This window comes from Chamaea fasciata, unplaced genomic scaffold (genome assembly GCF_029207755.1).
Source record: "Chamaea fasciata isolate MVZ Bird 193981 ecotype frontalis unplaced genomic scaffold, bChaFas1.0.hap1 SCAF_5, whole genome shotgun sequence".
Lineage (NCBI taxonomy): Eukaryota > Metazoa > Chordata > Aves > Passeriformes > Sylviidae > Chamaea > Chamaea fasciata.
Window position 1 is genome coordinate 26519093 of NW_027094090.1, and position 144179 is coordinate 26663271.

Here is a 144179-nt window from a genome sequence, read left to right on the forward strand (position 1 = left end):
ACCTGTAGGATTTGTTACAGATAACAAGTGATGATTAAATACCTGCTCTTCTCCTTTTCAGCACTCTTTTTATGCTAAACTTGAACTCTCTGCTCTATCACTGTTTACTTCCTCTCTTCTTGACTTCATAAGCAGTTTTTGTGCAGCTATATCTAAGGTTTTCATAGCTTTTTTTTTCCATGCTTCTTTCATGTACAAGTAGATTTCAGTGTAAAAGTCTGCCAAGTCTTCAAAAATCTGCTAAACATTTTACTCCAGTCAAGTGCGTGTCAATATAAAAGTCAACAAGGTCTTCTAAAACTTGCTAAAACTTCCCCTCCACAGCAATGCCCACAGAACCTGTGCAAGCAGCAGGTTTGGCTGGCAGTTACACCATCGTCCATTATGCTCACTGCCAGATTGTGCTCCCTGCTACTATTTTATTTTATTTCTGTGCTGTGATTTAGCTTACACACAAACTGCGTACTTCATGGGAGAGGGGCTGAATTTATGTTCGCAGAATCGTGTAACTTTAAGGTATCTCCAGCTATGAAATACCTCGTTTTCACCATCCACTGTTTCCTTATGCAAAACGAGGGTACTCAGATATTCAGGTGCTCCCCTTCAGAGGAAAACAGGGCTTGTGGACTAGTGTCAAAGTGTATTTGTAATGGACAATTAGTCCAATTGAGAACTCACATAAGCCATGCCTGCTTTGACAGGCAGAGAGATGCGTATTCACTCCCCTCCTGCTTACCACAGTGGCAGAAGCACAAACAGGAAGAGCTGACATAGCCGGACATGGGCCAGCATAGCTCTGGCTTTAGCCTACACTTGCTTGTCTACCATGTGGCACAGTTACTGCCCCAGACAGCACTCCAACAAAGACATTCAGATCTCCGAATTCATCCAAGTTACGGTAGTCATATGCTGCCCTAAACTGACCATTGCATTAAAATAAATGCACCATACTGATGTATTAGTCTAATATCAGTAGTCTCAGTCTGCCAATGCTGTCGTGAGCAGGAGGAACTATCACGTTGGTGTCCCTGGGAGTGCTCTCCCAAACCTCTCTCGGCTAGCCCTGGCACCGGCAACAAGTGCGGTACGGCCCAGCAGGCTGGCCAGCCACGTCGATCCAGTGAGTCCTTGCGCCTGTGTGGCTGTAACGCGATGATGGCGAGGAAAAAGGAGGACTCTGCAGAGAAACCTTCCACTGAAGTTTATTGGAGCCCGCAAGGAGCAACTTCACCTCCAGGGAGCCTGCCTCGGCAGAGCACAGACTGCCCTGTGACAACAGGTCTTATTGGGGGGAGGAGTAAGGGGAAGGGGAAGGGAAGGATCCAATAGGGATAGGTCTGGGAGTGGCTCTGCAGATGAGGGATTTCTCCAGGAACCAATCCTGGAGGGGAAGGAGGGAACCCCTGGGATCCTGACCAACCACACAATGCTCTCCCTGGAACTTTCCAGACGCAGGGAGAGGCCCCGATGTGACTGACAGGACCTGGTCTCGGATTTGTTTCTCTTTTTCCCGAGATTCCGGTGGTGGTTCCAGAGAGTGTTTTGCCGTCTGAGAGGCCCTGAGCCAGACACAAGAAAGAAGCTGAGTCTTCAGGGTCTTATTTTTCTTGATTTCTCGCATTGTTTATTGTTTCTTATCTTACAATGTTCTCTGTGCCCGGCCGAGATTTTCACGGCTGCTCGGACACAGGACGACTCCCCCCATGATGGGAGGTCGCTACCTTTTATACAGATAACTACGTGTATATTATATACAATTATGTGCCAATACCTATTACCTATACTAAAGGGGTCAACTCTACTCTGACCCAATCTCCTTAAACTACTTTGTGCCACCGTCACCAGAAGATGGAGGCCAGGGGAGAAGAAGCAAGGACTCAAGGCAACACCCTAAATCCTCCATCTTGTCCCCCGTGTATCTACATACTAAGAACCCTAAAACTACAACATTTTCCACCCTGTGACATACTAAACTACTGCCTGTCACACCTTTGAGACTTGTAATTCTTCTCTCAGTGTTAGAAGCTTTTTTCCATGGACTGAAGTCAAAGACTGTGTCCTCCTGGGCTCTGAGCCAGGGTCTCCATCCCCCCTGGACCAGCTCCACACCCCCTGTCCAGGATTCAAACCCTCTTGTACAGATCTCAAACCCTCTTGTACAGATCTCAAACCCACTTCCTCGTGTCCCAGTTCTCTCTGCTGAGGTCTGTGACCTGCCAGGGTGTCCAGAGGAATGCCCTGGACTCCAGCAACCAGGAGGATTGACAAAGGATTGACAGGTAACTGTAACAAGAACAAACCAAATGAGAAAGAACTTAGGGGGTACATGGAACAAACCACTGATAACATTGATAACAAATAAAACTGAAAAACACACCACTACAAGGAAGAAAGCCCATCATCAAAGGAAGCCTTGTAGAAGGGTGTACAGAGGGGATCTTATTTCTGAAATTTTGTGACTTTGTTTATTGTAGTGGTTAAATTGACATGCCCCATTATGACAAGAGAAGTAAAACTGGGACAAAACCTTCCCAGAGATATGTCTCCAAAGCACTGAGATATATTCTTTTGCACTCTGTTGTAGTGTAGGAAACCTGGTTGATGTGCCTGACATTAGCACCAGCTCACCCAAGCTCACACAAGAGGAGTCTCGTGTCCCTAAGCCTTCCCAAGCCAGACTGCTCATTTCAGAGCTGACCTTTGAGGTCCAGTTATTCTCCTGCTTTGGAGTTGCTAGAAATGTTAAAATTCACTTCAGGTGTGATCACAGATCTTCTCATAACGTTCTGCACTGAACAGACAACAAGTTCTCGGAAAAATTTGTTTTAGTTTTCTTCCACGTAGCCAGGCAGGCTGGAAGGGCAGTTTATAGCTGTAACTCCTCTGATACTTGAAGGCAGCTTGAAACCAATTTTGAAATTTCCAGGGCTGTTAGTGCCACCACATGCTCCCTGCTAAAGCTGCAGGAGCCACTTGCAAGTATACATAACCTCTGTTGTGACCAGTACATGACTCAGTCTAAATTCGCAAACACTAATAGCTCAGTGAAGGAGCAGTGCATGCCAAGACCAGCTCCAACTGGACTCTGCTGCTGACTGAAGGAATGAAGTTCCTGTTTCAGAGTCCTCAGCTACAGAACAAGATATCTGCCCACATTGGGATGATGTAATACTTACAGAACAATGTAACAGTGTAAACCCTTGTCATACCCTAATAACAGGCTTTAACATTGATGGATAAGATGTGAATCATAGTGGAAATAATCATTTCTAAATTGTTACAAACACTGAGCAATAGAAAGAAAGGTAAGAAAGGTCATGCCTGACCTCAAAGAGACAAAGCTACAGAGACAAGGACTTTTCAAGGTAATGGAGCTAGAGAGGACTGGAAAGAGAGGAAGTGGAGAAGGAAAAAAAAGTGCGAAAACTTAACTGAGAGAGGAAAAAAGCCAAGTATATGAAAACCTTTTCAGAGGGAAATACTACAAATTAAAAAAAAAAAAAAAAAAAGTTGAGGAAAGTCAGCACATGCCAATTAAAAAAAGAAAGCCAAACAAATAAAAAAAACCCCAACTAAACCCAAAAAAGCCACACCAACCCAGCACAAATAAAAAGAACAGAAATAAAAAGTTACCCAAACATTTGCAAGTTGTTCTCCCACAATACTCTTGATTCTTCCTGTTAATACTTTGTGTTCATTTCTAATGTACTTTTAAAATCACAAGATCTGGTTAATCAAATATGGATAATACAGATCCCCTCCTTCCTAAAAGGCCCAGGAAAAATACTGTATAAGTTCTAGAATAGGCTTTTCCCATTAGTCTCACAAATTTGAAGACTAAATGAATATGATTTCAATACCTAATGATTTTATTCTCTTATTCCCAACCAATCATCCATTAGAATTCCTGATCTGTTTTGTCAGACACCACTCGTATGAGTTGAAAACACTTGATAAAAGGAGACACTCATAACATTTAAATAATCACTGTGTGATTAATCTCAATTTTGATGTTGTTCTCCTTTATGATTGACAAGGTTAGCACTTCCAAGGTCCCTCCTCTTTGTTCATATTCTGATTGGACTAATGACTTTAAAACAACATAGATTTTGTTGTCCTACTTTCTACTTTAGATAGCAATTCACCTCTTCCTTCGACAATTAAGATTTATCTTGGAAAATTACTAAACTATACACTACATTGAACATAAGTCAAAACAATTTTTAATTCAGTTTGCAGGCCCCAGAGGAAACTGCTAGCATGTGCATATTGCACCCTCCATAAATGAGTGCATGAATTATACATCAATGTTATACATCTCAATTCTTTTTAGATTATGAGTTGTTTATAGAGTGCATTAAGATTATACAGGATTTAGCATGCAAAGTGACACAAAGCCAGTCTTGCTTACTGCATAATAAAGGTACCAGATCATATCTTCAGAGAATATCACTATACCATTTACAAAAATAGAAACAATGGAAAGCTTCAAAAAGCAAAACACAAGGAGCTCACCTGCATATCAGAAAAGCTGCAAGGCCCCATGGACAGACCATCAACAGAAAACAGCAAACATTACTGTATCATCATAGGCCTTAGGTGTATGCGTGACTATCCAGTCTAGTCTACTAAAACATCTAAACCTCACATCTTTCCCTGGAAATCTGTGAAAGTTAGCAGTAGATGTGGATTCTCCAACTGCATTATTTTTTTCTGATCATGAGTCGAAGCTAGCATAAACCTTCAAGGTTACACAGGCTACTATTTTATGATCCCGGAATCAAAGATTTCAAGCAAGGGAGAATCCACCTTTCTGAAGAACTAATCCAAATGATCACTGTTCTCTTGGCATAACATGAAAAGATCTATTTTCAGAATGTAAACAGCTATGTTCCAAGAAGCAAATTTCAAAGACTTCAAAAAGAGCAAGAACATCAAAAAAAAGGAATCCATGTTAGTAATCCTGGGCAAATAGGTAAGAGGATTATGAAGAGCTTTACTACATACATATGTGAAAGAGTAATAGGTTGAGGATTTGGGGCAGAAATTAACGATGATTGAGAAATTACTACAGTCATTTGATATTGAACAGAGTCTGAAATCCAAGCATGTGGTAAGAGAAGATGAGCCATTAATATAAGAAGACAAATTCAAGTAAAGAAAAACAAGAGGACCTTCATATTTAGATGGCACACTGGGAAAAGAGAATTTGACTGCTTTTTCTGTATTTCGGGAGAGCAACCATTGAAAGAAGGAATCAGAAAATAAATCCCTCTCAAAAAAATTGATTTGAAAATTAATGTCAGGTAGAAAAGACACTTTCAAACTATGATCTCCATAAGTCTAATTTTAGCATTCATAAGATGGACTGCCTCCAGTTTACCAGTACCTTTAAAGTAAATGGATATACTGAACACTAGAGATAGAAGACATATTTAGAGATTGGAAACTACGAGCAGAAAGGCAAATCTTGAAAGAATTACAACTGATTTGAATTAAGTGAATAGTTTTAATGTTTTTTTAAATAAAAAAATTGTCATTCCAAAATTACAGTTTCATTCCCAGTCAGAATGATATATTTAATGTGGAGTAAACAATTTTAAATCTGTTTTTTATGTTTTCCCCACAACAATATCCATTACTCACACAAGTCTGGTAAGTACCTTTCATTCAGATGAAGGAAGGAGTAATTAAATATTCCCATGTATGATGACACCTGAAACAGAAACTCCTGCCTAAGGTTAAAGTCAGCATTGTAAGCAGTTAAGCCAGTTCAGTCAAAAGGCTTCTCTGATTTCTCAGTTGATTGCCAGGCAATGGATAGAGGCATAGATGTTTTCAGCTCTGCATTATTAGAGGCTGAGAAAAACCAAAACACTAAAAGCAACCCAGCAAATAGCACAAATTTTGTTCATCAAGAGAAAATGCAGGGCTTAGTGTTGTACAGAACCAGTTGGAAAGTCATACTTGGCTACCATAAGTTAAAAAGTTGCTTGTGGAAGTCTATCTGTATGTATACTGTGTTTAGGGAATTAAGCTAACAGAGTTGCAAAAACTAATTACCAAGGATTATCAAAATCAGCTAATTATTGAAGGATGCATGAAGAGCTTCCAGATATTAGCAAACCATTTATGCCAAAGGACAAGGAATTACTATGAAGCCTTTGTTCAGAAAAAATATCCATATGAAAAGGCATAAAATCCAAGAAACAGAACCTTGCAGTCCTCATCTGAACTGGCCTCCTAGGTCACAAGGCCCCCATGAAAATGCACATTGAAGGGGGAGAAAGATGTATCCACATCCCTAGCAGATATTTTACACATTTATGTCTGCACAGAACCCTTGCTTCTGCCTTGGACCATGCCTTTGACAAAAGACAACTGACACTAACAGTAGGCCTGGCTAGGCAGCACCATTCAGGTTTTAATGTCTTTTTTTGTCCCATGCTTTCAAATCATAACACACAAGGGAAAAAAACCAAAACTAAAAACAACAAACCACAGCATCTGTTACATAGAGAGTCCATCCTATTTTTTGCAATAAAATTGCATATGTGTTTGTTCATCATCAGGTCCATGAGCTTTTATACATGAAGGCAGACCTTGAGCTCCTCATCTGTCTAGAACAGAGAGTAATGAGATCAGAAGTGATCCAGGATCAGTGTCCAGGAAAGAGCTGCCTCATCCCCTGATTTTCTGTTTTGATAGTCAGATTCTTTGTACCGGAGTTGACAGCTGCTGTCTTAACCCAGATGCATACCATAAAATGTCTTTAAGGGCCTTACAGAAGAGAAAGGTGACCTTGTACCTAATGTATTTATTTAGTGGAGAGAAGTAAAACTGTGAAGGTAAGATAGGTCACATGCTCATGGAAATTTCTATATTCGATGAGATGTATTTTTGACAGCACTGAAGAAGTCAGGAGAACAACCCCCCTGTCTGGGATTCAGCTATCGGCAGGGATGCATAAGCACCTCAAGCACACAAAATACCAAACAGCAACAATATTCTGACTTTCTGCAAGCTCCCACTTTTTATCACCAGCAAGAGATCTTTCATGATATTATCCCTGCCTTTGTTGTAGCTTGTGTGTAATAGAAGAAATGCTAGGAAAAGGATGGGAATAGAGTTTGAATGCATCTGACATAAATGTTACTTTTCTTTATAAACAAGATAAAAGAAAGCTTAGGATTGATTATATTCATAAGTATTTGTTTCCTAAGGAAAAATATCCTCCTCAAAAGGAGAAGTTAGTAATTGAAACTATGTTCAGCGTTTCAGTGTTGTTTATTTCTTAGAGACTTCTCCCAAAAATAGAGTTTTTGATTCTCCCATTGGATATTTAATATGAGATTATTATTTACAAACTACTTAGGCCTAGAAGCAAAGATTTTTACTTCCAGTTATCAATATTTTTTTTCAGCTTCTTTTGGAATTTGGAGCAAAACTCTGTTACGAGAGCATGCAATTTAAAGACTGTATTTTTTTTTTTTTTTTGCATTAGCCACATAACCTCTACCTGTACACTAAAGAAGTATCAAAACGTGCCTGGTACCATATTGGTATTTGGCATCCATGATGTTTTCATCTCCAGGAGATATATTAGAGATGTAAAATCAGACTCAGTATGGTTCTGCTTTTCCCAAGTTACTTGTAAAGCAATTGGACAAATATAGAGCTTAGGGTTTTTTTTGGTCTCTAGGTTTGTAGTGGTTTGAAAGCAAAACAAATGAGAGGCTCCAAGTCAGAGATACAATTTAATAGGAAGAAAGGAAAGAAAGTAAAATAAAATAGATGCAGTAATACAAAAGACCCCTGATAGAGTCAGAATACAACCTGAGCAGAGTGAGGGAAGCAGTCCAGATGAGGTGGTCTTCCTGAAGCAGTGATCCTGTAGAAAGGTCTGGTAGCTCAGGTCCTCTGGGAATCCAGTGGGTAAGCGCCCCTCTGGTGTTCAGAGTCTCAGCTTATATCCAGGCTGGAATGCTTGGTTTCTCCCTCTGGGCGGAGCATCTCACAATGGGATGGTGAGTCATGTGATAAGGCCTGATGGGCCCATTAACAGGAGATAGTCCAGGAGGGGGTTATCTGTGAGTCATGTGTCAAAGGTGCTGATGGGCCCATTAACAGAAGATAAGCCAGAGTGGAGGAGGCAGGGAGCACTGCCTCACCTGGTTTCAACAGTTCATGAAGATGGTGATAGAATATACTTCAACCCAGGACAAGGTTATAGACAGATCCAGTATATTTATGCATTACATACTAAAACCACTGTAAACAGTGAAAAGTCGTGAAAGCCTGTGAAAACTTTGAAGCTGTTTGCAGTTAGTAGATCCATTCGATCTGGCAGCTCCTAATTACGTCATCAGCTGTTTGCCTCTTTTTAATCCACAATGTTTGCTACCCTAAGCAAATGGCTAATACCTCAAGCTAGCAAACATAATGGTCTTTAGTATTCTACCCATCTACTAATACTTAGTTCTAGACCTGTGATTTTAAGTAAAGCACATTTCATGACTGATGTACTGCTATCTCTATGCATGGCTATTGATGGAAAGAAATATACATTCTTCATTTATGTTTCCTCAGAAGTAGTAACTCACATGTTGTAAAATTATGGAAAAGAATAACTTGTATTTTTAAGATCTGCTGGCAGACAAGCTGATATGGGGGAGTTTAGTGCCTACTCCCATCCCAGTTTTGATGCATCTGTGACAATTTTCTGTGATGCAGAAAATATTTCACAGGCCTAAAATGGTACATAAAACCACTCTTGAAAGAGGGCAAAATCACCAAAGCTCATTTAGAATTAAATAGTGGGACAGTTATTTTAATTTCAGGACATTCTCTTTGTTTTACATCAGCAACAGTCTAACATGACTGAAATATCATAGGTTATTCCAGGATAAGGAACCAGAGTGAAACTTCAGCTTTTTCTTTTTAGACTTAAATTCCTTTTTTTATTCCACAGAAATGATCCCCCAAAACCTTAGGATTACTGTCAACTGTCCAAGATTTCATCAAATTTCCAAAATATTTTTAAGCCTGGACACAGTATTCCTAAGTGCAAGCAAAGTTGCATGAAGCAGAATTATTTTCCTGTCCTTAAAAGTCATACTCTATTTATATAGCTGGCACAATACTAATTTTTTGCAACTTCATCACATTGTGAACTGTTGTCTCATTTGCTCTCCATCACCCTCAGGTCTTCTTCTGCATCTGCAACTTACGATTAGGGAACTGGCCTTAAGTAAAAATAACCAATTCAATCAACCCTTACCCAGAATTTCGAGAATTCAGACAATCCAACAGAATATTCCCTGACTCTCCCAACTCCATCTTCTCTAGTCACACTGCAAATAAGTACATTTACTCCCACCACACAGCAATCCTATTATAATTACTTCTCAGAAAACCTTTGCTGTGGGTTGAGAGGAAATACAGAAGAACATTAAAAAAAAGCCTGAACCAGAGGCTCCAGTCCTATCAGGGAAAGGTTAAGTGTTCCTTCAAGCACCTGTCACAATCCTGCCATTCTTTACACCGCAGAGCAGAAATAAGAACCACTGCTTTATAATCCTTTGCCCCAGCACCTTTTCATTAACAACTCCTATCTGAAGCATTTCGTTACCATCTCTGGTTTCCCTCCAAGCCCTACAGAGCTGGAAAATTCCTGCTTGGTAGCAAGTGGACCATTTTCTTCTGCCTGGCAAGGGCACTACACTATTAAATTTGGAGTATGCTTAAGTTGTATTTTCTATTGTATTTCTGCAATCAATTTCATCAAAAACTTACACCTAAAGCAGAGTAAGATGACATTCTTAGTTGATACGATTCTAAAAGTTGATACTTCATGAAAATCAAGAAAATAAAACAAACCCCACTTTACAACATGATTTACTTTTTATCAACAAGGTTAACTGCTGCAAATTTAGCTTCCTGATTTGGAAAGCAGTCTCTCTTCTGCTGATTGCACTCCTACCAAGCAGCAAACTTGTGAAAAAGGAAACACTATGGTCAGCTTGTTTCTACTTATGTTATACTGCACATGCTGATGAAGGCAAAGGGATCCTTACCCCTGGAAGTTTTCCAGACTTGGCTAGACAAAGCCATCTGAGTTAGTCCAGGATAAGTTCTACTTCAAGCAGAAATGGGGTAGATGGCATCCACAGGTTCTTTCCAAACACTTCTGGGAATCTGATCTGTCTGTGGAAGTGGTAGGAAAGTCAGTTGTATCCCAGTGCTTTATAGGTGTCAAATACTGAATAAGGCAAAAGGAGCAAATGCATCTAAAAATAAAAACAGTCAAAGGATGCTTTGTTTTTCCTGTCTCACAACAGAAACAAGAGCCAGGAGCAGGCAGAAAATACAAAAGATATTTTTCTCTCTGGCAGCTTGGGTGGGTGACTCACAGCAAGTAATGAACTCTTTGCATACTGCTCCTGTCAGCATTGAGCAAATTTGCCTTTGAGCCCTGACCTCAGCCATGCAACTGCAGACAGAAAGAGGGAGCTTGGCTTCTTCCTACAAGTTTTGTCCATGAGACATAATGCCAAGGACAGCTGAGGACAGCAATCACCGAAACTTAGACTTTGCAAAGTAGCTAAAAACCAAGTGACGAGAAAGCGGGTTGAGAAAATCCCAGCATTCTCATATCCCACAGCCGCTCTGAATTGCAACATGCCGAAGTCTTTCCCAAGACATCTCCCCAGACCTCAGAGTGTCTTTGGATCCTTTTACACCTACCTACTTCAAGCCAGAAAAATATATGATGTGTGTTCTTGTACTTCTCTGAGTAAGAGATGTAGCTCTTCTAGCAGCTAAGTTCCCCACCAAAATTTGCAACTTTCCTTGTGACTTCTAACTTACAAACCAGACCTAAAGATTGAACAAAGGCAGTGTTTGCTTGTGGGGAGCAGGAAACAGGATTTCAGTATGATTTTGTAATTAACTCATTTTCATCCAGCTACCACATAATGTAATTGCACAGAATCACTGAGGCACTGATGGCACATTTCACTGAGAGTGTCATGCATTTTCACAGTGCTTACACACCTGGAGAAAGCTGTTCACATTCACAGTCTTCCAGAGTAAGAGGAAAACAAGGTCTTGCTGTAAAGATTTGGTTTTAATTTTCCACTTGTATTTTCAAGAACTGATGCACCTGTTTATCAGCTAAACTTGCTATTACATTTCTTAGACACACACAGTTTAATTGTATTTCATTACACCTTCATCCATAGGTGCTGGCTTTTAGTCTCCATAGCTCAGACACAACCATACCAGTGTCCTGCTTGTCCATGTACATAGGACTTTTCATATATATGTAAAAGCACTAAGCAGTATGGCTGTGACATCTGCCCCAGTGCAGCTTTGGCTCCAGCTGATTTTCTTCCCTGGGGTAAATGATACTTAGATTCTGGGGAGGAGGTGGTGGGAGGGTGAGTTTACTGTAGACAATATCTTCATAAACATCAATAGTATCAGTTATTTGTTTTCAAACATGTTGTTCCACAAGAAGTATAATTTAAGAAGCATTTCCAAAATTTCTCAAGCTTAAGAATGACAAACCTGGGATTTCTAGTCTTTACTGCAGACAGTGTGTTACTGCTTGCACACCAGGCAGAACAAGAGCATCTTCTGCCTGCTTTGCACAGCTCAAGGTTAAACACAACCATCTCTACGTTGTGCAGGCTCTAAAACTGGAAGTTTCCCTGATGAATTCACTGACACAAGGACCAAAGTGACTGTTTATAATCAGTGCAGGGCTGGTGGAAGCTTTTAGATTGATACCCCCTGAAATGGATCGTTTTTTCCCACATTCTGGAAATGGCGCAGAAAGTGGCAGCGTACTTTCCTCTTTCCTGAGGATTTCCTCCTTTATATTAAAGAATAAAATACTTGGTAAAGAGAGGTGCTTTTACTTGGTGCTGAAACAGTCCCTCCTAAGAAGTCCCTTCCTCACCTATGCATTCTAATCCCATACTTCAAATCTACTTCAGTTCAGTTTTAAGAGCAGCAAACTTAAGAGTTGCACATGAAGTAGGATGGCCTATGGATGATGACAAGAACACACATTTCACAGGCTCTCCTGTGACTCTGGGGGATCAGTCCTACTGAACAGTGTCTCTCTTCACCACTCCTAAAACAGCCTGCAGACGCCATTAGTGACCCAGCTGCCACACAGACATTTGTCCATTTGAAACTGGCCCTGACAGATACGAAGCTACTGAAAACCACTAATAAGAAATTAATTATTTTTTAATTCCTATTAGGATAGATCTGAATCTGTGACTTTAGCATGAAAGAGAATGAGTTCTGTGAGCTTCCTACAGGAAGTTCTAAGGAAAGCTGCATGATATCAGTGGTTGCCTCCTTTCTGGCAACCACTCTCACTTCAGGGTCAGGTAAGAGTAAAATAAGTGAATAGAAAAGTAATTGTTTAAGGAAAAAAAGAGGCAACACCAACAAGACTTGGAATTTTAACTGACATGAAAGGAGTTTATGCTTATCTTAAAGATGCAAATTCTGGTAAATAAACACATATGTTTTCATTTGAAGACAGAGCCATTGATCTGTTTGCCCTTGCTATGTTGTCTAATTGATCACATCTGGGTGATTGGATTTCATAGTGTTCCTGGCATGTGATCTTTCCTCCTCTTGGTTTCTATTTCTCAAATTTTTAGAGCATATTAGAAATCAATTTGCAACTCTTTTTCTGATTGCAGACCACTCTTACAGTATCTCTTGTTATTTTAAACACATTATGGGCTTTAGAAAAATGTTATATTCCTCTGTTTTCTGTCTCTAAATACTATATTTATGTGGTCACTTTCCATATACTGGTAAGAAATCTAGTTTTTACTTACAGGAGATCTGCAAGTACTATAATTCAGCTTCACCAGCATAAATCAAAAAAATCATTGTGAAACTGCTGTCTCATAAGTATGATATTCACTTGGTCTGTAAAATCAATCTGCTGAGATCTAGAAAGACAGATATTTAAGTTTTAATTTTTTCTTTTTTTCTGTGGTTCATTAGGTCACTTCCAACCATGTACATGGCACATTGTAAATTGTGTTTTTTCAAAATAATACTTGGCTAAAATTACCATTTAAACTATGTACTCTTCAAAAATAAAGTACTATTTGCAATTAAAAGACCAAATTGGGAGTCAGAAATTATAGAGTATCAAGATCAAAAACCTGATTTATTGTTCCTGTGGCACTCATGATCACATTAAACACAATTACAGGAAAGGTAAAAAAAAGTTTAAAGTGCCAATAATTTCTATATAAGATTGAAAAATTGATTTGGAATTTTTTTGTTCATTTTATTCTGTTTACAAATCTCTTCTGATTGCAATCTCTTCTGGTCTTCTTATTTAAGGACTCAACTCTACAAGTATGTTTGTAAATAAATTTATAAATTTACACTTCTACCTATGTGAAATTATAAACCCACACAAGAAACAGTGAAGGACTTAAGTGAGAACATACTTCTCTGAACATACTGACTACTATTCCTGCAGTCAGAATTGCAGCCTCTTCCAAAACTGTGAAGCTATTGTGCCTATTTATCAATCAAGATTTACACATTTACACACCAGATGCCAGCATGTGATCTAATGGCCATTATTTGCTTTGTGTTAGAAAAAAGACTGATTCATTAGTCTGGAGCCAACTGTTTGTAAAAGTGTTGTAAAAAAAGTATATGCCGAGGAATAGTGATCACAAGTCACTTACTAAACATATTGACACAAGTCCTGCCACTGAGTTAAAGGGATTCAAATTTACACCTGATAAGCACCTGCTGTCAGAAGTGGTAACTGCTTATGTCAGTCATCTCCAAGACCCAGCAAGCACATGTGAATTCAGCAATCTTCAGCAGCAAAAGAAGACCTCAGACTATAGTCATTTGCCTGTCATCTTTGTTTAGGTGCCAGGTTCTTCAGGAAGAGGAGTCTCAGAAACATTCACAGATGACCTGGTAACTTGATATATCAGAACAATAAGTATTATAGTCACTGAGCATATAGCCCAGAGTGGAGAGAACGTAGAAGATAATTCGTTTAAAATAAAATTCCATTAGAAATGTGACTCACTAAAGATTACCTAAGTCTTTCGGAAGTCTCTTGCCCCATACCAGTAACACAGGCATTTTAGAAAGTCTATCCCTTCACAGATTCAAAAATCTCACAAAGGAGATCAGATTGCACAAAGGAAATCCTTGCAATGAAGTCTCAGCAATCGAAAGGTTTAAAAGCTCACCCTTGTGTTGGTTATTTCTCTTATTCGGGATAAAAGACGAAATTATATTGGAGTACAATTCAAATTAGTAACAGGATCAACTTCTGCATTCCTTCTCAAGAGCCCAAAGATTACATGTTCCCATTACCTTTAGGATGTGTTAGAAAAATCCCTAGTGTGAAATTTCCAGCTAAGATTGTTCAGAAAAAGTCTAGTTTCTGTCCTCCAAAGGCCTTAAGTAAAGTAACTTAAAGAACATCAAGTGCAGAAGATTCACAGGCAAGGACAATTCACATCATAAAAACATTTATGTAGTACTCTTAACTGCTGATGAAGGCAGACCCATTCAATCCCCAGAAGCAAACGTTTCTTCCAGCAAAAGAAAACTGGCTAAGGTCCCATTCATGACCATCTGCATGAAACAGCTATTGCAAAGCTAACAAGACAGGTATGAATTTGAAGTACAATAGCCATTTGTCTTGTTTCTCTCACCCATCTGTCTCCTGCAGGTTATACTGGGGTGGCCACAGAAGCTGCTGTTCACAGCTGGACACATTGTCTCTCATTCAGAGGTTTTCCTCCATTATTCAGGAAGCAACGAATGGCTGGACCTCCACAAACAGCATACTAAAGTTAAGGACAAACTTCAGGCATAAATCATAACTAAGAATGCATACTTGTACTAGGTAATCCTAGGCATCCTAAGCAATGTCAAGACCATAGAATAAACAAGATTTGTAGACAGCCTGAAAAAAACCCTGTCAACAAGGATTCATAGGATGCCTCGTGCCAGATCTGAGAACAAAGTGAAAGCACGAGTGGCCCCAGGAGTACTCGCCAAACATGATTTAAATATAACTGGTGTCCATACCAAATACAATGTCTTTCACATCCCATCTCATTTGAGATGACTCTTTCATAAATGAGCCCTCACAGGCCAACAGAATTCTCTTTTTCCTACCACAGCAACTGCTTTTCAAACAGCTAATTGTGTAAAAATAATTACTCTCATGGACAACCCTCTAACAACCATAAGGTCAGATGGATGTTCTGATATATCTATTATTCTTTAGACTTCAGTCTGAATGGTAAAAAAAAAATGGATGTAGCCTTTTACCAAAGGAATGTACAATCTGCAATATTTTAAACCAAAAATTTCTTCCCACCTGTTCATTCAGGAAGGAAAAAAAAAAAGAAAAAGAAAAAGAAGAACAAATTAATAAAAAAGACTGGCTTCAATATTATTTTTAAAATAGATTTTTGGTTATGTTTCTAGTTCTGGTTCAGGGACCTTTTAGGTAATGATGGGTAAAATTCACCTTCATGAGTACAAACAGCTTGGAAGGTCACAAGTTATTTCAGAAAATTGGCCACAATTACTTTTTTTGATGCTTCAGAATTATTTCTATGTCTCCTAAGAAAACGCTGTTTCTATTTATGTAGAAAAGCCTCCAGGAGACCATTCTACCTTCTAAAAAGCAAGGACAGCAATACTTCAAGTACCTGTCAGGCTGTGTGATAAGCCACGGGCTGCATTTTGCTGATCATGTTAGGCTCCAAAAGAAGCAAATACTTTAACTTTGTAATATGAAATTATGTTCCTGCTGAGAATATGTCCTGGTAGCTGAGAGCCATTTCTCCTGGATTTAAAGGAGTCGTGCAGCAAAAATCCATCTGTCACGTTTAAGCAAGCAGGAGCGCTGTCTCTGGTTCTTACAACCTTCTAACATTACCTCCCATGTTATAATTTTATCTGTTCTGTACTATGTTGTCATTATGGCTTCCAAAATGAAGTCTTTTCCTTGGTGACTAGTACAGAGAAGTGAGTAGCAAAATATACATTTTTATTACTCGAGCATTCTTTATATCATCTCACTGTAATGAAGTCATCAGCATTTATGAGCATTTGTATTGGTTTGAAAACTTCTCTTACAAAGAGTATTACACACAATGTGTTTCAACGAACATGTGAAATGGCAAATGTGAGGACTTCAATACTTGGATCCTCAGCAAAATTTAGCCTCTTTTGAAAAACAGAATTCTGTAAAGACAAGAGGTTCACTAGATAACCACAACTCTGAAGAAATTAAGAGGTACTGCACCTGAAAGAGATGAAAAAATACGTCGATGTGGTGCATCGTTAGGTGGTGGACTTGGAAGTGCTGGGTTAATAGTTGGATTCGATGAAATAAAGAGGTATTTTCCAGTCTAAAGTTTTTCTAGGCAATAAGATAGATAATGTCCGGGAACACCTTTGCACATAGAGGATACAGATAATTTTATTAGCCAGAAATCTGAAAGACTTAAAGTGTTAACTAAAATCTGAATATCACTATGAAATGTATGTCTCTATTAACTGCTACAGTACTTTTCTGTTCTATTTCCTATCTTTTAAAATATAACAGTCTATCAATGTATCCTAAATACATTGAAATGGCTATTTAATTTTATCACAACTCTACCTAGCTTTAAATAAGCATTTCAGGACTGCCTCCTTCTTCTGCAGTCTGTAGTATAATTCATACCTCAGGGAAGCTGCTATCAGATCATTCTTAAGCCATATTAATGGAGATAAAATTTTGACAAAATCTAGTGTGGAGGATGCTCAGTTTATGGTCTTTTTTGTCACAATTTATGGTATTTGTGTTTTATTAGATGTTCTGAAGAAGTAAAAAGAAACCATTCTTTGAACAGATAATATTTATCTGTGGTGCTTATATGGGAAAATTACAGCAAACCTATGTATACTTCCAGTCAAAATTTCTGAAGCAGCATTAATATTAATGACTTCATTTTTCCTACCACCATTCTTTAGACTCCTTTAAAATGATGAAGAGAATACTAGCCCTTTGAATTTTATTGATAACATCTTAGATACTACTGTCACTGAAGCCAGACTTAACCAAAAGCTAGCACATGATCTGTGCACAATCCAAAGAGCATGTGTGCAGGACAAGCTAGAGCTTTGGCATTCCTTGCTCTTTCTGAAATATATCACACTGCCTGCAATATGTTGTCCTGAAGATAAAGCTCCGTTTGATGTTGTATGAATAGACTTTGTTGTTGCTCTCTCATCTGCTTAGCTGAAAATTGACTTGAACTTCAGTAGAGTCCCAAATAAGCCACATGACAGCATTCAAGAGGCAGGAGAGATTAAAAGGAGTTGGGCAAACATTGGAACAGACAAGAACACTTTATTCGTTCTAGAGATGTAGGTCATATCTAAAGATACCTAAAATATCTTCTCCCATGCCCTCCCAGGACTTAGGAGGGGAAAGAATGAGAAAAGTGAAATGACACAGCATATCCTCATCTATACACTGCATCATCGAAATAGATTATTCTTCACAAATTTATTTCTTTTCCTGACTCAAAAATCCATATGCATCTTAGCCTTTCTCTGGGTAATTTTTAGCATACACTACTCCAATCGGACTTTGAGCTCATGTTAGTTTATGAGTCAAGTTATCATACCTGCAGCACAAGATTACAGGAAACTGCAGTATTTCCCAAGTTGAAAATGACCCACTGTACAGCCATATTGCTGTTGAGAGGGACTAGAATTATACACACTTGACCCCTACGGGAAGGCTGGAATTTTAATCCCAAAAATTGAAAACATCTTTAAGACTATCAAGTTTGGCAGATGCACAAATAATCAAACATAGAAGTTTTTCTACTAGTACCAAACTTTCTTAAACTTACTGTGTCTGAATTGATTACACAGCAAGTTTATACATAGCAGCTGACAGAAACATGAACCAGTGCTAAAACCACGTACTATTTTGACTGACATTGGAAGAAAACCAGTTAGACCTGCTGGATGTTTTGACATCTCTTGCTAAATCAAAGTGATTTTATGAGTTAATCTTTCACGGCAGCAAGAAATCAGCTAAGAAGAAACTCGATCTAGAAAGAGTGGCTAGTAGTCTTTGTTAAAGCTATCATGATGTTGACTCTGGTCATTGAATAATTCATACATTCCAAGTAACAGGGGAATGTTCTCAGATTAAAATCTATCTTAAAAAAACCCAGATTTTTAAGAGAATTCAGGATTGATTTTCAAAAAATTCTGTCTATATATAATGATCTTTATCACTAGAGTATTAAGTGTGTTTGTAATGCTCATATTGCAAAGAAGTTGCAATGAATACAGCAACTATTAGAAAGTGCACTGTCTGTTCTCAGCATTCAAGGCTTGCTTTACTTTCTACCCATGCACATAACGTCCAGGACAATTTAGGTATAAAGTGCTTTGCTGCTTTTCAGTAAATATTTCAGTAGTTCCATGAAATTTAATTCCCACTTTACTATAAGTAATAGTCTGAAGGGATTTACAAATTCTTTAATTTTTCCTCCTGTGTCAAAAGAAACAGCTGCTTTCCATGGACAGACACAGATGGTACCTGTTGGCCAGAATAGAGGTAGAGAATGTACTGTTTATCAGAAATGCTGGCTGCTGTTAAAACTATTCCTTCCATTTTGCAACACAAGCCAGCAACTAAAAGACCCGATTTCAATAAATAAAATCTTTTATCAGTATCTAATTCTTGTGATTTTAAAGATACTTAATTAGATTCCACAATAAGTTTCTATGTGGAAAGTATTTTAAGCCTTCTGCAAGCTGGGTGTCTCTACCTACTTGAGGAGCAACTTTTAATTTGTCTTGTGGTAGAAAAATCCTCTACTTTCCAAAAGCAAAATGTCATTTAGGCAAATATTGGGACTTCAGATGCAAACCAAAGTCAATATCAAGCCTATTTTTTCCACTAAAATACACAGGGGACTTCTGGTGTGTACTTACTTTTAAAGGTGTCAGTCTCCAGAAATGTAATCCAAGATCTATAGTTATAAAATTATTGTTATGGGATAGCAGTTTTAATTACTATGTAACTTTAATTACTAAATTACTGGAGTGTGTAGTCTGGATAATGTAATAATGGACCAACTCTAAATAACCGCATTGGTGCAAATTCAGTGATATGACTCCCACTTTTTAAACCAAATTACCTTATTTTCATGGCTTATAAGACTCCACAACTAATGAAGAAGAAAATCTTAATTTCAACCCAAATATTCCACTGCTGCCTGTTTGTCTGCCATTCAGATACATATAGCAAAACCATTTTCCACATCTAACGAAGAACATTTAATTCTTTTTAAATCACCACTGTGTTTCAGTGTTCCATTAAAACAATTACATGCTTTTGGTAATATTTTTGCAGGTTACATTGCATTAGAGACTCTTATGATGATGTCATCACACCGGACAGATTCTTCTTTTTGATGTCCTTTTTTGGTTCTTTTTCAAACAATTAGCATCTTTAAGATAGAAGAGATGAATAGGCTGAGAAGAATTAGTTGTCAAAAACTGCCACTGAAAAAGATGGAAACAAAGCATTGCTGATTCGCAGCTCACAAAGTTTTTATTTTCCTCCACATTTTCACTGGGAGAAAGACTGAAAATATACCCTTCCCTCAGGAAGGAAGAGCACTTCCACTTCATATAATCTCATAGTGAAGATGTGGGTTCAGATCCCTGCGGGCAGAGTAGAGATGCGAACTGGTTTTCCCACATCCCCAGTGAATGTTCCAGCCACACGAGTACTGGAAAGTGCTGTCATTGTTCGTCCTCCCAGTCTGTGAACCCAGACTTTTGAATCCAATGCTATTCATGAAATGTGATGGTCATTAAAATAGTTCAGAAGTGTCACAAGAAACTATTCTAGTCTTCCCTAATTTGGCTTTTTAAATTAGTTTATTTATTTAGAAAGTAACTAATATATAGAGGAGCATTCATCCATTATCTACATTCAAGGTAGTAAGTCCAGCTGCTAAAAACTATTCTTTCCCAAAGAGTGAAACTCCATCATCCCTATCAGGACACGAGTAGTTTATTGCTTTTATCCCCTTGGAGCAAGTGCATGCATCCTCATTGCTCATTCTATTTTTATGCCTTGGGGACAAATACATTTATGTCTTCCTGTAATGTGTTCAAGAAATGTACAGATCACACGTTTTTTTCTCCACCTTCACAGAGCACCGGGACATCAGTTCCATCACGCCTTGAGAGAACCAGTCCTGCTTTAATTGCCCACTCCCCTGTCCACCAGTATCTCCATGCAGTGCTCTGGGGAAGCACCTCCTTCAATTATTTTGCATTTGAAGCCTGTCACTGGGATCCAACTCCCATCATATGTTCCAGGGAAAATATCTGTGTGTCCTGTGAGTATAATGTCTCTTCAACAAATATTCTTTCATTTTCATGGCTGGAAAGACTTGACATCTGATAAATGCTCCCTGCTTGCTTATTGAAAGTAAACTTCCGTGTTACTTCATTGTGGAAAATTAAAACTACTTTGTATTTAAAACCACTTTGCTAGTTTTAGAAAGAAATCCTGAGAACTGAAAAAACAACAGTGATAAGACAATTCAAATAATTCAAGTAACTTATTATTCTGAGAGAGTATATTTCACATAAGTGTAATTTCACCCCAGTTTTCCAATTCCACAATTAGATTTCCAATTTTCCAAATCACAGACACACTCATCTTTTGGCTGTGTAACCTACACTTCCAAGTCTGGAGGCTCATGACTGGGAGTGTTGATGCCACAGCAGTATTTGTCAAGCATCCTCCAAATGCCTCCATCTCTCCTCTATCACCCTGATACTCCTACTCTTCCAAGATGCCTCCCCCAGTGCTCTCCTAGTACGATGCCACACACAGAACACTGGCTCATGCTTTTCCTCCTCAGCCTGTGCTTTCCCAAATCCTACAAAATGTCATAAAGAACATTAACCACCATGTAGGCTTCCTGGTAACTGAAATGTTCCTAGTAATTATCACTGTAATCTCTTTTTGCATGATCTTAATCCTCCTTAGTGGACTTGCACATAAAACTAGAAATAAAAATATTTCAGAAAGATATAATTAACCCCAGCATAACGTTTTATTTCTGATTCAGATTTAACTCCCTGAACTAGTTTGATGAGTATGGAATAAAATAATTCACACTAGAAGATGACTCTTGGATGTTTTCCAAGTCAAAGTAAAAATAATATACACTGGTATTTTTTTTTTCATTAACACATGATCAGTTATTTCAGTTTCACAACTTAAAGGAAAATGTAACTTAAGGAAAAACTCAGTCACTACATTGAATTTTTCTTTCTTAATGTTGATGTTAGTAGCAAAAATTTAATTTCTCCATCCATTATTCTCTTGTATTTTGAGGAAAAATACCCACCCAACAAAACAAAATGGAAATACTCTGAAAATAAAATACGAAATAACACATATACATACTGATGAAAGATCCAAAATACAATTAAGTTGTTTAAACACTCTCTAAAAATATCAGTACAGAAAGAGTTGGACCTTTGAGCAGTATGTGGGCACTTCAAAGTGATGGGTGAGATCATTATTTGCCTACCTCACTCAGAGTGAGTGAAAAAGGGCTGACTTTGCAGTCAGTAACAATGAAAACCTTTTCTTTGGACATTAGAGTTTTGCCTTGATAATTGAACCATCAAACGAATTCTATCAGAAAAGCAGAAAACCACCGTGTTCTGTGATTAGCTGTTTTTTTTCTGGCAGGACCATCATGGCGCTGATAAGAACCTGTTATACATCCTGTTGCCCAAACTCGTGTGTCATGGACTTCTCATCAGGATGAAATCTCAACCCTACTCTCAGATTTGTCACAGATTTAATTGTAGCTGCAACAACCCCCTTAATGTTCTTTAACATCTTCAAAGAAGACAGTTAGCGGCTTCTGGCCACGTCAAACAAGCAGCTTCATGGCATATTTCCCTCCCATGATCTCGTAAGGAATGGTTTTGTCTATCCCACTTCCAACAATTACTAACAGAGAGAACTGAAGTACTTTGGATGTGGGGAAAGGCTGAGGCCGGGCACAGAAGTGCCCGCTGTAAGGGGCGCTTTTGCTGGCTGCAGGTGCTCCAGCAGTGCGTTTCCACCCAAATAAATGCCAGGAACTGGGCTGTGCACAGAAACGGGCCCAGCAGCGGCATGAAGACATGAAAAAGCTGAACAAAACTTGTGCTCTTCAAGCGCCCGCGCCCACACCACGGACACGAAGCCGCCCACGTTTGCTCGAGTGTGTTCTGAATTGAGGTTTTTTTCCGCAAGGTCCTTTGTAGGTGGGGAATGGGTTTTGCCGCCCCGGGCCAGACGGACTCCCAGCCGGCTCTCCCACGGGGGTCTCTAGAGAAGGCCGTGCCCTGGGGTAAAGCACGCAAGCTACCGGGGAAGTCTCGCTGCCCCGGACACTCGGTGTGTTTTCCGCCTCGCTGTTTTGCTAAGCACCGCGGGGTGACCAGCTCCAGACACGCGGAACGGGAAGTTCAGCCGGCAAAAAACCCTTCCCACAGCCCGGGCCGCTACGGGCGGAGCTCCGGGGCGGGGCGCGGCCCCGCGGACTCCAAGTCCCGGCAGCCCGCGCGGCGGGGGCGGCACGCGCAGGCCCGCCCGGCGCAGCCCCGGCACGGCGCCGCCTCCCCCTGTGCCGGGCGGTGCGCGGCGAGCAGCGGGAACACCATGGAGGCCGCTCCGCAGCCCCGGCCCCGGCCCGGTGGGGCCGCCGCCGCCCCGCCGCCACCCCCGGAGAAGGAGCGGAAGCTGGAGCAGGAGAAGCTGTCGGGGGTGGTGAAGAGCGTCCACCGGCGGCTGCGCAAGAAATACCGGGAAGGTAAGGCGGGGGAGGGGGCCGCCCCGGCCGGGCCGCCCCGCTGCTCTCGCCGGCAGCGGATGGGCTGTCCCCGCGGGCGGGGGGCGGCGGGCCGGCCCGGTGCCCCGGCCGCTGCCGAGGGGGTGTGTCGGGGGAGGGCGGCCGGAGCAGCTCCGCGCTCGCTTCCTGCTCCTCCCCGGGAGACCGGGGTCGCCGCTGCCGTCGGCTGCCCGCAGCCCCGCCGAAGGCGCCCGGTCCGGTCTGCCGGGGTTGTGCCCATTTCCCGGAGCTGCTGGCAGCGGAGCCCCGTTCCTGGCTGAGGAGGGAGCTTCCCGGCCCTGTAGCAGTGTTTTCTGAACTGAGGATCTGCAAGCGTGAGGACAGTAGATGATGAATGCCAAAAGGGGTTGAATGGTGATCTGGAAAGGCGCAGGTCTTTGTGAGTTATTTGTGCCTCCTGTCTTTCATTCGTAGTGCAGTAGTTCAGGCAGGAGCACTAGCTGAAAGGGTTGGGGTAAAGCTGTTGTAATTACTCATAGTCTTTAAAAAATCTACTTTGTCATCAGTATTAATGCCCTTATGCAAGGTTTTTATGGGTGGTATTGGAATGCTTTAAAACCTCTGTGAAATGCTAGCACAGGTTGCAGAAAATTCATCCATCCATTCTTCTAGTGAGCGCACAGCTCACCTCCAGAACAACCCACATGAAATGGGAGCTCTTCCTCTCATAGGCACAAGTTCTTCCCTCTCCTCTGTGTTTGCATATGACACTTCTGTTAAAGAAACAAGGTCATACCGCTTTCTGGGCTCCCCAAATCTCCCCTGGAGCCAGTTCGTGGGATTTGGGCACAAATTCCGACTGATCAAAAGTTGCTGTTTACTTTGGCCTTGCGAGGCAGGACTTAAGGGAGGATCTTCCTTCTTCACTCCAGTGTTAGGAGAATGAACATAGTATATTTAAACATCCAAATCCTGGCAAAGGAGTCCACCTTTCTGCAGTACATGTTTCTGTGTTATTTCAGAGCACCTGCTGATTAAGACAGACAAGGATTGGCTTTGTTAACTTTTTTTTTTTTAAGTGAGCAATCTCTGTAGCAACTGATTTTTTTTAGATGAGAGCCTGAATAAGGAGGAAGTTTTTGTAAGCCTGCTTCCTAACAAAAAGCAAGTTCGTGCACAAGGGTAAGTTGTGTGTAGCTGGTTAGGTGAAAGAGCCAACAACATTTTCATTTACTTCCTATGACTTGTAAATCCTGCATTAGTGAAAACTTTACAATGATTTTTCTAGTCACTGCAAAGTAGCAACATGATATGTCACTTCATTGAGAGAGTTAAAACCAAATGATTCATCACATCTATGCAACAAGAGCTCAGCCTACCAATAGTAGCTAGTCCTTACAAGTTACTAGTGCTTAGTAGGCAGTAGTACTTCCTAGGTTAGGTTCTTTCAGCTTAAGAATTTTAGTTTTGGAGTCTTTTATACCTACATCTGCCTTTGCTTCTAAAGGCAGACCTGAGAATCTCCTTCTTAAATACCTTTAATGTTGTTCTGAAATTGTAATACCAGGACATGCTTGATCTCTGAAAGGTCTTTCCTTGGATTTTTTTTTTTTTCTAATACTTGGTGATGCTGACTGGCAGGTATGTTACCCCGACGAAATTAAGGTTGACAGTTTGTTAAACAGAAGTAAAAAATCAATAAATCATCTGTAATTTCACTGCACAATTTGAATTGTGACTTGAGTATGGAAAAGCAAAGAGCAAAATCCCATCATCCTTGCTTATGTGTTTACAGCTTTTTACACAGGGAAAGCCTCTTGACTCCACAATTCAGTGCTCTCACCTCCATACGAATCAGAAACATTATTTTGTATTATTCTGCTATCTTGTATTGTCCTTTTTTCTGTTTCTACTCTGCCTCCTCTCATGTTTTACTAGAGTTCTATGAAGCTAGTTTCCATTTTGTCTAAATAAGCAAACACTACTAAAATTGCTGTTGCATGGCCTTCGGTGCTTTGTCTGTAGAAGCCAAAGTAGAATCCCATATTAATTTTGTTTTTAGATGAAAAATCATGTTCATTATTCTGAAAGCTATATGGTTATTTTGTACAGGGTAGATAAGTCTAAGAAGGCCCTTGGTACTGTAATATGATCCTAAGATACTGTCTTCTGTTAGAAGTGTTGAAAGGGAATAGATGCATCCTTGAGACACTGAGATATGTGTTGATAGATTGCATTTGGACTTGATTTTAATAAGCTGATTTCTTTGCTAATTCATTTGCCTTGCTGACGTTCTCAAGGTCTGTGTTTTATTGGGTAATTGTAACAGGCAAGCCAGTAGATTGTCTGAGTTGCTTATAACTGCACCATTGTTATAATTTCGTTTCATTTTCTGCAATGGTTCCCCTCTTTTTTGAAGATGAGCCAGTAAAAAAGTGACAATATGCTCCAAAATTGCAAGCCAACATGTTTTTGAAGAAGTTGCATACTTGTCACAAGTGCAGGAGCAATATTTCTTAACTAGCAAAGCATTGCAGCAAAATTTTTGCAGTTACTAGGGAATTACTAGAATAAAGTTTAGTCATCATGTCATGTAAAGGGTTTGATTTTGATTTTTTTTTTTTCCTGGTGAAAAACTGTAATTCTGGAGATTAATTAAAGCTGAACCTTGGCTTATTTTTTAATTTCTGCACTTACTGAATCGCTTATACTTGTAAATATGGTGCGTGGATTTTATATGTACTTCTGTACTGTGCCTCATGTCATATCATAGTCCCATGCCATTCATGACAAGCATTTACCATCTTTTAAATGATGCAGCTGAAATGCTTTTAAGTTTGCACCGAAGTGTGTTTTTCTGTGTTCTTTAACAATTTTAGTTTTTTGCTGTGTGACTAGGACTTACCTTTTCTATTGTTTGGATATTACCAGTATGACTTATAGTGGGAATATTTAAGGTTTTTTCTCCTTTTTTATCTCCTTTTTATCGTTCTTTATTTCCTTCTCTTACCCTCTCTGTTGTTAATAAGAAAATAAAGGGAAGCATGTCATCATAAATGCCATGGGAGATTTGGTATTTTGAAATTATAGGCTGGGTTTTTCTATAGTGTGGATCCTGGAGTAGTATTCTATGTGATATTCTGAAATTATTTAAGGAAGTTTAGCAAATGAGTGTAGGTTTTAAATTAAAGTGGTTGGTTCTTGTCCACACTGAGTGAATGTGTCAACTATATCAGCTAACCATTAAGAGCTTGTTTCAGGCTACTTTTAGGTAGTGATAGAGAAAGAGTACCTCTATAGTGGTTCCTAAAAATACTCATAGTTCCTGAGGTTAGCCTATAAACTTTGTCATTTTAAAGAAAACTTTAAGGGAGAATAACTCTGAGATGTAACATGTTCACTTAGGAGTCTCTCTCATTAGTATAAAGCTCATGGGGTTTTTTAGTTTTATTCCTGCTTCCTGTTCACATGGAATCATTTAATCTTAATTATTTTACACACCACAGTAAAATCCAACAGCTGAAACTGCTATCAAGTTATTATTCACTTAGCAGAAATTTCAGGGTGGTTCTGGATACTTGACACAAGCATTTAAAAAGTACAGAAATTGGGGTTTTTCGTGATGTTTGAATTTCTATCACTACATGGAGACAGAGAGAACAACAGTGTTTGATTTAGTTGCTTCCTGCTGGTTCTGTTGCTTGGCACCCCAGGTGACCCCAAGTTCTACAGAGCTTTCCTCTGCATCTTTTGGGCACCCACAGCCATGGGCTGGAGCGTGTTCTGTGGGTTGCATATATGCATGAACGTTTCATATGCTGCATATAGGCTGATGCACGTGTTGAGCCTGACAGACAGACCTGTAAAAGCAGATTTAGTGGTTCCTAAGGACCTATGCAAGATCTACCGAACATCTGCTGCGTGATGTATGTTTGTTTGCTTCCAATTGCTTGTAGTAACCAAATAGGTTTAATTTTTACTGGGATAAAAATCTCTTCCCCTGATACAGAGGCATCCTGGTTTTCTCTCAGTTGTTGATTACTTTTGTAGTCATGCAGAGCTGTATTTATCAAGTAAACATTTTCTCTGTAGCATGACCCTCAGTTATAGATGGTTTTGTGTATACTCTGAAAGATGATTTGCAAGACTATTTTTCCCTTTAGTAAGTACAAATGGAAAAAATTGCTGAGCTATCTGTAAGGATATTTTATGAAATGTTTTCATGTGTGTTCACTAAAACAGTTCATTTCTCCTAACATATGCCTTCTAAGGCTCTTGAGGCTTGGAGAGTCACACAGAATTGGTTTTTGTCCTGTTACTAGTTACCACATCACAGAAGTTGACAAAAACATTTCTAGGTGGCAGTTTGATTCCTTAAAAGAAATATTTGTTGAAACTTCAAAGAAAAGGAACGTTTTTAAAGATTTTCTCAGAAAATTAGGGAAAATTTACAGGACCCTGCCTAATGATAATAAGCAACCAAAGTAGGTAAGTGATTTAGGCAGAAGGGTTGTTCTGAACTCTGTTGTTTCATGGTCTCTTTGTCTCATGTTTTTCATGAAAAACCGTGAGAGAGCTTAAATTCTTCCTAATGTGAAACAGGAAACATTTTGAAATGGTGTCATTTTTCACAGGACAGGAAGAACTTTGTTACTGAACTCTACACGATAAGTTGTTACTCCTTTTTTTGTTAAATATAACTGATTTACAGTAGAAATAGACCCAAGTTTTCAATATATTAATTTGTGTTTTACCACTTGCATTTATTTCTTGTAAGAAGAAGACATTTTGTAATACTAACTGTTGAATTTTCCAGCAATACAAACTAAATTTTATTTAATTGAAGTGAAAATTGATGCTAGTTTATGACATGAACTTTAAGGTATTATTGCCCTTACAGTTTGCACACCACTGTTTTGCAACAAAGCTTTCATTAGAAATCACATAAGATTTACATTTTGGGGAATTTAATTTCTGCTATCATTTAGTTAGCCTGTAAATTTGAAAATGTACTGACTACAGCATGTGTTGCACTCACTGAACAAAGGGGTCCATGTCACCCTCCCTGCTCCTTTTTACCCTGGCAGAGAAGATGGTGTTCCTGTTACAGGGTCAGCATAATAAAATCTGTACCTATGCATGTACTTCTAAGTTTTGCTCCTGCATTTGCAAAAATTACCAAAATCAGTAGTTTCTGTTGTCATACTCACCTCTGTGTTGGTTGTGTTAAGGTACAGCACATAGTCCATCCCAGAAAGTCAGGTTTGGGAAAGAGGAATGAAGTTTCCAGTAGAGTAGATCCAACACCTGGGGGCAGTAATTGCTTAAACTGTCACATACATGCTGTTCATGTGACAGCCATCAGAGATTTATAGCAGATCAGGGACACAAATTATTCTTCAGAGTGATCTAAGCTGACCCCCAGTAGATGCTGAAATATCAGTCAGCTGGGCCCTCAGAGTCTGTTTCCTGTAAACAGATGGATAAGAACTTTACCTGAGAGGTCAGATGTAGAAATAAATCTGCATTTGGTCAAATGAATCCTTTCCATGTAAGTTGAAGGACAGAACATTGATACTGAGATAGAGAAAATTAGATTCTTGCACTTGATTTTTTTAAAAAAAATATTTTATTCTGGAATAGTTGAGGTAACTCCTAAGAAATGTGAAGCAAATACTAGTCAGACATGAGAAGGAAAATATTAACTCTGATTGCTTAAACTTTGTCCAAGTTGAAGTTCATGTTCTGTATATAGACATGTAAACTTGGAAAACAGAGAAGCCAAAAATACCTAATGTCGTTTGCAAGGAATGCTGAATATGCTTTTAGTAATACAGATGTTCAGTAAGTTTATCTTGTATACAATGAAAATTATGAATGTCGTAATATTTGCTGATATTCCTCATGTAATTAATTTTTCTTATCATTGCCACAGCATCCATACATTAGTAGTACAGCTAAATTTCAACTGACAGTGTTAATGAGGATTTTGTCAGATATTCATAAGAATTTGATTTCATCTTTAGCCTAGTGAACAGTGTAGGACTGCTTTCCTAATTTACTGTTTATGTTTAGCATGGATGGAAGCTAGTTTACTGTTTTCAGTGAGTGAGAGGTGATCTTAAGAGACTGAAAATGAGATGGATTCTTTTCATTCTGCAATGCATTGACATCAACAAACAAAAAAACCCTCAAAAATCTTGCTAGGCATTATGACGGCCAGCAGCTGGTCATCTGAAGTTATCCAGCATTGTCATGGACACTTGTTAATTGTGGGGATAGGTTTCCTTTTTACAATAAACAAGATTTATTAAATTTTTTTAAGGTAGTGTTAATATTGTGCAAATATTAACATGTCGGTTTTGGCTTTGCTTTTTGTTCTTAGTTAATATATTGAGGTTATTTTCTCTTCTACCAGAGCCATCAAAGTTCTGGTAGAGGAGAAAATAGGCAATGTGTTGTTAAGTGATGGTATAGAAAAGGGAGTGGATTGAATCTGGTTTTCTACATTACAAAGTTATACCATTATGTAGAAGACTTCATACCCTTTAACACTTGGGGATGGGTTTTGGTGGGTTGGGGCATTTTTGGGGGATTGTTCTTTGTTGTGGTGGTGGTTTTTCCAATTAGAGCTACCTTGAATTAGAAAATTTTAGTTTCCCATAAGGAAACAATGGCAGTTCTAATTACACTTTTTCTTGAATTTTTTTTGTTTGGTTTTTTTTTTTTTTTTTTTTTTTTTTTGGTTGCTTTGGTGGTGTTTTGTTGTTGTTTTTGGTTGGTTGTTTTGGGGTGGTTTTTTTTAGATTATTATTACTTTTTATTTCTTTTTGTGGAGGAAGTTGTTGCTTAAGATCTAAACCTGCATTACTTGTACCTGAAGACTTAAATGCACAGTGTCAGTGTCAGTTAACTTTTGTTATGCAAGGTCTTGTTTCATGATGGATGAAGTATTCTGTACTTAGAGATTGTCAGTGATGACTGCACTGTTTTTCCAAAGAGCACCAGTGGACTTACGGAAAATAGTAATTACAAATCTCTTATTGTGGGTCCAGATAGTAGTTTTATAATTCTGTGTGATAACTCTTGTCTTGCTTGATAAAACAGAATTATTCAGATTAGTTGTTTGGGGTTTCATCCCATTAAAAAAAAAAATAATACTGCCTTTGGCAGAACTGAACTCTGTTTCTTTTAAATTACAGAAGGTTGTGTTTTCTTAAAATACTAGTTGTCATTAGTTGTTCTGTCATAAGTTGAAGGAAAATGGTGTAATTTTTTTGTTTTATAAGCATACCTTAAATGACAATTTAACCTTAGAGTTCAATTTAACACCCTTCAAATAAATGCCTTTTTAAAATAAAATATTTTTTTTTTAAATTGAGATGGAAGAAATCTGGATTTTTTTTTTTTTTTTCTTAATAGCAGACTACCTGGAGAGAAGAATTATGGTGTAGGTTTGTCTCACCAAGAATGGCAAACCTGACCTTCTCATGCTGTTCTGGGAACCTCTGATAAGGACTTGTAAATAAATGTGGAATAAGGGGACTTCATACTAATTTTCTTTGATTATTCTCTATTAAAGATGTTTTCAGTTGTTGAAAGTTACAGCTAACATTTTGTTTCTATTGCTGTTACCCACAATTAAAATTATCTTGTAATTAGGATCATTTAAAAATAACTTCTATGTGCCTGACCTGTTCTCTCTGTGACAGTATTCAGCAACTGCTGATTAAGTCCGTGGTTGAGTTCAGGGTTATGACTTGGCTATTCTCTGGGCAGTATTAATGTGGGTGGAAATTGCTAAGAAGGATTCATCTGTTCTAGGTAAGTAGTATTGGATTTTTGTTACTGTGAAGTCTGTGTTAGGAAGAACATGCTGATCAGTTATTTGTTCAGTGACAGAATTTTAGGAAGCAGTGAAGCTATTTGTTTTTAAAGGGATAGTTAATCTTCAAGATGAAGAGTAGGTTTTTTATTTATTTTCTAGGTAATTCTGAATAAAATAAGACAAGCATTAATTAATTTTAGAATAGCATGTGTATAGTGGTTTGAGAGGTGTGTGAGACTCCTATTATGAGCTAGTTTTGCCAGTCACACTTTTCAGCTGGACTTTCATATCTGGCTCCTTGCTGGAGATCTCAGGCCCATGAAGATCTCTGAAGGTTCAGCACTCAAAAAAGGTTTTAAATTGCATAAAAGGTAATCTGTAAATGTAGAGTAGAAGTGTTAAGTGCCTTAGACTTTATGTATGGTATGGTCACGAGTAAGAAAAGTTTAATACACAAAATCAAATATTAACTTTAAGAGGTGATCAAAGATTCAAGACTTTTTTTTCTATTAGATCAACCTACCACTAACTGCTGTTTAATTTACAGTGTTAGTGATTTCTTAATAGAAGACTTTATGTATCTTATTTCCCTAGTAACTACTAGTTTTGTTGTGAAATCTTCATGCATCTTTTACTGCCTGTTGGGTTACCTAAGCAAAAATTTATTGATTCATAAATAAATGTTTAACTCTAGAGTGTAGAGTTAATGCCATATTTGCACCTGGATTATAATGTATTGCTTGAAAAATTAGTACACAGTGGATTATAATACACTGATTGAAAAAAATTAGGACATAACTTTTCTGTGTTCTGGATGTCAGTTTGAAATTGAATTGTACAAGACTTATTGTAGTCACTATCTCAAAGTCTCAACAGATAGGAGGGACTGTTTGCATTTTCAACTCAATATTGGAGCATGGTTCTGGATTTGAAGTTCCCTATATCTAGTGTGCCTGTTTGTGTCTTTTCAAAGCTCACTGTGTTAAAGTATGGAGGAGAAAAACCACAGCAAAACAATGCAGTGCCCTGCTACTTGCTCAGACGAAATCAGACGCCAGACCCTTTCAAAGGCCCTGTACCATGGTGCCAGTGCCTTAAGATGACCCATTGTCTGCAGTGGGTTGGAGCTTGTAGTCATTAAAGGGCAGAAAAATGGGCACCATATCAAAATCAGTACTGACAGTGGGCCAACAGCAGATGCTGAGACAAGAATAAGTGAAAAATGCTGCTGGAGTATCACAGTGTGCCTGCTTACCATTCTGTCTTTCAGGGATATTGTGGTCTCGGAGCTCCTGAGTTAGAAATCTCATCTTTAAATAGGGAGTTCGTCATGGAATTTTGTCCTGTAGTTTGCTGAGCTGCATGAACTTCATGAGCTTTTAGCTTAGATATACATTTTATGAGGAAATAACTTTCTTTCTTTTAAGCTGCTCCTTCTGAATGTCTCATATTCTTGGAACAGCCAGAAGTTGTTCAATATTTACCTTCCCTCAGTTGTGATCATGTGGAAGTTTGTCCTCTACTTGTTTCATCTGCCTTCTTCCTTCCTCTATTTCAATGTTCCTCATACAAAAGCAGGGCTGTACCTGTCTCGTGTAGATAATTTTTATATCTTTGTATTGGTAAATGAAAATAAATCAGAGAAGTGCTCACAGAATTGATTTTATATAGGATGTACAATGGATTTACTTTGTGATGATTTTTTCACTTTTGTTCTGTGCCTCTCTCCTCATGGTCTGTATAATTCAATTTTATTTTCTTGTCTGCTCAGAGCCAAGAAGCTGTTATTGTTGTAGGCAGCTCTGTTGTAACCCAAAGTTCATGTCCCAGTGTGCTGGTCATGAGCTTTGGGTCTGTTGCCATATATCTCAATTTAAGACCCCTTATCTGTGGATGCTTTTAACCCTCATCTGACTTCCAGAGAGAGGTGCAAATCCATGCCTCATTCAGAAGGGAATCAGAGCAGCTGCTATGAGAGCAGGATTCGGTGTTAGAAGGCATCACTACTTTGCTGTTAATAAGAGTAGGCTAGTTAAGAGCATCTGGTCTTTGCATATTTCTTCTTTCCCATTTGTCTTATTTCTTACATTTTAAGCAAAGGGGGTATTTGAAAATAAAATAATTGCTTCAAGATAGACCAGGTGAAGTAAACAAATAAAAGAACAGGAATAAACTTCAGATTTTGTATTTGTGATATTTTCCTTCAGTCAGTGTTCACTCATTTACTTTTTATCTTTCTAAATGGCCGTGTATTCAAACAAATCTTTAGCAACTGCAAGTCATTGAAGCATTTCACAGTTGTCTGGAGCATGCAGTAAGATTATTGTGTCAGAGACACTGTGACATTTTATCTAAGTTTCACCAGAATTAATTTGCTGTTGAGAGTCACTTGGAACTTAGCTAGTGCTTTCTGGCTTGGTGCTATATAGGTTCTGCACTTCGACACAAAAAATCCAGATCGCTAGGAGTTGTGTGTATTTTGCCCCCTGTGCTAGTAGGCCACTGTTGATGCCATTTTTTGTTCTCTTTTGTCAGTAGGGTATGTTCTGTTCTGCAGAAGGCTCTCCTGAAAGCTCTGGAAAAGTGCCCCACAGGTTTTAGCAAAAAAAAAAAACCCCAAAAAACCCTGTGGGGACTTGCCTGCAACTTGGGTGTTCTCTCTACTCTGGTGTTCAGCTGGTGACCTCACTGGTACCATTTCTTATAAAGCACACCTCTGTGAACTTGGATCATTTGGAAAATAATGAGGAGGGATGTCATTCAGTATTAGACTTTTTTTTTTTTTTTTTTGGTCCAGTGCAATAACTTTTTCATATATGCTTGTTGAATATCAAGTAGAATACATAATTTCTTGCACAGCTTCCCCATTTTGATAACATTAAATTTTGGCCACTCCCTTCCCTTCCATCTGTACTGCCATCTCAGACAAGGGAGTACAAACACCTAATTTTAAACATGACTCACTTTGATGATTGTACAAGTGTGCTAGATGCTTATTTATGAAAATTGCTGTGACATCCCTAAACCAAACCGAAGTAGGGAGTAACCTGGATGGTTGATTTAAATCTTTTAAGTGTACATCTATACTTGTCCATCAGGGCCAGTCTTTCTGTAAGTGGAGGACAAATGAGGTGAAGATTGTTGCTGCTTTGCACAGGAGGGAAAAAATAAAAAGGTTGTCACTGGAAAAAATCCTTGATTTACTGCTAATTAAAACAAAATACATGAAAGAAATTGCCAGAAGTGTGTTAGAAACAGAAATCTCTTACTGGTGTGAGCACAGGTCATACTGTAAGCTACTTTCAGGCTTTAACAGACATTAACTGTTAGCTTTTGGCTGATATACTTTTGAAGTATTTCCTTCTCATATAAAGATGCCACAAGATGGAACCACGTTGTGAAAAGTGTGTTGTTTGTCCGAGTTAAAGCTTAAAATATAGCTGTGTTCTTGAAAAGTTATTTTTAGCTGTGTTAGCTTGTAAGTTCAGAATCAGTACATATTTTTTATTCTGCAGATTGACATGTATTCTAGATATGTGCACACATTTGTGATTAAGAAACACAAAAGAAATTAGTGAACACCATACCAGGAAAGCATCTTTTTTAGGGTAGAAATATCCTTTCAGTAAGGTATACCAAGGGTTTGCATGCTGTATAGGAATTGGGGCTAGCCATGACTAGCATTTATCTGGTTTTTGTTTAGTAGTACATTATGTAAAGTAGTCTAGGAGAAGTGGATACTTAGGAGCAAAGAAGGAAAATCATCATGTTTAATTACTTTGAAGTGCCAGAACTTAACCTGCAAGATCTTTTCAGCGAGGTGAGGAGTATGGAAATAAATCTGTCCCTAGAGATCAGCAGAGGAGTTTGTCTGCGATTTCCTGATCATAGCTGGTTTGATTCTTCAGTACTATCCCTGGAAGCTAATTTACTGGGCCTGGCTAGGTTAGACAGCAATCAATGAGAGTTTGAATTTCTTTTTCAGTATACTCAAAGAAACCTTTATTGTGGGTTTAACTTTCTTGGCTTTTTCATGTGATGTCAACTGCAGTATTTGCCATGGATGTGAATGCTAGCAGAAACCTTTAATTCTTTCATTTCTAAAATGTTTGTCATGTTAATGCTCGTGCACAGAAACCTGAAAGCAAAACTTCCCAGGGACTTTATTTTCACAGAACTACCTGAACAAAATCTGTGTACTGATATTTCTAGTTTCTCAAGTACCTGGCAGCTCCTTCTTGCCCTAAAAACTTGGAATTTCGTGTTTATGACTAGAGAAAGGAGACCTTGTTTTTGTTATGTGCAGGTAAAGTAATCTCTTGGTGCGTTATGCAACTTTTTAACTGGATGGGGATTTTGCCATGGAGATAATGAGAGACTTTGTATCTGATGTGCAATTTTTTTGTTTTGTTTTGTTTTAGTGGGAGACTTTGATAAGATCTGGCGTGAGCACTGTGAGGATGAGGAAACACTGTGTGAATATGCTGTGGCAATGAAAAACCTTGCAGATAATCACTGGGCAAAGACTTGTGAAGGGGAAGGCCGAATTGAATGGTGTTGCAGGTAAATAATGTGCTTGAAACATGTAACTGCGTGCTTTTACTTGCAATTATTTATAATACAAAGCTTAATTGTTTTTTATTTTTTGCCAATATTTAGCATTTGTCCCATAGCATATTAATAATTTACTGCTTTCTTAAATAAATACTTTCTTGGTGTTCCAGCTTACTAAAGAAATAGCTTATGAAGTGTTTTGTTATTAGGTGATCCTTTTTTGAAGTGTTTTCAACAAACAATTTCTTTTTCTCAAATACTGAAGCTGTGTGCAAATACACCTGTGAAGTAATTTTCCATGCTTTTGAACCTAAGCTGAATAAATGCAGTGAGTATAACTCAAGTTTAATTTTCAGGGGTTTGGTTTGATTTGTACATATTACAGTGTTTGATCCCTAAATGCAGATCTCTGGTGCTTAATTTTTAGTTCCTAATCTCCTGTGACAGACTTTACCCCTGTGAAACTTGTTTTAAATGTATTTAAAGCTCTAAAATTCCTATTAGTCGTAAACACCTAGTTTTTGGTGGACTGTCTGAACTGTAAAGTCATGAAATGAGGAGCTAAACTATTTCAGTCCCTGAGGAAAATAAATAGTAAAAAGAGGAGAAATGTTGGTCATTCAGAATTTGTGCATACAGTTGGCATCCAAAACATACTGTGGAATCTGTACAGCAGAATAAAACAAAATTCTGTTGAGATTTAAATGGGAAGAGAGTGTATCAATGGTCTTGCCATTGGAAAGGGGATGACTTCAGAAAACCAAAAAGTAATCTTGTGTGCCACTTTGTAGGTCCTGCAGGTAAGTGTTGCAAAGTGCTGAGCAAAGAACAGTAGATGTGCTATTGTTAAATTTAAATTCTCTTTCTTTTGTTTTATGAAACTAAAAAGAGGGAATTGACTGTGAAACAGTTGATCTTGGTGGCAGCTTGAGCTGTTCTGTGGCTTCTGGAAATGGAGCAAGTAATAATAAGTTGAGGTTTTTTCCCTAGCATAAACGGTTAAATATTTGAAAACCATTCCTTAAGTTTGGGCTTTGCAGCCTGAGCTCATATTAGGAAGAGAATCCACCCTCTAAGAGACACTAAAATGCTCTGTCTTGGTATAAAGCTTCAGATAAAGCACATAGCTTTTCACTTTGCAAAGTCAAGGGATCAGGAGTTCTTCCATTAGTAGAAAAAGAAAGGGTGCTTTTCACTTCTCAGATTATACCGAGGCCTGGATTGCTAAATACCAGAACAAATCAGATTGACTTTGTGTTCTGCAGTTTTTTGTTTCTCCTCACGGGGCCAAGAGGTGTGCCAGGCTGGTGGCAGGTCCCGTTGTTGTTGCTCCTCCTTGTGCCTGGGTGCAGAACTGCATGCAAGAAGAGAATTTGCATGAGACTTAAGTGAAAGCTTTTGCTCAGTGCTTATTGCTATGTTACCATGACAGCAGGAAGGTAGCTGTTTCATAACAGCTGAATTTTAATTTGTGAGTGGAGTGCTGAAAATAGTTTGTAACTAGTGCATGCCTCCTGAAGAAAGGAGAGACTGAGTTTTGTTTTAATTTGAAGGAAGATCTTTTCAGTGATCTGAAACTGAGAAGCGTTTTTTCCGTTAGTTAAAAGGGAAAAAAAAAGTACAAAAGACTTTGTGGGATTTTGTTCTTTCCTTCATTTTCCTCGTATTCCCCTAGGATCTGATAAATCAGATAGCATAGAATAACCACTAGAGAAGTTATGTGTACTTCTCAGGATCAAGAATAACAATTTTGCTTTTATTTCTAAAGTCTTTTTGGTTATTTAGATGAAGACTCTGGAAGAATTCTGACATTAATTCTTAAACCAGATGACATAAAACTTTCTTCTTCATTAGTGCTGATTTAAAGAACACGTATCTAGACTCTAGAAACTGGAAAAGATGGAAAGCAGTACATGATAGACTGTGCTGGTGGCCATATGCTGAGTTGTATTGGGCCAGTTTTGTTTATTGTTTCAGGGAAACATGACAGAACTGTTAGGTGGTGAGAGGGATGGGGGAAGAGGGATTAAAACTTTATCTGCTTTCAGATCCAGGTTTGTGATCCCCTGAGTGGTGGTGTAAAAAGCCTGGACAACACTCAACTGTTTCTTCCTTCCTTTATATGTATATATTTAGAAAATTGAATGTGAGTAGCAAGTGGTATTTGCAAATTAACACTTTTGTTTCTCTTTCATTTATATTGCAATACAAAACTTAAAACAGGTTAAGATGGTGTTTACTCTGAATAATTGTTGTAACTCTTTAATTTTTGCTGGCGTAGATAGGGCTGGTGAAGCTTTGTATGGACAGTGAATGCCAGCCTGTTCTGGTTCTAGTTGGAACAGAATAAGCCAGACCAGCAGGTTTGCTTCTTTCTGTTGCTTTTGCCTCAGTGTTAAGACTTGTGTTGACTTGACTGTTTTTTTTAAAGAGCAAAAAATAAAGTCTGCTCTTCTAAGTATCATGACAAAACACTATCTAGACCTGCATTTTTTATAAAAAAGTCTTTTGACTGTTTAATGAGCAAAGAAATACAGTTCTGATGAAATTAATGACCTGTGAGTACAGAACTGTTTGGAAACATTTGCAGGGAATAGATGTGAGAAGCTTATCTTTAAAAAGTGATTTACTGAGAAGGATCCTGTCAAAAGTTTGTCCCTGTATTCATAACTAATCAATGCTTTTATTAGCAGTCTGCTAGAGTAAAGTATGAGAGACCAAAGAGCAAGGAACTGTCACTCTGAGAGTAGAATTAAAATTATTACAGTTATAAACTATACTGAACATTGTCTGCTATATTAAATATCAGCTGTACAATTAGAGGCCAAGGAGTGATTGACTGTGTCAGTCTTTCAAAAACCTGTTTGGATTCGAAAGCAGGCCATAAACTGAATAGGAAGTGGTCATGGGATGCTTTTGCAGTAGAGGCAAATACCATACTTGAGTGTGTTAATGGGATTGTCCACGAGATTTGTACAGTACTACTCTGACTTTATTTAGCATTGCTCTTAGCCAAAATATTACCTTGGCCACTGCATTTAAAAAACAACAAACAGCAGCTCAGCTCCAAGAAAGATAAAGAAATTATCAAAACCTTCTATTTTTTTTCTACAAAAGCCTTGGTGTTCTTTTCTAGAAACTGGAGCTGTCTAGTCAAAAGAAGAGAAAGTTAAGTAATCTATTAGAGGATCTTTGAGAATAACAGATCTCTGCTAGAACTAGAAAGTTGATCCTGTTCATTTGGAAGATTGAATGAATGAGTGTTTGCAAGTCCCTTCAACATTGTTTTGCAGATGTTTTTGATGAATGCGATTAATCGAGCAATTCACTGCAAGGAGAACGGAACTGAAGAAGGTGGCAGAAACAGCAGGAGGGGAACCATTTAAAATAGGAAAGGACAATGTTCATATTTATATGACAATCTTAATTTTTTACTGTTAAACACGTTGTTTGCTGATGAAACTAAATTGTGTGGAGCTGTTAACTCTCTTGAAGGCAGACAGCTCTCCAGAGAAACCTCAACAAATTAAGAGGGCTGAGCAATCACCAACTGCTTGAATTTTAACAAAGACAAGTGCCTGATTCTGCACCTGTGATGGGGAAACCCTGGATGGACTGGGGGGTGAACTACTGGAAAACAGCACCAGGGAAAGGGAACTGGGGGTCCTGATCGATGGCAAGTTGAATATGAGTCAGCAGTGCCCTGGCAGTCAGGAGGGCCAGCCGTGTCCTGGGGTGCATCAGGCACAGCATCACAGCCGGGTGAGGGAGGGCATTGTCCTGCTCTGCTCTGCACTGGGGCAGCCTCACCTCGAGTGCTGGGGGCAGTTTTGGGTGACAGTATAAGAAAGATATAAAGCTATGGGAGGGTGTCCAAATGAGGGCAGCCAAGATAGTGAAAGGCCTTGAGGGGAAGTGGTGTGAGGAATGACTGAGGTCACTTGGTCTGTCCAGCCTGGAGAAGAGGAGATTGAGGGGAGACCTCATTGCAGTTACAACTTCCTCATGAGGGGAAGAGGAGAGGCAGGCACTGATGTCTGTGGTGACAGTGACAGGACCTGAGGGAATGGCCTGAACTTGTGTCAGGGAGGTTTAGGTTGGATATTAGAAAAGGTTCTCCACCCAGAGAGTGGCTGGGCACTGGAACAGACTCCTCAGGGAAGTGGTCGCAGCACCAAGCCTGGTTCAAGAAGTGTTTGAACGATACTTTAGTGCATTTTGGGGCTGTTCTCTGCAGGTTCAGGAGTTGGACTTCAGTGACCCTGATGAATCCCTTCCAACTCAGGATATTCTATGATTCTGTAACTGCTTTGTTCTGACAAGAGCATCATTTGTTTGTTGAACACTAGGGCTAATTAAAGCAATGATCATATGATAACTGCTGACTATTTTCAAGTTCTTGGAATCCTCTGGCAGTAAAAGATATTGCCTCTAGAAACTGGCTTGGGGTGGCCACAGCCCAAGAGAAACATATGATTACAGATCTAGTTGTGTTTCTGAAAAGGGAAATGTCTCAAACCCCTAGAATTGAGACCAAATATCAAAAACAAATTGGAAAAATGTATTATATACAATTTTCTCAATTTGAAGTTTAAAAATATATAATTACGCTGCTAATAAATCACAATACTTTGCATTGAGAAACCTGGTGTTCTCACCTATGCTGAACATTCTATTTCCTTAACTTGAAGCTGGGTGTACATGACAATCAGGAAATATTTTTAGTCCAAGGGAAACTTGAATGCTCTTCTAGCTATGATTAATGCCTACAAGACCAATTGAGACTTCTCTCTGCCTTTACTTTGGGAGGTTGGGAGGTGGGTGGGTTAAACCTGTAGAAGCATCTGCAGGGTTTTTCTTTTCAGGCTTGCAGCTGTGAGAGTGGGCATTTATAAACTTGTTCCTCAGTGTGTGGAAGGAGGGTAGATCTGTTCTGTAGCAGAAACCATGATGAGAGGTCCAGACATTCCTTCAGCTCTGAAGGGAAGTTTGCTGTTTCTCTGTACCCTCACTGAAAGCCATCTTCAGTGTTAGGTTTTGGTTAATAAATATCCTAAGGAACACGAGTCAAGCTCACCTTTTCATCATTATAAAGCAGAAGGAAAGAGTCAATAAAACTGGGTGCTTGAAATCCTCAAGCATTGATTACAGCTCTGATTGATTATCAGAAACTGCTTTTTGCTATGAATAAAGTTGACCACACCAGCTTTGATTTTGTTGTTCATTATTACTTGAGCAGAAGAATTAATTAATAATTCTCTTATGGTTTTTAAATTTCATATAGTGTTTCTTGACAATGTGCCCCTCATTTCTTTTCATTTTATATTCTATTGAAACTCACGGATTTAGTCTTTTTTTTTTTTTTTTAAAACAAAGCTCCTCTTTTATTGCTGGAGAGTATTAACAAAATCATGTGTATTCATATTGGCTTTTTCTGAGACTTCCTTTATGTGTCCAACCCAAAATGGCAGGCAGTGCAGGGGAGTCAACTGGAACAGGTTATTTAGTGTTTGAGATTTGAAATATGGAAAATATGTTTCACTGAGGAAATACAAAGATTTGATTTTTTGATTTTTTTTTTTAAAGCTTCACCCAGAAAACTAACCTGTCTCCTCATCTAGGAAACTGAAACAGTTTAGACCTGAAATATTTATTTCAGTTTGTGTGAACTGTAGCAAGTGCCAGCTCAGATAGCATTTACATTGCACAATTCTTCACAAGCATATTAATTGTAGAGCTAATATTGTGTCATCAGAGACTGAATGTTTGTCAGTTAAAAATGGAGCCATGTCAGTTTTTAGAATTATAAAAGAGATTCCTTGATTTTTGCTTTGTAGATAATTGAGATGCTGTTCCTTACTTGAGACAGTTGTTAAATGTAGAGTCTTATATAACTGCATACTCAAAACTAGAGTGATCAATGATGGCTTTTAATGGCTGTGAAGTTAAACATCTGGCGAAGTCCACTAGCTACCATGTGGTAAGCTACAGAGTGCATTGTCTCTGCTAACTACCAGTGCAGTGAGAGCCCATGTGCTCACTGTTACCCCACAGGAGGTGTAGGGGTCACTTCTACAGGGGGATTACATCAACAGCAACTCTGAGAGCTCAGGAGCCGAAAGGGCAACATGTAGTAATCATGCCAGAATGACTGTGATGTCAGAAAAGCATAAAGGGAAGATATCCCTCAGTGCCTATGAAGTGCTGTGTGATCTGAGGGTTTTTTTGTTTGGATTGGGTGGGTTTGGCTGGAGTTTTTTGGTACCCTGTAGTACTGCACTAATATGTAGAGCCTGGGATCTGAATGTGAAGAATTTTATCTGTTCTTGGACCTTCCTGTGGCATTGACTGGTTGTCCACCAGGGAAAATGCAGAAGTAGGAGATGCTTCTCTTTGTGGGTGACTTTGATAGTGTCTTACGTGCAAATGAGGAGGGTCTGTTATGAAGAATATAGAATTATGAAAACTTGGTTGACTTGATAGGGGTAGAAGGATGGAAAAACACTCATTTGCATCAGTACCAAGAATGAGGAAGAAATGGCTTCTCAGTGACAAGAGGAATTTGCACTTTACGAGTAGGTGGTTCTCCTGTGCTTGTTAAGTTCCAAGCTGGGTAGCATACCAGCTTCTAGGGAATTAAAAGGTTGATAACATGAATAGTTGGTTGAAAAGAAAAAACCACATTCTTCAAGATTGAGAATTCTCTCACGTCTTACATATCAGTGTGACATTACTTAAACTGCCATTGATTCTGGATGTTTTAAGAGTTGTAATGAGAAAAAAAGACTTACAATAAGAATAAAGAGACTGCAGGGTGCCAGCCAAGTGGTGCAGTAACTGATAAATGGTTTTTAAAAAATATTTTTCTTTCTACATTTTATTTCTTTGACTAATTGATACACAGAACTAAATAGTTCTAAATTGATCGCATGCTTATAAATAAATAACACAATGTGTAAAATACACTTTAATTAGCATACCAGCAGTAATGCAAGTGTTTTTTTCTGGACTTCTTACTTCTTTATTGATCCTTTTAGAATTTCTTTCCTGCGAAGTTAAGTGACTGGCTTCTTATACTTAGTTCATTTTAGAATTGTTGTCTTTCCATACATGCAGTCTCTAATGGATAGAGTTGCCATAATTTTGCTGTCTGTATGTCTGGCAGTATTGCAGCCTAGACTGGAGCATCTGTCTTATGAGGAAAGGCTGAGGGAGTTGGGCCTGTTCAATCTCAAGAAGAGACAACTGAGAGGGGACCTCATCCATGTCTATCAGTATCTGAAGGGAGGGTGTCAAGAGGATGGAGCCAGGCTCTGCTTGGTCATACCAGCCAGTCGGACAAAGGGCAACAGGCAGAAACTGATGCACAGGAAGTTCCACCTGAAAATGAGGAACTTCTTTACTGTGCACGTGACTAAGCTCTGGAACAGATTGCACAGAGAAATGGAGTCTTCCTCTCTGAAAATATTCTGGAACCCTCTGGACACCCTCCTAAGCCATGTCTCTGGGATGACCCTGCTTGAGCAGGGAGGTTGGACCAGATAACCCTCTGAGGTCCCTTCTAACCTGACCCATTCTGTGATTACACATTTCTGACTCAAGGTGCTTCTTTCCCACCTATCTTGGGATGAAGTTACTTCTATCTGTATCTGTCTGTGTATGTTTCCATCAAAGAAATTCAGTGCCACTCCAATGACATTTTTTTCGTTGTCCTTCACATCTTATATGATTAAGAGACTGGGTATATTTGATGCCTTAAATATCACCAAACCTTAGAATAAGCCCTGTGTATACCAAGTCCTTGTCATTATTAATGATTTAAATGCACCATTACACCAGCGTGTCCATCCTTAAATCTGTGAACTGTCATAATCTTGTTCCTGCTTTGTATAAAAGATTATTAAACTACACTTGAATTTATGTTTTGTGGAATGTTTCCTTCAAACCTCTGCAGTTTTGTTAGAGGAAAGTGGAGTGAATTTCAAGAAAACATCATAAAAATGAGTTGTTCAGAAACCATTATTCAAACAAGTATTATTTCTTTTAAAATCTCTGTGCAAATATTTGGATAACAATATTTAATTTTAAAAATTGAATTGTGCAGGGTGAGTCTGGCTTTTTAATTTCACAGCAACAATTTTTTTCCAGTTCTAGTTATATTTTATGGATGAAATTCAGTTCTTCTCAAACATAATGCTTGCTTCTCATACTCTAACACTGACTACTGATTGAGGAATGCAAATGCTATTTAACTTCTTTAGTAACATTAATTTCTTTAATCTAGCTAATATTTTTTTCAAGTATGTTTAGTTTATTTTGTTCTGGTTCCTATAAGAAAAATAAATAAATATAGGGAAAAACTGAAAGCTAAAATAAGCCTTCCACAATAATACAGCTACTAACTGTTGCTTAAAACAAAAAATGCCCAGGCAAACTCAGTTAAAATTAAAAACTGCTGGATGTAAGTTTGCACATAAATCTGGATTAGGTTTCTTTTCCCCCAGTTCATGTGCCAGCAAGATGCACATTTCAAAACTTTGTGCTGACAGGGAGCTAGTTGATAACTGTGCTGTAGTGGAGAACTGAACTGAAGTTTACCTTCTGGTGATGTTCTGACAAGACTTCTGCTGTCTTACTTCAAAAGTCTATCCAGATGAAAATATTTTGAAGCTGTTTTCTCAGCTGTGACTTATGGCATAATTTGGGGGAAAAAAAACCAAACCCAACAACCCACCACTCGATTTTGTGTTGTTGGGTTGTATCACATTGTTTTTAAAACTGCTTTACCAAAGTTGAAATAAAAGCCAGATTTGTTTAAAAGCTGACAGCACTTTAATCTCTTAACCCTCTGGTATGTATCTTAGCTATAGTGGTGACTAACAAGAGCATTCAGTTTTCCTGGGGCATTTTTATTTTTGTCTTTTCAGTGTATGCCGAGAATATTTTCAGAATGGTGGAAAAAGAAAAGCGCTTGAGAAAGATGAAAAAAGAGCACTTCTCGCTTCTAAGACCACTCCAGCTTTAAATGTTCCTCAGACTCCCAAGATTGAAGATCCTTTGCCAAACTTTGGCTTGACAAATCATGAAGCTATGACAGAAGAGTAAGTTTTGCTTGTTTTGACTTTTTTTCCTCTTTTTTGAGTGTTAAAACTTATCCTGACTTTTTTGTCTCCATAACATGTTAGATCAGTCTGATACATTTTAATAGTTAAGAAAGGGAATTGTCATGTGAATAGATGCATTTCAAGAGTTGTTTATGTTGTAGTATATTTTGGTATGCCATAAAAAAATTGCTTGAGAATGACAATTCAGTTATCTTCATTTTAGTGCTAGAGCAATTTCACTTAAGTATGTCACTGGTGTGCAATGCAATTTATATTAAACCTTGAGGTGAAATAAGGAAGATGTTAATTAAGTTAGAATCTAATGGCTGTTCAGCACTGTTGAAAAGTCAATTGCTTATGTAAGTACTAAGTGCCAAATGTAAATATCAGAGTACTTAAAACTTTCTCTTCATAAATAATTGCAGAGAAACTCTTGATTCCAATTACACACTTCAAAAGCAATTTGGAATTACAACCCTTAACTTTCAATGTGCTAGCCTTCTGATGACTGGCTCTGCAGAACTTGTAGTATCCTTGAGGTATTTTCCAAACAACAGTTTTAATTTTGTTTGTGACCTTCACTCAAGTAAGAATTTTATTTTTGGCATCCAAGACTAACTTTGTTATTTCTGAAGTCCTACCCTCCGTTTTTTTCCCCTAAATAACATGTGTCATGTTTGTGACTATTCCATGTGTGATGGAAGAAAACTCACACTTTGCAAGTACAATGAAATAATGAATGCATAAGCATGGAACTTATGAAAGTTGTGACTCGTTTCATATTCTTTATAGATTAGTTCTTACAGCTTCCTGCAATAGTGTTTTTTCTGTTGTGTAAAGAGATTTTTTTCCTTGATTGTAGCATGTCAGCAATTCAGCACTTACTTGGAGCTAGGTGTAGTATCAGTTAGGGCCAGAATGATGTGTTACTGACGTTATTGGAAGGTGTGTCTTTCCTTAGGAGCTGGTGTCTTTTGTGTCTCTCATGTTTGTTTAAATCAATAGGTTTGATGATCATATATGCTTTAAAGCTGTCTACCATTGGGAGGCATTGTCAGGATAGAGCATTGGTTCTCTCTTTGCATCTGTTTTATGTCTCTTTGATCTCTGTCTTCATGTTTTCTGCAGTTAATAGTGGCTTTGCGGCGCTAACTTCACCTGCCTTCTTGCTACCAGTTGTTTATAGCCTTCCCTTTTGTTCTAATGTGTATAGAAAAGAGTTGAGAATTTTTATAAATTATTTTTAAATTATCTGTTAGTATAGTGAGTGCTGATGATTTTTATTTTCGTTGTCAAAACTTGAAAAACATACACACTCCTTAAGACATACCTGGCAAAGGCAAGTTTCAGAATATTTATCTGAGTAAGCTACAAATGATAGTAAGTTCTTAGTAGCTGCACAGACCTTGAACCGCAAGGCATAACTGGTCTAAGTTACTGCCCAGAGAAATCAAAATTCATTTTTTTTCTTGATGCCTTACAGAAGAAATTACAGAGTTTATCAGAAAGAAAATGGATTGTGTATTACACCAAGCAGAGATCTCTCCTGAAATGCTTTATCATGTCTACACTGACCTAGTAGTGAAGTTTCAAACTTGGTACAAGGGATATGGGGGAACCTATGCACAATGTTTAAAGACTGTCACTCCATTGTGGTCATGTAATACTTACAACTAAGTGTTGTGGGTTTGTCTATCTAAGCCTGTGACTCTTTTACTCTGGGAGGTGTAAAGACAATAATTCTGTTCATCCCATATATAATCCTCTCTCAAGTAATATATAAATATATATAAATAAGGTAGCTTTTGTAAGAATAAGAATTGTAATTAGTAAGAATTAATTGTAATTCTTTTTGTAAGAAGAGAGAATATATCATAGTGATTTTTTTCACTGTACCATAGGTGAAGTGGCTGTCCTGGAAATTAGAGGCTTTGGGGATTTGCTTAATTTAATCTGTACAAGTATTTAATTGAACACTTCAAAGGGAACATGTTTAGATCTCTAGAGGCTCTCTCTTTTTTATGGGAAGTTTTCTCTGCACTGTAGCATCCTGTTTCCTCTTGCTATGTTTCCTTCCTTCCATGTGTCCTGTTGTTACCCTATTGGACTCTCATATAGAATGCAAGCATACACACAGGCATGCATTTTTGTGTTTGAATGAGGAAGGATCTGCCATTAGTGTCTCCATTTGCTAGACAAGGAGATACACTGTTCTGAGAAACCCCAGACTACCCGTTTGTGGGAAGAGTCACAACTTGACTTCAGTCCCTGTTTGTGATACATGGCTACTAGGATCTGCCTATACACTATCCAAATTCCTGTTCCAAGTCTGGGAAAATTCTTGCTTTCATCTTCATTCTGAAATCTCACTTAGTACCGATTGACTTACAGGGTAGCTTGGTAGTATTTGCAGCTTTAACTTAAAGGTAAGTTACACTGTTTGCCTTGGTCATGGTGGTATTTTGAGAGAAGCATGCCCTGGATATCTTCTGTTCCATGTAGAAGCAAAATGCTTAAACTTGCCATTATTATTTTGCCAAATGCAACAAGATATTTTCTCTTGCTTTTCCAACATCTTCTCTCTGGTAGGTTACTGGGAGTTTCGAAGGAGCCCAGAGAGCCCAGGTCTCTTACTGCTGCTTAGAGGCTTTTTTTTTTCCTTTTTGCTTTGTTGTTGCTATGAGTACAGCTATGACGTGGTTTTACTCCATTGACCCTGTACCTCTGTTTCTGAAAGTTTTTGCAGTTAACTGTCTCTCCAGGGTTGAGCCTTTCCCAGAAACATGACAAGTTATATTTTGGAGATGCCAATTGGTTTTGACTACAGAAACTAAAAGCAAAAAACCATTTTCTTTCTGGAAGGTTATTAGCATTCTCATCTCTGTGAAGTCCCTGTGAAAGCTGTGACTTTGTTTGCCTCTGTTAATGGATTTTCTAAGATGTTACAAATCATCATGGAATTTTTTTAGATTGCAGCCCTGTAAATGATGCAAGTTATGTAGCTGTTCTCTGTTTCCCTTTTCAATTCATGAAATTTTAACTCTGGTGTCTAGTGTGACTTCAAAATCAGTAAATACTACAAAAAGTTAAGTGAGAAACACAAAACAGTGCGATAAAGCCTGTCTAGTGGACACAGTATTTACCATTTTATTTACTTACTACAAGTGCACAAGTTAATAGTGTTACAGCTGCTCTGAACAAAACTCTTCTGCTTGAGGACCATCTGCTTTTATTGATGGAGCTTGGTTCTTTAGGTATCTCAGCAACTGAAGTAAGTCATTCACTTCCGTTAGTCACTACTGTGGTCTTCTGTGAGAATCTTTTGTTGCATTAGTTACCTGAAACTGTAACTCAGAATACAGTTTTAAAAGTTACATTTGATAAAACTTAATTCTTGCTGCTTCTTAGGTTCCTTCACTCCTTGGGAAAGATCAGATTACTTGATGTTGGTAGCTGCTTTAATCCATTTCTGAAGTTTGAAGAATTTCTGACAGTTGGCATAGACATTGTTCCAGCTGTTGAGGTATGTAAAGTTTGCTGTATTTAATATAAACTTGATCCTCAGATTTGTGGAATGCCTCAAAATGACTGTTAAAAAGTACATTTAATATTTATATGCTTTCTAAACATGTTTTAGTAGGAGCTAAACACTACATCCTTTCCCATGAACAGGCTCTAAAGTTGTGTCTTCTTTTAAAAAAGTATGATTTTTATCCAAGTCATGCCTTTACAATGGCGTTATAAATCTTGTAATTAGAAAATTTTAGTAGCCATCTTTTAATGATATTTCAGATGAGTCCTTGCATCTTAAAAGGTCTAAATAGCAGTTAAGTAGGCTTATGCTCAGGCAAGAGCCTCTCAGAAGCTGTATTCACTGACAAAAGGAAATGATCAGTGACTGTATTTATTGAGTTTTTCTGGGGAGATTTAGTAATCAGAAGTGCACTATAAGGGAGCATTTCTGTTTATGGCTAGAAATATTTTTTAAGCTTCCAAAATCCAGAGGACCAATTTATCAGCATATTTGGGGTAAATTGCTTCATTTTCTCTAGGCAGTAAGGTTCTCAAATGCCTTAATTCTGCTGTAATCATATCATCTTCCTGCTTTTGCTTCTGACCCAACTTCTGTCACTAATTCTATTTATCAACCATGCAAAAGGATAGAGTGGAATAAAATTTTTTTAAGAGACACAGAAATACATTTCTGACAGAAAACAGAAAAGCCTTTGACTATACACACTTTGACTACTTATAGTTAAAAATCAGGCTCTGTTAAAATCTGTGGCCTAAGGTAACCCTCTTTAGAAGCATGGAGGTGAAAAGAAGTGTACAGGTGAAATAATACACTGAACTGGAAAGTAATGTTCTCTTATTTGCTGCAATGTGATTTACATACTAAATGCCTGGTGGTTTGTTTCTGTTAGCATCTTTAGTCCATTCACAGCTCGTTTGGGTTTTTTTGCATTTATGCTGAGAGATACTGAAAGATATTCTTTAAAAATTTGAGTCTGATAAAATGCTTTCAAAAGTAACTCAATGTTAGCTCCCTCTAAAACACAAACTTTGAGTAGATCTTGTCTTGCCTAATTTGAAACACAGGCATCACGATTGCTTTCCACCGCTTTGGAGACTGTAGGACTGTGTAGGGCTGTTGGGCATGACACAGGAGGTAAAAAAGACACATGCCATCGAAATGGCAGCCTGTGGCATTTAAAATGGTAATACATGGCCAGTGAATTTCTAGCTATGATGCACAGGTCCTCAGTGTCTCCATCTCAGGCTCTAAGTTCTAATTATAGTCAGTGAATACCATTTAACTATTAAAAATAGTTGAACCTAAATAGCTGCTGGTCGATGGTGAGGTGAATTGGGTTCTGTATTGACTAATTCTCCAGTGACTATAATGGCAGCCTAGGTACCTAACATTACATGAGTTGAACCTAAACATTAATTTTTGAGTATACATAGTCAGTATTTTTCTGTCTTCTAATCTGTTGTTCTGCTTTCATAAGAAAGCTACATTTGTTCTCATGAAAATCAATTTAAATGTACAGTGGCCAAAACCTTTATTGGGAAAAGTCTTGGAAAAGTAACTTCTGTGGATTAAAAGGAGGAACATACGCAATTTCTATATACTAACCAGTTCTTTAGATTCTCTCCCAGTTGAAGGGAACAATAAGATAATTGATTTCTGGTTGTCTGACACAGTACCATAGCTTCATGGTAGGAGCTTCCCAGAGTGCTAATGTCCATGTGGTTACACACATGCTTACTCTGAGGCCTCTCTCAGGCTCACCAACATCTTTGATTCTCTTGGATGCTTTGGTTTGTTCAGGGCACCTTGAAGCCTGGCTAGCAAGTGCTCTTGGAGGGACAGGGAGTACAGTTTGAGCAGTCAAACACATCTGCTAGAATAAGCTTAGTCCTAGTTCCAAAACAGAATTAATGAGCCCTGATGTACTGAAGATGACTCTGCTTTGAGCTGCATCAGCACCATAACCTTCTGAATAGATTTATCTTTAGGCCAGCAGTTGCCTGGGCTGATTTAAGTTTTTTGGAATAACAGCCAGAGGTTTATTATGGTATTTAATGTCATGTCCTGGCTTGGAAAATTTATCTTGATAAGTTGTGGTAAAAGCTGAAAATAAAATAAACTAGTAAAATTTTCTGATTTAGCAGATTTCTTAGGTAAGATACTAAAGTACATTTTAAAACAAACTGAAACACAGAGACTCCTTACAAAGCCAATTAAATTATATTAATTAGAGCATTAAACAGTTCTTTAATAAAAAAACATTATCCACCTTCATACAAAAATGCTTTGGATATATGCTAAGTAGTTGAGTAATACTTCAGTTTATTTGGAGGAATAAGAAGGATGTAATTCGTGGAAATACAAGGAAAGGAACCAAAATGTTAGTTATGTAACTAAAGGATAAATGTCTTCAATTCAAAATTTTTAGAATCTCTTTTTCACATAAAGAGAATGCAAGCTGTAGAATGTGGAAATATATTTCCATTGAAGGGTTTTGGGTTTTGAGAGAGAAGGAAACTGCTTAGCAAGGAAAGATTAGTGTTTTCTTTTGTTAGGCACCATGCACTCCCTTCCAGTGTCCTGGTGTAAAGTACACTGAGGGAAATGTGCGTTATTGGAAGCTAGGCGGATGGAAACTGAGACTGGAATGTGCAGATGTTGTATTGCAGTAATATAGTCTGAGACTAAAAAGAAAAAAATAAAAAGGAGGCTGGAAGCGTACTGGAGTTAAAAATTAGAATAAATATCTCAATATTTGAGGGTCCCTTCCAACTCAAAATATTCTATGAAATATCTGTGCAAAGTATTCACTTAAGTAGCATTGTGTTCTTAAATGGATTACTGAGTTACAACTGCAGTGTCTCTGAGGACTGAACCACTACAGGACTTAAACATTAGTTCAAGACTTGTATATCAAAAGTTTAGTAGCAAATTCTACTTTAGCAGCATTTTTGTCCTGAAGATGATTACAGATTCCACTTGAAACATGTTTTAGTCCTGAAATTTTCTTTAACATTATTTCTGTATTACTAATTTGTATTTCTCCACTACTCAGAAATACTTGCAGTCTAAACTGGATTTTTCAACTGCATATATTTGACTACTAACTTTATAACGCTTGAAGTTTTGAAGTTGTAAGTAAAGTTAGTGCATCATTCTGAACAATCAGTTTCCAAAATGCTTCTTTCTTTCAAAACTTACTAGAGGATATAATGAAATTACTACTGTAATTTCCTGTTCTCAGTATTACAGGGAAACAGAATATACCCCTACAGATATAATGGTTACAATTAAAATTTCTTGGTTGTTAGCCACATAACGCAAATCTTTTTCTGGATCTTTGCATATTGAAGGCCAAGATTAAAGCTAACAAAAAATAAATCAGATTTTTTTGAACATTGATTACTTTTTGTAATTTTCTGTTTACTCTTGGAAGAACATGTGATTTTATATGAACAGAAATAACATTCTCTTCTACTTGAAAAAAATCTTGCACATTAGTTCCCTTATGAATACCCTTGCAATAGTGTTCTAGTAATCTTTTTTGAATATTGCTTCATAAAACACACTTTTTCTATTTTTCCACTGGTACTATTTTCATGGTATTAAAATGCAGCAGATTTAGTTCTGCCTTTCAGATGTGTTCCACAGAACGTTTTGTGTCTGCTTTCACATTTACTTACCTGTTTAATGTCTGTCATTCACTGCATATTTCTAGGCATTAGGAAGAATTTTTGTTGCTATCAATTGCAACATTGTATCTTACTACCTTTTTTTGTGAAAACTCAGTCCCGGGTTTTGATGAAGTATCAAAACTTACATTCACTAAAGCACATGCACTTATTTTTTGAATGCTTTGTGATTAAGGATGTTAAAAAATTATTCTTCTGTATGTTGCATTGTGGTATAATTTCTAGTCTTCAACAGCTTGAGTGCACAAATGATCAACAGATGATTTGTAGTCCTTAGCTTACTTTGGTAACTGCCCAAATGTGTACCACTACACTTTGCATCTACAGCAAAGCTAAAACGTGGATGTATGTCACTGCTGCAAATCAGTTTTGTAACTTCAGAATCTATATTGCCTTGTTATGCCTTGAGTTTTTACCAGTAAAAAAATGACACTTTTTTCAAGTGACCAAACTACTGAGCTTTTTGTATTCTTTTTAAAGACCTGGTAGAAATTCTGAGGTATCAAATTTAGTTTCTAATTACTTATTTCAAGTTTATAAAAACCTATAAAAGGCTTTCAGCGCCTGTAAAAACACAAGCAATCATCTGAGTCCTTAAATAATTTGTGAGATAGTTGATTGAATACTTTCTTTTGGGGATAAATATTTTTTTTTAATTAACTGTTCTCAGCTATCAAATCTCTAGTAAAACACTGCACATCTAAAATTTTGCATATGTGTTAAATTTTTCATTTAGATTGATTTAATAGCAAGAGGAATGTTCAACAGGCTTGACGTCTCTTTAATGGAATAATTGATTTTTCTGTGGATTTGGTTGTATTTGCTCTTTAAACTAACTTTGATGTTTGGTTTTCTGTTCTTGTCACTCCACCAGAGCGTATACAAATGTGACTTCCTAAATCTTCAAATTCAGCAACCTCTTCAACTGGCACAAGATGCTATAGATGCCTTTCTTAAGCAACTGAAAAACCCGATTGATTCTCTACCTGGAGAACTGTTCCACGTTGTTGTTTTCTCACTCCTCCTTTCTTACTTTCCATCACCCTATCAACGATGGATATGCTGCAAGAAGGCACACGAACTTCTCGTATTAAATGGCTTATTGCTTGTAATAACTCCTGATTCATCTCATCAGAATCGCCGGGCTATGATGATGAAAAGCTGGAAAATTGCCATAGAGTCCTTGGGTTTTAAACGCTTCAAGTATTCCAAGTTTTCTCACATGCACCTGATGGCATTTAGGAAAACTTCCCTGCAAACAACAAGTGACTTAGTTAGCAGGAACTACCCAGGAATGTTGTACATCCCACAGGATTTCAACAGCATAGAGGATGAGGAGTATTCCAACACTGCCTGCTACGTTCGGTCAGACACAGAAGATGAACAGCTAGCTTATGGTTTTATGGAGCTACCTGATGCTCCCTATGACTCAGACTCTGGAGAAAGCCAGTCTAGTTCCATTCCTTTCTATGAGCTAGAAGATCCTATATTGCTTCTAAGTTAATGTAGTCGTTGAAATGCCCTTTTCAGTCAAACCTCTTGCTTAACTAATTTTGCTATACTAACATGGGCTCAACACAGAAAAATGGTTTGCATAAAGAAAATGCAAAGGTTTACAGAGTTTGCTATTTTTTTCTACTTTTGAATTTTAAAATTTATTCTTGTATGAAAGTAAAAAAAAATACAAGTTTTATGCAAATGACTCATGTCATAGCATAAATTGCTGTTACTTTCTTTAGATTTGTATCACTTTTTTTTTTTTCCAGAAAGGTACCATTTTTTTCTTTAGTGCTGTGAAGTGTGAATTCTATTTAATTTGTTAAATGTTGTTTCAGTATTTTAACTCAATGTGGTTGAGCTTAAGGCACTGGAGTTGGTGGGCTTCTGAGAAGTATATGTAGGAAGAAATAATTTGCACTTTAATGAAATGTGCAGATAAGTTAAGACACTTGGTTACAAATGTCCCTTCTTAATTATGGAACAAACTTTTTTCTTCCAAATTTTGTTTCACTCTGGTTAAGCCTGGGCTGGAGAAACTATAATACTTGCACATTTGATTTTATGTTTATTGCAGTCCTCTTGACATAACACCAAAACACTGGAATATAATCATCCATAGTTACACATACTGTGTAATTTCATTGCATAAATAGCAATTTCTGAAGAGGCTTTTCCCCCAGAGGAGTATGGTACGTCTTAGACAATGATGTTTCACTTCAAAGGTGGAATATGTTTTGCAGTTCTATGAGTATACAAGCACTAACATATGTCAGTATTTCCCCAACTATGGTGTTCTCTATTCTCTTCCAATTGTGTTTTTTTGGGGGGACAGGGTGGGTTTTGTCATGTTTTAAAGTAAATTATTTATGCATTTTAAAAAGAAACAACTTTTTCTTGAATTGTCCTTATTTGTAGGCCTTCTAAATTTGCCAGTGACTACAAACTGATTTTGTAAGAAGGAACATATAACTGTAAAAGTTCTTCAAGGCTACACATATTTGCATAAACCCATTTAATTCAGACCACAGAAGTCAAGTTAACACATGCTTTTTGTTTGCTTATTAGGACTCAAAAATCTCCTGTTCAGTTAAATAAAAACTGTCTGAAAACTGGTCTGCACTGTAAGGAGACGAAGCATCTCTTTTCACATCTAAGTTGTTGACATCTAAGTTAAGTTTTTGACTTGTGTAATGAATCTGTGCGTTTTTGCAGGAAAAATCAATTCTATTCGGTGGCTAAAAAAAGAGGATTCGTTATTATTTTAGCTTAGATTTTCCTCCATGTAAAAATAATGGCCAGAATTTTCAGATTTGGATATTAGGCTCTTGAATCCATATGTAAGTGCCTAGTAGCAAATGATTTGAACTAGGTGCCAGATCATGATTTATTTCTGACTTCTGAAAATTGGTAAGAAAATTCTAATACAGTTTCACAGGTGATTGTGATAAAATATCTTACACCATATTAAACCGCCACATTGTATTTATAATATGAAAGTTGCTAGATAAACTGAAGTTGTAGTGTGGATTTTACAGCAGTTGCTACAAAAAAGAAACTTACTCCTTCCATTGAAGTTTTGCACTGAATGTGTCACAGTTTGACTTACCTGTTTTTCTTTTATAGTATTTCCTACATAGAGTAATCACATTGGTCCAGCTTACACTCAAATGTGATCTGGACTGTGGTGCTGTATTCTTTAACACAAGCTTTTTGTGTCTCTTCTTGAATTTAAAGCATTCCCAAGAATTTGTTATTCAGTTGAATGATAGTTGTACAAACCAAACAATTATATTCTGATGTGTAAAAAGAGGAAATTAAGGTTATACATACAAAACTCATGGTTTACTTGCTAATTTTTGTTACGGAGAATACTTCTCTAGTGAAATACACAATGGGTTCAAAATTTGCTTTAAGTCAATATTTTCATTAAAATTTTTGTCATTGAAACCCTTTCTTCCCAATTAACCACTGAATCTAGCAGTGCTCATGTTAAAATCTTGCTGTAAATTCAGCTGTTTATGAGAGGTTAATATGTGCACTCTTCAAAGTGTACCTAATATTTTAACTGATACTTGATTTAAAAACTAGTACACCATCAAACCTATGTGTTGGCATTGATTACTGTAAATTGGCTTGTGAGTCATACACAAAGAAATGCAATTCAGATCAATATTTATCCCCCAAAATAGCTTAAATATTAAGATTTTAAGTTTAATCCTTTTTAGGAAGTTGGTGACAGCACTGTGGTATAGGGACCTGAGATTCATAACAGCTTGCTTTTCTTTCTGATCATTCTAAATGCCTGAAGTAGGTTTATTGGTTATTTGGTTTTGTGGGGTTTTTGGGGGGGGTTGTTTTTTGTTTGTTTGTTTCTGGGTTTGTTTTTTTGTTTGTTTTGGTTTTGTTTTTTTTTTTTGTTTGTATTGTTTTTTCACACGGGACAGTAGATTGTGGTGGAAGAGGAAAGTGTGATTTACATAAATACTTACATCTCCCTTAATAATAAAGTGGTGATATCAGGAGTTGTTGTATATTTGGCTTTGGTGCAAGAATATTATTTCTAGATTTTGAAATATTTGAAAATTATGACTGTGCAAGACATCTTTCATTCTTAAGGTGCTGGAGAAGAAAAGGAAGAAAACATGTATTAGCATCTCTGTTGTCTTTTATGTCACTACTTTTGTGAACAAAGCACATTTATTAAAAAAAAAATCTGAAAAACCAAAAACATTTTTTTTAATTTTTTTGGAGTAGAGCGATTGTGTTTTTTTCTTCCTGTGCAGTCTGTTTATGCTGAATTTCAGTGAAATGAATGTAAAGCTATTTTCTTTATTTTCAAGGATATAATTGTCTCAGGTTTATTTTATAACCCATAATGATGTTAAATTTGGTTGTTCAGTTTCTGTATCTCAGTTGTGGTCTTTGCTTTTTGGAAGGGTTTTGTAAGTTCCTCCAGTTCATTCTGTTACCATGTTGCTTTGCCTGCCCACTTTCTAATGCACTTCCTCTATCTCTACTTGTTCTTAATTTCTTTTCTATCTCACTGAAATACTTTTACAGCACCCATTGTATTTTGCCCCTTTGATATCATTATTGTATTATTCTACATTGTGTTTCTGAATACTGGAAGTGTTGGGAGAGAGATGGCAGTGGGAAAAGAAATCCGAAGAACTGAAAATTCAAGGGTCCTGCTTATATACAAGTTCTAGGAAGACTGAAGTGTGTCCCTAGCATTGCAGAGCCTATCTGGTATATTCTGGTCTCTTAAGTGAGAGTGAAGGTGACTGAATAGCATTTCACTAAACAGCTGTGCTCAGTGTTGCTTCCTGCAGATCCTTTCTGCCTCATTCTGCTTCAGGAAAACTGCCTGACTTGCTTTACAAGTGTGATCATTCCAAGGCTTTTTAATCATATCTCCATGAATCAGCAGCAGGTTTTCTGCTCATATTTCCTCCTGTTTCTGTTTCCCTTAATTGTTCTTGTCCTGTAGAATAGCAAGATATCTCTTTAGAAAGGCTTTGTTTCACAAACTTACACAGAAACTTAGTTGGGTTATTTTACTCTCTAAGTAAAACATTCACAAAGAAGTTTCCATAGTTGCTTGAGTATAAGGAGATCATGCTTGGGTCAATGCAGTGCCATTTAAGTGTTGTCTGTAATGCTGGTAAAGTGTCTGAAGCATGTGACCCTCACTAGGCAACTGAGATGTCTACTGTAGTGTTTGTTAAAGGAAAACCTCTAGCTTGCGGAATTTTGGGTGGTTTTGTGGGTTTTTTTGGGTTTTTTTTGTTGGGCTTTTCTTTGTTTATTTGGGGGGTTCATTGGTTTTGTTTGTTGTTTTTTAACCCGTGTAACTTTGAGGCCTTTGGGCCAGTTTTCTCTAATATTTGAAGAGGTGTAATAATTTGAGGGATGACTGAGGTTCTTGGGAATCAGTTGCCTGAATAATTGACTCAGGAAAGACAGAGAGGCAAGCTTGGGTCTTTACGCTGCCCTAGTGCTTCCTTGACTAAGGGCAGGAAGGTGCTGGTTGTGATGACAGATTACAGGACCAAAGGATTCGTCTCTGCAGCAGCCCAGCCCACCTGCAGTTCACAGAGCCCCTGAGCAGCCCTGGCATTCAGACTCCTCCTGTTTTGCCTCTCTCGGCCAGGGCTTGGAGTTCTATGATCCAGAACCTTCCCGATATTTGCTCACCTGCCTGCGAGGGCCCATTCAAAACGTGCATTTCCAACACCGAGCCGGAGAAACGCGCCCCGAGGAAGTGCCCGAGTCACGCCGGACCACAGGATGCGGAGGGCTCAGTGTGCCTTGCAGTCCCGATTTAAACAGTTTTCCCGCTTCCATGCCTAAGCCCCCATTGACGCTGATGACGGGTTTGGTTTGGGCCATTGCTTGGTTGGTTGGGTTTCTTCATACTTCTATCCGGCCACGCCCTGGCGGCGCGGCGGTGTTTGAGCCTCGGCGCGGCCCGTAGCGGGAAGGGCCGGGCTCGGCCTCGGCATGGCGGCGGGGGGCGGGAAGGTTCCGGCCGCCTGTTGAGGTGAGCGGCCCGGGCGGGGCGGGGGCGCCGCGGGATCCTCGCCGAGGGCGGCCGGGCGGGGGCCGCGGGGGCCGCCAGCACAGATCGGTGTCGCGGGGAGGCTGCTCGGGGACCCCGCGGCGCCGAGCCCCACGCCGTCACTGACCGTCCCTGGCCGGGCCGGCCCCGCAGCCGCAGCCGGGAACGCGCCTTCCCCCGAACCCGCGATCCCCGCTCTGGGCGCGGGGTCAACATTGCAAACTAACGCAGTCCTTCACCGGGGGTTAAAGTCGGCTCGGTTGATGTATTAGCTAAATAGGACTTTTTGTTTAAAAAAAAAAAAAAAAAAAAAAAAAAAAAAAAAAAACCTCTGACAGAATTGCTTTGAAAAAAAGAAAATTGCTAAACTGGAAGAGTAAATGTGAAGGAAAGTGGATTCAATGTTTTAGATAGGTCTCACCTGGGCTTAACTACTGAACCAGCTTTGGGGATTTGTTTTTTTCAATTTTCTTAGACAAGTTAGGGTAAAAAACTACATTGAGAGTAGTATTTCCTTACGTTTAGGAAAGCTGTTAGATAGTTTGGTCTCTAAATGTTAACGAGGCTCCAGATCTTCCTTGAAATTATGTTTGCAAAAGTTGACAAATACTTAAAAGTGGGTGTCCACATTCTGGTTTTAATCTAAACGTGATTTGCTGAGGTCTATAAGTCGCGTTCAGCTTGAAACCTTAATGTCATTTGTTTAGAACAAACACAACAGCATTGCCCCCTCCCAGGACTTTGAACAGTCCTTGTGTAAACAAAGTACTGACAGAAATTATTAGCAAATAGCTGTGTTCTGGAGAACAAATCAGTTATTGAAGTTTCTCCTTAAAATTTAATTGCTGTTGTCTTTTTATTTGGTAATAGCTGTGTGATGGGATATATTAATCATGAAAAAGCACCTTTTCCTCTTCATAAAAAGTCAGCCATGTATTTTGGTTAAAAAATGCTAATGTTTAATAGTGTGGTTTAGGAGTAGACGTTTTTGCTAGTTGGCTAGAAGGTGGGGTCAGGAAGACGAGAACGCATTCACAGTCTGAGCTGTCATTTTGCAAACCCTTTGTGCCCAAGTAGATTTTGTGGAAGATTCTTTTGCGGTAGGAACAGACGTGTTGCCCCATTTATTCCCCCACCCCTGCACGCAAAGCAGCTGGTGGGGCGGGAGCAGAGGAGTTTCTCTTTCATGTTTCCTGTGGTGTGCTGGCAGCAAAACTCCACTTTGCATGAGCTGACCCAGTGAGAGTTGTGTTCTGTCAGCGTGGCTTGCCTGGAAGGGAATTTGCTGCTGTTAACGATCCCACAGAAAACAAGTTAGTGATCCCAGCAAAAATGTAAGGCAGGTGTGACGCGGGAGCTTTGTCATCTGTTCTTATGCAAAGGGCTCATTCCTTGCTGGCTTCTGGGGCTGTCGTCCGACTGAACGTTTGTAGGGTTAGCCCTTTGACTTGGAGGCGTTCCAGAAAGGCTCAGGATTCCACATGAACAGAATGGCATGGCACGTGTTCTTCAGAGTAGCGGTAATCACACGTCAGTGCTGTAGGTTGAAAGGAGATGGGGAAAATGTTTCTTTGTATTCATGGTTTGAACTAGAGAGAGCGAGAGGGAGGGGGAGGGCACGTGTAGCAGCTGAAATGAATGATTCAAGTTGTCTATAAAATGAATGTTGACTGTAGCACAAGAAACGGTAGGTGCAGAAACACTGAATGCAGTCAGTGCTATGAAACCTAAAGTGTCGTGACCTGGGATATGAAAGCTAACTCGTGTTTGTGTTATCTGTATAATGGAGAAACAAAAGGGTGAAAGGAATGGAAAGTACCTTACTAAGTGAGGGAGCAGATATTGTGAGATATTAAGCATCCAGGAAACTCAGAATTAGGTCAATATCTGTAAAACACTAGTAATAATGAGTGGTATGAAAACAGTTAAAATCCAAAGAACTTTGAATTTACAATAACTTTGTGTAATAGCAATTTGCTTTAAATACATGGTATGTATTCTGCTTCAAGTAAACAGATTTTTACTGCATAGTTCTTCCAAGTAATATCTGCATTGTTGTTGAGTATATAACATAATTTGAAAATACACGTTAACCAAAAAGTAATTTAAACAATAGGGTTTCTTAGGCCTTGTTTTTCTCTTCAACAATTACTTAAGCTGGTTTACACTGTGTGTCAGTCTTTGAATCTACCAAAACTTATCGGCAAAGCACTCAATTCACTTTATCATTTGTTGTTCACTGGTTTAAAAAATGAGAATTTAAAATTCAAGAGAGAATAAAGTCTAAATTATACATTTGAGTCAAGGTGTCTTTAACACTTCCCCCAGCATCATAAATAAAAGCAGTAAGCTATTACCTAGCACTAAATGTTCTTGGCACGCTGATTTCTGTATCTTACCAGTAACTCTTCAGAAGTCTCTGTAAGATGGGCAATTAGTTAATTACTTAAAAAATTATAGAGGCTACAGAGAAGTCTTTTTACGTGTTGGAGACTCTGCCCCTAACATTACAAAATGCCCCTTAAAAATACTACTGTCTGTTCCTAAGTATACTAAAAAGAAAATCACATCAGTTAAATGGGTCTGAGTAGGAGGTGCTTGTGTTCTAAAGGTAATATTTATTCTTATCAGCTTGTTTGTTTTCTTGTTTTTTGAGGAGGGGGGAAACTGGCTTGAAGGAGTGCAAATGAAGGCTTTGATTTTACATGAGGAGAAATCTCTGAAAATCATGCCAAACCAGTTGTTATATCTGTGTGTCCACTCCCCTTTTGTGAAATGGAGATAATGATGTTTTTTTTACTGGGGGTTAAGCTCATTAACTGAGTGGGAAGTTCTTTTTGTAAATCATAGACTTCTTTGACTGCTAAAAGGAAGTCTTGCAAAGCATGCTGTAAAGATTTAATATAAAGTGAGAACTTACCAAATGTAACGGTGAAATAAAATAGTGTTTTAAAATAATTATAAAATGTTCTAGAAGCAAGTGACTATCACAGAAGGGGATTGGATATCCATAGATATCTAATATAGCTACCTAATCAATGAGTTTAGTGGAAAACTGCCCAGGCCAGGACAGTTTTCCCCTCATTCAAATTATGAAATATGCAGAACCCATTTTATATTGGTTTTCACACTTAATTGGTCTTTTTAATGTGGCTTCTTTTTCTCTAGATATTAAACTTCTTTGTAAGATGGAATGAGTCATGTTTATGTTCTGTATGTTTAAAAGGAATTATTCACCACTAAAACTTTTCTTAATTCTTTTCCAGGATATCCAGGGTTCTGGAGCACTGTTACTGAAATGATACTACAGAAGGCAGCAGTTGCATTGTGTTTGTTGGATGAAACCCGAATATTTATTGTCAGTCAAGTGGGTGAAGCCCCTTGCTGCAGTTTAGATGTGTAGGTCACTGCGTTACTGTGTTAGCCACTGTCTCTATGCAGCAATGACAAGGCTAGAAGAAGCAAACAGAGAAGTGAACATGCACTCATCAGTCAGATACCTTGGTTATCTTGCCCGAATCAACCTGCTGGTGGCCATTTGCATGGGCCTTTATGTCAGGTGGGAAAAAACGGCAGATGCGCTGATTTTGGTAATATTTATTCTGGGACTCTTTGTTCTTGGAATTGCCAGCATACTGTACTACTATTTTTCAATGGAAACAGCAAGTTTGAGTCTCTCCAATCTTTGGTTTGGCTTTTTACTTGGCCTTCTCTGTTTTCTCAATAATTCTGCCTTCAAAACGGATGTGAAAGAAGAAGCTACAAAATATTTGCTTCTCTCTGCCATTGTTTTAAGGATATTATGTGCTTTAGTTGAGAGGATTTGTGGTTGTGTCCATCACCGACCAACTCTGCTGACAACAGTTGAATTTTTGGAGCTAGTTGGGTTTGCAATTGCCAGCACAACTATGCTGGTAGAAAAATCTGTAAGCATTATTCTGTTGGTCTTGGCTTTGGCCATGTTGATTATTGACTTACGTATGAAGTCTTTTTTGGCAATCCCGAATCTGGCAATTTTTGGAGCCATTGCATCCCTGCTCTTTTTTCCGTCACTCCGAATCCCCACAAACCCTTTTGCCTTGGCGTGTTTCTTCAGCTGCCTCATTTCAGATCCCCTTCTCGACGTTTACTTCAGTGGGCTGTCTGTTACTGAGCGATGGAAGCCCTACCTGTACCGGGGTAGAATCTGCAGGCGGCTTTCTGTCATCTCAGTTGGAGTCATTGAGCTGATCTTTTTCATTCTTGCAGCCTTCAAACTGCGTTATTTGGATCTCTGGTATTTTGTGATACCTGGTTTTTCTATTTTTGGAATTTTCTGGATGATCTGTCACGTGATTTTTTTTATAACTCTGTGGGGGTTTCACACCAAACTAAATGACTGCCACAAGGTGTACTATACTCACCGTGCAGATAACAACAGCCTGGACAGAGTCATGGCATCTAAAGGAATGCGTCACTTCTGTTTGATCTCAGAACAGCTGGTGTTTTTCAGCCTTGTTGCCACTGCTGTTTTGGGAGCTGTCTCTTGGCAGGTAAATAATAATCTCTTTATCTTGATCTCCTCTTGACAATAATCCTGGGAATTGCTGGCTCTATACAATTCCTAAAATTTGATGGTGTGCTGTGGGTTAGCAATTCAACAGTTGGAATGCGTGGCTTCACCGTCGCGTTTTGGACTTAACACGTTGAGCTGCCTTGACTGTGACCTGTTAAATCAAGTGCAGCTGACCAGCTTCCTTATGTTGGCAGCATGGGAAAAGGTAATGCTTCCAGGGCAAAAGAGGTGAGCAGAGTATTTTGCATCTACCTACTTGGGAAATAGTTTTGCTTTTGAATTCATTGTGCCATAAAATTTCTTTTCAAAATAAATCACCCTGTTAAACCCTAGTAATGCTCACTAAATCTAGGACTTTTGTTGTGTACTATTTTAATCAGATTGAAATGTATTAAATAGTGTATTTTTCCGTAATTTTGCTTTGCTTTTAATCAATTACATGGAAGCAGAGGTCAGCTGAAAAGCTGATAAATTGTTAGTATAACATGAGTTTTAAGTGTCTCACTTTCAAATCTAGTTGTGGACCCCAGGATATGGTATCTGAGAGACCAGTCATTAAAATCACAAAGTGTCCTTTGACTTTTCTTTCCATTTGTGAGTTAAGGATGTTGTCTTCTGTAAGCAGAACGCATACATTTCTTTCAAAATGTTAGTTCAGTGCCCAAGTTAAGACACATGATGTGTCGTTAAGACACATGGTGTGTTGTCATAGTTGCAGCAGGGCAGTCAGAGTCTATATTCTTTTTCAAATTGATACAAGCAACAATAACAATTAATTGTGTGTCCGTTCACCTCTTATATGAATTACAAACATATATTAATATATAGAAAATATCATTTACAGTAGATCAGATTTACAGACATGTCTTTGTAGTGTTTCTAGAACAATTTCCTGCCCACTCCTGTAGAATTTCTAATCCTGTAGATTTTCTTAGATTAAATAACCTTGTGGATGAATGATATTAAAGTAAGTTAGTGGAAGATGAAATTAACAATTATTTTGTAAGGTTCTATGTTGGGGTTCAGTTTGTTTTGGGGTTTTGTTTTTTGTATGAAGAATATGAGAGTTTAACAGACAAGCCTGCAAGAAACACTGGATAGTTTTGCTTTTTTTTTGGAAGATTATCATCACTCACAGCTATGGTGTTTGGACTGGCAGAAAGGACAGAAGGAAACAGAATTTTAAAAGTAGAGATAATAAACAATCAGTTCAGTGCAAAAGTTGAGGGGAATCAAGTTGGCAAGGCTTGGAGCCAGGAACGTAGGAATAGTTCCTCATATGGTGCTGAGCTCTGGGGCTGTGCATCATGGCATGGCATGCGTGCCCCATGATTGCAGAGGCTCAGGAGGAAACTGGACAAAATTCACTGGGGTCTGTGTACTATCTGGAAACCACACCTGGCTCAGGAAGTTCTGGAGCCACTAGTGGTTAAAGTCAGAAAACTCGGGAAACATGTTTGATCTGTCCTTAACAGTCTTTCCTAGGCATTCATTTGGCCTCTTTGGAGACCAAATGCTCTTCTGGATGGACCGTTGGTGCAGATTAATACAGCCATTCATACATTCTTATGTTAAGGAAATTTTTTTACATTTTACATTTACATTTTTAATGTATTTTTCCTTACAGTTTCTTAGGAATGCCAAGTATTCCTTGGGCACCAGTTCCTGAAAATGTGTTTACTCTTCTAAAGATCATTTAAAACATTTTTTGCATGTATAAGATGAACAATTTTCAGTCTTTGCAACATCAGTTTGGGATTTCTGTAGTTGTTTCAGTATGTGTGAATTATATTTGAAATCTGTTAAATGTTACCTGGAAGGTGAAGCATTTTCTGTTTATACCTTTCCTCACTACTGAAAACATGTTTAATTATAGTGCGTTTGGTAAGAGAGGTGGCTTGAAATCACTTTGTGGTCTGCCATTTGACCTCCTATGAGTAGAATTGCTAAAAAACTGGGCCTTGGAAAGGTGCTTCCTAACAGCCAGCTATAAATAATTAGCAAGCTTATAAAAGATCTCACCTATAGCCAGAAATGGAGTGGTGGAAAGCAGAAGGTTCCCTTTCATGGAAAATGTTTTGCAAGCTTTATGTATGCCCTCTTAACATTTCTGATAACTGTTAACATCTGTGCTTCATATGAATCTCACATATATGAAAAGGCAAGACCTAAAACAGGCTAGATACCTGTTATTGGTGTCTAGAAGTATCCTATTTTATTAAAATTGCTAGAGAAATATCAAATCTCCTTTCATGGAAAGGTTTTTAAAGTGAGGTGCATTAACTTGCTGTAGCAGAGACAGTGGTTTCCTCACTGATGCAGAGCTGTTGAGGCTGTAAGTCCTGTAAGCCAAGGACCTTTCTTTAAGGGGAATGTAGCCTATCTGGGAAGACAAAGGTTTAAAGTCTCTGTTCACGGCACTTGGGTATGTGCTTGGGTAGAACTGTGAAAGTAATGTGTTTAAGTTGGGTGCATTAAAAAATGAAGTAACAGCTTTTCTTTCAGTGGGGCGTGTTTCAGCTGGGACATGGTCTGCTTCTGAGAATAATCCTTGTTATAGCTGCAGAGGAAAGACGTCTTGTCCTGTTGGTAAAAATATACAGACGTTTTCTTTGCAAAATCTGCAGGAAATGGTGAGCACCTGCCTTTGCATTTGTCTGAGTAATTTCAGTCAGATCAGTAGACTCTTTAGCACCAACTTATTTCAGCAATTAATCATGTGCCTGTTCGTAATTAAGCCCTTAGATTGGGCAAGATCCAGAAGAAGTCATGCAAATGACTCAGATATTACTTCTTCAAGAATCCAATAAAATGATGAAAAATTTGCAGATGAAAACCTTGTAATTTTCAGACAAAGATCTTGGAAAGGCTTGGGGCACTCTTTTTCTCAGAAACTTAAAATCAGATTTGGTTAAGTGCTCTATGCCAAGGTACCTACAGGTTTTCTGAATTACTGGCCAAAGAGAATTATTATCCCTGGAAGGGTTGTATTTAATATTACCAAGAGAAAAATTAACTATGTTAGAGCAGGTAAAGTATTGGAATTAAGTAGTTTCAGTACATTATTCTTGGTTTTAGTGGATTTTGTGGGTTAGTAAAATAATAATATTTGTTACATGCTTGAGTACTCCTACTTAAATGAACAGTACCATTTAACTTGAGTTATTTATAGGAGACAAAATAAGTTTACTGTATGTATGAGCATTTTCCTGTTTGGGGAAGAGCTAATGATTTTGTAGTTTTTATTCTGGTGTGGTTGCCTGTATGTATATTTACTAAGACATACTTTTATTAACATCAACGGTTAAATAACTTGAATGCAAATCATATCCAGTCCTTCTCATTCTCTTTCCCCCTGCTTTTCTTCCTGGCTTGTATTTTTAATCCAGTCCTTCTCAGGCTTTGCTTGTTTGGGGCTGGTTTTTGTTGTTCCCCCACCCCAGAGGCCCTGCTGTATCCTCTAGCCTCTTCCCGTATTTTCTCAAATATCCATGCCACTCCTGCCTTTTTTTCGTCTGCCTGTTTGGTCATGTTTAGTTCCCCCCTTTCTTTTTGTCACTGACAGTTTTTCCCCTTCTTGCCGATTTGCCTTCAATACCTGTGCTTTGCTGTTATTTTAAAGACTTTTCTGTTGAGTTTCTTCTCTAATACCTTTATTTCCCTTTATTATTATACTCTTTCCCTGCTGTTCCATCAGCCCTTAAACTGCATCCTAAGTCCAGCCATTGCTCACTGCTCGCCATTTCTTCTCAAACTCACCCTCTATCATGTGTACTTTTGCTGCCTGTCTTCCTCTCTTCGGTGTGTGCTCAGCCCCCCTTGGCTCTCCACCTCTCCAGTCCTGTCCCGAGGGCTACCTCAGGTTGCCTGCTGAAATCCCCAGTGGCAGCACACCTTGCTGCTGTCACCACAGCTTCCAGAGCTCCTCAGTCCTGAAGGGGATCTCTGGTGACAAGAGAAAGTATTCACTGTTAGTCTAAAGAGTCTGTTATGTGTTTAGCTTGCTGTCAAAATTTCATTAATTCAGGATTCACTTGTATTTTAAAACATCAGAGTTTTTAGTATGCGTTTAAACTGATAACTGCTTGTGGGTTTGCTGGAACAAATGTATGTGGATTAAAGCACGGGCTTTCCCATGGTCAAAACAGGAGTCAGGGATGGGAAGCACAGCATATTAAATCCATCTGCCAGGGACTGTGACAACTGTTTTCTGCAAACTGTTTTCTGGATTTTTCCACGGCTGTTCCAATAGTCAGAAGTAAAGGATTATTTATTGATCTCCATAGACTGTCCGTTCTGTAACTTGTTATAAGACTGTTTCCTCTGGTAGCTGATATGCTTCGTAGTTTTACAAATTTTGTCTTCAAGCTTTTTTTCTACCTGTAATATACATATCTTGTCCTCGTTTGAAACAAGCTATTCATCAAATGGTTGTAGATTAGTTAGCGTGTTACCCTTTTTCTCCTGAGCCTTCTCTGTCAATAGAGGGTGTTCTTCTTGTATTCTTCTTTTGTTTGGGGTGTTTTGTGTCCCTCTGTGTGTCTGTGTATAAAAACAGATAAATATTCAGCTTGGATAATGGAAAGCAGGGCAGTATTTTTGCCTGGAAATGGACAAGGGCATCTGTGTAAGCTTTCTCAGTTACTGGTCTTTTAGATATAATCCCAGTCACACTCCTGTGTGAGCAGTGGGTTGGACCAGGGAATTTCCAGAGGCTCCTTCCAACCCCAACCATTCAGTGATCCTGTGATCATCTTAGTTGACATATGTTTAGTGTTTCATTTCTGTTTTAAACAGAAGGGCTCTTCTATAGGTCTTTGTAATTGGCTTCCAATTTAAACTAACATTTTATGCATTTTAGGTTTTTTTCTTCCAGTCACACATCCATAACTAAATACAGTTCCAGAGTTATTCTGCTTTAAACAGTAGTTATTTTTTGGCATGGAAGTTGTCCTATCCACGAGTATAAAATGGCATCTTGGCTGTAAAATACCTCTACGTTCTTCTGGTGTTCTCACTGTTACACTTAACAATAAACAGTGCTCAAAAAAAGAGAAAGTGGAAAGATACTACCACTAGTGAAATCTCACTAATCTTTTATTGTTTGTCATTTCAGTCATAAGAGGTAAGAAGTAGATTTTTTTCTTTTACCTTTTCTGTGGTATTTGAAATGAGACTTCATTGTTAATTCCTTTAGAACAAGACAAACGAAGGCAAAACCCCCCCAAAACCCAAAGATTAAGGCATAAAATGATTTCTCATGGGGTTTTTTAGTAAGATTGTCTAGATGGTCCCTGTCTTCTGTTTGCTTTTTGAGCAGTCTGTCTGGAATCAATGGGTACTTGGTGTTCAGGGATGTACTGCAGGCTCACATTACTAGTGCAATTGAAAACAATGAAAATGGTTTGAACAGATGAAAGAACAAAATCCCTTTCTGGCTTTGCTTCTGCATCCATGGCCATCTGCTGCATTAAGGGCCAGGCATCAGATCTTTGGGATTTAATAAAGCACTGACAGTTTCCACCTGCAATTTTAGCTGCTTATCTTCAGGGAGAAACCTCTCTTCAGTTTTACTGCAATTATTAAATCAGATATTTTTTGCTATTTGAAGTTCTTATTGTTTAGGTATTTTAAAATGCTACTAGTCATTTTTTTTGCAGTGCTGGATTAAGATATTTTATTATCCTACTATAGATTTGTTCTAATCATTATTAGTCATTCTTACATAATTCTTCTAAATCAAAATGGTTGAAAAAGTTCTGACAGCAAGTGCCAACATCTTTCCATTAAATAGATGTCTACAAAGGTAAAAAATCCAACATTTTCCTATTCCACAGCATAGGATGGCCTCTCAAAGATGACACAGTTGAAACTGCAGATGGAGCTGAGTTGATTCATAACATTATAGAGCTTATTTCCCATTCCTGTCATAAAATTTGGTACAAACTCCAAGCAAGATCCAGAGCAAGAGGGATCACCAAGATGTGAGATCCTTATCTCACAAATACTTGGGAATTTTCTTAGCCAGTATCTTCATATTAGTAGGAGCATTTTCAATAATTAAATGTAATTTTTTTTAGGAGTTAAACTCAGTCAGAGTGAGTCTTTGTGATAATTTCAATTTGTGTTGTGGCAGAATGCTGTGGATTTAATAAGTTGCATGTGTCTAGGGGATTGGGGAAGTGCAGGGAGTATTTAGAACAAGATAGTGTGTTGTAAGAAAACTACAATAAAATTCATATAACACAATATTATAATAGTATTATTTAGGATATTATGATCACTTTAGTTTTTACAGGCAAATATATTTTTTGTTTTGTAATTACCCTTCTGGAATCTACAGTTGGAAAACTAAGTCTCCAAGTCTTGAAATTAATTTAGCTAGAAAATTCCACTGTTTCGTCCAAGTCTTATACTTCATAAGGTTTCTACAGGAAAAAATCTAACTAGAGCTTTGTAGGTTTTTGTTGCTGCCTCTCAGAGTCTTTTTCAGAGTGCCTTGGGGAAACAGAGCACCAAAAAGGAGCACTTGCTGCTGATACATTTGAAACAGAAATTATATTTCCTTAGTTAAAGGATTCTTTTCTCCATATTGACAACAAAGCAAATTGAGGTGGTGCCATAATAGTTACAGTGTTTTAAGCTTTCCTGTCTACTGGTGATTTCAGGAAATTAATGCTGTCAGTTATCAAATATCAGATTCTGGTGTTTATTTGTGATTAGAAGTATTGCTGTCACCATTTCAAGGATGCACAGGTGAGATCCTTCCATCAGAAATATGACAGGACACTTTTTGAAACCAGGACAGGTAGCAAACTATTCTTTCTTAGCACATTAGATGGGTAAAGCTGTTCTTTCAGGCTAAGTAATTGTGTTTAAAAGCTGAATATAGTTGAGCTAGTGCTGTGTGCCAGCAAGATCTGGGTTGCTTTAGGTGTCATTTTTTCAGTATAATATACTTTCCAAATTATTAATAGTGTTGACTTTGTGTTATGTTGAACTGCCAGTGCCTATCAAGTCACTAAGTCTTACACAGTAAGGCAATATCCAGATTTTTAAAAAAAATTTTAAAAAACATTAATATTGTAGATTTGTACAAAGAGAGTGAATAAAACATAGAGGGGACCAGAGACCACAGGATTCTTCTCAAGGCAGAAATCTTTAGCTATGAATTTACTTCCTTTGCTACACAGAAAACATCAATATTTAACAAATGCACCATGGATACTAAAGTTGTTGTTTAATTGTATATTATGATACTGTTTCTGTCTTTCCTAAAGCATTTAATACCTCATTAAACCCATTCACATCATGCTAAAATAATTAAAATGAGTCTCTATCTGTTCTGCCTCTCAGAGACAGCTGGCATTTCAGAAGTCCATTTTAATTTTACTAATACTGGTGGTTGAGATGTAACTGTTGAAACTTCTTGTTTGTTTTTCTTTACAGAAATAAGCTGTGTATTAGTAAGTGTAATATTTTCCAAAACTACTTTTTTCCATATGAATCAGGAAAGCTCAATATAGGCTGTGAGCTCTGTGAGTGCAATGAAGTCCTGTAGAGGATGTTCCTTTACTCGTCTGGTATTTATGTAACTGACAAAGAATTGCCTTTTTAATTAAAAAAATGTTCACAAATGATTTCAGAATTCATCTCTTGTGTCATATGTAGTATTCCACAAGTTAAATGTATATTTCTAATGTTCATGGAATGGTTTAGGTTGGAAAAGACCTCTGCAATCATCACATCCAGCCATTAACCCAGCACTGCCAAGTCCACCACTAAACCACCTCCCATAGTGTCACATGTAAACATCTTTTAAATACCTCCAGGAATGGATGCTGATACATAATAACTGTGCTATACCTTATTGATTAAGGCCTGACCCTGCAGATGCTTAGAGATCTTCTTACTTTATGCACACAATTTGTTTTGTGGCATTTGATTTTGTTGCCTCAGCTGGCAAAACAAAGCTATGATCACAGTTTTTACAGCTGAATTCTGTGCTGTCAGTGTTTTCAAATGCATTCCTTTCAGAAAAGTGGTCCTTGCTTACCAGCCACCTTCTCCCCAAGGTTTTAATTTGTCTTTACAGTAATTCACCATGTATTATGTGGAAAAATAAATATACATGACCAGTAATACTTTGCATGTCTCTTCCAGTTATGTGGGATCAAACAAAGGGATTTTCATACAATGCTTAAATCTCTTAATTTTCTTTTTAGCCAACCAATGGGATCTTCATGAGCGCATTTCTCATCGTTTTGCCTTTGGAGTCCATGGCTCATGGGCTTTTCCATGAACTGGGAAACTGCTTGGGAGGAACGTGTGTTGGGTATGCTGTTGTCATTCCCACCAACTTTTGCAGGTATGGTTACCATGCATTTCAGCTTCACAGTGTGGAAATGTAGTGTTTGCTCAAGGGGGCAATGCAGTGCTGTTGCTTGGATTTTTCAACAATTAAATACAAATTCAAATAATAGGCAGATTTTTTAGTTCTCCTTTTTCTCACTCTGGAATGAGTAACTCCACCTCTCTATCGAGGTAATTTGCTTTTAGAAAGCCAATGAACACAGATCAGCTGTGCATAGGCAGATTTCACAGTCTGTACCTCACGCAGAGGAGGATTGGGACATTTGACTGAGACCAGGTATCTTACATGAGGAGATTTAATAACCCAAACACATCAGTTCAAAATTAATTTTAATTAAATTAAAGGAGGTAGTGTCTACATTTAAAGTTCATTAAAATTAGATTTGCATGAAGCTGATTTTTGTTCCAGTGCAAATGTTACCATATGAGAAACGCATGATTGTAAAGGGATTGTACTATTATTATTTGCACATTTGTGTGTTTTTCTTAAAAGCTTTAAACTTGTAAATGCTGCATTTGCCATAAAATTAAAATCAGTGTGTGCACATTTTTTTTGTAAATTATAAACAAAAGCTATGTACATTATCTCTTCAGGTTACAAGAGAAACAGAGTAGTAAGTTGAAAAGAGAGGCTTCAAAATAGAACTGCCCGATTTACGAAAACTTCACAGCTTCAGTATGTGTAATGGATTTACTGGATAAGGAGGAATTTAACATCAAAGAAACCAAAGATAGTGTGCTAACCTTAGATAACTGTATCTTAAATATTGTGAAAAACAATTTTTCTGAGCTTCTGATCTACAGTCTTTCAGCTGTGCACCCTTAAAAAAACCCATGTCAGTTATTATTGCAGATTTGAAAAACAGTTTTTCAAAATTTACATTACAATAAAAATAAATTAATTTTGTTTCCATGGTAACAATTTAATTCTTTCATTGTATTATATTATTCTGGCAGAGGCAGTTCCCTCTAATTTTGAGCAAATGAGATACTCTTGAGCAACTGTTTAGGACCTGACAGAACTAAACTTCCTTATTAACAAAGCTTCACTGCTTCAGTGATAGACCCTGTCTTCACTTGCTGAGACAAACAGTAATGATGAACTATTCAATGTAGCTATTCTAGTGGGATATTAATTTTTGTAAAAGCCCTCGACCGGTGAGAAGGTGCAAAATTTAATTAGCTGGACCAATAAGGAGACTAGGTAGCTTTACACACTGACTTGCAAACCAAATGCATGAAGAATACACACATACATAGGGAAAAAAACCCTATATTGTCATGTTTTGTATTAGTAGAATAAGACTGATCTCCATATTATCACCCACAAAACCTCTCCATGTCTGTAACCGAGCATAAATGAGGCTAATTTGCCCCAGCTGTCAGTCATGTTCCTTTTCATTACCCTTATTACATCAGCTGAAGAGTGATGAATGCTTTTCTCTTTCTGAAAATGTATTCTGAAGAGCTCTCCCCTAACTGGGTGTCTTGCAAGACCAAATTTCCTATTATTATGATTAATGAATAGCTGTGTGGCCCTAAAAAAAGTGTCTTTTATTCAATATTTTATATACTGTACATATTTGGATTTATTTATTATACATTTATCTATATTTTATATAAAATATATGTAACGATACAAATAAAATTCATTTTGGAACTCAGGGACTCTTTCTTATTTTCTTATATATGCATATTCATATCTCTGTAGATATAAATACACATCCATGGTTTGTTCCAGGTCTAGTTTATAACTTTCTTAAAACCTTGATTTGCTAAGCTGTGAATACTGTTATCTGAAACACATTTCTTTTGCTGAAAGAACAGCATCTGAACAGCACAAACAAGAAAGAATTACTGTATTTGTGTGAGTTCTGTATTTCACAGTATCTGAGTGAAGTGTGTGTGTGGATTTCTCTTTTGTCCGTTATTGGAAACTAGTTTACATTATGGTTTATGCAGATTAGCACTCATTTTCCCTGCACTTCTTTCTAGCTGTTCATGGAAAAGTGCCTGTGTGAAGGCAGCGCTCCTCAGTGGGACTTTATGAAATTGTTGGAGCCTCCCTTCTTCCCATCGCAGCTTCCTTCTCTCCCTCTGTCTCTCAGTTGCAGGAATAGCCATAGGGCTGACTATGCTTTGAATTGAAGTGTGACAGAAGGGAGGTAGTGGTCCCTCACTCAAATGTAGTAATTTGAGTTGATTATAAACTGTAAATTTAAAGTCAATTTGAACTTAGAACAGTGCTACCTTGTAGCAGAGAAAGTATGCCCAGGGGAAAAAACTACCAGTTACTAAAAGTCCAATAATGAAATAATTATCCACCATAATCATTAGCTGTTCTCCTTCTCTTTAGTCCTGATGGCCAACCAACACTTCTTCCACCTGAGCACGTCCAAGAGTTAAATCTGAGGTCTACTGGCATGCTTAATGCCATCCAAAGATTTTTTGCATATCACATGATTGAGACATATGGTTGTGACTACTCTACAAGTGGACTGACCTTTGATACCCTTCACTCCAAGATCAAGTCTTTTCTTGAACTTCGCACTGCAGATGGACCCAGACATGATACCTACATTCTGTATTACAGTGGTCACTCACATGGAACTGGTGAATGGGCACTGGCAGGTAAGTGGTTTGGGGATTTTTTTTTGTTAATTGTTTTGGTTATTGATAAACTTTGCAAATCAATTCATTAATTCTGTAGAAAATCATACTGTATTGCAAAACTTGAAAGTTTTGAATGTACTTACTCTCAGATTGTTCAGAATGGCAAAGAACCATCAGTCTTTGGAGAACAGGTTTGTACAAGTTCCTGGAAGGGAGGGAAGAAAATAAAAGGTAATATTACAGAGCATGACTGTTAAGAGATTCAGAGACTACAAGAAATTGAGAAAACAAGCCTGGTTTCAGGCTGACTACCTCTGCTAGTGGAGAGCATGTAGAAATGCAGAAGCCCCTTTGGTATGCAGGTAAGTTATTGTTAAGAGGTGGCTCTTTCCTTCCCTTGTGTTATGTGACAGTGAGGTAGGTTACTTCATGAACTTTATGTCATTTTAGTATTTACTGACTTTGATAAAAATCCTTTTACAGCCACCTAATCTTACACTTATTCTCAAGATTGTCTTATATGGTTGACCCCAAATGTATTCTTTCAAGTTTAAACACAGTTTCATATTCTCCTGATTTTCCTCCCACATGATTTTTGTATTCAACAAGTTCACTTTAAAAATTGCTTTTTTCCCTGCATAGAATTAAAAGTAGAAATTACAGTCCTGCTCTAAAGACAGATTTTCCCTGTATTTTGAGGAATATTTGTTCACTGTAATGAACAAGCATAATCTTTTCTCATTCCTTGGACATGACAGAGTGAATTACAGAGTGTTCTGTGACACTGTGTCAGTTAGACTGTCACGAAGAACTGCATTTATGTCGGTAAGATGTGCTTTGCTTTTTTTTGTAAAAAACAGGATCAGTAAAAGAAAGAGGAGACAGATACACAGTTCACACTAGAAAAACAGGTCTTCAAACATAAAACAAACCTTGTATCATAAAAACAGGTATGATTTGCTGACAGTGTAGACTTTGGGAGTGATTGTGGGCATAGTGTAGCCTCAAGACTGTAAACCTCTATTTAAAGGGCCAGTTTTTGCTTTGTCATATGCTTGGCGTAGACATCGCCATTTCTCCCTTTCTTGGCCCGTTTGTTTGGTAAACTTAATGAAGTTGTCAAGTCATCACGAGCAGCCTAGCTCTGCTGCTGTAGGGAACCGAGGTCACTGTGTGTAGAATGGGCATCTCATAGAAAATGCTTTGAAAATTTGTGCATTTTTCATCTTGGGATAGAATTAATTCTCTTGGATAGCACTTTGCCTGTGAGCTCCAGGCTTGTTGTCTGCAGTGGTCTCTCCAGGTGCATGTGCCCTTCAGTAGGGGATGCCCTTCAGTGTGTGCTCATGCTGAGGTAACTGCTCAGGCATGGCTCGGTTTCCATCTGGAGGCTCTGTACCTGTTTTGGTGCAGCTCCATCCCTGAACCTTTAGACCTGCTGAAGAGCATTGTGTATTTTTTCTCAAGGGCTTTATCTGTATCAGAGATTTTAAAAAGCCACAGCTGCACTGTGGGCTTAATGAGAGTGGTGAACTACAGTGTATTGAGAGTGGCCAAATGACTTTTTTGAGACGGGGGTGGTTTGTCCATAAAAGCAGCTGCCACCCTGTGCAATTGCTGAGTGTGTCCACACCTTGTGTGGAGCAGACTGTCAGCAAAACTCCACCTCCCACCTGTGCTCCAGCCAGCAGCATAGCCAAAAGTCAGATTTCTTGCATGTGGAGAGCCAAATATTGCTGCAAAAATTGGAGAGCTTCCACCCCAGTCCTGGCTTACTACATCTAGCCACCCTGGAGTGTGACTGGGGAGTTCAGGTCTCTGTACCTTGTAGGGAACTATAACCTAAATTTGTATTTAGCTTTTAGGATATAGGCCAAAGTAACTGTTAAAACTTTCAGTGCTGAAAGGTACTGTGTAAATACTCTGGTATTCAACTTTCTCACAAAGCTCCCTTAGAGTTCCCTGTCCAACCTCTTCTTCAGCTTCTACTTGGATACGTGTTAGTCACATAAAGGAAAAGAGGCAGCTGTCACTGGTCTCCTATGCTTTTTTTGTGACTAGTTAAATGGTGGAATGTAACATGATCCTCCTTCCAGATAGCACTGCTCCCACATGTAACTTGAAAGTATAAACTGAAAAGATAAAGGCTGTTTGACTGTAATTGTGCCCCATGTAGTGGACACTGGCGTTTTGTGACAGATAGGACCTTGGTCATCAGTTCCAGTAATGTGTCCTATCCTCTAAGGATAGGAGGATTAAAAGAGGTGGCAACAATGAAGCAAAAAAATTCATCTGATTGAAAAAGTAGTTTCTCACTGCTGGCTTATGCCATGCTACAGCACAGCAGTAGCAGTGTAGTCTTTGCTTTGTAATGATATCTTTCAAAAGAGGCTCACTGAATTTATTAATTCAGTAATGATGTTTCTCTGTTGTTGGAAGCTGAGATACAACACAGAGGTGTATAAAAGAAACTGTTAAGTAGTCATGCATAAAGTATGAACAGTCGAACGACCTGGGAGGTCATGTAGTCTGAGTGAAGGCAAAGGTGTGAGCTGGGATAATAAAGCTTTGCCTCTGTTCCTGAAAGTGTTGGTGTACCTGTTGTCCTGCTAGACCTGCCAAAGAGCCAGAGGTGGCCAGACACCTGCATTTCTTACACAGCTTGCTGGCTAAATCTTGTGTTGGATGATAAGCCCATGTGTTTGAGGTCCACGGGGTTGGGAGCCAAACGTGTTTGCTTGTGGCTGTGAAGGATGACATGATTTTCTTTGGATGATTCTATCCAGTGCTGTTTTGAAATCACCTGCACTCCTACATAGCTACATTTATATAAGGTTTATTTATAAGCCCTTAAAATGTGAACAACTAAAGAAATTTTTATAGACAATTCACACGGAAGGTGTACCTAGAAAAGGGAAACTATTTCTGTATAAGTCTCTGCTGTAAGTAACTACAGCAATTTGAGGATCATGTACCAAGACAAGTCATTACTTTGGGTTTGTATCCTAGAGATTTTCTTTGGTACTAAATTTTCCAGCTTTCCATTTTTCTAGAGAAAGGTGCAGCTCTGTAATTTTGCTTTTACTTCAACTGCAATACCATGCACAACCCTTTAATTCGGAGATATTAATTTGAAGCACTTTCTTGTCACCCCTTACAGGTAGAACTGTAAGTGCTGAAATATGCAGCTAACTACATTTTAAACAGTGCTTAATTATATTCCATAGTAAAAAATCACTCAGGAATTAAAATTCAGTTATTTTAAATACCTTTGTTCTTCTTCATTTTTTTAAGTTGATATTTTCAAATTAGAGTGTGTTTGTTGTAAACCTGTATCATAGCTCCAACTAGCCAAAACCAAGACTAGTTCTTTACTTTATTATCACTGGGTAGACAATGGAGAGTTATTCACTTGTTTGCAAGATGTTGTCTTTAGGTACCTGAGCAAGTAGTCTGCTTTTCAGAGCTACCTAGATTCTGCAGGGTCCAGTACACTCAAACAGAAGGACTTCCCACTATAGGTTACATATCAGGTTTAATTACAATCTCCTCTTTCAAAGTGCTGTTGGAGCAGGAGCTGAGACAGAACGTGCAAGTTGTACACTGGTTGCAAGGGTCTTCTGACCTGACAAGAAGAAAATATTGTGGAAAAATTCCGAAGAGATTTTTGTTTCATTGAGTTATAAATCGATACCAGTTTTCTTGAAGCTCTGTAAACAGCTGTCTCTATAGAGAGAATCTCTTCATTCCTGGTCATGTGAATTTTTGTGCTTCCATGTGGTTTTTTCATTGTGCTTTGAAACTGTTATGGTTCCCAGCATTTGAAAATATATTTTCTTCTAAATTCATCTCTTTTTTAATATTCTTAAAAACATATTAAAAATGAGTCGTATTCCTGTTCCTAAAATTATTAAGATTTAATACAAAATAAACTTTATTTCAGGTTTTTTTCTCTGTTTATCTGTATTTTCCAGATTTCTTCAATTGGCTATAATTTCTTTCACTCTGTAAATGAATTCCTTTTTTGTTATTGGTGGTGGGTTTCCTTTCTAATCAAGGGTAAGTTAATGGCTTTGTCTGCCACAGCAAGTCAGTTAATGCCTCTATGGAGATACGCAACATTTACAGACAGAAAGGGTGAATTGAAAAAACATCTGTTATATCTGTCCCAAATTCTTGAAGTGAGGGATTCTTAGAACCAGTCAAAGCAATTAAAGTTCTGCAGAAGTTTCTGTTTCTTCATCCTGATATTAAATCTTTTTGTCCTTGTGACAGGGGGTGACGCTTTACGACTTGACACGCTGTTGGAGTGGTGGAGAGAAAAGAACGGCACTTTTTGTTCTCGACTGATCATTGTTTTAGACTGTGAGAACTCTCAGCCTTGGGTCAAAGAAGTAAGAAAAGTAAATGACCAGTATGTTGCTGTGCAAGGAGCAGAAATGGCCAGAGTTGTAGACATTGAGGAAGCAGACCCTCCACAGCTTGGTGACTTCACCAGGCAGTGGGTTGAGTACAACTGTAACCCTGACAGCAACATCAGCTGGTCTGAGAAGGGCCGCACGGTGAAAGCCGTGTACGGCGTGTCAAAGCGCTGGAGCGACTACACCTTGCACTTGCCAACGGGAAGTGATGTTGCCAAACACTGGATGATGTACTTCCCACGCATCACCTATCCATTAGTACATTTGGCAAACTGGTTTTGTGGTCTCAATCTGTTCTGGGTCTGTAAAGCGTGCTTTAGGTGCTTAAAAAGATTGAAAATGAGTTGGTTTCTTCCCACAGTGCTGGATACAGGACAGGGTTTCAAACTTGTCAAATCCTAATCAGCAACCAAAGAGATAATGAAGTGAGAGCTCTGTGAACTTTCTCACTGTACCATTCTTAAAACTTTTTCTATGACTATTTTTCTCTGAAAAAGTCTGCTCTACTCACTTTATTCAGCTTTTTGAGCAGCTGCAGTATATGCAACAGTTAGAAATTGCAATCTTAAACAGAAGACGGTAAAACTATGATATTTTGATTTTTTTTTTTTACATGTACATTTGTAAGAGACTTATTTAATATGACCATGCATTTTGGAGACAGGTCACATGTTCATATGTCTTACTTAAGGCAGCCTTTGTTTAGAGACACCAGTTTGATGAACAGGAGCTCCTGTGAATGTTACACTATGCTGATCTGTCATTTCTGTTCACTATACGGTTTAAATACAGGAAAGGAACCAAGCTAATACTCCAATCAATTTATATGTCCTTGAAATTACGTGGTGGGGTCACTGAGCCAAAAAAAACCAGAATATATAGCTACTGTATGTAAGTAGCTACCAAGATTTAGTGTTATTTGCTTTTACATCTTGTGCCCTGCCTCAGTTCTTTACTACCATCAGTGGAAATTTGCCATGGAAAACAAGGAAATCAGACAACCCTCTAATGTTCTGATACTCCTCAGACGCTGTGTGCGTGAAGTGAGTTTTAAAAACATTCAGTGTTACTTTCAACATTAAGTACCTTGCTGGTGATCTTTGAGCATACATTCCCAGTTGCTAATTCATACATGAAATAAAAACTGCACTGAGCATTTTTCCCTCACCTGTTAGGTGATTCTGAATTTTCCAGGCTCTTACTAGTTTGTATTTTGAAAAGCTACTCTGAAGAAAACAAAGCAAAACAAAACCCAAGGAATTTAACAAAGAAAATAATCCACAGATAAAAAATGGGAATACAAGTGTTCCCTTGCTTCCATGTTTATCTGAAGTCTTTTGTATGCCAAAGATCTTGATTTTGTGAAATTCTGAGTACAGAGTTGGACCAGTGTGTTCATTATCTATTAAAACCTCAAGCAAAGTTTGTTTGAATGGATTATTTCCTTAGGAGAAGAGGGAATCCTCAGTATTCCTGAGTGGATGGGACTCTGGAAATCCTTTCCTTCAGTCATAAAAGCTGCATAGCTTTTTTATGCCATTTTCTCAAGTACAAAAAACAAGAGGTGAAACAAGTAAGTGGCTAAGACAGTACAATTTGTGGTGGTTTATTTGCATGTGCGTGTGCAATTCAGTAGACCTACAGTTTACTTTTTTCTGTTCCCATCAATATTTGAATAAAAGTGTTAGGGAGTAGCTGATATTTGTCTGAAATATAACTTATTAGGATTTTTTAAATTTAAATACGTGCAAGTAGTATGCAACTCCTTAAGTCTTTGCCATCATGGCTTTTTCTAATGCCATTTGAGCTCTTTAGCCAGCCAAGTTAGAGAATCTGCTAACACTGTTACCCATCAGTAACTCCCAAAATAAATAATGACAGCTACAACAGCCAAAGGAATTTGTACCCACCAACTTCAAAGTGGTGATTTTCTCAGATCTACAAGTGGCAGCCACTAAGACAATGTTGTTTAGCGAGACACCACCTTCCACACCACTTTCCTTTTCTCCGTACCCTTCCATTGCATGAAAATGGGATAAAGAAATGGGATAAATTACATGCTATGAAGACTCAATGCCTTTGGGTGTTCTCCGAGTAAATGCTGTGATTGCAGCACTGTCAGGGAATCAAGAGGTGGCTGTTGTCAGTAAGGACAGAGGGTTCTCACACCATCCGACTTCAGGTATCCAACTTAAGTTCCTAATGTGGGAGCCAGAGGTAGGAGCCATCTCATTTAAATTCAGATGTCCAAAAGCCAGATATCTGAATCCATGCTAGTGACTTTAAGTGCTCCTCTGCTCATTAGCAAGGAGAAGTAAATATTTCCAGAGGAAGATTGATTTGGTCTCTATTCTAGGATGAATTTTCCTGTGATTAAGGGCATTACATTTTTGTTTGTTTGTTTTGCTTTCCTGGGCCAAAGGTCAAGCAGGCAAATCCCTTATGTCTCCTGAATAACCTTAGAGCACCTCTAAGCTATCCTCTGGAGCCTGAGCTGGGTACCTAAGGTCCTTGTTCAAGCACATAAACTGGATACTTGAAGTTGGGTTGAACAAGCACTCGTCAGGTTGCAGAAAAGCAGCACTGCCTTCTGCAGAAATCCCTGTCTTCCATTCCTGGTCATCAGCTCTTGAGTGTAGATCCATAAAGACTGCCTTTACATTTGGGTTGTAAAATCACCGTTGTTTTTACTTCTGTTTCAGTAAAAGTTCACCTGATTGCATCATAAACCCTTACAACTTGAGCCTTAGAAATTTTTTGTGAAGTCCCCATAAATAGAAACACCTGATAGTAATCCTGTAAAGATTTGAAGTCAAGAATTTAGTCCCTTCTGTTCTGGAAAAGCTTTAAATGCGGACCATAACACTTTACGCTAATTATAATTGACAGATCTTAATAAGTAAATCTCTACCTGCTACTGTTACATTTTTATGGACATCATCTATATCTTTCTGTTTGAAGGGGAGCAAGGGAAGTGTGGGATTCCTGACCTCTCCTGAATCTGTGAGCAGGAATCCACTGTGCAGTGCAGTGATGGACTTAGCTCTGGACAGAATAAATGCAACAGTTTGTCCTGCTATTTTGCCTCTGGGTATTAAATGGTTTCCAGCTTACTTATCAAAGTTAAATTTTTTTCTAGGATAGACTGGGTGATATTCAGCTGTTTGCTGGAAGGCGGATAAAGAGCTGAAAAATAGAGCAAAAATACTATTTGCAAAACTAATCATGTGTTTGCAGATTTGTTTCTATTTTCTCAATTATAGACCTCTGGTTTTCTGAATTTGATGTAGTTCTAACACGACCTAAGGTGTTCCTACTTCTGATTTTGTTACTGTTTTGAACAGCAAAGGCATGGTGAAAATGCTAACTTGAAAATAAGTGTTTACAGCTGTTCAAATTATGAGGCCTTTTTGGACAAAGAGACTGTCATGTTTCGAAGCACTATCAGACTAGGGCTGTGGATGATGAGGAATTCAACCGCATCAGTTCTTCACTTCTGCACTGACTCACATCAAGGCATCCTACAGTGACCCACATTCCCAGGTGGAATTTTCCTCCAGCTCCTGGTGCTTACACCTCTCCGCAGGTCTCTGCCCAGCCTCAGGCATGTGCCTGAGGGTCAAACACTGGGAGCTCCTGTAATCCAAGTGAGGAGTTATCCTTCTGCTGTTCCTGTATAAAAGACAGGGCCTGAAAGAAATTTAAATCTAATTCCAAAGAATATTAAATATGCTATCAGTTATGTACATATTGTTTAGTGGTAACTCATACAAATTTCTGGGGAGAGAAAAACTCTTTTGAGAGGTTTATATCTGTACTGTACATTCAGACATTTTGCCATAAAGTTTGTTATAAACCTGTGTCACAGCGTAATTTTATGTTGGCTTCATTTCATTTACCTCCTGTATAGTATCAGCCTTGCTGAAATATGCAAATGCACTGAGTCCTACAAATGTAAGTCTTTTAAAGGGGTTCAAATTGCTTATTCACAGTAGTATTTTTCTCTGAACAAGTATTGGGGGGGGGAAAGCCATTATTCTTCATTTTTGCACTACTAGAGTTATGTATTTGCTATTCCTTATGCTTTATATGCCTTGTAGTTGTTGTCCAGTCTTCAATTCAAGTTTTTCCTAGAATAATTTTGTTCATTTTGTAAAAGCATAGTTAATGCTATGCTAGCAGTAAAGCGCCTCTGTTGCCAGCAGTAGACAATGAAATCAGATTAATTTTCTTGTTTATAAATACCTTTTGTGGGAGGATTTTTACTGAATATATGGTTTTTAGATATGTAAATAGATTTTTTGAGTGTATTTGTGATACTACTTAAATATATTTTGCTGTTTTGGATGCTCATTTCCATTTCATTTTTGTTTATGTCTTGATCACTTTCCAGATCTCTGTGCTTCCTCTTGACTTACATGGGGGTTTGCTATACAGCTTGCTTCACAGGAGGGTTTTTTTATAACTAGGAATTGTAAGAGTTTACAGAAAATAGAGTATTTTGAAAATACTCTTAAGGACTGTTTTTAGTTTAATAATTCAATAGAAATGAGAAATACTAGCTTAAACTATTGATGCCTTTCACCTTGTCTTTTTTTGTCACATATTCAACAAGCTAGTAAAAATGCTGTTTATACTTGAAGACATAATTTTCTAGAGATATAATTGAAGACTTCCTTTACATGAGTACTTGTAGTTAGTCAAACTTCTTATCTCCAATAAGGTCAAGTTAGTGGAGGGTTCCTGTGTGAGATCAAGCCTGGGAGAGGAAGCAGAAGGAAGCTGTTGCTGCAGAATGGTGAGAAGGACAAATCTGCACATGTGCTTTTCACGGAAATTGCTGAGGAGGTTCCTGCACGTGGTCCTCATGGAACAGTCCCAGCATTCCTCTTAACAAGCCTGGACTTGTTAAGTGAAGACTTTGTTGGGCAATGGAAAAGCAGAGTGGTTACTGTGATAAGAGGTGATGGGCATCTCAGTGGTAATCCAGTGTCCAGAGCTGCCGAGAGGGGCACTGACCATGAGCAGTTCTTTGGCACATTGACTGGCTGAGTAAAAGGACCATTTAGCGGCACCTTTTGGTTGTTTGGGGGTTTTTTAACAGAAGGAGTTTAATTTGGGCTCTTTGTGATTGGAATCATTATTTTTGCAGTTTACTAATCAGTGTTCTTTTCTTACTAAACTTGTGTAGATCTTTTCCGTTCAGTCACAAATGCAGAGGTAGCCCTACAGAACAGCACAGCTCAGCCTCACTGCTGCCCTGCAGATAATTCTAAGGCTCTTTGAAGGGAGTCAGACAACCCAAGATATGTCTCCATCCATGGCACTGGGTTTGGGGGTTTTGGTAACTGGTTTTGGTTGCCTAGGAAATAAAAGTCAGTGCAAATAGCTCTGTCAATGTTGAAAGAATGTTTCACCATAGCTGTTGTTACACAGATACATTATTATTGGAAAACAAGTGTAGCAAAAATTTTAACCCATTGATTTGGAGGAGTAAGAAAGGCACCAAGGCCTTGATCAGTGTTACCTGCTGCACCAGCAGTGCCTCAGCTGGTCTCTGTTGGCCCTGCGAAGTCAAAATCAAACTGTTACTGCTGGATTATACTGACACCAGAAAGCTGAATCACTGAAGGCCCTCAATATTACAGAGCTCACTTTTACAGACTCAGACCTTGAAGGAGTTTAGCTTCCTCACACAATCATATGCACACACTTTAGGTGTTTGTGAGGGGTTGGTCACCCTGCAAGCAGCAGTGAAAATCTTTAGGATACTGAGGAGGAAGATATTTCCTAGAGGTGCCTGCAGCATCCAGCACCTTACTGCTAGTGACACGGAAGTTTAAATATCACTCCTTGCCAGCAGTGAAATATTTTCTCTACATGGTAATTGTATAGTCACTTCAAGGTGTAGTGAAACATTCTGGGCTCCTACCTCAGATACCGCTCTGCACAGAGCTAAGGAAGTGCCAGTGCTGATGCTGATGAACAAACACAGCCAGCTCTGCTTATTACAGACAGTTCTGTAGTTAATAACTGCTAAAACAAATCCCAGTGAATCTAGTTTTACTATCCCAAATGCAAAGCCAGGATACTGAAAGACAGTCAGTGTCAAGAGTATAAAACAGGCAACTTGGCTTCCTATGCAAATAAAAGTGAGCAGATTCAGAGATTGGCAATAGCCAGAAGAGTAGTAGAAACCTTTTGCAAAAAAAATGTTTGCTCTATAAATTCTTTATAAGGTCCCTAGATACTGTGGTACTGACTACATTATAAATGCATAAGAGATCCATTAAGAGAGATGGGGAGGGGGGAAAAAACTGACAAATTAGGTTTTTATAGCTGAAAGCCATAAAGATTTCTTCTGCCTTGCAAAAGAGTAGAAAGATTTTTATCCTTAGACAAAGCTTACTTCTTTTCTTAGGAAAAAAAGGATACTTCTTAGGAGGAAAGAAAGGGACTGAAGAAAAGGAAGAAAAGAATGAAGAAAACAAAAAGCCAAGAAAAAAAGTAATGTTGTCAGATGGGGCATGTTCAGTGCTGCAGCCAGAAGAATGGGAATTGGGACCTAGAACTAGAGAAAGGCTTCAGAACTGATCCGTTTAGTTTCTTGTGGAGGCAACCTGTGTAACCTCACACCAGAAGTATTCTGTGGCCCATCCTAACAAACGGACAGGATGGACCAGCAAGTTTCCATTCTGGGCTTGTGTCCTGGCACCATTGCACATTCTGAAAATGGCTTCTAAAACTTACGATGATTATATGCGGAATACAGTGCCTGAAAACAGGTTAGGCTGCACAGCTACAGCTGGCTGAGCAGTGGGGCTTTTATAGTACCAGGGGATACAGTGGATGTTACCTACCCTTGGGCACATTCCCACAGTGTTGTTTGTGCATGAAACACCTGCTGCAGCACTGGAGGAGGGTCCATCTTCTGCACTGGCTTGTGAGGAAGGTAGCTCAGACTACTTAAGATGGGTCTCTGCCTGTGTTTCATTTTTACTCTCAAGTGAGTCTCCAGATGCTTCCCTGGTTGAGGAAACATGGTACCTTCCAGCCTGAATTAGAACCAGGATTCTAATATGAAAAACTGCTCACTAAACTAAATTGTTTAAAGATTGAGCATGTCGTGGTGAGAGATTTGGTGAATGGAGACAGAGTACAGTGCATCCATACATGGATGAGGTATGTGAGCTGGAGAAGGACGGAAAGCAGGGCTGGGAATAGAGCCCTATAAAGGAGAAACATCCTGCTTGTCTTGCATCCAGACATACCACAAGACTACTTGAATTAGGAAGTTAAGTATTTTGTACTTCTGCTTGTTTGGCATAGGTGTGTAAAAAGATTAAAGTGTATAAAACTAAGGTAAGTACCAGGAAGGATTCAGATGATGGACCTGCAGCCTACCTCAGCTACAAATACGAAAGGGCGTTCAGGAGCTTGCCCTTATCTGAACAAACCAGAACAGACTGGTATCACCCACAGACAAGAGGAAGAAAGTTTTTGGACCAGCCTGCTCTTGATGCACAAAAATGTGTATGTGAACATCAGGATTAGCTGTTAGAAACTTGTAATAGATGTAGAGAGTCTTTCAGGCATCTTCACTTTGGGGCAAGCAATTTGGGCATGCTAGACTTAAGCTTAGTAAGTGTGGGGCTCCTGTACATTTGCTTCAAAATGTCTATTGGATATTACAAAATTGTGTTATTTAGAGACAGTTTCTGTGAAAGGGGTAAAAAATACCAGAACCCAGCCATCTGAAACACTAGTACTTTCCTGCAATTGATTGCTGTGCCTCAGGTGCCCTGTGGCTCTTGAGGAAACAAAAGAAATTGATGGCAGCTGGGATGTTGCTACTCACAATTGCACAATGAACTGTTGCCAGAGAAAAGTTAACACCTCTCACTTGTGTACACCCTGGAGAAAAGTTTTGTTGGTCATTGCATGATGCTGGATATCAAGTTGCAGCTGGAGAATTGTTACCGTTGTTCATTTTCCAATTTTTTTTACCCAGCTCTTCACTAAATAACCTTAATAGAGTTAAAATATGAGTCTTGCCAGAGGGTGGTGCAGATGCTTGCATTGATTTGAGAGACCTGGGACAGATTCCTGGGGAAAAGCTGTACCCTGGGCTCTGAGACACAAAGCTAGTAAGATAAGATCAGGATTATTTGAACCATTCTTAAAGTTCATCCCATTTTGGTTGCTCTAAGAAACATGGTGCTGGGCTGGATGGGGCTCTGACCAGTTCCAATGCAGCTGCTCTCATTTTACATCCTCCTTCCCCCTAGAAAGCCCGCTGTCCTCCTGTCTCCACAGTGAGCAAAGTGTGAAACAGCCCCCAAGACCAGCACACTGCTTGATGGTTGCCAGTTTGTAGGAGCATCCGCGACACCAGTTGGCATCTGCAATGTGTCACTTCACAGTAGAGGTGCACTAGCAGGTATCTGTTTGGGGACCCCAGGATCTTTAAGATCCATCAGTAAAGTATTTTCATCTCTGTGCCCAAATTAGATTGTAGGACAGTCAGTGTGTGACCCTAAATATCCAAAATTTTTCTGTGTGCTGGTTTGATCTGTAATGTCAAAACTGAAGTAAATACCCAAAACCAGCACATGAGGAGAGAACGCATTCCCTTCTCACTGTCTCTTGTCTTCTAGTTAGTTACTGCTCCTTGTATTTCTAGTAAACTTAGGATGGTTTTAGTTGGGTTAGTTAGAGTTTTGATGTCTTCAGAATTTATTAGGCATTCAGCTTTAGACCACAGAAAGAAAATGAGTCAAAACCACTCACAAAGCTGTCAGTTCACACTTCATTCCAGCGCATCCATCTTTCACTTCTCATTTATTTACGTGGTAGCATTTCCCACAGCAGAAATCCCCAGTGTGAGTGCAGGGCTTAGATACAGCTGCTATTCAAGCTATCACAGATTTACCCCAAACCCCACTCAGACAAACCATAATGAGAATGGCACCAGCAGAGTAACCACTGAGCTTGCAGGCAGCTGTGTGAAGCATCCCAGTGCTCTCATGGGAGCATCCTATATCTGTAAAACTCTGGACACCCAGGTCACTGCTTCTGCCTACAGGTTGCACAGTCTAATAAACACTGATTTATTTACTGACTAGTCAAAAGGAGACCTAACATACCTCAAATGCCCCTGATTTTGTGGGATATGTAGTAGGACCCAGCTAGCACTTTTCCACCAAATGTTATACTGACACCTAAACAAATTCAACTCCACTTTCAGCCCTCCATTTGGGTTTCCTTAGTGTACAGCCACATCCTCTTCCTTCACCTGAACTGTGTACAGCCTCACATGCATTGCACAGCAAGGCTGCACCTTCAGGGCTAGAGAAGAGCTGCCTTCTGGAGAAACACTGCTGGCCATTTCCCCTGCTGCAGGAGGAGGGGGCACCTGCCCCAGAGCCCCCACCTACTACCAGTGCATAGTTTGAAGGTGCAGTGCTGCCCACACCTACCATTCCAACAAGGCAAGGTGTGCAAGGGTTTCTGAGGCCACCAGCAAGGCAGGACAAGGTTGATGAACTCTGAGAGTGGCTTTTGGTGGGCACTTGGCCTTCAGCCAGAGCCAGCTGGACACAATCTCCTTACAAAGCTCAGGCTTGTGGGTATGATTAGACGAGACCTCCAAACACAAGCACTACATAAGAGCTGGAAGGGGAAAGAGACTTTCCTATTTAACTCAATGACAGGTTCCAGTACTCACTGAGGCCATTGGAAACTGGCCTTGATTGCCAACACTCCAGCTAAATTCAACATTATTTTAAGATACTTGGGATTAGGTTTCCCCACTCAGGAGAGTGTGATGCTCCTGAGTACAGCACATCACCTTTATGGGTGAGCCAGCACACCACACCGTGTGAAATGAAACACTTCTGCCGTGACGACTGGAGAAGATGCTCCACCAGAGACTACGGTAACAGCAGGTGGGAGGTGCTGTTCTCACTGAGCAGCCTCAGGAAGTGAACTGTGACCACCCACACCATCGGGGATGAGCTGTAAATACCAAGTTTTGGGTAAAAAAGAAAATTCCTGTCTCCTTGCCAAACAGCTGTTGATTTAGTAGGGCGAGGGGTGTAAGATTCCAGAAGCAGCTTGTCCTTGTGTACAACAACAAAATCCCATCCTGTACAGCCTCATGGTGTTCACAGGAGAACTAGCAGTGAGTACTTACTTCCCTCCCTTCATCTCAGGAAACTATGCATGAATGCAAGCATGGGAAGCTGCATTTTAAATGTCAAAATATGCTTTAAAAGCTTCATCTCAGCTATACTTTTCCAAATAAACCAACTCTTAAACTGGACTCTGAAATCCAGCACTAATAATTAAAATGTTTTTCACCAGTGACATTTTGCACATCAGGAAAAGCTCATCATTTTATTTTGAATTGGCATTTGCATATTCAGTTAGTCAAATCTATTTCCTCTCATGATTAAGCATGCTGTATAATTTATATTCTTCCCTGTAGTGTGACACAGCATGTGACTCAAAACTTGCCTTCATAAAGATACTCATGAATGCTGAAGCACAACAAATGCAGAAAAACATGTCACATTCCTATATGCTCAGACTGGAGGAAAATAGCTGTAGTGCCCCCTAACTTCAGAGGACTGGGTAGTGTCTTTGATCTGAGAGAGAAATATTTGCCAGGAAATACCAAGAAAGTTCTCTCCACTTGTAATTTTGTGAGTTTGAAGAGTGTTGAGAGAAATGAGCTGATCACACTGAGAATGTAGCAATTTCTTATAAGAGGGACAGCAACCTCAAAGACTGTTTTAGGCTACTTTTTCATGGTTTTGGTTGGGGGTGGTTTTTTAATACTGAATTTGCTTTAGGAAATGTGCCAAACTTATACTTAGAGAGTTGCTCCAAAAGTGCACATCCATCACCGTAGGGTTTTTGCCCTGTACAGCACACGGAAAACAAAAACAGAGCCCTCTACTTCATCAAGCATTTAGAGGGGTATCACATGCCCAGCCACCTTCTCCCTGTATTTAAAACTTCTTCCACCCTAACTCAGACTTCTCAAACTTTCACTAATTGAAAAGTAAGCCCCTGGCAAGTATAAAATTTTAATATTAACTCACCCGAGACATCCAGTAAAGAAGAAAAGTTTTTAAAGAAATTGAATCTGAGGAAAGGATAATTGCTGAAGCAATCCCTGGAGTAAGTGGAAACCTTTGCAAACCAGAACCCAGGTGCTAACCATGGGCTTAGAAGCAACTCTGCAGTGCTGGGGCAGCTGCAATGCATTCTTCACAGGCCTAAGCCTACCAGCCCTCAATGTCAGCTGTATGTGTTTCTCCACTTCTTAGCATGCCTTAATTTCTTATTCAGATCAATTTCTCTAATTCTAAAATGATTCATAATACCAGGCAATGTCATTATATTACAAGACAGCTTAATTTACAAGTTCATTCTGTGCCAAGAGCAAGGCAGCAGAATCCCTAATTCTAAATAAGACCTATTTTATGCCAAATATCCTTGCCAAAGCTCTCTAATGAGTTGGCACCAAACGGCTTCACAGGAACATCCTACTGTCAGCAGTGTTTTGTGTTTTCCAGGCATTACCAGCACTGTATGCCAACTCTTTTTCCTGCATGTGATTGTCAGTTTGTTCTACCCTTCTCCAAGTAGTAAGCATGTGAATTTCCTCTCTCAGCCACTACACACACTAAAAAAGCAGGTCACTTCAGTATATTGTACTTCACCTTTGTCATCTCTGGAAATAGTTAACACTACTATTAAATACATATATATTGAAGCAGTTCTGTGACTGATAGACAAAGTGGTCAGTGTTGGAGTATGAATCACAAATGCCAGCGTAACACCTCTCATGCATACACAGACAGGAGAAAAAACAGTGTGAGATTCAATTGCTTCAGGTGCTTACATGAGTTATCCTGAAGACTGTGTAGCCCGAATGCTCTTTGCATGTGAAAAAGCTGGGGATGGCCACTTACTGGCCTAGTAGGAGCTGAGAATAGAATACTTTAAGGCCTCTCTTGACAAGTATTTTCCTCTAAGGAGGAACCAAAAATTAAACCAAAACACTGCTTTATCTCTATTTATTTAGTCATAGTGAGACAAATTCTAAGCTAGCTTATTACAAAACTGTCATTAGAAGAAACTTTTCCTAAGAAGTAACAGAATAAACTCCAGAAAGAATCCCAGTGTCTCTCCTCATTGCCCAGCAAATACAGCCCATCCCTGCAGTAGCAAGATGTACTGTCCCAGCGTTTTAACATTACAGGTAGAGTATTTTTACTGATGAGTAGTTGCACATATGAATTGGTATGTTTTGTACTGTATTGCCATCCACAGGCATTGACAGCTGAGTACAACAAAACTTTTAAGAAGGAGAAACAAAGACGGAGAAATCATTTCTTTGGATGCAGGGGGGATGAGTTCCTCACACCTGTCCTAACTGAAGAACCTCCTAACAGGGCAGATCATGTCTCTAGAGATACAATAAAAAGCCAGCAAAGCTGGGGAAGCAGCACACCAATACCTGGCTCTTAAGTTCTGCAATAAGCCAGTCACTCACACCAGGAACCTGCTACTTCTGCTCATCAGCCAGCACTTGAGCCTGAGCTGGTTACTTGCTGGCTGGGGGTGGGACTGGCCTCTGCTGATGTAAAGAAAGTTCAGCTGGTGCAGGTAGGACATGATACGATTTCTAAAGGGTGGAAGCAATTAAAGAACTCTATTTTCTCCTCCTTGCTGTTCCATTGTGTCTGTGTTTTAGTAGAGTTTAGTGCAGGATTGTTTAGTGCAGTGATATGTTTGTCAGCATTAATGCCCTCTGCTGTAAAGCACCTACTTCTTCCCTCAGCTTCATTAACTGCTCTAATGGACAACTTTCCCCCTGAAAGACCCACCTTATCCTCCACTTCCCTGATCAACAAAGCCTTGTCCTGAATGGCTGATGAACTAATGTCTAATTAGCGGCAAGGTAAGGATGAAGTATGAATTTGGAAAACCAAAAGGCAAGTTGTAAGGTTGGAGACTTCTATTTAACAGACTTTAGTATTAGGATTATACACTTGAAGGCACAGAGGTAGAAATTGTGAGCAACTAGAAAGTTGCTCTCTCCAGATGAACTTTGTGCTGTCTCTGATTGAGGCTGTCAGATCCCTGCCATGATGGAAAGGGGTTATTTTTAATAATCAATAATTTAAAATAAATTTCAGTGAAGCTGCACCAGTGCTGTCTTCATGCTTTCTGTAATTCTAAATGGCCAGCCCATGAACATCTGGTGAGAATTTAAGATCTATTTTGTGAATCTACTATAAAACATTGCTAGTCTTCCTTTAATAAAATATAAGAAAAATGGAGGAAGATGTCTGTTTTCTTGCTGGTTGGAAAACAATTTTTATTCCTGTGATTTATTAAGCTTCTGGCTTGGATGGGGTTTTTTAAATGCTTTAATATTGTATGCACATTGCTATTAAATGTCATGAATATTGCTATGAAACATAATGAATATTGTAAAATATGGGGTCTGCACAATTCATGAAATGCAGTATATAATTTCATGAAAACTGGGCATGTGTTGTCTTGGAGTATGCCCAACTTAGAACATATTTCACTGGGATCTTAATTATTTTCATTATACACTGGCATCTATATTTTATGAAAACCTCAGAGAGCCTTTTTAAAATACTTTAGATATTTCATGAAAATTGCTGAATATGAGAGGAGAACTTCTTTGGCTGAAAGTTATGTTATTATAGAACTTTTTTCAATTATACACATGAAAAATACTTCTTCATTTTAGAAAATGAAGCAGTGATACTCTCTCGTTTTTCCACGTCTTTTTGTTTATGTGAGATTTTCTTCAGTTGTAACATGGATAACCCCTCATCTTTCTTTCTCTTTCCTACCTTGCAAGATCCTGAATACAACCTTGAAAACACTTGCTGTCTACCCTTTGGAATCATAGAGTGGCTTGAGTTGGAGGGGATCTTAAGGATCATCTAGTACCAGCTCCTCTGCTGTGGATGGGGATGCCTCTCACTAGACCAGCTTGCTCAGTGATCTATCCAGCATGGCCTTGAACACTGCCAGGGATGGGGCATCCACAACTACTCTGGACAATCTGTTCCAGCGTCTCAGCACCCTCACAGTAAAGAATTTCTTTCATATATTTCTAACCTCAATTTCCCCTCTTTCTGTGAGAACCCATTATTCAATTCCTGATAGAGTCCTTCTCTGGCTTCCCTGTAGGTCCCCTTCAGTTATTGGAAGGTTGCTATGAGGTCTCCATGCAACCTTCTCCAGGTTGAACAGCCCTAACTGTCTTAGCCTGTCCCCATGGGAGAGTAGCCCCAGTCTCCTTATCAACTTCATGGCCCACCTCTGGACTTCAACTACTTATTATATGTTTGTTGTTCAATCACTTCCTCCTTTGATTCTTCTCTCCTTCTTGTTCAGAATTGCAAAGAATGACAAAATTGTGCCTGGCAGCAGGAACGGTTCATGTTGCATTACTGTGAAAAGCAGGCAGAATAACGTGAACTTCTTATTTGGGTCACTAAAAGATGCAGTGTCCTACCCCCTTCAGTTAAGAGAAGTTTTTGTCTTCCCTAGACTGGAAACAAAATTTGTTTCCCCACTTGGTTTTCCACAAGTATGCTGTCATATGGTCAGGAGTCCTCTCTGTGTGATCCTGTGGCATACGGCCAGTGGGGGCAGGTGGTTGATTTTTTGTTGTGGACCATTGATCAAGAAGAGCTGACCATCAGCAGAAACAGTTCCCATCATTTCAGCAGGAAAGGGAAGAAGAGCTGTCAGAGGATGCTGGAAGGGGAATGCTTGGGAAGGCCGTGGAAGAAATGTCATGCTTTGAATGGCTGCAGGAAGTAGGTTAACAATTGTCCTGTGGTTTCCACTTGCAGACTGTATCTAGTGTTAAAAAGCACAGATGTATGTGCTCAAGAAGGCAAATGGAAACTCAGTGTGACACAGGCAGATTGATTCCCTCACAGAATGCTGCTGGCATGAAAGGGTATATCTTGGTGTAGCAAAGCAGATGAGAAGGAAATGCTGCCTGGCAGTGTTACAGGTGTACCTTCAGTGTATCCTGCAGATAGGTACAAAGTTCATTCCCCAGTTATAATAACCCCTGTAGGATTCCCTTGTAGAATTGCCTTGTTAGGCAATTAAATGCTCTATCTCTGTGGCGTAATTCTGAGTCATCTGTCATAAGTGCCATCTCAACAACCTAATGAAAAAAGTGAATCAAACTGCTTTAAATAATGCTTTGCTTCTAGATTGATCCATAAAATTGTTTCACTGTAAGATTCTATAACCTTAAATCTAGCAAGTGGCACAGTAAAAACACTCTCAGGGTATATAGGGTGGCTGCTGATGCAGTCTGATCTTGGACCTCTCTCTTGTCAGCCCTGTGCACAAGAAGCTGTCCTCAGCTCTGAGGGCCTGGCTTTGTCAGCAGCTGAGAGAGGCTCACTGTGGGCTGCTCTCTGATGAAATGCCACCCAGCTCGTCGGAACAGTAGAAGTACTGCTGGACATCTGGAGTTTGCCCCGCTTCCTATGGCAATGACACTTTGTAACTCTGTGCATGCACGAGTACCTTGTCAGTAATCAATATAAAATTTTTTTCATGTCAACTTAGAGATGTTAGGTCCCTACAGGTTTCACAGAAGTATGCAGAGGAGATGGAGGGGGACCTTTCATAAGCATCCCTCTTGAATGAAAGGCTGAACCCACTTCAGGTGGTGGTTACTGCATAGAGGAGTAAATACATCATTAATATCTTATTGCCATAGTGTAAAACATGGCTAGTGTCATCAAATCATCAGAGGGTCCAGCTAGGAGATTCAAATCTGCAGGTAACTAATTTCTTTTTGGTTTTGCTACTCATGAAACCTGCTGTTTCAGATATTCTACAATTTCCTTTTACGTCACTGGTTAATAAAATGGGCTAACCCAGATGCCTCTTGGTTCAGGTACCCCTTCATGGGATACTTCACAAGTCCATTTGGAACCTTCCTTTCTTCTCCAAAGTCACAGAAGTCTGACCCTTGCTGGCTGACACAGTGCTGGAGTACCACTGTCATATTCTGTTGCTGCTGAAGCCAGTGATGTGCAGGTAAAAATGCCCAGTTTTCTCCACAGCTGGATAAGGTCTGAAGGCAAAGGACTACTTGGTCCTGTTGTGAAACACGAAAGAAGGGCTGCTGTGCATTAAGGTTTATCTTTGCTGTACTACATCAATAAGCAGCGAACTGAAAGTACCTTCAAAACAAACCAAAGAACAAACACTGCCTTGGCAGTCAGTACACTCTAATTGGTTTGCATTTTTAGTTTGCTGGGGCTTCTTTTATGAGCGGTTGCTGAGCTTAATGTGAAATAAATACCCTTGTGAAAACACATCTTTAGTATTGGATTTGTCATCTCATCCAAAACGTTGCAGTGTCATGGGAAAATAGCTATTTTTGAACATTCATTCTCTATACTACTTTCTTGAACTGTTTTGTAAAGTAATCTTTGGTATCCAGTTGAATGACTTAGTCAAAGCCAAACAGGTATCCTCAGATGGGTATTTTTACAGGGTGGGTAATGGAGTATCACAGGCCCAGCTCAGGAGAGCCCAGAACAGCCCCCATATCTCAGCAGCAGCCCTCTGCTCCCGCAGCTAGCTGCTTCTGTGCTGAGCACCTGCAAAGGAAGCAGGAAGCTGGAGCCTGCCAGTATTATTCTTTACTGACAAAACAAAAAGTGGCTGACAAAAGCTGAAGGTTGGTTTGTGGTGTCTAATGCCCTCCTCAGCGTGCTCAAGGCAGAGTGTGGGACATAGGGACTGAGGTGATCAGAGGGTAAGTGGTTCTCCTACTCTTTAAGGTAAGAGGCCTAATGTCAGGTCTCACAGAAGGACACCAGGTTCACAGGCTCATAATAGATGGGTTCTTCCAAGATCCTGGTACACAGTAAGAGGCAACAGACCTCTATCCCGTATAAATTCAGTTCCTCCTATTTCTCCAGTTTTACACATCTGGTCATTCTCCCAGAGTTGTCCCAACTACACCTTTTCCCATAATTTGTCTTTCTCTTCATTGCAACCCCAAGTTTTCTCTTCCCCAGCTTTTGATCCTATAGCCTCTGCCCGTGGCAAACACTCACAGGTAGTTTCTTTTTGAATTATCTGACTTGTAACTCATACAAAGCAGATAATTTAATGGGCTATTTTCTTTAAGTAAAAAGAAAAGATAGACAGACAGTTTCCTCCAACAGCCCTTTCTAAATTCAGCACTTTGAATTATTTCTGTCCATGAGAAGCATGAACGTTACATAAACCGGATGGTGTTGCAGTTCAGTGGCCACCCTGTGTTGCCACCAGAGTCATTGTCAAATGGAAACTTTACAAGGCCAAATTTTATTGTCCCAAGAGACCTCCTTCAGTGTCTCTAAAGAGAGAAGTAAGCCCTCCAAGCAGGTCCCTCAGAAGTGTGCAAGTGCTTTGCTCTGGCTGTGGTAAGTGTTGAGTAACTAAGAATATTTGGGACATAAAGAAATTAATGATTTTCAGTTCACATATTCACAAAAGATGGGGCCTTCACTGGATAGCACTTCAAAAGTCCTGTTTTATGAAATGGAAAATGAATCTGAGGACTGCTGCCTATTTTAAGTCACAAGTGCTATTCCACGTAAATACAGGACATGGTAGATTTCAAGGTAGTCTTGAGTACATGTGTGTAATTTAGACTTCCAAAAAACCACTCTTTACATTTGAAGGGCATATCAGCTACATTCTAGCAGTCAGCACTGTAAGGTGAGCTGCAGATGAAGCTGAAGACTGTAATTCATGAATGCACAGATTACCTATCACAGTGACTTAACCTCTCGGAAGGTTAAGATGCCCTGCTTCAGGTGTGCCTCTGCAACAGCTGCTAAAATGTCAAAGATTTACAGAGAATACCCATGAAATGCAAACCTTCAGTTGATGGAACAGACACATCTGAGACCACAATAAAAATGGAAGAAGCAGGTCACAGAATAGGAGCAGGACAAGTCTCTGCAGTACAGCAACAACCTGGATTACTGAATTTTCCCTTGATTTGCTCACATTTCAACTTTTCCACTTCCTCTCCTGTCTCTTGATTTGCATTCCTTCCCTGTGTTCAGCAGATGAATTGGAGTCATTTTGGCCAAGATTTGGTCCTTCTCACTGCCCCTCAATTCCTCTTCCTCCATATGCTGGTAATCACTCCATTGCCCAAAAGATACATGCATTTCAAAAAGGTTTTCTCGTGCCTACAGAATCTCTGAAAACTGGGTCAGGTGTTTTAGTGGCTAAATTGAAGAATTTAAATACCATCAGTTTAATTAAATTAGACATGTAATTTTATCTTCTTATTCTATACAAACCTAGCTCAGACCTACTGTCTTAAGATCACTTCCTCTGACTGCATTTTCTGAGTGCAGGCTGACTTGGGATTCTGTCCAAAATTGCTGCAATGTAGTTTAAAATTTCCCATCTGTATTTCTGAGATCCCATCTGGGACAGGTGAGGATGAGTACAAGGTTGTGCATCTTCAGGACATATCCTGGTAGAATGCTCAAGCATGAACCAACACATGCAGAAAGGCAGCTAGACTTAACTTCACACTGTGGTATCCAAGACCATTATGATGTTATAAGTTAGATTAAAGCCTGAAATTTAACAATAACACTAAGATAAAATCCTTTCACTGTAAATTTTACTGCTGATATAAAAGAAGCTAAATACCTGAAAAGATGTCAGGTCTGTTAATTTTTTGTAAGTATTCACAAAAGCATGAAACAGATAACTATGCCAAAATTCAATTAAACTGTTCTTTTCTTTTTCTTTTCATTTACTACAGGTTTGCCACATAAACAAAACTGGTTTCTAGTCTGTGAAATAAGGACAGTAGGAGCTTTATAATGTCAAGGTGAGAGCCATGCAAGCATAGCTTCAGAAACTGTTCCAACTGGAGCATACAGAGATCTCTACAGCAAGAGCAGGGAGTGTACAGAGGGTGTTAACGGAGTAGCCACAGTAGTTATCTGAGTTATTTATACTGAGAAAGTTAAAATAAAATGCTCTGATGCTACAATAATGTTTCTTTTTAGCAAACTTAAATAGCATGTGATTGATAAGAAAAATATGTTATAGCCTTTGTAAATCTGTTTTCTGGATATTATTTTTTTCTCTGAATGAACAGAGGATCACGATTTTGCTGCAGTATGGTCATAATTTTGCATGTTAAAAATGAAGTATGCTCATCTAGGCTTGGATAAAAATAAGTGACTGACATGATTTTCTTGATTAGTATCATCATAGGTGGACATCTATGTCACAGGAACGGTTAAATGCAGTTAAAGATTCTGAAGTTTTTTTGGTAAAAATCTTCCAATTTCTATCAAAAAGAGAAATTTGCAAACAATCTATTTTTTTTTTAATTAGCAGCATTTCTAAATACTGTAACAGTGCCACAAATAAAAATGAAATAAAAGGAAAAAAATGTTTTAATGCTTTGAATATAATGAGTATAATGCTTTTGAGGCCAGTTTTTCAGGACTGCTCAGCTTCCCCAAGCTGTGAATGAATAAACAGCATTCAGTGCCTCCTTTGGAGGATAGGTCCCACAACATACAGGCTGGGAATACTGTAAAGCACTAGCACCTCCCAGAGGATGTTGATTGCTACCAGCTCCATGGCACCCCAAATAGTCTGTTGTCCCAGGTAGCAATCTCATTTTAGGGGTGCAAGTGTTGATACGGGTGTGAGTTAGGGTGTGACATACCTTGCAAATACTACACAGGAAGATCTCAGGTGAAGCCCTCACACAAGATGCAGTCACACTGCCTTCAGTCACAGCCAGGGAATAACTTTCTGGTGAAACAGAGATCTTCCCAGTCCAAGAAAAAGGTGTAAGAGCTTCAGAAACCCAGAGCATTCCACTCATGTTGAATCAGGAGTATAAAGCAGCCACTTCAATTTCTAAATGGAAAATGTTTTAAAACTATTTGGTACTGAGAAATTTCAGAGGAACTTTTGATATTCCACCTTACTTGAGTTATAAGTCATAACATTACTTTTGCAAGAGTATGAATATGTCAGAAGCTGAATCCTCAAACTTTGAAGCAATTAGGTTAATTAAATTGTGTTTAAAACTGGTGTGTGAGTAAGCATAAAACAATCCCTGTCCAGAACTAAAACTGATACATATTACTGCAGGAAACTTGTTTTATTTTCCTGGTAATGACTAGACTCAAAACAGTAAAGTGCAATTATTTAGAGTGCTACAATTCTACAGTATTAAAAACCTTAAAATCTTCACCAGATTATCCATGCCAATATTCCAAAAATTATTTCTTTTAAAATGCTCTATGATCATCTTACTTTAGCTGACTGCTGGCACTGTACCACATATGTGTCAACATATTTTCCTCTTTTCTTTTTAATCAGATGGATCTAAATGAAAACATAGGCTTGATGAGATTGATGGAGTATTTATTACCTAACCATGAACTGCAGGAAGCATATTCCATGGTGAGATAACAAATACTTCCTGTTAGAGGATGATACTTCTAAGAGTAAATCTACTAACATTTAAGAAAGTGCTCTAAGAGCTTTGAAAGCCAGCAAACCCCAAATGATCCAAAAGAGTTCAAAGGAATTTGTTCCTTCTTTAACGTCAGAGAAACAAATTTTTCATAATTCAAACAAAACATGGGAACATTCCTTTCCTATAGTCACTGATTTAAATAGAAATAAGATAGGAAACCTGAAATACAAGGTGTTATATGCTGAAAGAATATGAGTTCACAAGAGCTGTCTCAAACTTGAAGTTAGGTAGAAGAATCAAAACCCTAATGCTAATTAACCAAATCACATGCTTGAGCTAAATTGTAAAGCAGTATGAGCTTATAAATAACCCCAGAAACCATACAAGTGTGCAATTGCAGAATTTTGGTACCTCCACTGTGTGTCTTCAGTGCTGAGACCCAAAATTTAAATTCCTAAACACACATTCAGCTGTTGTCTATGTCAGGAAGCATTAAACTCCTGTTTCATAAAAGAATGTAGGTGTCTAAGGTGAAATTTAATTCAAACACATGTACTTAAATCCAGCAGTGGCAGTCAAAACAACAGACCCCCACATTTTTACAGTACAGGAGATAGGCACAGTTCTTCCTGACAGAAAACAGTGAAACAATTCAATCATAGGGCATTAAGCTGGAAGCCTTGCCATATAAAACACACTCTTTCTTTATGGCCCAAAAAATATTTAAGTATTCCATTTTAAAGAGGAACAATTTCAAGTAGAGATTGCGAGCACTCCTTCAATGAGGAAAAATTCCCTTCTTCAGGAGTTATATCCTGTGAGTTCAAATCCTCTTCAGGGAAAGGGAGGAACTGAAATGCTTCTCCAAGGTCTGAAATGAGCAGCCTGAGACACAAATTCAAACATTTATCATTGCAAAACATTTTGTTTTTCTTGATGCACTTCTAAGAGTATTCCAAAGTATATGAATTTTTTACTTTCAGGGAAAAATACTTTGTTTAGTAAATGTAAAGTTATGAGCATTTATCAGCGACATATATATATATATATATATATATATATATATATATATATATACCCTTGGAAAAAACACTTGATTTTTCAAAAGAGAGTAAATGAAAGATAAGCATGCTTCCTACCGAAACATTAAACCTGCTTTAAAGTAAGACCCCCAGCCTTCATTTCCTCTAAACTGAGAAATGCAGAATGAAATCTCATCTTAGTGCAAGTCAAGGGGAGGAGGTCCAGAGGACCTCAGAGAGTCAGAGTAAGCATGTATGTCAAACAGGTTGCATTAAGCATTGGCAGATGCCAGGCAATATGTGCAGAAAGGAACAATGTGTTGAATTCTGACTTTATATCTCACCAAAAAGAAATCTTGAGATTAAAACTGCAGTTCAGTGTGCTGTGACAAATTAGAATGCAAATAGTCTTAGAAACAGCAAAGATGCTGAGAGAAGAGTGTATTTCAACTTTTTTTTGTCTGTCACTGAGCTTGTCTCTTACAAAACTAATCTTGACTCACTAAGTGAAAGAATAGATGAAGAACATACTCATGCAAAGACAGTCAGGAGAACAACTGGAAAACAAAGTTGGGAAGGACATCTGTATGAGGAGACAACCAAAGGATTATAATAATTGGAATCAGAGAAGAATAAAAATACTATAGAAGGACAAGGAAAAATGATACAAAGGAGGAAAGTTGAATGTTTCTGCCCACTTGCTCTTAGAAATACAAGAAATAATATAAAATATTTTTGTAAATATCATCCATAAGGTTTTCCATCCCAATAATGGAATAATTATTGGAATAGTCCAATAATTCCAATGTAATAAACCCCTAGTGCTTGTCATCAAATTTTTTTGGTTTGCAGCAGTCATGAGGAACCCCAGCTGAATTCTAAATGTCCTTATGCCTCATGTTGGAGCAATCCTGTTCCTCTTGCATTATATAATACTGTACAGAATTACAATGGAAAGCTGGTTTAGCCATGGAATCCATAGTGAATCATCTTCATTTCTGTAAAGTAAATACCTATTCTTTCTTTTTCAAGTATGTTTCTTCATGGATAATGAGATCAGCAGACAACAGCTGCAAAACTGCTATTCAGGTTAGAGATTTGTGGAAAAAAATTAAAATTTTGCTTCTATTAGTGAATATAACAGAAGCAGTTCAAATTATAATGTTATGGAGTCATCTCATAATAGTATCTATCACAGTAAGATATACATTAAAATAGCATTAAATATAAAAATCTTGACCTCTAATCCATTTGTAACAGGCCACAAAGCTAAAACGAGTTCCAAAGGATTCTGTCCTGTCCAGGTTGTCTTAAAGACCCCTGATCATGTCACTGGTTAGAATCTCAGCATTTTCCTAGATCAAATTGAGCTTGGTCAATGAGAAAGTTAATTAACAGTAAAAGCAAAGATTAAATATTATCTTGGGTAGAATAGAAAAATGTTAGATTATTTAGGTCTGCATTGTCTGTTTTGCAACTAACAATGCCATTTTCCACAAATTTATGTTAATTATCATTATAATTTCCTCCTTTATGTATTAATCAACACTTTTATCAGCATCCCTGGTTTTGCTCGGACCAACGTCACAGAAGTCTTCATTGTTCCACAGAATGTTCCACCTAATAAACAGATGTTACCTATACCTCTAAACATTCATTTCCTTAAAATCTCAGACTCGCACTTCCAATTACAGTGTCACTATTACTAGATAACAGTCTGCAAAGTACACTATTATCTTTAAAGAATATAAAGCTGTAGAGTCAGAAATAAAAAGGATCTTGGTTGAGTTGAGACATGTAAGATTTGGATATAAAAGTCTGAATAGAGTAAGTGATGTTCTAACATCTCATTGGGGCAGCTGTGAGAGAGAATTGATGGAGCTTTGGAATTGGTGCAACACAATCTCATCTGCATTTCAGAGATGCAAGTTGCAGCTTTAGAGCTGTTGCTCTGAACAGCAGAGTTGCTTCCTTGCAATTTTTCACTGGAAAGAGAAAAAAGCCACAGAGATCCAAGAATTTTGAGCTAACCAAATTATGGGCATTATTTTTTGTCATGTAGTTGTTGCATATGTTATTTGGGTAAGCAAATATGGACTAGTCTTGCTTATGTCTCCTCTGCTGATCATTACACCTTGTCACTATTCCTGCGCTGAGAAATAGTGCAAACTGCAAACCAGAGAAACAGTTCCCGCCTGCAAAACCAAGATGGAGCAATAGGAAAACATTACGCTTCTTCCTAGTTACTTTTGCCTTTTGAAACCTACATATTTGTGACAAGCAGCCTCAGTTAACATCCATGGTCATAGTGCAGGGGCTTCTGGAGAAACCGCATCCTCTTCACTATACCTGAATTGTCATGACTGATATTTATGTCTAATCAGTCTCACAGATGTGACAGGATAATTCAGCCTGAATTGCTTACTTTCAGCAGTCTGAGTCTTATAAGGTGTCAATTATATTGAAGTTAATAAAAAGATATTTAATTTTCTAACTGCAAATTCATATAATGAATCAGACTGAAGAAACAGGATTAGTTAAAAAACAACAAACAATAATTGCCTGTATTTAAAAGAAAATCACTCTAACAGTTTCAAATCTAGTTCAGTCTTATTTTCCACATGCTAGTCAGATTATTTAAATTCATGAATAATGGATATATTTCTTCTGTGATGTCTCATTGCTTTCTATAGTATGAAAAGACAAGCATTATGCAAATGTGGTATCTTAAAAAAGTCTCTTGTCAAATAGTCATCATTTTAATTTTATGTTGCTAATGTAATTGACAAAATACATGATACTACTGATTATGCTTTTTCTTGTAAACCACTTATTTGATGGGCTTAAACAGCTGTGGGTCTGCCTCTATGAGTTTGTGAAGTTGTAACCAGGCTACGAAGGAGCAATAGACAAAGTCTTAGGTATACCGTCCTACCAGCTGGTAAACAGCATTTCATAGCAGTAAAGGTATAATTCAGTCAACATTGTTACATTAAAAAAGAAAAAAATAGGGAGAAGGTTGCTATTATTCTCCCCTCCTGCTTCCCAAGTACTCAAACCCTTGGGAAATGAACAGAGATTTAATTTGCAAAGCTGAATATAGATGCACTTGATTTATATAGAATAACTTCAGAGATCTGAACACCTGTAACTATTAACCAATCTCACCCTGGGACCCCTTCAGTCAATTCAGCTCTTTTCAAAATTTCTTATAGGATCCATCATATCTGATATCAAATTAGACTGAAGGCTGATTCAAACATAGTGACTTCAAGTTAAGAGAAAAGAAGGTTAGAGTTAAGGCAGGTCTTGTTCATCACTACATCACACCATTTCTGCAAGTGGAACTTTCCCAAATTCAATTACAATAAAACGATTTCAACCAAGAGGAAAATTCTGGCCAAAGATTTTGTTTGGAAATGTGTACTACAAAGTTATTTGCCACTAGAGTACTTCAAACTTTTCAAGTACCACTCAATTTTACTTCTACATTATTACAGACACTGAGTGAAAAACTCTTCTCAAAAATATCCCTTTCAGTTTGACAAGCCATTGGGGATCAAGCCAAAAGAAACATCCATTCAGAACCCAAGACAGAGAACTCAGAGGCATCATGACAAACTGGAATCCAACTGACTGAAGAGCAACCCTGCTGAAAAGCTTCTGGGGTCATCGTGGTGGGTCTCAGGCTGTGCACAAGCCAGTAGAGTGCACTCATAGAAAGCAAATAATGCTCACACTGGGAGGAGTACGGACACCAAACTGCAGGAAGTGGCAACATCTCCCTGTGCTTGGCACTGCTGAGGCACATGTGGAACAGTGGATCTAGCTTTGTACCACTTGGCTTGTGCAGAAAATTAGGACAACTGGAGAAGATACAGGAGAGGGTTCAGGAGGCAGAGGACACATGGGCTGCAAAGAGAGGTTGAGGGAAAACGTCTTGTTTAGTTTGACAAGGAGGAGAGAAATGCTGAGAGGAATTAACTGCAGCCTACAGGAAGTATCTCAAAGGGGTTACTGAAATGGTGGTGTCAAAATTTTTAAAAAATGGTCTCAATTGGCATTAATACTGGACACTAAAAGATGCCAACATGGGTATATTAAATCTATTTTGAATTTTGTCTGAGTTCCCAGGCAGAATGATCCCTAACATCTACAGAGCTGTCTATTGGTCTGAAACTATTGGCATGAACTATTATGGCCCAAAGCCTCACTTTCTTTCATATTTCATGATGGCAAAATGTGGAGGAAGCATCAGGAAAGGAATTGTATAAAACTGCTTATGTCGACTCTGCTATTTTCTCCTTCGGAACAGCAAATTTTGATGAGGCTATTTTGGGCTCATGAAAACAGAAATCTCATCTTACCTCCATATTAATGCTTAGATAAACTAACAATGCAAAACAATCTGTAGAGAAGCAACAACAGAAATGAGTTTACATTTGCACTTCAATTAGTTTACATTTTTTTCCTCTTTTATTTCACCCTTTGACCTATGCATGCAAATATACTCTGTTTTGGAAAAAAATCTGCTTTGAACCTTCCCTGTGGTTATAATATTTCTTCCTCATGCCTCTAATTAAAATACGTTACTATTCTTTAACTGGTTTTGATCATTTTAATCAATTTGACACATTCAAGGAAAATAAAAGTCTTTCTCTGCAATTGAGCTTAAAAAAACCCCTCTAATCAGCAAGACAGTATTTCTGGTAAGTATCACTGAAAAGCATTAATTTAGGTACCAGCGTCTATGCCAGATTTTGAAAGTCATAACTTGGTCATTTGCCTGCAGTGATTTTATTTGTAAAGTTTTACACATATTATATTTTACAGATTGATCAGGAAATTGTAATCTACCTGTCTTGAAAATCCACAGCTATAAGACTTTCATTTCCCACCTGTCTATTCTTTCCACACTGTCAATTAAAAAAACAAAACCAACAACAACAACAACAAAAAAAAAACCACAAAGAAAGAAACTCCAATAATAAAAACAATAAAAATTATAGCAATATCAATAAAAAACCCACCAATCAAAAAATTCCCAGCTCACACTTTGTGTACGGGCTAAGTAGAACTCTGCTTTATTTTCCATAAAAGCACAATGTACTTCTATATTTACCTAGAAATGCTTCTCAATAAAAATAACAGGACAGAAATTTCTAGGGGAAAATAAATAGGCCTTTGGGAATAGGCCTTCTGATGCTGCACCCAGTTCCTTCTTTGTGTCCACATCTGACAGCCTCCTTAAAACAGCAGTGTTGTCTAGTTGGAGTACTGTGCTTAAAAGGCTGCACTTTTTAATGCAGAAGCAATTCAGTTGCATACTTTCTCCTTAATGCCACACTGAAAGAAAACAGACTTTCTCAAAAAATGGAAGAATTTAAATATTTTAGTGGAGCATGTTTTATGATTCAGAAACACGTTCCTTGAAAAAGTATGTAGTAAAATCTTCAATGCGTTCAGAGCTATGGTGTGTAGGGAGTAGAGCTGAGAATGTTAACACACTGATACGTATGGAAAACGTTAATGACAGTAAATGCACTGGTATTTTATACTGACTTAGTTCTACCTCTCTCTGAGCACTCCTGAGGCTGCCCCACAGCCAGAGCTGCCTGTGACCACAGCTCCAATACAGCCAGGTACATAACCTTAGAGATAAGCACTAAGCAAACTGCAGTGTGAGAAAGAGCAGTGAGAGGATCTGCAGAGTGAAGCCAGGCAAGATAAGAAAGGTATAACTACAAAGAGAGGATTACTGAGATAAGGATCCTTAGGAATTTAAGGGGCAAAGAAAAACAACATATAAATGTATAAAATCTTTCAGGGAAAAAACAGAGAATCAGAAGATGCAATTCAGCATCATCAAGGATCTGTTCCAAGGAGGAACAGAAGTCAACCTTTCCCCTCTTGAATGATACCAGTCAGGCCAGCCTTTATACAACACTTGCAGTAATAAATACATGTTTCCTTGTGAGGTTGAATCATCTGTTAAATACCAAGTGAATGATCTGTCTTATGCAGTGTTCAGTTCGAGGTACTTTGTCTGGTATTCATATCTTGTGAGTGATATTCAGATCACTTAAATTCTGACTGAACTGTGATGCAGGAGAACTTTTAGTGACCAACAAGCAAAACTGTAATAGATCAAAGCTGCTTCTGACTGGTCATTTCAGATAGGCTCTTTATTCTCTAAAGAATCATATGAGTTCTCATTTATCACAGAAACATGTCATTTTAAGACTAGAGGAGTGCTCCTTATCAAAAAACTGGTAACTTTTCTTGGACAGTTGAAAGGCCTGTTAAGAGAATAGAAATGAAATTTTATCTAGACTATCAACCACATAGGATTAAAGGTATAACTAGACAGTGATGATTCCTTGAGTAAGCTTGAGCATATGGAGAAGCTACAGATACCAGAATCCAAAAACCATCACACCTGAATCCTTGAGGGTTTAAAAATAAGAACAAGGTGTCCACCTCGACAGGTTTAATACAGGTGATGTCAGTGTTGATCAAGAATCACTTAATCTCTGAAGGCCAGCCACTTGCCTGAGCAAGTCTTACAAACTTAAGAGGTCTTCATACAGCACTAGCACCATGAGTCTCAGCAGTTCCACTAAAAACTTTTTATGGGTGGACCTTACATTTCTACACCTTCTGTCTCCAGAGCAAGGACAAAGCCTATTGGAAAGGCATTTTTTGGATGGCTGAATTTGCTGATTATGCTACATTCAGAATAAACAGCAGCTTAGAAAAGTTATGAAAGTCCCTAAACTAAAGCCTAATTTCACCGTACGTTTTTCTTTTATATATTTTCATGGTCTTCATAAACATTGTTTGTACCACGATTACTAACAGGGTTTGCAGGGTTCAACTATACAGTGTCATTAGCATCATGTCATTAGCTTCTTTCCAATTTTTTATTACCAATGCAGAATAAGCGACAGAGAGCAACAAATAAACGGTGGGTGTTTTTCTTATGAATAGAAATTTTTCATCATGACATCAGAGCATTTATTACATACAGCATGAGTATGCAATATTATAATTTTTAAAACATGTCCTTGATAGTTTCTAAAAGTCTTCTTCTAAAAATTTGAAGTTTGCTTTATTCCGAGTTCAAGATGCACTGAAGTCCCCAATGTGAGAAGCATTTCTCCCTGAAACTTTTATACCTTGTACAGATAGCACTCCTATCACTGAAAAGTAGTGCCATATTATAATTGCAGCACATAAATCTGTGTAACAGACTGCACAAGTCTAATCTTGCACCCAGATTGGTTCAGAAATTAATGAATAGTTAATACCATTAAATTTTAAAACAATGTGTTCTTAAGGCTGTGTTTATGCAATGAATATTTTACATTCATTTTGGCATAAACAGAGGATGCTTTCAATTATACAAGTTGCCTTACATACAAATTCCCTAGCATCTACAAAAAAATATCTTGTGGAAGATCAATTTCTACTCAAAAATACACAGGATTTTTTTTACTATAATTTTATTCATATGATATTGCTGAATTTATTGTACGGGAATATATTTTCCATGAAAAAGTAATATTTTTGAAGTATTTTCTACTATGTAATTTGTACACATTAAAAACAAAGATTGAAAAAAATCCCTAGAGTAGTTTCTTTTCAGATTAACTGTTTTCATTTTGTATTTAAACTCATACTTTACTTTCCCTGCATGTCAAGGAAGGGAGAATAGCGTGGAATATCAATGGAAATTAAGTACTGGTGAAGAAACTACTGCAAGAGAAGACCATCAGGCTGTCCAGCTGCCAAATTCACACTGTGCTCAAGCACAAAGGAGTGTAAGACCCTTTTTGGACACAAACACCCATACCTACTGAATATGGATGACCAGCAAATGAAACTATTTTCATTACCCCATTTCCATAGCTTCCCTAACACTCTGATTATGGTAAGAAACAGAAAAATAAAAAATATTATCCCCATAGGAAAATTTTTATACCTGAATTTCAATATATGTTGACTAAATTTAACCAGAGTTCTAGAGAATCTCAACACATTTCACTTGTGTGTGCACTTTCCAGCCAAGTGCTGGAGTTTGGAGGACAGATGTGGAAACACAGCCAGCCTGACACACCCTCTGAAGAAAAGAGACAGGATCATGAACTATAAAGTTATGATTTAAGAAGCAGCATTACACTACATGAGTCTCATTACACCAAGTAAACAATTCCATTACAAACTTAATGTTATTCTTGAGACACCCGCATTAGCACCACTGGTCTTTTATTTATTTCAAATTACTGTTCTTATTTACCTCAGCAGGGCTCTAGGCGATTAACTCCCCAGACTGCCCAGACTCCTATGGGGATGATTTATATTGTCATTCCAATATAATGTTTCCCATAATTGTACTGTGTTTAAAAAACATTAGAACCCAAGGGCTAGACAAGGAGTTATAATATTAACAGCATGCTCATATAAATCAATTTACTCCCTTGGAGGGAAAAAATTGAAAAAAGAAGTTAATAAGATTACAGAAGTACAAAGCCAATGTGACTGCTTTAAGTGTGTTTAATCAATAACTGTAACAGCATCACAGATAACGCCTGAGAATGAAAACATAAGCAGGAATCCATTTCCACATGTGTAGTACTATTGATCTTAGTAGACAGATCACAAAAATTAGAAAAAACATTTCACTGAAAAGGCTCAGTCCCAGAAAGGAGTGAGTGCCCCCAGTACTTGCACAGTATTTTTAAGCACTCTCAGACTCTTGTAAGATCAGCCTCACATTAGTGGCAGACATAGATTTATAAATACATCATTTTAAATATTCCAAGTGCATTGCAGGGATCAAGAGGCAACCCACGATTTCAGAAACTGACCACTAAGGATAAAACCTAATGATAAGGGTTATGTGGGTAGAAAACCAGGGAACTTTAGCCTCTTTTCCATTGCTGACTAAAATATCTCTTTTTCTTTTTTTTTTAGCCTCACAATTCAATTTTTAATATGCTTAATGCTGTGTGCAAGCATAGGATAACTTAATACATTCAGAAGATGGATTACTTGTAGCTCAGTCTGACCTGAACCTCTAGATGCAGTATTGTTTATTATATTCACTGATCTAATTTTGAAGTACTGTAGCTATATTCTAAGACACAACTGCCAATCACTTTAGAATAAACGGAGTGTAATAAAAAAACTACAAGACTGAAACAAGACAACAATTATTAAAAAACCCACTTTTCTGATATACTCACTGATTGAAAATGTAGCAGCTCACTAAACCCAGGATGTTCTTCTCCCCACAAAAGAACAGGCTATTTATTATGCAATGAATATACCATAAATCCTACTGTAGATGTACCTTTAGGATAGATGAAACTTCTATTGCTTTAGTGAGTTCATCCAAAGCCTCTTTATGGTGATTCCATTTCTGTGAGGCTACAGCTAAGTGATCAGAATCACAACTAGTTTTTGCAGTTTTAATCTTGTTTAAGTTTTCTTTACCCTAATGAAAACTACTTTTAATCTTTTTCCTGTTCAGCCATTATATCCAAGCATCTGTCTACTTCAAATGCCTCCTCTAAGATACTTTCAGGTAGTGTCAGTCTTAGGACAGACACTTGAATTCTGTAAAGTCCTCTGCTTTACGAGATGAAATGGAAATATGCCACTTCACAGCAGCTGAAAACATAATCCTTCACTCATTAACTAGAACAGTGAAACTTGCTGCTGATGTAAGAACTAAATTATTATCTCACATTAAAAAATCTTCAGAAATAAGGGAGATGGTGTGTAAATCTGACAAGTTAATTTAATTGTTGCAAACTTATCAGAGTACCAAGCTACACAAAAAAAATCATTTATTTCAGTCTTGTAAAAAAAAGTTAGTATTATGAACAGCAAAAGAAGGGACCACTGAAGAGGTAATCCTGGACCTCATGTCAGAGATAAATGGAGGGGCACCGGAGCAGATCAGACAGAAGGGGGCAACAAATTAACTGAGTGTTGGTTGCTATCAGCCAGTAATGGAGGAAATTGGAGCTCCATCCTCCTGCAAAACTGCCTTCTGAGATCAGGTTAAAAATTTCACTTGAAAAAGACTGTCCTTCTGAACAACACTAAGACCTGTGCCTGTTTCAGCTTGGCACTGCCCCACCTTGAGAAGAATGAAAGCACAGCACAGAACTAATAATGGTCATACAAAGAACATCATGCATGTGATGGTCAGGTGACCATGTTTCCTTCCTTAGGAAGAAACCAGGTAAATCAGGTGAATGAAACACACATAACGTTTATCCCAGTCTTTTTGTAGTTAGATTTTAATATTTTCCCAAACCAGTTTTAAAAGCCAAATCCATTTATAACCATGGCACCATTCCTTGGAAAACACAATTGTTCAGTGTTATCTGCAGGTTTTGTGATTTCTGGATTCTGGCTTTCATTAAAACAAGAAATAAAGAGCACAACTTAGCATGAAGATCTATAAAAGATAATTTAAATGTCTGAATAATTTAAAGGACATAGAGTATATTTAAAAATTTTAGATTGCTACAGTGGATTACAATTGCTTAATCATAAACCCTTCAAAATTAATATCTATTTCATTTTAAAAATGCTTCTCTGAAAGTATTTCTCCATGGTGAGGATGGCAAGAGGTTAGAAAGATATAGAGAGATGTAATTTTTCTGGGTTTTTTTCTAACTTATTTTGTCCTGTATCTTGGATATGTTTTTTGGTTAAGCATCAGGCCTGCCATGGGTTTCCCAAGTGCAGCTGCACACTCCTACAACAAAGAGCTGCCGAATTAAAAAACAAAAAACAAGTCTTAGCAGGGAAATTGTTCCTGTTTACTCATTTTTCCAGATTCATTAACTCTGAAAAGTCCTTAATGCATTAGGTCCCTTGCTCTTGTCCATATTTAGTGTCTAGGAATGTGCTGTATCCTGAGCACATCGGAGCTACTGCAGAGGCTGTGACACATCCAGCTGTGTGAGTGCTTTTCACAGCAAACCATCCTAGGTAAGTTACCTAGATAATGCAAGAGGTTCTGCACTTTCTCATTAAATATATGACTGGTGCAGTTGTCTCTAGTCTGGATAGTTAAAATTAGAGTTTGGCATGGCAGAAACATAATTGAAAGCCCGCTACGCACAAAAGGGCAATTTGGGAATACATCAAAGGTATCTCATATCTTCCTGCTGCCAAGAGACGCAGCAGCAGTCCTACTACCTTTCCCAGACTGAGCACTTGACCCAAAGCTGTCATTTGTCTGGTCCCACAGTAAGGCAGTTCATGGAGCCAGCTTGGCAGTGAGTTGGAACTGTTTCTCTGAAGGACCAGACACACCAACGCCAACTGAGACACAGCTGTAGCACACAGATTAAAGAAGTAAGCAGAGGTGGGAAAACAAAGCTGTGTGGACTTGCAGCAGCTGCTGCACTTTAGCCATGCCACCCTGTGAGCAAGAGAGTATCTAAAGCTGACAAGAAAGATTAAAGGCAGATTAGGAAATCCAATATCCTGTTACCTCTGCAGAGTTTATGTTCCTGAACTAGCTTTCATCCAGAGGCAGCAGAGGCTAAGGCATTCTCTCATGAGTTGGTACTTACAAATGCTATTACCAAGAACAGAGCAGAGCCTGCATTTCTTTTTCTTTTTAAATCATAGGGAGATATATTTATTAGTGAAAGCAGGATGCTAGTATGGGAAAGATCAATATGGAAACCCCTTCTGCTCATGAAGAAGTTTGGACCACATCATCCCTCTCTTTCAGGCCCTATTCTGAGCAGAATGGTAAACCAACATCTACAGCTCACAGTCCCCAGTGAATGGCAGGCTCTAATCCCAAGCACAATAAAAATTACATATTCTTCAACTGGCCAGAGCAGCAACTATAGAACACAACAAGCCAGTTTGAAACTATTAACCCATCGAGGTTCAGAATCATGCCACTGAAATGACAAAATAGAAGTTCTTTTAAACTCAGGCTGTAGAATATAAGAAAGTCCTACCTCATAACAAAATGACATTGTATGAAAGATAACCTTCATCACAGCTGTTATTTTACTGTTCATAGGTGCTAGAATTATCCATAAAAAAGGTAGTTCAAATGGAGTTACATAAAAGTGAACAGTTGTGTACAGCAGCTACCTTTAAAGATGAAAATGCTTTTGCTTTTACCAAAGACAGGATCTGTAGGAGAGTCACATTTCCCCAAATTGTAATGATCTTGAGAGCGCAGAAACACGTGCTGTGAAACATGGAAAGAATTTGCCTTGGAGCAAAAAAAGGTAGACAGTAGTGACAGCCCATTTCATGCCCCTGTGACTGAAGAGGTGATAGGTTTTTAAAAAAAGAAAAAAGTTATAGCACGGTTAACAGAGCTCTGAGACCTGAGCTTTACTTCAGGCTACTGAAAAGGTTCTTTGAATTATCCTTTCTCTACTCCATTCATATTGTTCCCACAGAGAACAAAGAGAAACAAGCAAGTAAACATTCCATGCTTTCTGCTCTATTCTGTGATTGATGCTCCCAGTACTTAAGAAACAATAAAGCTTTAACTCTCATTTCGAAGTGAACAGGAACAATATTAGACATATATTTTATTCCAAGAACAGAAGTGCTTTATATAAACAAGGAGAAATCTTTGATTGTTCCAATTCTAAATTGCTGGCAGCTGATGAATCTGTAAGTGTATTTTAAATAAAAATTATCTGGTGAGGTTTCAGGTAAATTTAGAAGGAGAATATGGGCACTAAAGTCTATGTATCCACCAAGTGACAAGGACAGTGGCAGAGGTGCTCTTCACCATCCATCACCCCTCTTGAACCAGTATAAATGTGCAACAAATTCAGGAAAGCAGCACTGGAGGAGATGGGATGAGCATGAGTCTCATGAACTGATGATTACCAAAGCCATTTTGGAAGGAGACCTTAAGGCTCTATTCATTGCAACTAAAGCTCAGATTTATATTTTCTGTATTTTCTTTCACATAATCAGATATAAGGGAAGAATCCTAGGTGCAGAGACAAAGAATCTGGACCATCACCTGTCAGGAGAAGGTCTCAACTTCAGAGCCTTTTCTACAGTTGCACCTAGGTGATCTCTCAGGGACTGTGCATTCTTCTCTAGATGTCTGCAGTTTCAATGAACAAAACAGAGCCACATGCAGTAACCCACGGGCAACTGCACCTTTGGTTTTTTGGGGGGTTTTTTTTGAGATGGGAGATAAAGTTTTAGCATCTCTCATGCCTCAAGTTGGAGGGACACATGAAATAGGTCTCAGCTGCTAAACAGATATTACCTGTGCTTCAAAATACAGCCAGTCAGCTTCATGTACACTAAGTGCTGTCTTACACAGCCTTCTGAAATCAGCCACTCTTGGGAATGGAGGGGGGAAAGTTCAGTTTCTGGTTTCTTGTTAGGCTGAGGCTGGAATCACGCAAGGAGCTACAACACCTGCATGGTTCTGACCACCTCTGCAGGCATGCAGCAATCCAGGGCTGGCATCCTATTTAAGAAACCCAAGCTTATGCTTAGTTACCCAAAGTCTTACTGAACCTTACTTCCAGCCCCTAATGCTTCTCTCTGATCAAGTAAATTGTTGTGCTATGAAGAGATACAATTACTGAAAATATTTCCACAAAAAACAACCAAATTTTTATAAAAATGAGGGTAAAATATTTTTTAAAATTTAAAAATAATTCTAAAAATTATAGAATGATTTTACTTGCAAAATCAAATAATTAAAGTCCTACCATTGATCCCACAGTTCAACTAAAGTTTGAGCATCTCTGATTGGCTGTATGCAACATTGTCCCTCTTCCTCTCCTTGAAAAATTAAGAGAATCAAGCCTTTGACACTGAATCCAACACAGAATCTACCAGGAAAAAAATAATCTCATTCATATTCTGCCAGAAAAACAACATAATAAGGCCTTTGCTCCTCTCTGTGGACCAGCGTGTTTTTCTACTAAATCTTAATACACTGAATAACTGCTTCTGTCATAAAAAATAGACTAAAAGATTACAACTCAGAGAGAGTAGATGGCTAATTTAAAAAAACGGAAAAACAGTACCTACATCATTTTGAGAGACTGTACTGTGCAATCCAGTATTAAGCATTATATGCTTTTACTTTCAAAATATAAACACCTTCCACCCCTTGTCAGTTTTCAAAATAGATTCACATAACATGTTCTATTGATTTATGTAAGTCTGGTCTGGAGTGTGGTGAACATAATGTTTAGCCTATTTTCACTATGAAACATAAATGCAAGAGCAGGGAAAATGCTATCGCAGCTTTCATCTGACAATACAGAATAAACTTAATTTTCACTTTCTGTGATGAAAAAAGAAAAAAAATGCAGTTTTAGATTTCCATTATCCACACAGATCTTGGAAACGTTGTAAGAGGCAAAGGCCCTCTGTGCAGAGACCTTGTGTTCCCATACTGCTGCTCTGAACATGCTTTGTTAATCAGAATTAGAGGACATTAAAGGTACTGTTGTAGGTTCTAGGCTCCCTTGTCTTGTAGCAAAGGAATCACATAATAGGATATATTTATACCTAATCCCATTATCAAGTAACAAAAGCCTAGTACTGAACTAATAATCCTTTTTTTTTGACAGCATTAATTATCAGTGGATGCTGGCATTTTGCTCCCCTAAAGGGATGCTTGTATTTTGCTCCCCTGCTAATGAGAGAAAGAATCAGGCTGCAAATCTGAGAGCCTTTTACAGAAAACTTTCAGCTGGCAGGTGTTTGTGTTTTTAAACAAGTCATGTTACACTGCTAGTGCTCTCACTGTCCCAGCCATCCCAGGAGTTCCAGTGCATAAGGACACAGAGAAAAGTCCCAAGCTGACTCAGAAATTTTTCAGCTCAAAGTCAATGTCTCAAAGCACATGGGAAAATAAACAGACATTCCACATCATGAAATACTTTTGTTATATGCTCTTGAAAAATAATTAGGAGGCTCATTTCTCCACAGCATTACTTTCTTTTTCAAGACAGAACAGTTAAAACTATTTCACAGGCCAGTATCCAATATAAGACTTAGGCTCCAAAACAAATATTCATAGCTTACTGGACAGCAGAAGCAGAAAACTCCTGCAGAAATCCTGCCATGCTTAGCTAAGAGCAGCAAGCAATATGCAATTTTCCATAAAGTAGAACTTTAATCACAGCTGTCAATCACACATCTTTAAAATGCAGATGTATTGTTTTCCATACCTTCCAGCAGGTCTCCTCAACTTTGTACCACTGCCTCAGTCCAGAATACTGAATTGCCTCCATCTGTGCCCCAGCTCTGTCCTGGTCAGAACCTCATAATAGCTGAAGTTGTGAACAGCATCGTTATTATAATACCATACAATGCCTTCTGAAGAAAACATTAACCACCCACCTCCAGTACTGGCTATTTTCTCGAATGAAAAATGGAAGGTTAACTATTTCAGCCACACTCACTGCAGTGGTTATTAGAGGGTGAAAACAGTTCAGCACAATTAGATGATGAAACTAGCAGAAAACGTAAAAACTATTGCTTAGACAGAAAGGAAGAAATATATACCTATTGACATTGCATTCCAGTTTAAAAAGTGATTAAGAAATATCAGGATAGCAGTTATCTACCACTATACCTCCTTCCTTTCAGGTCAGTTTCTAGATCTAGAGATCTTTTCTTCTTCTTGAAGTGTGTAAGACTGGAAAATTATACGCCAAATTTCAGACAGAATTTCATAATGTTACACTGTAAAAAGCCCTTGTCTCTCCAAAGCATTGGTATCTAATCAGATGTGGATCAGATTAGATTAGTTGTATATTAGACTACTTGTAGATTAGATTCCAAAGCAATAAATACTTGAAATTTAAATACTCAAAATTCAAGTCAAGTGTAATAATCCACCAGTCTATTTTTTATGAGCTTGGTTATCTGTCATTTCAGACTGCAATCATCTCAAAGCACTACAGAGAAATTTCAAACTTTGATCAGCCATGAGCTCATGAGTGCACTCAGTCCCCTGAATTCTTATTCTTCCTTGCTTCCAGGTGCCATATCCAGGTAAATATTTAGTCATATACAACAATCTTTCCTTGTGACACATCTCTACTATGATTTTCCCAATGACATTGTATCAAGATTGTCTCTCTCAAAACTAATCTTCATCTCTAAATTCTGAGAACCCCTGCTTGGTCATTTTTGGTCTGTATTGTCACCGAGATTAACAAGACTCAAACTGAAAGATATCTCAGAAATTTAGGTATTCAGACTGACCCTTAAAGATGTCTGCCAAAGGAAGATTATCTCTAACAGGCTTTTTTAGAAAACATGTAGTCCCTGAGAGGAAAATCTACAATGATGCACAGCACTTTTCTCTTAGTACCCTGATTGTGCCTATGGCCCTCCCCTCTCCTCACCTCTCCTCTCTTGCCTTCATTCCAGTAAATTTTTGAAGATGAGAGACTGCCACTCCTTAAGAATAAGCTATCCTTCAGAAGGTAAGCAAATCCAAATAAAATACCACAAAACAAATGTGTGAGTTATTCAAGCCATAATTCTCAAATCAGTGTTGGCAAGCATAAAGAAGCAAAATAATTTCAATTCCAACACCCTACATGGAGTATCTGCTTGTTTACAGCACACATCTGTTCTGAAAAAGATCTATGTAAGTAAAAAGATCAAGGCACAAGTCTTATCTTATGAAGGTAATGCTGTGCAAAGGGTAGAAAGTCAATGACATGCTTTACAGAATATCAGTCAGTCCACTTGGGAACCAGGATCACAGTGCAGTTTTAATATCTGGAGGTGTAAATCCCAGGAGAAGATGCTTTTTTTTTTTAAGATGGTTGTATTTTTCTGGCACACAAAAAGAAAACTAAGCATTCAGGCATGAGCAGCAGTAGCAATAAATATTCAGCCCTCCAATATCTAATTCCTAAGTATTTATAATCTAAAACACAGTTTTTACCAACAGTCTGTTTTGGCATGGTACCAATTTTTATCAATGACTTCCAATTGCTGATGAACCAATAGAACACCAAATAGTATATTACTTCTGGAATTATGTCTTTGTCATTATCAAAAATAACTGTTGTCCTTCACTGTCAATAAACCAATTTTCTAAATGTTTAAATGTTGAACAGGAATGGTCCCAAATTTTCTAAGCTAATTGCACCTTTTTTCTCCTCAGAAAAGACCAGTCACATAAATCTAACTTGCCCTTCCTTCCTTCCTTCCTTCCTTCCTTCCTTCCTTCCTTCCTTCCTTCCTTCCTTCCTTCCTTCCTTCCTTCCTTCCTTCCTTCCTTCCTTCCTTCCTTCCTTCCTTCCTTCCTTCCTTCCTTCCTTCCTTCCTTCCTTCCTTCCTTCCTTCCTTCCTTCCTTCCTTCCTCTCCCACATAATCTCTGTCTCCCATTACTACAATATTTGGTAATATGAGACTGGTAACAGTCAGGCCTAGCTAGAACCTAACCAAGGCAATTCTATACCTGCTATCTCCTGTTGGAACTGTCGTTTAAAGAAACCCATTCTCAAAGAAAAAAAGCACTCTATCTTTTCAGTACACGCACAATTTCTGCTGCAATTCATTGATCATTATCGCTATTGTTTTCATCAGTGGGGTTATGTTTATAGGTCTGTTTTCAATGAATCATTTCCTTCTCATAAACAAGTTAATCTCTCATCAAGCTGCGATATCACACTTGGCCTGTACAACAGAAAAAAGGATGGATGGTCAGAATAGATGCAGCCAGTAAACCAGACATTAAGAGCTCTATCAGCTCTTTCAAGAGTAGTCATCACATAATTTCATAACTTTAAAAAATGTTAGTTTTCTCCATTTAGACTTCCTGCTTTTAAATGCACAAATTTTAATACTGTTAGTCCCTCAAAATTACTTAAAATATAGGCAGATCCACAGATGGCATTGTGTATAAAAAAGCTATCCTGGAAAATCCTTTTAAGCAGTACATAGAATCTCTTTAAATATATGAATCTACGGGGCCAGTAAGAAATTATCAAAACACTAGGTAGGCTCTGTGTCTCCTCGCAGATAGGGTTTGGTATATATACTTAAGAAGACTCTCTGGCTATATTTTATGCTGCTTTTCAAGCAGAATTTAGATGAATTTAGAATCTGTCACTGAACAAGTTTAATTTTTCCAGAGCAAGAAACACCAGTATTTTAATAAATTTTATGGTGACCTGTAAAAAGGCATTTGGCTAAGAACTAAATAGCAATTTTGCTCTCACAATTGGGTTAGCTTTATCAAAACCTGTGGCCTTGGACTAAACATAGAAAAAAAGCTTTGTAGAAGAAATGCAATTAGAAAAGTTAGATTTACCAAATAAAGGCTCAAAGCACGTCTAGGAACCACAAAAAAAAGGTAACTTCATAGATTGTATTATTTTCATGTTGTAATTTCCTTCACAAAAACCAGTAAGTTATAAAGACTGCTATCCTTTTTGACAGATATATCATACAGAAAACCCCTTCTACTCTAGTAGAATCAAATTTAGATTTTGCATTAGACAATTACCAGCATTAGGTCTTTATTAAAATAGGAACAACAATACTTAACTTTAATAAAAATTAAATCCCAGGAAATGTCTTAAAAGGATCATATACAGTGGAACTTTGCTATTCTGAGTACTTGGGACCTTTTACCATTTCAGATGATGGAAATTTTCTGGTGCTAAAATGTGATTGCTACTAACATAAGTCTATGTTCTTCTTTTTTTTAATAGAATGTGAGAATTTTGACCTAAGATATAATATGCAATAGCTTTAAAATGAGTGTACTGAATGCATACAAACGCAGGGCTAGATTAGCAGCACAGGAAGCACCAATGTAATGCTCAGATGAGATTGAAAATATATTTTCCATGGCACATTCTAAAAATGGTTAGACAGAAAACAAAGGGAATTTCTCTCCTGCAGTTATGTAGCATGGATAGACATTAGGAACAAGAAAGAAGTAGCAGAGGTAACAGGTAAACAGAGCCCACATCAGTGAGTTTTATCTTTCTCTGCACTGACCTCCCCAGAGTGCACAGCAGTATACATGAAAAAAGGACATGACTTCTTTTGGATTGGACCTGACGCTCCAGTCATTATCCTGTACTTTCTGTAGCCATGTCTACACTTTTAACTCTCTTTGCAGAAGTTTTAATTAGGTATCAGACTGAGTACTTTAGCCTTTCTGCATCCACCAATTATACTGGTGGCATAAGAATTTGTATTCTGCTTGCAATGGGCACCATACTTACTGAGGTTTTTTCTCATAAAACAGAAATCCAACCATTATCTTTTTTAAAACAAACAAGATGCAATACTTGCTCCTCAAAGCTGTAGCCCTTTTTTTTTTTCTTTTATTTTCCATGATTTCAGTCCTTTTAGGATTTAAACATAAATCCATGAGTTGCTTCCTGACTAAAATGTAATTAAATATGAGTTTATTAGGACTGCTTTTATGTTACATTGCACAGAGTATAACAAGGACATACAGTTAACACAATTAGAATCAAAAAAAATCTTGTGACTAGACCTTAGTTAAAAAAGTTAATGACAATAATTTATGTTATTAAAATTATTTTTAAATCTTTGTGTGTTCCATATCAGGATAAGTTGCTCAGCACTATCAGTACTGAACTGTGTGTGTTTTTTCCTGTCCTTTCAAGGATGTAGTTAGAAATGTATGTGTATCTGTATGTTTGTTCACAAATAAAAGTGAAGATGTTGCAAAATACTTTAATAGCTGTATCTAAAAGTCTAGGACAAGTAAATGCACAAGAAAATCTTCCATGGACTTAATAGATGAGATCCCAGGTAGAGATGGGAGATCAGACTCTATATTTGCTAATGCCTTTACTCCACCAAGGTATAAGCAACAGTGTTAACTTTTTTTTTAAGTGCGAAGAAAGCAACATGTTGCCTCATTACGAATTCTGATACAGAAGCAGTAACCTGATTCTGTTCTCATTTGGAGATAAAAGTCATTTTTGGGTAAACCATGCATAACTTCCCTGAAATCAATAGGTTTAAAACAGTGCAAAATTGGGATGAAATAGAAGACTTATATCTTTCAGCTGCATAGAAAAACCATTTTCATGATACATTCCATAAATTTTTAGGAAGCTTACATAAAATTTTCCATTTAGGCAATTTCCTGTAGCATAGCTAATTACTGTCATCTAACTAAGGGGAAACATGTAATTGCAATATGACTCACTAGAACATTAAACTACTCAGCAGAAGATATAGTTTGCATAAACAATCTCAGCAGCAAATTAATCTTTGAACAATACTGTCCTCTATTTCTTTCAATATTTTGCAGAGATATTTAGAAACAGAAAAACTGCTCTATGGTTAAAGCTGAAGACCAGGAGAATATGTAATAACTTCTTTTCTCAATGTCATTGCCAAGTGGTCATAGTAGACCCAGGATTTTAACTATAAGGTTTTCCACAATAATGTCTTCTGCATACTTCAATGCCTATTTCTGGGCAGACTGAGACATGGCTTTATGTTGATAAACTCAGAAACTCACACCTTTTAGGAACCCAGAGACAGACATTTCTTCTATGTTGTCCATGGGATAACTTGGTGGTCATTTTGACCACAACTGCCAAGTCAACACAAGGTAGAAGATAGAATACTTCAGTGTGTTAGACACACCCAGGCTTTTAGGAAAACTCCTACATAAGCTTTTTCTCCATATCAAGAAAAGAATGTCATTGCAGAGCTCCAGGATTAAGTTCTTCTCTGTGTAGGTTAAAAGCGTAGGAGGGCTTCACTATGAAGCCTGTTGGAGGATGCTCAGTTTTTCTTAAAGGTTAAATCACCTCTGTCAATTGAAGTTTCTTCAGATCAGCACTCAGATTTTTCCAGATTAAGTTGTGGCACTCTCAGGCATTCCAGCTGTATCAAGCCTGTTAATAAAAGATGTCACCTTTCTCTGCAAGCCTTGCCTGCTTCACATGCCTGTGCTTCCTGGCTGTAACAGTACTGCTGCAGTGGTGGATTGTATGGGGAGCATAGGAACACAAGACTGCAGAGCCTGTTTGGTGACAAAGCACTTTAAAAGTTTAGGGATTGTCAGATAGATACAGTTAGAATATTACTGATGCCCACATGCCAGAATTCCCTTCAATACTGGAAGTGAACAGAATTGTCCTTTAAAGCTGTTGGATTAATTTTGATGCAGTGCACAGACTTTGAGAATTAAAACTGTTAACACAGCTCTTGTCACAATATGAAATTCAATAGTTGCTTATAATCTGTCAATTCTGCTACTGAAGCCTGCTTACAGTTGACTACCATTAAAAATCTTTTGTTCTCTTTATCAAAGCACAGACAGCAAAGGTGAAAATGAAAGCACTAGCAACTGAAAGTATTAAGCACGAATTATACCCTTTCTTTTAGAGGGCAGTGGTTATCCTATTCAAAGGGCAATAAGGAAAAGTTACAGGAATTGCAACTGCAACTGCCATTATTGCTACTGAAATTAATTTTGTTTTGTGAAGATAAACAAAAACAAGCATGTACAAAGCAGGATAGAAAAGCTAAGATAACCTGCAGCTTTTTGTTCTGTTATTGATTGGTTTTTAGTGCTGGAGCACCTGGTCCAACAAACCTTTCCTCAATATTAGATTGCTCCTCTGGTAGCAGTTCCTGTCTGAAGTCTCTTCCAATATCTGAACACAAATGCTGCTTTCTAACTCTGCTTTCTGAACTACCCAGGTGTGTATGGATACTCATCTTCTGGATGAGGACCAGAAACATCCAACTTTGCCACATGCTTTGTACTGAAGCTCTAAACTGAGCCCTGCCCTCTTCCTCCTTGTATCAATGTTCAGAAGAACACAAGCAACTCAGACAAAGCCAACTAAAATGAAACTCAAAATGCATTTCAGTTAGTAGAAGACTGTTCTATATATTCTTTGGTTAAGGGGCACTCTGCCAGTGCAAGTAGCCAAACAAACAAATGAATTTGTCTTAAGCAGGGGACTAAAAATATATTTCTGAACAATTTGGATCAGTATCCAAAAAAGCCAAGCCAACAAAGGAACTTCCAAAACTGCTGCAGTTGACCAAAAAGGGGATTCATATTTATTTCACTATGCCATCCTGGGAAGCTGAGCCAGGACAACTGGACCAAATCCCTTCCAACATGATGGGTACTTTTTTAATATCATAACTGACAGAGCAAAAGAGGAAAGATTCTTGGGCACTGCTTTAAAAAAATGTTGCCAGAGCCTTTTGTTTTCCTATTTCAGTGCCAGATGCGTGCCACTGGACACTTAAGAGTTGTGTCTAAAGCCAAGAAGGCTATAGTGCTCAGCAGACCTTTGGTCTGCTACATCTACTCAGGTACCCAGGCTGAGCCTGGGCTGATCTAGCATGGCCCTCAAAAGCCACAGAGATGAGGGAATCTAACCTCTTTGGGACCCTGGACATCACTTGATGCTAATTATCTCTAACTAGTACTTGCTTATTCCTTGTAGCTCTTGTATGCCTGTCTAATATTTAGATCTGAATGTAACTTGACATCTGTAGGCTGACATTCAGAGGCAAGAAAAAAAGGTAATATGATTTTAATACTATAGTCAAAGTTAAAAATATCTGTAAATTCATTCAATATACTAACACCTCTATTTTTTTTTCCATTAAAAAATTTGCAGTTTTTGCTGAAAACTGTTTCCTTCTTACCCCCATGCAGATTTATTCATCACAGACAAACTAGTGACTGCTTTTTTCTCTAGAATTACAAACACGGGAATGTTTAACCTGATTTATAGATATACTTTGAAGTCACAACTAGTTTCCGTGTATAAAAATAAGTAACAGACAAATTTAAAAGAGCACCAATTTCTCAAGCATTCCTACAACTTTATCATTACTAAAACTCACAAATAATATTAAATATAACTGCAGAAAATGAATGCTTACATACAAGTAGAAGAGTTTCTAATTCCGCAGCTTCAGAAAGATTTTATTGGAAACAGAATATAACTCTAAATAGAATAAGCATCAGCATAATCACCGCTAATTGCTACTAGAGAGACCTACATTTTTCTCACACAGATCAGAGAAGTGTAAGGGAGGGCAGTTGTTATCTACGCATCTGCTAAGACGACCATGTATTTTAATGGATTTCCTAATGTGATTAAATACTGAAGATCTCTACCAGAAAAAAATATCAGATTTGTGGGTTTTCTTCCTGAATATCCTTGTTCTTTGAAGAGAGCTGTATAAAGGACACCGGGATGTAACCAGGGATCAGCTCCTAAGATTACTGGCTATGTGTCGAATAAAATACAGAAGACAATATGAAGTGTTGTAATCTATTCTCCTTGCTTACAAAAATGTAATTAAGTCAATGCTTTCCTGAGGAAAAATGGCACAACTGAACCGAGTTGCAGAATAAGGACTTTGCAATGAGAAATTGTAAAGCAGGTATGTTTTATTCCAGCTGGGATGCATGGGGGATTTTCCACCATACATATGTACCTGGTCAAGAAAAGGTCCAGGTTTAAATGCACATGGATCCCACAAACCCACACCTCCTCAACTGCCCTTTCCTCATCTCGTCTTGCTTTGTATTCTAATTAGCTGCCACGCCTCCTGGTGGTAGTGAGTTGGGGTCTTGAGAGGAAGGCAGATATCTTCCTCAGGTGTCTGCTGGTTGACCTTCACTTCTGGGCAGGCGCTATTTTTCAGGTCACTTTGCTCTTGCCAAAGATTAGGAGCCCGGTTTTGCTGGATTCAATCCATAGTTTTCTGCTTTATCAACTTCTCACAATACCTCATCTTGCTTTACTGAATTTTCACAATATACATCTTACCTTTAAAGTTTTTACCTAGCAACTAAATTTCTTTGAGCACTGCTACCAGTTCTTTCTGCGTAACAAATTATGCTGTAACAAGTTTTTCTTCTACTTTTGCAAAAATCATTACACAAACCATATATATTTCTGTTTCCCCTTTGCCTGCTTAAGCCTTTTATAGGTGCTTCTAAAATTCTGAATTTTCATAGCCATATATGTTCCCCATCTCATGAACCTCAAACTCATATACTGTAATATGGAGATATCTCCTCTATTACAGGACATTCTCTTGTACCCAGCCCAAATGTGGTTTATATTACTCACAGTACCCTTTCCACCTCATTACTTCCCAAGGTGACCTGCATGGTGTGAGCACAAAGTGGTAACGATCAACATCCAGTTGTACTGACCAAATAACTACAGCTTACACAGGACAGTGAGGAAAAGGCTTTATTTTATATTACATATAATTATGCCTTTCCCAAATTTTTCTTATACGCACTAAAACCACAAAGCCCAGTTCACACCTGTTACATTTGTTTCAGTGCAACTCCAGTAATTCTGCACTGGATGTTGCTGCTGCAAAGTGAATAGAACCTGTTATTTGACACATCATCAGGGAGCCCTACTTATTGTAACTCCACAGGAATCTCCATGGCTGTTGGAGTGGAGGTGTTTGAAGAAGAGCAACTTTGGCCTGGACAGTTGCCACCTAACTGCCACTGAAGTCAGAAGGTACACCGAAAAAGAAAGAAGCTTTGGTGTGTAAGGACAGCTTTTTCCTCACAACATTTGTTAGGAAACAGGAATTGATACCAAAAATGGAATTTCAATTAAACTATGCCCTTTGTATCCAACCTGAGGTTGCTCAGAATATTTGCTATGAATGACATTTTTAGATCCTTCGAACTGCCAGATTAGAGATAGTTGGCATGGAGAAATAATAAAAATATAAAACTGAATCAGCTCTTTTCAATTTTTTGTTGCTTAAACTTCAAAAGGCATTTCTAGGCTTACAGTGATTGAGCTCCTTTCCCGTAACTTTCACATAACTTTCTCTACAAAGTTATTTCTACATAAAAAGTCATAGATGGCAAAACATTGTAAAGCAATAACCTGCAGCTAAGTTGTTCTTTATGCCTATCTTCTCTCTTTTGTAACAGTTCACATTCTGTGACTGACTCAACATCCCATTCTAATATAACTACACTTTATCATTTTTAGCCAATAAGGTATAATACAGTTTTGGATAAAAATCCTATAATACCACTTTTTAAAAAGTAGACTCAATCTCAGCCTGCCTTGATTTCTTTTTTTTTTTTTTTTTTTTTTTAGATTTGAGTTACAATACTTGATATAATTTCCAGGACTTCAAATATATAATTAATTTACAATCATATATAGATGTGGATATTTCAAACCATTTAAAATCTTTATGAAATAATTTCAGGCAAGATATCAGTAAAATGGAAGCTTGAAACTATAGTCCCAAGTGAGATTTCAGAATGCTAAAATACTCTCTTCAGCACTGAACATTTTAATATATTTTGAACATGCTCTGGGTTTCAAAACAACAGAAAATGGGCAAAGGTTCAAGCTTCAGATCCGAAGAATGATTTCATTTATATAATCAAAATATTTTTTATTATTAAAACTTTCCCAAAAATCACATCAAAAGTGAGTGGAGGTCTTCCAGGACTTGATGCTCTTGCAAAGCATTTTTATCAGATGAGCAAGTGCACTGAGAAAGTACTGCAGAAGTTTGGTTTAAGTCTGTTCACATGATGAAATCTGCTGCTTAAACCAGTTTTCTTCTAAAAAGTGAATGATGCTGATATCTGACATAAGAGCTGACAGTGCATAAAACAATTTGGGCTGCACTGAAATTGCTCTGCTCCTGTTTCACATGCCTGTCCCAGTAACAGTCATATTCTTCATTTCACCTTTGCTGTTGGACCCATTTTCTTTCTCTTTCTCTCTAACACTGTTCTTTTTTTATAGTTCTCATGCCATGGGGCATCTTAAGAAACTGCAAATGTCGGCCAAGGACAATGGTTCAGAATAGGAGTCGTACTTTCCCTCGGCAGATCTGAGGCAGAGTTTTGTGGGGTGAGCCTCCCTCCCTGCTGCTGCTCCAGGTGCCAGGGGAGCTGTGGCTGGCACTGGGCAGCACTCACCCTGCAGCCCGTCCCTGAGGCAGCAGGACTCCCCCTGCACCTCTGCACTCCTCAGGGACTGAGGAGCAGGGCTGGCAAATCCAAATTCAGCTCTTTGGCTTCAGTGTGTCAGGAACCGACACACAGCTGAGTGTTGTCTCTACAGGGCTACAGGGAATCTGCATTAAGGAACATTCTGTCTTTGTGGTGAAACTGAGCACATCATACCAAGAGTGAACATTTCATGATTCATATACGAATTCAGAACACAAGACTGAAAAAAATTACATACAATCAGCAACCTAGAGCATTGCTAACAGGATATGGAAGATCCAGCTCTTGGTCCATAAACCTCAAAAAGGAGCTGAGGAGCTTCTGTGTACATTGCCTCAACAGACATTTTCCTGTATCATTTAGGGAACACAGCATTTCAGGCAGAACTAACATTCCCAGGAGCCACAGGGAGATAGACACAGCTTCAGTCACTTGGCAAGTTTGCAGGAGCTTCCAGGTACATATCTGCACCTAGTTCTAGACATAACTGGGTGAAAATTTCTAAAGTCAGTGGCAAAGCTCCCATTTGTATCCATATGGGAAAAACGTTACATGAAGGAAGCTAAATGCTCAGATGAGTATAAGTTTTACTGACTCGGGTGTAACAAAGCAAAAAAAGGTAGTTCTCACCACCACAGAAATTGACAGAAGGCTTGATGCAATCTTGCACTCACTATTCAAGCAACTGGTATCAGTAGCCATGTCTGTGCTAGCTTTGCATGATGGTTGGTGGCTGTGATCTTACACAGGAGAGCAATATGTACAAAAAAAGTTTGAAATTATTGTTAGTATTTGTTGAGAGTTCATAGGACAATACAGAAACCCCACTGGCTTACCTGTGAACAGGTTAAAGTACTCTTTCTGCCTGTGGGTACAGGTTTTTCTCTTCATTTCTATGGTAAAATTAAGATCAGGATGGCTATTAAAATGAAAAAAAAATTCTTCAAATCAGCTTCATGGTAGAAAAAAAAAAGTAGAAATTGGAGGAGGAGATATTTTTAGTACAAGAGTAGGTGAAACCATTTCTTTTAATCATAAATTTAGGGAGCCTGAAAAGAGATTTATGTGATTCTGGACCTCGAAATATAGCAAAATTGCTCCTATAACAAGTTCAGTCTTCAATTTCCCATCATTTCGGTGTCAGACATAATGCTTAACACCTGGAATTTGTCTCATGCTTACCAAGTAATCTTCTAGACTAGTGTAAAATTGCCTCATTGGCTAAAAGCATTTTTAAAATCAAGATTAAATGTGATCACTTTTCCTAAAAAAGTACATGTTAAGATATAACGTTACATCTGTATGAGCCTATATTTCTGGATTTTTTAATCTGTTTTTGTAAGAACTAAGGCATTTTAAAGGAGAAATAACATTTTTTAAAATTTTCTATTTTATGTCCTTAGTTGTATGTGAATTTAATAGAGTCTACATGCGTGCATTTGGGAATGTCCTTACACATGCACATATGTCTGTGTGTAATATAAAAAAACTTATGGAAAAGAAAATTCAAATTCCTATTTCAGACATTCAGAAATCAGAAAATGCTAGAAGGGAAGCTGTTGGTGCATCAGCATTAGCTCCCTTATCCACATGTAAGAGTACTAATAATACTTTTTTACTTTTTAAATGTTATTTTTCTCCCAATGCTCTTCACAGACACACACAGATTTCTACTAGTTCCACTCATGCATAAAACAGTCTCGTCAGCTTCCCAGAAAACACAAGCATGCACACAAATTATATGACTGTAGTATTATCATTATTGTTATTATTATTGTTGTTGTTGTTGACTCAGTTCATACTTCTGTCTTCAATTCATATCATACTCATTCCATTCATTCAATTCAATTCATATTCATACTCTTATTTAAGCAGGTATTACCATTTTCCTTTTCACACATGGACAGCCATTTAGAATATAGGAATTAGGAGAGTACAATTATTCCTCCATCAAGTTTCCTTCTCACTTTCTACTTGTCCTTTGGTTGTCTCCCCAGTTCACAGCTCTGAAATTCATTTTTTGCCATAGCGGTATGAATTACAAAATCACAGCTCTGAAGCAGCCAGCCAGAGTGATTGGCTTCATAGTACTCTAATATATGCTCCGTCCTCCAGGCATCTTGCTTACCTTGCTCTCTTTCTCCTTCTTGCACTAAGGGAATTACAACATCTTCCAATTACCACTGATGCGTGGATGTATTGTACATGTTTCTGACTTGAATATCATTCATGTGGTTTATTATGATTCCTAAGACCATCTGAATTTGAATTTGCTTCATTCTAGTCAAAACACAAGATAAAAACCCCAGCACATACCACAAAGAGCTTATACTAAAAATCAACACAGGGAAAGGAAACATACGCACCACCTGTCAATAGTTTGAGCAACTATTTGATGTTGGGAGCTACATAATCACACCAGACATTCAAGAACGGATTAAAAGCCCCAATTTCTTCAGGTTGTTGTTGTGCTTATCTCTCTTCAGAGTTACAATGCTGGTGCTAAAGAAATCCCTAAGAATACTTTCCCACAAATCATCTGATGCCATGTTGAATCCAGTAATCCACAATATTTCATGGCAAATATTCCCAAAAAATATTCCTGGCCAACTGACCTTGGGCCACCAGAGTTACTGGCACTGGTGTTGCCTCAGTGGTGGATCAAACTGAAGACTACTGCACTGAACACCTGTCGTGTGGTACATGTAGGAATTAATAATGTCAACAATTTTGAACAAACAAAATCACAGGATAACTAGGATTGGAAGAGTTCTCAGGAGGTCTCTAGTCCAACCTTCTTCTCAAAGCACGGTAACCTGTGAGCTCAGAGCAAGTTCCTTAAGGATTTATCTAGACAGTTCTTGAAAAACTCCAGAGTGAGATAGTGCAACCTTTCTAAGAAGCCCATACCAGTACCTGACTGTCCTCATGAAAAAATTGCGCCTTATATCAGGTCAGAACTTCTCTCACTGCACTTGATGCTCCTTGTCTCTCATCATCCTGCCAAGCACTGCCTTGTATAGTCTGGCTTACTCTCCTTGACACATTCCTCACATATATTGGCAAGATTCTTTAAGGTGCCCCCAAAGAAGCCATCTCTCCTCCAAATAACGTTGAAGAAAAGCACTGTAATTCTTGCACTTTAATAATATTGTCCTGGCTGGAAGTCACCACAGAGAGAAGAAATGGTTTGGATTGCTAATATGATCCTGTGTAATAGAAGCTTCTAAAATAACCTTTATGTAAGTGATACTACATTTTTGAGGGTGAAGGATAACTTTTCAAAGTGAGAGACCTAAAATTAGATGCAACATTTAATGAATACTAGATTTCTGGAAACTATTAGAGAGATCTGTGGAATGCAGAAATTCCACTCCTTATATTTAGGCAGAACAGAAAATGAGGCCATCTTGAGTCCTTAAAAAAACTTAACTTTTTGAATGACAGTCCAGAAATCAAATAAAAAGGGGATATCTATCTCCTTTATTAGAATTTTCAACATAGTATTATTTGCTGTGGTTATCAGTGACCCATAAAAAACACTCTGGGGGGGAAAAAAAAAAACAACAAAACAACAAACCCCCCCCCCCAACTTACCAACTTTAATTAATAGGAGAAAAGTAATCTAGTTACAATTACACCTATCTTAGTTTTGCTAGCTAACTGAAGATTTGCTGTCATTCATCACTATAGCACTGCATTTCAGGTCTCACCTGGGCATGACATTTTAGTGTATGTGTAGCCAGAACATTTGGGTTAGACTTCAGCTGAGCAGCAGCACAACATTTATCTCAAAAAAAAAAAAAATAAAACAACCAAAAAAAACCCCCAAAATCCCCCCCAAAAAACCCCAAACAAAAAACCAAAAAACAAAAACCAAAAAACAAACAAAAACAAACAAACACCCCCAAAAATCCCCACAACCAACCCAAAAACCTCTCAGAAAAATCAGCTTCAGTAACCACACAAGTCCATGAGTGGCTAATTCATTGAGGAGTACATTACACAGCTTTCAGAATAACCACTGTATGCTCCACTAATGCCTGGCAATCAGGTAGGAAATCAGTCAGGTATCCTAGTATATGCATACCAATGTGTGGACAGAAGGACTGGCACTCTCTGACTACAAGGTTACTGGGTGTGAAGCTAGTCTAGTTCTGCACTGCAAGCCTTCCTGTTTGCAACATCACTGCATAAGCCACAGCCAGAAATCAGGGTCTGACTCTGGGAGTAAAGGAGAGGAGCACGCAAGAGCAGTGCAGAGGCAGGTGTTTCAGAAGACGGCAGGAGATGGAAAATGGTGTTGATCATACTTAGGAATGCAAGACCTGTTCAGCAGTAAGAGCAAGAAGCACAGCCACTGCACAGATCAGTGGGTACCCATGCAATGTGGAGGCTGCTCAGAGATCAGACAGACCAAGGACAAAGATCAAATGGCAAAATCATGTTCCCTGGCAATGCCATGGAGAACCAGAGTTGGTACGACCCTCACTGGCAGGACCAAAAGAGCACTATTAGCTGCATCTCAGTAGCTGAAGGTAACTCATCCTCTTTTTTTTTTTTTTTTTCCAAAATGGTGTGTTGATGACTGCACCTCTGGGATGTGTTGCTGAGATAAGAGCCATGAATTTCAGTGAAAACAGTACATCCTCAATGTCTTTGAAAACTGTGATAAAACTGTGATAGTTGCTTTCATCTTAAAACATGAATCATATGTCAGGTATGGTTTGGGTGTAGCTTTGAAGAGAAATGCATGGAATAAAGTCAGCAACAGTTGTCTGTTGGTGCTGTACTAGAAGAGCTACCAAAGCCTTGTTCCTTCTGTGATGTCAGCACCAGAGCATCTGCTTTGTCTCTGCTGTTCCAGCCATGAATCATGACAAAAACAACACAAAATGGTGTGATTTTTAAATCTGTTGTAAAATAATTGATTGTTTTACTGCCACCATGAGGACACCTTTAGAAACAATGCTTACATGGCAGCAGGTCCTGAGCTGTGAGAGATCTATGATGCATGTTAATTAAAACTGTTAATTTAAAAAATATATTTTGGCAGCTGAAGATAAATAAATGCATGAGAGATTTGTTTCCTGAGTTTCTATGGTCTGAAATTACAGATGAAAGTCCTTCTGTAAAGGGTGAGAGAATTCATTTAGATTAAATTATCCTTTCATTTCCTTTTCTAAAACATCAGAAAACCTCCCTGATGTTTTTGCCTTTGTGTCAGGGATAACATTAAGAATAATTTTCTATGATTGTCTCTTCGACGGGCAGAGAACTTGTTTTAATCGATACATCATAAGCTGTTATTACAGCTATTTTCTATCTTAATTCAGCCTGCCCTTCATAATTATGTGGGTATTTTCCTGTTTTTTAAAGCTCTGGATGGTGGCAGATTTCCACCACCTAGTGGGAAAAGTATGTACTGTCGCCTAAAAAGCTTTGCTCAGATTTCCCCCTAATGTCTGTTTTAAACCTTTCCGTTGTATGCCTCTTTCACCAGCACTTACTACCAAAGTATTTCTTTTTTTTTTTTTCATGAACTGGTTAATGTGCCAAGCTGTATAAAACTCTCCTTGAAGGTGTCAGACATTATATACTCCACAAAAAATATGTCTCAATATAGAGGAACTCCATGTCTGTGTTTTCAACTCAGTGATTTGTAATGCAAAAGGAAAACTGAAAAGCTTAAAAAAAATTAGGAAGATCTGCCAATGAATTCCACTGCATTCCTTCCTCTGCTTCACAGGGAGCCCTCATCCCCACTCAGGTGTATCCTCAAGTGCAAATTATGCCAAAACTCACTGTATTCGTTCAGGCAATTGTCAGTGTCAGGATGCTCCGTGTTTTAGGCACCAAGACTGAAATGCCAAATCAAGGTAGGGGAAACTTCCGGAAAGGAGAAGGTTAATGAAAAGCAAATGCAATTGCTATTATCACCTCTCCATATTTGCTGGCAGGAAAGTCTTGAACACCTATGGCGTATCCTCTTCCTTCCCATCTCTTCCAAAGTGAGCAAGATGCTTCCTTTGGCCTCAGAAGCCTCTTTGGCCTTCCTTTGTCCTAAGAGAAAAAATTAGTTTTCAGATTCAGCTTTGATCAGTAGTAAGAGCAATAGGGTTAAGAAGCTCTCTTCCTTTTACATCATACAGCTAGAACAATGAATCAGAAAAATCCTGTGCCCATTGATCCTAGTAGGATTTTTCCTACTGTTTTCTCTGGGAGGGTGGAAGTGGGGAAGAGGGGAAACCGAAAATAACAAACCCAACCCCCCCAAAAAAACCTCAAACAAAAACAAACAAACAAACCCAACAACAACAAAATACCACCACCAAACCAAACCAAATCATGCCGTTTTCTGATTCTTATCACTAGATGCCTCACACTATTTAGCTTATTCTGATAACGATTCTTTGAATGTTACCATCATGCAGCTTTTTGCTAGCATCTTATTTCCAGCTGTCACTTAATTCATCTATGTTCAAAATTGGGATCTTCAAAACTCCAGCTAATTTGCCATGTAACTTTGGAAGTATGCAAACACAGCTTTGCAGCAGAAAATTTTCCTGAGCATCTAGATAGCCTCTCCTGGCAATAGTGGTCAGTTAGTATCTAGTTCACAATTCAGAAATTAGTTGTTTGCACATCAGTCTGTCCTAGAGTACCCAGTCTGCTCAAGTGTTTAGAGCACTTCTGATAAATCATGGTTTACACAGGACAAGAAAGGCAGTGATTGTGTCGTCTCCTCTCTCACTTTGTCCACTAGCTCAACAAGAGGCTGCTCAGCTATCCTATGGTAGGCATAAGGAGATTTCAGCTACTGCTTCCTATTTGCTAGGTCTCAAATTACAGGGCATTTAAATGTAGCTCTCGGTGACTACTGTTAACCTTGTACCATTTACATGAAAAAAATACACTGGAGAAAGAAAATGTTTAAAGTAGAAATGTCAGCAGTTAGGACAGCATGTGGGGAAGAATAATCCCCTGCACCAGCACAGGCTGGAGGCTGACCTGCTGGAAAGCAGCTCTGTGGAGAAGGTTGTGGGGGTCCTGTGGACAACAAGCTGTCCCTGAGCCAGCAGTATGCCCTGGGGGACAAGAGGTCAATGGTGTCCTGGGGTGCATTAGGAAAAGCGCTGCCAGCAGGTCAAGGAAGGTAATCCTACTCCTCTACTTAGCCCTAGTGAGGCCTCATCTGGAATGCTGTGCCCAGTTCTGCACTCAGTACAAGAGAGGGAGCTCCTGGAGTCCAGTGGAGGGCTACAAAGATGAGTAAGAGACTGAACCATCACTCTCACAAGGAGAGCTGGGGGAGCTGGGCCTGCTCGGTGTTGAGAAGATATGACTGAGAGGGGACCTCACCAATGTTTATAAGTCTCTGATGGAAGGGTGTCTAGAGGAAGGACCAGGCTCTGCTTGGTGGTGCCAGGCAATGCGACAAGAGGCAATGGACAGAACCTGATGGACAGAAAGTTCCAACTGAATATGAGGAAGAATTTCTTTACTGTGTGGGTGACTGAACACCGGAACAGATTGTCCAGAGAGGCTGTGGATCCACCCTGACTGGAGATATTCAAGAACCACCTGGACCCAATCCTGTGCAATATGGTCTGGGATGACCCTGCTTGAGCAGGGAGCTTGGATCAGATAACTCTCTGCAGCCTTTTGCAATCTGACCCATTCTGTGATTCTGTGACTCTCATACAAAGTTGATGTTTCTGCAGTAGAAACAAGAAAATACAGTGTGTGAGTAGCTGGTTAGAAATTAACAGCAGGTGAGGAGTACAGTCGGTGGTAGTCATACAAGGATCCCCCAGGAAGAGGCAACTTAATTAGAAATGAGAAACCCCGTAGCTTTTTTATATATCTAACAAAGAACTAGATCTAAGCTATGCAACATAAATTGTTGGAAACTCCCATGAAGACTTTTTACTTGTCAAGGACACCTGGAGGTGGCAAGGAAAACCTAGATGGAAAGTTTTCCAAATAATTATTGCACGCCAAGTAATGGTATTAGTATTTGCTATTCCTAAGTAAAGGACAGAAGACTGCATCAACAGTTTGGGAAGGGTAAGAGTTCCTTCCAATTATACTGTAATACTTTTGTGGTTGCAAAAATGTGAAGTCTGCTGTCCTTTAAATGGAAAAACAATTCTCCACTGAGATGCACAGAATTATCATGATATCTCTTACAAATAAGATGCTTCACTTCCTGCCAAGATGGATAGCTAAATTGACTATAAATACTAGTTACAACTCCTTATATACTAGGATTACAGGTTTAAGGGGACAAGCAAGAGTTTGTCTTAAAATATTTTAAGCTGCAACCGGTTTCAATTGCTCAGAACAAATAAATCAGTCAGATGGCAGCGATCCAGTGAGGATTGAACCCAGACCAGAGATCCCCTAAGGAGAAAATCTGAATACAGAGGAGACTGCAGCCTCTCAGAAATGAGAGGACTGGCCCGTTTTGAACAGACCCAGTTCACTCTGTAGTGTGTAACTACCCCTTTCAAGAGCAAAAGGAAATTTTGTTGGCTACTTTGGGATGGCAAGTATTGTGTAATATTATCATATTGAGACATGCAGGGTAGATATTTCACTAGGATGACAGAAATTCAAACTACAAATCCCAGATTCTTATAGAAAGGGAAATGTAGCAAAGGTCCATAACGCATAATGGAGGACATTTATTGAAGGATTTGGATTCATCAGTACTAGCCCTATTGTGTACTGGGAAGGGTTCTTAAAGTGGCATAAGAAATTCTTCATCTCAAAATGAGTGAATAGATCATAGATATAAAATTGTCCCTTGTATTCTGATAATTTTCCAGTGGGCCTACATCTCCTCCAAATCAATGCATATGCCTAAAGGCATGTGCCAAAGCCTCCATGTCAATGATTGTCTAACAGGCTTAGCAGTACATTCTCCATCAGCATGTGAATGGCCATTCCAGACACTGGCAAAATCTCACTTTATCACAAATCTAAAGAAAGAAAAAATGATGCTGTCAGAAACTCAGCTCCCAGGCCTGGCCAATGCCACATGGTGACCACAGGGCTCCTGCCTTGTCTGCAGCCAGACAGGACTGCAGTTCACATACCCACGGGGCCACCATAGACCTTCCCCATGCACACAACAGGCTTCACTGCCCTAAAAATGCCCATTCCCCACCTCCAAGGTGGGATGAAATTCCTCCTACAACAGTACCTACCCCAGCTGTGCCCCATACACGACCAAAGCAGATATTTGAGAGGTTCATGTTCTCCAGGAGTGTCAGACATGATCCTCTGTCTATCTTCATCTTCCAGTGCAGGCCTCACCTGCCTGCTTGCTTCCTTGCTTGCTTGTTCCTCCCTCCTCTCCTTCCTTCCCTCCTTCCTGCGAAGGGGAATGCTGAAATGGGGCACATTTCAGAGGTCACTTACATTGTTTAATTCCTTTTTAAACTTGATTTGATCATGACCCCCCTGGGTGCCCAAGCTGTAGTCCACAGCAGAGCAGCTCCACCAGCCTCGGGTAACAGAGTCAGCAGTGATTGGATTGCAAATACTAAAAGTCATACTGACACTCATGCATGTTTATGGTACATATTTAAACGTGTACTAGATCATATTTCTCTCTCTTCAAGGTAATGTTTTTGACCACCTGCACTTTTGCCGAGCCTCCTTGCTCTTTCTCCATCTGCAAGCCTGCTGAGCACACGACTCAACAACTTCCATCAGAATAGCAAGAAGCATCTCAAAATTCATTAAAAAGGCATTAGCGCTGCTGGCGGGCAGCTGGAAAAGAAATAAGGCGAGAGCCGCTGAAGAAACCTGGCTCCTCAGCCCGCAGGCTGATCCCCCGGCCGGGACCCACAGCCCCGACTCGCTTTCGCTCGCCCCCGCTCCCCGACCGCAGCCCGCCGACCCTTCCCCGCCTCTTCCGCCGAGGTGGTGCCGAGGTGTCGCCGGGGTGTCCCCGGGGTGTCCCCGGGCTCCCCCCGCCCCACCCAGGGACCGGTGGGGAGCGGCGTGTTTGCGCCGCCGGGAACGCCGCTCTGGCCGGCCCCTGCCACCCCTGTGCGCAGGGGAGTAAAGGCGCCGAAGCACCCGCGCGGGCTGGAGGCTGCTTCGTGCGGAGAGCACGAAACGCGTGAACAGCGTTAGGGAAGAGCTTTCAAATTCCGGAGGCTTTCCTCTTTTATCGGTTTATCTCGACGTGTTGTCAGTACCACCCTTCCTCGATGGGAAGGCCTTAAGTGAATCCATCAGTATTTATTTATAGGTGCTGAATCAGTGCCCTGGATTTCATTCACTCCCCGCGCACTTCAGCGAGCTGACTCGGTGCCCATAGCTGGGAATCCTCCTGCTGCAGATTTTTGTATGAAGCTGAATGTAGTTTCTAGCCAGGTCCTAAACGCTAGGACCTCAGGGAGCTGGAGCATTGATTCATCATATCCATGCAAGAAGTGCAACCTAAAAGCTATTTCAGATAAAAACAGCAGCTCAAGCACACCAGTCTGAATGCATGAAAAGACATAGAATCCATGTCATACCTTCTGTTAAAAAAAATCACTACTAATATTTTTGTTACTACCTACATACAGAATCATAGAATCATTGCATGCTTTGGGTTGGAAGGGATTTTACAGATCATAGAGTTCCAACTCCCTGCCTTGGATAGAGGCTCAATACCCCATCCAACCTGGCCTTGAACTCTGCCAGGGATGGAGCATCCAAAACTTCCCTGGGCAACCTGTTCCTGTGCCTCACCCTCACAGTAAAGGATTTCTTCTGTGCATCTTACCTAAATTTTCTCCTTTCAGTTTGAAACCATTACTCATTTTCCTATCCCCTTAATTCATGATGAATATCCACCCATATAATTTTGAGTACTCAGGGAGACTTATTCTGAAGAAAACGTTTCAGTGTTGCTTTAAGAAAAAACTAAAGCTTAAAAAAATCCAAAAAAACCAAAAAATGGGAAGTTAATGAATTATCCATGAGCTTTTGCTGAGGAGTAAAGGGTGTCTGGGAGTTTCAACATTTCGTGTCACCTTGTAGACAGACACCGTTTTCCAAAGTTAGTTATGTGATGAAGAAGATATTAAGATTAAATGAGCAGTGCAGAACTCAAAAGCAAACCCATAATTATTAATAGATATTTAAATTGGCAGGCAATCGATTTTTAAATTGTACTTTCACCCTTGTGTGTACCGCGGTTTGCCTCACAGTGACAAATTAGCAGCAGCACTGTGCTGTGACTGTTTCTACTGGAAGGTTCTCATTACCATTCAGGGGTTTTGCTGGCTCATCAGTGAATCGTGGGCAGCATTTCGATCACTGAAGTGTGGCCCAGAAACCAGAGAAAGGATAGGAAACACGGTCTATAAAAGCCTTTTCTTAAATTCTAAGATTGATTGGGTTCTTGAATAGGACTAAGTTCTTTGGCCTCGGTGTTATTATTTCTTATGTATCCCAGAGGAAGTGACAGTACACTCACCCCCTCCATCCCTCTCTTTAAATCTTAGTATACTTGTTAATCTGTCAGGAAAATAAGAACAGTAACATGTAATGGACTGAATGTGCTTTTTTTTCTTAATTTAAAGGAACAATCCTCTTAATCCCAGTAGCACTGGCCTGAGATCGAAGGTTTTGATCCAACTTTCATTATTCACCAACATCTGCAAGATAATTATACTAGCAGCTTATAAGAAGATCAAGTTAAGCATCTTCTCGGACAAATGATTTTCATTTTCTAGTCAAAACATAAATTTATTTTTTACTTGCTACTTGGCATTTGTTTTATCTAGGTTTTGTTTAATCAGAGTTCTAATTAGAACTACTTGAAATTTCGTCTGTCAAAATAGATATTTTTAAAACAGTAAAACTTTCATGGAGCACATTGCTTTGCTACCATTTCTAATCAGGTAGGTTCTGTATCTCAAGAACAGAAACTCCAGTCAGACAGAGTGAAATTAATAAGAAAACTTGGAATTTTGGACCAGAAAATTCATATTGGCCGGCAGTCCTGTGTAATTTTACAAGACTATGCTTTGATAAAACAAAAGTAAATATTTGATCTTTGAAGACTTCAAAAGCCCATGAAGCAGGACTTTGTTCTTCATATACGTTGTGTTCTGACAATAGTTCTTGTCTTTGTTCAACATTATTCCACTCTGCTCATTTTTTAAATACCTTGACCATATTTAGGGTTCCTGAACAGATTGGATTTTGTGCCATTGTCTTGGTTTAGGAAGACAGGTATCTGCTAGGTAAAATTACAATCAGAGGCTCTTTGGCAAAGATTTGGGAAATAGGAATAGCAGTTCTTTACTAGTATGTAATACAAAGCAAACAAACACAAAAAAAAAAAACCTCCCCCCCCCACCAAACAACTACAGCATTAATGACAAACGACAACAGTACCAAGAACCTTGAGGGCTTTGTTTCACAAAACCCAGGGCAGTTTGGTTTCGGTGTCCCTGCAGGATCCTCAGAGCACCAAGCTGGAACAGTGGAAAAGTCCCGGGCTGGTAGCTGGGATGGCAGGGTGTCCCGGCAGGCAGGGGCAGGATGTCCCGGCAGCGCAGGGGGGTGCAGGGTCACGCTGCAGCAAGAGGAGCAGCGCCGAAGAAGGTCGAAGGCGAGGCAGAAAGCGCCCAGCTTCTGCTCGGCGTGCTTTGCGGCGGCTGAGATCCTCGAGGAGCGGCCGACACGCGTCTCCCGAACGCCGGAAGCAGAAAAGCACGCAGCTGCCTCAAGCTGTGTCTTTTACCTGCGTTATCTCCCCCTTCCACCTTTTGTCCATCTCTTTGTTTCAGCCAAGCACTCTCAAGTATCCAACACCCGGTCCCCTTGGCAACCCGTGGGGAAAAAATTCCCCAAAGAAAGAAGGAACAAACCCAACCCCCAACATTATCCACCCCGAATTTTTTTCCCATACAAACATATTACATTGAGTTTTAACTATTAAAAATACATATATATATATATGCAAATATGGATGCAGCCACATTGTCATGGATAGTTCACCCCAAAACAAGGTCCCCTTGAGGTATGCATCGGGTCTCTCCATCCTTTTGCATCACCCACCAGGTGCAACCTGGTCCCTGAGCGAAGACAACCCCACGGATGGGATTGTCTTTGCTGGAGGCAGGATTAATCCAAACAGTTTTTCCCAGCATACCTCTCATGTGTACCACTGGAACCTTATCTCCGTCTGTCTTTTGCAAGGGCTCAGATTGGGCAGGACCTGCTCGGTTGGTGGAACCTCGAGTGTTCACCAACCAGGTGGCCTTTGCTAAATTAGTATCCCAATTCTTAAAGGTTCCCCCACCCAGTGCTTTCAAGGTAGTTTTAAGCAGGCCATTGCACCGTTCAACTTTCCCGGCCGCTGGTGCATGATAAGGAATATGGTACACCCACTCAATGCCATGTTCTCTAGCCCAGGTGCTTATAAGACTATTCTTGAAATGAGTCCCATTGTCCGACTCGATTCTCTCAGGGGTGCCATGTCTCCACAGGACTTGTTTTTCCAGGCCCAGGATGGTGTTCCGGGCAGTAGCATGAGGCACAGGGTAGGTCTCCAACCATCCAGTGGTGGCTTCCACTATGGTTAGCACATAACGCTTGCCCTGGCGGGTTTGGGGAAGGGTGATGTAGTCAATCTGCCAGGCTTCCCCATATTTATATTTGGACCACCGCCCACCATACCATAAGGGCTTCACCCGCTTGGCTTGCTTGATTGCAGCACATGTCTCACAGTCATGGATAACCTGAGAAATACTGTCCAGGGTTAAATCCACCCCTCGGTCTCGGGCCCACTTATAGGTGGCATCTCTGCCCTGATGACCCGAGGCATCATGGGCCCATCGGGCTAGGAACAACTCTCCCTTGTGTTGCCAATCTAAATCTATCTTTGACACTTCTATCTTGGCAGCCTGATCTACCTGCTTGTTGTTTTGGTGTTCCTCATTAGCCCGACTCTTGGGAACATGGGCATCTACATGGCGGACTTTCACAGGCAGCTTCTCTACACGAGTGGCAACGTTCTTCCATTCATCAGCAGCCCAGATTGGTTTTCCTCTACGCTGCCAGTTGGCCTTTTTCCACCTTTCCAGCCAGCCCCACAGAGCATTGGCTACCATCCACGAATCAGTGTAGAGGTAGAGCTTTGGCCACTTCTCTCTTTCAGCAATGTCAAGGGCTAATTGAACAGCTTTGAGTTCAGCAAGCTGACTTGATCCCCCTTCTCCTTCAGTGGCTTCTGCAACCTGTCGTGTGGGGCTCCATACGGCTGCTTTCCACTTACGGTTCATTCCCACGATGCGACAGGAACCGTCAGTGAAGAGAGCGTAGTGTGTTTCTTCTGCTGGCAGTTGGTTGTATGGAGGAGCTTCTTCAGCTCGTGTCACTTGTACCTGCTCCTCTTCGTCCGTGAAACCGAAGTTTTCTCCTTCCGGCCAGTTTGTAATTATCTCCAAAATCCCAGGGCGATTTGGGTTTCCAATACGGGCACGCTGTGTGATGAGGGCAGTCCATTTGCTCCATGTGGCATCGGTGGCATGGTGCGTGGAGGGAGCCTTTCCTTTAAACATCCACCCCAGCACTGGTAGTCGGGGTGCCAAGAGGAGTTGTGCTTCTGTGCCAATCACTTCTGAGGCGGCTTGAACTCCTTCATAGGCGGCCAAGATCTCCTTCTCTGTGGGAGTGTAGTTGGCTTCAGATCCTCTGTAACTTCGACTCCAGAATCCCAGTGGTCGGCCTCGGGTCTCCCCTGGCACCTTCTGCCAAAGGCTCCAGGACAAACCGTTGTTCCCGGCTGCAGAATAAAGCACATTCTTCACATCTGGTCCCGTCCTGACTGGGCCAAGGGCTACTGCATGAGCAATCTCCTGCTTGATCTGGGCAAAGGCTTGTTGCTGTTCAGGGCCCCAGTGGAAATTGTTTTTCTTGCGGGTAACCAGGTAGAGAGGGCTCACGATCTGACTGTACTCAGGAATGTGCATCCTCCAAAAACCTATGGCTCCTAGGAAAGCTTGTGTTTCCTTTTTGCTGGTCGGTGGAGACATTGCTGTGATCTTATCAATGACCTCAGTGGGGATCTGCCGCCGTCCATCTTGCCACTTTACTCCCAGGAACTGGATCTCTCTGGCAGGTCCCTTGACTTTGCTCTTCTTGATGGCAAACCCGGCTTTCAGCAAAATCTGGATGATCCTCTCTCCTTTCTCGAACACTTCAGCTGCAGTCTTTCCCCACACAATGATGTCATCAATGTACTGTAGATGTTCCGGAGCCTCACCTTTCTCCAGTGCAGCCTGGATCAGCCCATGGCAGATGGTGGGGCTGTGTTTCCACCCCTGGGGCAGCCGGTTCCAGGTGTACTGCACGCCCCTCCAGGTGAAAGCAAACTGAGGCCTGCATTCTGCGGCCAGAGGAATGGAGAAAAATGCATTGGCAATGTCAATAGTGGCATACCACCTCGCTGCCTTGGACTCCAGCTCGTACTGAAGTTCCAGCATGTCCGGCACAGCAGCGCTCAGCGGTGGAGTCACTTCATTCAATGCACGATAGTCCACAGTCAGTCTCCATTCTCCATCAGACTTGCGCACAGGCCAGATGGGGCTGTTGAAGGGTGAGTGGGTTTTGCTGACCACCCCTTGGCTCTCCAGCTCACGGATCATCTTGTGGATGGGGATCACGGCGTCCCGATTTGTCCGATACTGCCGACGGTGCACTGTCGAGGTGGCAACAGGTACTTGTTGTTCTTCTACCTTCAGGAGTCCCACTGCAGATGGGTTCTCTGATAGTCCCGGCAAGGTGTTCAACTGCTTAATGTTCTCTGTCTCCACAGCAGCTATTCCAAAAGCCCATCTGAGTCCTTTAGGGTCTTTATAATATCCATTCCTGAGGAAGTCTATGCCCAGAATACATGGAGCCTCTGGGCCGGTCACAATCGGAAGTTTCTGCCACTCCTTCCCGGTCAGGTTCACCTCGGCTTCAACCAGAGTCAGTTCCTGTGATCCCCCCGTCACCCCGGCAATGGAAATCGGTTCTGCCCCCACATGTCCTGATGGCATTAGAGTACACTGCGACCCAGTATCTACTAAAGCTTCATATTTTTGTGGCTCTGATGTGCCAGGCCATCGAATCCACACAGTCCAAAAAACCCGATTTTCCCGTGCCTCTTCCTGGCTAGAGGCAGGGCCCCTCTAGCACTGGTTATTATTCCCTTCTTGGACGTACATGGTAGAGGTTCCTTCGAGGGAATCTGACACAGCATTCCCACCTCCGTAATACCTGGCAGCTTGCTCATGGGAGGCTGAGGCTACCTTCATTCTAGTGGAACTCCCTCTGTTAGCGTTTCTCTCCTTGAGCTCACGTACCCGTGCTGCCAGGACAGAAGTAGGTTTCCCATGCCACGCTCCCATGTCCTCCCCATGGTCCCGCAGATAAAACCACAGGTCAGCTCGAGGGGTGTACCCTCTCTCTCTCGCTGGGGAATGTTGGGCTCTGATTCTGGGGCCTGTGACTCGCACCGGTGCTACATGGGAACTGTTCCTTCTCATCTCCTCTCTCATTTCCCTCATCTCCTCTTTGAGTTCCTTCACCACCGCAGAGACATGAGCCTGCATTGGGCCACTGATCATACTTTCATAATTTCTGAGCTTGTTGGCAACAGAACCCACTGTCTCTCGGTTATCCTCGGCATTAATTGTTGCGATGAATGTGGCGTATTGGGATGGTCCATGAGTTGCCAGATTCCACAACATGTGCCCTGTGCATTTAACCTTGTCGGGGTCATTATCATGCTGTCCGGTCCTCCCAAAAAGTACTTCCAATACTGCCACTTCTCTCAACTGTTGGATTCCTTCCTCAAGGGTCTTCCATCGCATTCTATTGTTGTGCTCTTGCATTCTGTCTCTGTGGACAAATCTCTCTCTCACACTCATTAGAAGTCGTTCCCAAAGGGGAAGGGGCCTTTGCTCTCTTACAAATACCTGATTTATACCTGAGTCCTGGGTCAAGGGTCCCAAATTCCTTGCTTCAGCACTATCCAGTTGCACACCTGTACCCATAAGGTCCCAGACTCGAAGTAGCCAGGCTGTATAAGCCTCACGTCCTCGTCGTGCAATATCTTTTTGCAGATTACGTAGACTTTCATATGTCAGGGACTCAGTGATGATCTCAACCTGTGGCTCTTCTGTGGACTGTGAGGACCCTCCTTTCTTACCCTTAATATCAGGATCTGACGATTTCACTTTACACTTCCTTGTTTCCACAGGGGCGACTGCTGCTGGCTGTGGCTGCCCTTGTGGTTCAGCTGGAACCTGGACAGTTGTAACATCTGTGGGTTCCACTGCTGCACCATCAGTCTCTGCCTTCTCGGGGCAGGGGGAGGGTTTTTCATGAGCTGGGGAAATGTACTCTTTCAGCATTTGGCCTATCTCTTTTACCAGAACCTCAACCCAATCCGGGTGGGTCCTTTCTGAGGCAGGCTGTGGGGCAGAGTCAGGCTCTGGGGTATCATCCCTATTCTGTGGGCTAGGTATCAGGGTGGTTATCCAGGTCAATCTTCCCTTATCTCTGAATGCTAAATAGAATATGCCTATTAGCAGCACCAGCCATTGTATGATATCATTAGCATTCAGAGAGGATTTAAACCCTTCAAAAACTGGTGGGGCAGACCCAAAGAGATGGGTAAAGGGTTGGGAAAAAGAAACTTCCCCCGGTGTCATTTCCTCACAGTAGGTACCATTGTTAAAGTAACTCCAAAAACACACAGTTAGTGTACGATAGCCCTGAATCCATGTGCCTGCCTTCCAGAGGAAATTAAAAATCCATGAGTTCTTCACCTTATTAAGCCATAAAATAAACTGGATAACAGTCACAGTAGCCTTAGTTATAGGGCCCATGTTTAGATAAGGGCCTGCAAATGGAAGGAATACAGCCACAACCACATGCCACCCAAACCAGGCTAAGTTAGACCACATGATGCAGCCTAATGAGGTTTTTATATCCAACGCACACAAAAGAAAGTACTAGGTTAGTTAAGAACTGCTATTTCTCTTCCCTTTTCTTTTCTCAGTGCCCTCAAGCCCCACACTTGGGCGCCAAAATCTGTCTTGGTTTAGGAAGACAGGTATCTGCTAGGTAAAATTACAATCAGAGGCTCTTTGGCAAAGATTTGGGAAATAGGAATAGCAGTTCTTTACTAGTATGTAATACAAAGCAAACAAACACAAAAAAAAAAAACTCCCCCCCCACCAAACAACTACAGCATTAATGACAAACGACAACAGTACCAAGAACCTTGAGGGCTTTGTTTCACAAAACCCAGGGCAGTTTGGTTTCGGTGTCCCTGCAGGATCCTCAGAGCACCAAGCTGGAACAGTGGAAAAGTCCCGGGCTGGTAGCTGGGATGGCAGGGTGTCCCGGCAGGCAGGGGCAGGATGTCCCGGCAGCGCAGGGGGGTGCAGGGTCACGCTGCAGCAAGAGGAGCAGCGCCGAAGAAGGTCGAAGGCGAGGCAGAAAGCGCCCAGCTTCTGCTCGGCGGGCTTTGCGGCGGCTGAGATCCTCGAGGAGCGGCCGACACGCGTCTCCCGAACGCCGGAAGCAGAAAAGCACGCAGCTGCCTCAAGCTGTGTCTTTTACCTGCGTTATCTCCCCCTTCCACCTTTTGTCCATCTCTTTGTTTCAGCCAAGCACTCTCAAGTATCCAACACCCGGTCCCCTTGGCAACCCGTGGGGAAAAAATTCCCCAAAGAAAGAAGGAACAAACCCAACCCCCAACAGCCATGCACAACACATCACCTTTGAGAGCGTGTGGTCTAACAAACTTGTGACAATCCTTTTGTCACTTCTGATATTTTCTCTTCTCTT

General features: G+C 39.1%; 2 protein-coding genes and 2 long non-coding RNA genes across 6 annotated transcripts; 3 read left to right on the plus strand and 1 right to left on the minus strand.

Moving 5' to 3' along the window:
- Positions 1-22762: 22762 nt before the first annotated feature.
- On the plus strand, positions 22763-56288 carry BMT2 (base methyltransferase of 25S rRNA 2 homolog). Its single transcript, XM_066183064.1, has 5 exons — positions 22763-22961; positions 35190-35331; positions 44250-44423; positions 47835-47949; positions 52528-56288. Exons 1-5 carry the CDS (start codon positions 22811-22813, stop codon positions 53155-53157), a joined length of 1212 nt encoding a protein of 403 aa, XP_066039161.1. The 5' UTR covers positions 22763-22810; the 3' UTR covers positions 53158-56288.
- LOC136289355 (uncharacterized) lies at positions 47868-57562 on the minus strand. Its single transcript, XR_010720769.1, has 3 exons — positions 57351-57562; positions 52640-52905; positions 47868-47941 (listed from the first exon to the last, which is right to left on the minus strand). It is a non-coding gene; the product is annotated as an uncharacterized lncRNA (long non-coding RNA).
- Positions 57563-57655: 93 nt separating this feature from the next.
- On the plus strand, positions 57656-82029 carry TMEM168 (transmembrane protein 168). 3 transcript variants are annotated; one of them, XM_066183067.1, is made up of 5 exons: positions 57656-57696; positions 60981-62246; positions 70495-70637; positions 72999-73273; positions 77531-82029. In XM_066183067.1, the coding sequence occupies exons 2-5, from the start codon at positions 61110-61112 to the stop codon at positions 78076-78078; spliced, it is 2103 nt and encodes a 700-aa protein (XP_066039164.1). In that variant the 5' UTR covers positions 57656-57696; positions 60981-61109; the 3' UTR covers positions 78079-82029. The 3 variants fall into 3 exon arrangements, with proteins under 3 accessions (XP_066039164.1, XP_066039162.1, XP_066039163.1); XM_066183065.1 differs by having other exon boundaries at positions 57666-59234; XM_066183066.1 differs by lacking the exon at positions 57656-57696 and adding an exon at positions 59960-60325.
- An 8185-nt stretch (positions 82030-90214) lies between these two features.
- LOC136290162 (uncharacterized) lies at positions 90215-93131 on the plus strand. Its single transcript, XR_010721013.1, has 3 exons — positions 90215-90357; positions 90533-90652; positions 91592-93131. It is a non-coding gene; the product is annotated as an uncharacterized lncRNA (long non-coding RNA).
- The last annotated feature ends 51048 nt before the right edge of the window (positions 93132-144179 follow it).

What these genes read in the sequence shown, in the direction of transcription:
- TMEM168 (XM_066183067.1), top strand. Translation starts at nt 61,110, where the DNA reads ATGTGTAGGTCACTGCGTTACTGTGTTAGCCACTGTCTCTATGCAGCA. An exon ending in TGGGAGCTGTCTCTTGGCAG is followed by an intron (nt 62,247 to 70,494) that starts GTAAATAATAAT and finishes TTTTCTTTTTAG; the next exon opens with CCAACCAATGGGATCTTCAT. An exon ending in TGGTGAATGGGCACTGGCAG is followed by an intron (nt 73,274 to 77,530) that starts GTAAGTGGTTTG and finishes TCCTTGTGACAG; the next exon opens with GGGGTGACGCTTTACGACTT.
- BMT2 (XM_066183064.1), top strand. Translation starts at nt 22,811, where the DNA reads ATGGAGGCCGCTCCGCAGCCCCGGCCCCGGCCCGGTGGGGCCGCCGCC. An exon ending in CATGAAGCTATGACAGAAGA is followed by an intron (nt 44,424 to 47,834) that starts GTAAGTTTTGCT and finishes GCTGCTTCTTAG; the next exon opens with GTTCCTTCACTCCTTGGGAA. An exon ending in ACATTGTTCCAGCTGTTGAG is followed by an intron (nt 47,950 to 52,527) that starts GTATGTAAAGTT and finishes TCACTCCACCAG; the next exon opens with AGCGTATACAAATGTGACTT.